We start from the raw sequence: 115,698 nt of genomic DNA, 5'->3' as shown, positions 1-115,698 counted from the left end.
CTTTTCCGATGGCTTATTTTCTTTGAGCGATGAGGGCTTATAATTTTTATGGTCATTTACTTCTAGAGACTGACAGCGCCTTATAAGAACTTTAGCGCAATCATTCCATGTTGGCAGTTTAGAGTAATCGAGTTGATCATTCCATTTTGCCCTTGTTGCACCATCAACTTTAGACATGGCTAAATGAATAAGTAGCGCATTTGTTATGTCCTTATCGTTACCCAACGAATGCAATGAATTATATGTGGCAGATATAGTATCAACGGCATTGCGGAGGAGGGACGCGTTTGGCTGAGAAATTTTAGGTATGCTAAACATTTGCTCTACACTGTCAAAAAAAATTAGATACTTTTTGTCATATCTTTCCGCTAAACGTTCTAATGCTTTCGGGTAATTTTCGGCAGTAATCTGAAACGCTTTTACTGTATGTAGAGCTTCACCAGATTAACTGCTCAATAAATGGTTAAACTTTTCAATATTCGAGAGGGACGTTTCATCATGAACCAAAGTTGTAAAAGTTCCAATAAAATTTTTATAGTCCGCATATTTGCCGTTGAAATTTGGCAATTTTAAATTTGGCAAGCGATTTATAGGTGCAATTGTAGCACTAAACGTAGTTTCCAGTGCTGTGTTATCATGTAATCTGTTTCTACCCAACAACGAAAGCAACTTGGATTTTGTCGAAACACATAATTCCTAAATTTCACCTCGTTTCTCATCTTCAGAGTCAATTTTTTCTATCTCCGTTTGATATGCCATAAGTTGCTTCATATACGAGTTTAGAATGTCTAACCTACATTCAAGGTCTATTGGGTTCGAAGCAGCTGAAGAATCATCAAGAAGATTCTTGATGCGAGTTATATTTTTGCGAGAAGAAGCACGCTGTTGTTTCAGAGTAGCAAGAGAATTGGCTACTGAATCACCGGCGTTATCGCTTGAAAGAGGCATTTTGAGCAAAGTAACTTTACTGTAATAAACTAAATGTACAAATAAGCAACAATTGAACAGGGATTCAATATACCCTTGTTCCACACCCAGCCCGAACTGTATGAAATTTACTTTTCGGTTTGATTTGGTTTCGATTTATTCTCAAATTTATGAAAAGGTTTGCAATAAACCTTTGGCTCGAAAATATCAACAAATTTTCGATTTAATTTAGTAGCAACTTTGCTCAAGAATTTCCGATGTAAAAATTGGGTGCCAATAACTCAATTTTAAACCATCAAATTATTAATTGAATGCTAATATTAGCGCATTGTCAACTTATCGAAGTTGAAAATCAATTTTGTTAAATATATGACCACCCTAATCCCACATTAGTATACCAACTCAATATTGGGTTTTACTGCTAGCATAATTGCATTCACAGTACCATATTAGTCTCATATATTTATTAAAATCGTATGATCCCGATAACTCGTCTTTATTGAAAAACATATATTTATGTATATGTATATGTACATATACTACTTTAGGGCATAACTTTGAAATTATATGTGCAAATTTTGAACACCACAATATCATGCGTTCTTTACATAGTCAACCCTTATACATTTACCGCTCTTTATATATATATATTCCTGCTCTCTAGTATACCTGTTGCTAACTCTTTGGTGGCGTTATATAAAAGTTACCGGGACCTATATACAAAAACTGCCGCTATTTTTAATGGCTCGGCCTTTTGGGTTTCTAGAAGAATCCACTAATTTTCCCTTTTTATGCACCGTCTTTATTATGACCTTTTCCTAATGAATCCTTTACTCACATTTTTTTTAACTTTGAAATTTCGTTTTTATTCTTTATTTTTTTGTTTTAACGCCCGCAATATATTTTAAGTTTCAAATTTACATACCTAATTCAAACCTATGCACATTTCTTACGTGTTCACCAACCAACTGCAACAGCAGATGCACCACAATTTGGCCACAAGCCACCACACCAGCCAATTCGGATCACCAATTGCAGCAATCAGCAACAGCCGTATCAACCAGCGAGAACCCAACTCAATTGTCTTCAGCAGCAGGAGTCGACCAGGCAATCAACAACAATTCCACATGTACCACCAAATCTGCATCTATTTTTCACCGCAACCAGCAACAGTATCACTATTATATGTTTTATTTATTTATTTGTTACACCCACGCAGCAGTGATTAGAAATTTAATAATTTTGTTTTTGCCGCAGCAATACGTATAAATTTAACAATTTATCGGTTTTGTTTTTATTAAAGCACGGCATTTTCAGTTTGTATTTTCTTTATAAAATTTAGGACTTCACTGTACAGTCCTGTCACGGTCGCCAAAATGTATTTGCACTCGTTTGTGCAACTAGACAAAAAAAAAAAAACTGTCACTATCAAATTGCCGTCGCAATCAAATCAATGTTGCCGCGTGGGTGGTTTAACATATAATAATTCATTTTATTTAAATTAGAAGCTTACCAGCAAACATTTGTTTCTTTGCATATGTTCATATGAATATGTATGTACATAGGCTAAATATAAAGACAGTAATGAGCGCATCTATATGTGTATTTGCGAATTCAATAAATCAATACATATAATTCAAATGAGAAAATGAGTGTTTAAATTTGCGTGAGAATGAATGTATAAGTAATTGTAACTATGCAGAGATGCATTCATATAAAATATAAAAGTATAAAATTTAATACTTAAGGTATGTATAGAGTGCAGATATACGTTTATACAAATTTGGTTACTTCAAGAAACTCGTTAATACAATTCTTTCACTTGTGATTATGAATTCATTTGATACAAGTTAGTAATTACATGCGAGCTATAAAGATGAAATACAACAGCGAAATGAAATATGGACATATGCAGTGTACGATAATAGTAGTAATATTATATATGAAATATGAGAAATACATATGGTTGATGTTCTCCAACAATCGGGATATTGCAAAATTACGTCTTTGGAAGTCAAAGTTGGTATGATTTTATTGAATGCTGCGTTTGCTTCTTCATTTAAATGTACTGGGATTTTCTTTGAGCTACTTTTGGACATTCTTCCTTCTTCGCCTCGAAGTAGGGATGTTAGGGGTTTTGCTAACTTAGCGTAATCTTTAATAAATCGTCTATAGTATCCAGATAATCCTAAGAATGGCCTTAAATCTTTAATCGTTTGGGGATAGGGGAAATTTGCTATTGATTCTACTTTGGCTGGGTTAGTGGAAATTCCATCGGAAGGTACTACAAATCCTAGGAACTCAACTTGTTTTTTGAAGAACTCACATTTGTCGATCTCCACTTTCATATTTGCATTATTAAGGGTTTCAAAAATTGTATCTATAAGGTCGGAGTGTTCTTTTTCATTTTTGCTAAATATGATTATATCGTGTATGTATACGTAGCATATTCGTCGTATGTGTTTTATTAATATGTCGTCCAGTGTCCGTTGGAAGATTTTTCAAGCCGAATGGTTATCTAGTGAACTCGTATTTCCCGTTGTTAACTGAAAAAGCTGTTTTTTCCACGTCAGATTCCTTAAGAGGAATTTGATGGAAGCCATTTTTTGTATCAATCACAGAGAAAATGCTATTCTTTCCTAGTTGAGAAAGTACCTCATTTATTTCCGGTATTGGATACCTATCTGCGATTGTGATTGTGTTAAGTTTTCTATAGTAAATAACCATTCTAAACTTTTTTTCGCCTGAGGCGTCGTCTTTTTTAGGTACAACCCAGACCGGAGAGTTGTAGGGTGACCTTGATTTTCGTATGATTCCGTCTTCTAGCAATTTATTTACCTGGTTTTCAACTTCTTGCTTAAGACTAATAGGGTATGGGTAGGATTTTGAATATATCGGTGTGTCTGAATTTGTCCGAATTTCTGCTACTACCTTTGTTGTGTACGTAAGTTTTTCGTTTGGTTCTGAAAATAAGTTGCCGTGTTTTTGTATTAGCTGTCCTATTTCGTGTTTATCTACTGTTGTCATGTGTTCGTCTCAAATGTGTATCGTGTTAATGTTCTGTATACTGTACTGTCTAAGGTAGATTTTTTTTGCGTTTCCTATAACCATAAAATTATCCTTGGTATGTATAACTGCTGAAAGTTCTTTTAGGCTGTCGTTTCCTAATATAGCATGGAAGGTTCTGAGTGTAGGTAGCAGAAAGAATTTTAGTCTGCAATCTTCTAAGTTAAACAGATTCAAGAATGTATGATGAGTAATCTTTATTTTCCCTTCAACTGAGTTGGCGAAAAACGGGTTATCGTTTTCTATTGATTTCCTAACTAGGCTGGATTGGATGTAATTTTTGTACTACGATTTGTAAAAATGCGTTTAAAGTGGATCTTGTAGTGCTTCCAATAAGCGCATCCAAATATGAAGCAAATAAATAAACTGTATGTTTAACAATTTAACTTTTTAGTTTTATTTGGTTTATATAACTTTAATTGTCGAAAAGTTGCACAAATATATTTTTTGTAAGTTCAACTTACTGATTTCGCTCCCAAATTATAATGGTCGAGCCACTCACGCGCCGGGTTGCATTCGCCCGTGCGAGCGTGTTCGGTCAACTAGTAAATACATCAGCTGATGTTTGGTTGATGTGGTGAGTTGCTCTTAGGCTGTCGTTACATCACCCTCCTTTGGGAAGAAGAAGTCGGCAGAGTGATCAATTCTGCTGGGTTCTTCTTGCCTGACATTATTTGATGTGAAATATGTTAATTTAATGAATTCAAGCATGCATCAGCTTATCTTACAATTTATGAAAAGTTTATGAGCTTATTTAATTTGTACAATAGTTTCAATTAGTGATAATGAAATTTGTTTATACATGTTATTGAAGTCATTTAAATTTTAATTAATGATAATTAAATTTATTTGTAAAATGTTATTGAAATCTTTTGCATTGCAATATGCAAATAGTAGTTGCAAGATATATGTATACAATTTTGATATAATTATTCAGGTTTTAATGAATTTTGTTTATTAAAACTATTGGTCAGAGTATTTTATTGTAAAGTTTTAAGTATTATAAACTATAATAAAGTTTTTTTTTCGTTTGGTTACAATTTCATTTATCTTAAGTGTATAGTTTAACATAGTTTGTATTATGTTTTAAAAACTAGAGAGTTTTTGTTATGCCAATTGGCATATTTGATATATAAGTATACAAGTATAAGAATTTTCGGTTTTTTTTTTGTGTTTAAATTTAAATTTGTATGATTTTTGTTCTGCCTTCTTGGCTGTTTGTAAAGGATTTTTTTTTTTTTTTTTGTATATACGAGTTTAATATAAACAAGTAGTTATTGATTTACTTTATTAATTCTATTTTTGTGTACAATCTTTTCTTTTCTTGTAACTTCATCACAAATAGTTACATTAGGTTCGTTAATTTTAGTTATAGTAAATATTCTCATGTTTGTGATGGGGTTCTTTCCGTAAAAGTACTTTATCTCCGATTTTGACAATTAACGGACGAGCCGTTTTATCGTAAAGATTTTTGCTTTATAACTTATTTTTATTTATTAGGTTTTGTGCCATTTTGTGTGCTTTCTGCATGAATGTAAAGCAAGTTGTTTTTCGCCGTTTTTGTCTGTTTTCCTAGGAAGGTTATTGTCGTTTTGCCGTTTTGTCATTGATCTTGTCTGTAGCTAAAATTTGATTGTTAGCTTCTTTAATCTCATCCATTGTAATGCGCGATAGTGCATCAGCGCCAACGTTTGATTTACCCTTTATATAAGCTATAGTAAAGTTATATCCTGCTAATTCTAGCCTAATTCTCGAAAGTTTTGAAGAGGGGTATTTCATATTGAACAGGTATACTAGAGGTCTATGATCGGATTTTACAATAAAATGGGTGCCATAAACGTATGGTCGAAATTGCTTGATTGCAAAGTAAATAGCTAAAAGCTCTAATTCTTTTATTGGTTTTTTCTGCTCTGTTTAATTAAATGCTTTAGAAGCGAAACAAATTGGTAAATCACTACCTTGCTGTTCTTGACTTAAAATAGCGCTACATCCAGTTGTGGAAGCATCAACGGTAATAATGAATTGTTTAGTAAAATCTGGATATTGAAGTAATTTTGGTGAAAGTAACGCTGCTTTCAAAGATAAAAATGCTCTTTCGCACTCTACATCCCAAACGAATTCAACTCTTTTTCTACTTAATCGATTTAGAGGCGCTGCCAGAGACGCAAAATTTGGTATAAACCTTCTGTAATAGTTTGCAAACGCGACGAATCGTCGTACCGCGTCTTTATCAGTTGGCTTTGTATACTTTTTAATTGCGTTTATTTTGGAGTCGTCTGGTAACAAACCTTTGGCTGAACATTTATGACCCAACAATGTAACTTCTGGTCGTAAAAAGTTGCATTTATTTGTGTTAAGTTTTAGATTGAAAAACCTACAAGTATTAAAAACTTTTGAAAGATTTTTAATATGGTGTGCTTCACTGCAACCTATGACGATAATATCGTCGACGTACAAAAATGCGACATTGGGTGGTATACCCGAAAAAGCTATTGCCATCATTCGTGAGCATGAATTAGGTGCTATATTTAAGCCGAATGGAAGCACTTTCCATCTAAATGCACCTCGGTCAGTGCTGAAAGAAGTAATGTCACGTGACTCAGGATGCAAGGGGATTTGATGAAATCCAGAAAAAATATCTAATGTGGAAAAATACTTTGCCCTGCCAAGATTGTCTAAAATATCGTCAACTCTAGCTAGTGGAAATTTATCAGCAATGAGTTTTTTGTTTACTGCGCGAAAATCTACGCACATCCATAAGCTAATTATTGGAGAAATTGATTCTGCGGACCTCCTCAGCCGCTTGTTTTTTGCGGTTCCCCCTAGAGTATCCAGACACTACGTTCCTTTCTATTTACCCCTTTGTCGACGAAACTTTGCTAAAAATAATCCTCTTCTTATCTGGTGCGCGCACTACAATGACTTGTATAGCTGTATCAGTCTTGAATGTACTTTTGCCACTATACGTAATGCAATACTTGCATATCTAATTTAAGAGATACAAGCTAATTTAATTTGCCGGCATTTTATTCCTTCCATAAAAAACAGGAACTATCTCGCTTAAGGATGGAGGAACATTTATCAACATGTATCATTAAGAAGGAACAAGACAGTACTGTGTTGATTGGAATCTGGTGCATTCCAACAACGTAAAAAACATGCTTTTTCATGAGTCACTGACCGGAATCGTATGCATTCCGGCAGTATAATCTTAAGGTCAGGCATCGAGCTGATTGGAATCCGGTGCATTCCAACAACACAGGTCATGTTACTGTTTTATGCCTTGTGATGGCGGATCCTCATTACACTACTCTTAGCATTGCCGGATTCCCATGACATGCTGATTGGAATCTTGTTGCATTCCAACAGGAAGATTGGAATTCACTGCATTCCGAAATCATGCTGAGCGGAATCTGATGCATTCCGCCAGTATAAGATTTCGGCATAAGATCTTATTTCTGCTCATATTTCTTATTATTATTATATTCTGAATTTAAAGAGTAATGTTCATTAATATTTCTTTGTTTGTAATATAACATTGTTGAAATCTCGATATATCTTAAATTTTATCTTTTGAGTTGTATATTTATATATCTTTTATATTATGCAGTCGACCATAGTTTGTCGTCGACTTTAAATAATAAATAAATAAAAAAAATAAAAATAAATAAAAATGCGATATGCTTTCTCACCATTAGTATCCTTCTTTGGGACTACAATCAAAGGACTATTGTAATTCGAATAACTGGGTTCAATAAAATCGTTGTCTAATAATTTATTTACTTTGCGATTTATTTCTTCGCGTTGAGAGTATGGCAATCTATAGTTTTTAACATATACCGGCTCGTTGTCTGTCAATCTTAATTTTTGCTCGTAGAAGTTGTTTAAAGTCATTTTGTCCGTTTCAAGAGCGAAAATGTCGGCATAACCTATGCAAAGGTCAATTACTTTACTATGAGCATTTTGAGGTATTTGATTTTTTAAAATTGAAGTGAATTTTTTCGTACGTTTGTCTTCTGTTTCTGTCTTGTTGATTATATAAACATTGTAGTTTGAAAGATGTTCTGTTCGAATACTGTTTCTTTTTACATACTTGACATCATCCGTGGTGTTTATGACCTTAATTATTGGATTACTGGAATTAACAATGCACCTAGCTGTGAAAACGCCCTTTTCAACTTCCTGCGAGTCCACGAAAAGTGGCTCGGGTGAATCTTCTAAATCAAAAATTCTGAATATTTCGCATCTTGGAGGAATGGTACAACTGTCACTTTCTGTTCCGTGCAGGATTGGTATCGCGAATTTTTCATTACCTACCAAAAGGAAATACTATTTTTTTCATAATTAATAATGCATTTGTTAATTTTCAGAAAATCTTTACCCAGTATGCCATCGGATGGAATATTAAAGTCTTCATCTACTACATGTAAAGTATGTTTAATAGAAAAGTTTGAAAAATTTAAATTTGCTGTGCTTTTACCTAAAGTGGAAACTGAATTGGAAGTGACACCGGTAATGTTAATAATGTCGTTTGTATTTAAGGAAATGTTACTGTCTATACATGATATTTTTATTAGAGAAATGTCGGCTTGAGTGTCTACTAGGAAAGAAAAAAATGTTTGTGACTCGCTCAGTTGTAATGTTATGAAATCTGAATAATTTAGTTTTAAACAATAGATGCCTTTTGGTGAGGGAAATTCGCTTCCTCGGTTAGTTCGTCCTCCCCCAGTGTTCGCTTCTGAGGGGCACTCGCGTTTAAAGCGCGAACGTTTGCGTTTCTACCTCTACCGTTGGATGATCTACAATTGTTACCTCTATTGTTATTGCTTTTTGTATTTGAATCGGAATTTTGACGTATATTATTATTGTTGTTATTTTGGTATCTATTTCTGTTATCATATCGAAATATATGATTACTGTTACCGTTATAGTTACTATTGTATGAAAATGAACTATAATTTCTATAACCAGTATAGCCGCGGTTTGGGTAAGAGCCTCGATAACTACCACGTGAATTTCTGAATGCGTTGTTACCACGTGATCGAAAAGCTAAAACCTGACGCTCAGTTACTTCGTTGTTTTGTTCTACAATTAATTTCGCTACTACGTCTTTCGGATCAGTAAAGGCCGTTGAGGCTAAAATGGTTTTGACTAAATTTGATTTTGCATTTAAACGACACACGTTAACAGTTTATTCGACTGCCATTTCCTGAGCTTTCGCTTGAGTGATCCCTTCAATAATAAGAGACCGCTCAAGTGAGTCAGCTAAATCTTCTACTTTTTTGGCAAAATCTGTGTAATTGTTATTGCTAACGTGCAACGCTGCAATTCTCCCTGCTACAACTTTCGAGTTGTCCGGTTTGATCCTACTACGTAGAGCTGTTTTAATTTCATCAACTGAATTTACTTGTCCTGGTATTGCTCCACGGGCTTTACCCTCTAGTTTTGATTTTAAAAACGCTATAAACGTATTAGTTAAATCTGCAGTAGCGAATTGTTCAAGTAATTCAATTTTGTCTATAAAAGAATCAAGTGCAAGAGGATCACCACCGTAGTTTTCTCTAATAGAATTAGCACATGTGTTAATGAAAATTTTCTTTTCCTCAAGTTTTGCCATGATATGATCGTTAAGATCTGAAGCTGAATTAGAAGAAGGTGAGGCCACGTTTGTACTAATTGGAACGTTAAGATTTGGGTTTACGTCAGAAGAAGGGTTAACAAAGGTTGTACTATTTGAGTTGTTAAGATCTAATTTTAAAGTAGAAGAAGTTGAAGTTAATTTTGCACTATTTGAATCGTTAAGATTTGAAGCTAGATTAGATGTTAAATTTTTACTGGAAGAATCTTCGAAGCCTGGAAAATCGGTTGACTAAACTTCCGTAGCTTGAGGCTGAATTATCGGGATCGGATTCTGAATCTGAACTTTTTTGCACTTGCTTGCCACTTCTAAGGTACATATGTAGTTATCAGAATTGCAAAAAATAATTTAGTTCAAATTGCTATGAAATTAATGAAATACTTATTTGAATGTCTGAATTTATGTTTGAAGCTGAAGTGTTGAGGAAAAAGAGAAAAAAAATTTTGTAAAAAGGAACTGGTTACATGTAAATAGTCGATAAGAAATATTTAACCATTTATTGGAAGAATTAATTGAAACTGCAGTATACTTGTATGAAAATCTGTAAAAGGTAATTGAATTTAAAATTTGCACAAAAGTATAGAGGTATTAATTGGTAAAAATCTCAAAATTGTGTTAACTGTTCAAAAAGAATCCATTTATATTCATGGACGCACCGCTTTGTTCAAAAAATTTGTATATTTTCACGTACGCCCGCTTTATAAAAAAAATTTCACTTGGCTTTTCACGGAACCACCGTTTATATCAAAAAAATTTTAATTGGTTTTTAACGGAACCATCGCATATTTCAAAAACAAATTTTAATTGGTTTTTAATGATGGAGGCTTGAAAATATGAGAATTCGTAAAATGAATTATAAATTTTTGAATTAGAAATTTGAAAATATGGAAAATTTTAAGGAAATGTAAATTTGTAAAAATGAGTTGAAAAATTTGAGGCAAAATAAAAATTGCAGACTTGAAAATGTCGATATTTATAAAATGGTTTGAAAATTTTAAAACTTGTTGAAAACTGCGGAAGTATTAGTGGTTAAGTTTAGAATTTAGACGCACGCACCGTTTTAGTAAAAAATTCAGGTGTTTTATAGCACCGTTGTACTCAAAATCCAAAATATATTATGCGAACGCACCGCATTTAATTAAGATTGCAATCGTGGTACAATAACCAGATAAAAGCATCAGAGTTGCATTTTACATGTTTTTTCATTCAAAGTTGTTATAAAATGTCAAACTTTGTTTATGTTTACATTTTTTGTTTATTTACTTTTAGTGTGAAAATTTATTACTACGCAGTTTTTTAAATGTTTTGCAATTTTTTGTAAAAAAAAGAATTTTCTTATGCTTTGTATGTATTAAAAAATTGGAAGGGAGAAAGCGGGTGTGAAGCTTTTCACAGTCCCGCAAGAAGTAATTTTTTACTTTAGCTCACAACTACTAAAACTCGTCCAAAAATATCGTGAGGGTGTCAAAACACGCGCTTTGGACCCAGGACGAATCCGAAAACGGAAATTGAAAATTTTATTCCTTTGCAGTTATATTAAACAAACAAAATTGAAAATTGTCATGTGGTTGTATAATTTTGAGGAGTTTGCGAACCCACAAAAAAAAAAACTGTGGGTAAACGTGTTTTGCGCGGATATAGATTTAGTCTCCCAGGGTAATTTCTTATAAGCGCGGCCGAAGGCCGCCAATGCAGAAAGGTGTTCTGCGCAAAAATACTGTGGATTTCACCCCCGGTTTCGGAGCGCTCCGGGTCATTTTTCTGTTTTTCGGGAATATTTTTTGACAGAAATAAAATATTTAATTTTGGCTTTCGGATTCGTCGTCCCGAGTCGAAAACACATCTTTTGACACCTCTCCCGATATTTTTGGACGATTTTTTGCAGTTGTGAGCTAAAGCAAAGAATTACCCCGCTTGATCTAGGAAGAGGAAAAAATTGGAAAAAAACCTTGTGGCGTTCAGCTTCCCCAAAATGGCTTAATTTGCTCGCTCCATTTTCAGGCCTGCGCCCTTATGGTCTGGGTAAGTTTACAAAGAACACCATTAGTTTACAAAGATCAAAAATATGCTATACAAATATACGCAAAACGGTCCTTATCAGGGCCACCACTAGTCAACAAAGAGAAAAAATTTGCTAAGCAATTACTTACTTACTTACTTAATTGGCGCTTAACCGTCTAAACGGTTATGGCCGTCCAACAAGGCGCGCCAGTCGCTCCTTCGCTCCGCCAACCGGCGCCAATTGGTCACACCAAGGGAGTTTAAATCGTTTCCACCTGGTCCTTCCAACGGAGTGGGGTCCGCCCTCTACCTCTGCTTCCATAGGCGGGTTCCGACTTTCTTGGCCGGAGCATCATCTTTCATTCGCATAACATGGTCTAGCCAGCGCAGCCGCTGCGTTTTAATTCGATGGACTATGTTGATGTCTGCGTATAGCTCGTACAGCTCGGCATTAAATCTTCTTCGGTACTCGCCATCGCCAGCGCATAGAGGTCCATAAATCTTTCGAAGAACTTTTCTCTCGAACACTCCCAAAGCCGCTTCATCTGCTGTTGTCATGTCCATGCTTCTGTCCCATATAGCAGGACGGGTACGATAAGTGACTTGTAGAGTATGATTTTCATTCGCCGAGAGAGGACTTTACTTTTCAATTGCCTGCCAAGTCCAAAGTAGCATTTATTGGCAAGATTGATTCTTCGCTGGAATTCAGTACTGATATGGATGCTAGTGTTGATGCTGGTTCCCAAAAAACGAAGTCTTTTATAATTTCGAAATTGTGGCTGCTAACATCAGCGTGGTTGCCAAGGCGCGTATGCGCTGACTCTTTGCTCAATGACAGCAGGTACTTCGTTTTGTCCTCATTCACCATCAAACCCATCTTTATCGCTTCTTTTTCCAGTTTGGAGTAAGCAGAACTAATAGCGCGGGTGTTTAGGCCGATGATATCAATGTCATCAGCATATGCCAGTAATTTCCAGCATATGCTAAACAATTATACCTACGAAAAACGGTCCTTATCAGGGCCACAAACAGTTTACGAAGAGAAAAATTTGCTAGACAATTATGTTGTAAATATTATATATTTACTTTTAGATTATTTATATCATCCATATGATGCCAAGAAAAAAAAAAGCTGGAGTATAACCCATACTGGAGCTGAAAACGGAAATATTTCAAACCGAACTTTTTCCATAGCAGGTACCGATATCAGATCCAGCCTAAAACCAAAATTGTTACAGAAGCCTCATGGCTAGAGCCAGAAGGAAAACCCGGAACCGTAATTGAAGTCAGTAGTACAATCGAACTAGTATCCAAAAATTAAACCGAAAGTAAAATCGGTTCCGAAGTGAGTGGCAAAAGCAAAATTGGATCAAAACAACCGTGCAATTGCGCTGAACCCGAAAATGAAGTTTTGTTCTGTGGTAAAGGGACTCAATTTCAAATTTTCAACACACCCGTGCTTTTTAATTAAAAAAAGATTACATCTCAAGACATGGAGTACATATCCTTCAAAGAAATCTGCACCTCAAATGCCGACACGACGAGTTTCCAACGTTAAACGTTTTTATGTATATATGTATCTTCGATATTTATTAGGTTACTAAATTAATTAATTTTTACTTTATAAAATAATTGAAATTTTAAAATAAATCAGTACTTATTCATGAACATACTATTAACTCAGCATTTTATATACAATCTCATCCTAAACTTTCAAAATCTCTTGAAGACAGTGACGCTAGCACTCATACATACATGTATTGAAAATAAGGTCCACTAAAAAAACATTTAGCAATAGCGGTAGCATTTCCCAATATCATTCTAATACTACAAAATAACGACCTTAGGCAGATAAAGTAAGAACTACTTATATACTTCCTAAAAAGTTGTATCTCACTTTACGTTTAACTGCTTTGAAATATAAATACATAAATACATACATTAAAAGATGCATACAATACAAAACGGTCCCTTTTTATATATAATAAACAAAATTAATGTTGCGACCATTGGATATTTTTTCGAATCAATTGGTTGTTGCACCATCTCCCATAATGGAGACATTTCACGTAAACGTTCGACATGTTTGATGCATTTAACGGCAATATAATCAACAATTCAATGGTGGTAAAACGACCAATACCAAACCTATAAAAATTTAACAATAAATTACTTTCAAATTAACTACACAATTCAGTACAGTAAGCTCGTATACCTTATTGAACTATGTGCCAAATCCTCATCAGTTCCAATCGCACATAGTACGTACGAAGGTTTCAATGATGCTGAAGTACATGCTGAGGCACTAGACAACGCCACATCCTTTAAGGCCATCATTAATGATAAATTTAATAAGCCACTTGTTACGGTCTGCTGCTGCGGTCTACGGCCATGATCCCCTTGGGAGCGTGTTCACGCGAACACACCTAGCGATGTGGTGAAAGGGGCGATAGAAAGAAAAATATCGAAAGGAAGGGAACAGACAGCGCGGCCATCACGAGGAAAAAAAAAAAGGAAAAAGAAGCCAGCACGTTTTTTGGATCAGTTGCGAAGAAAAAGAAAAAGGAAGCAAGCACGTTTTTTTTTAGCTGTGGCGGAAAAAAGGAAAATTTGGTTGGAAGATCCTAACCTTATTTTTTGAAGTTGGAAAAATTTTTGGTTACCACTAGCGTTGGGATCGGTTGTGGGCAGGCGGCTATAATTGGTGAGATTAGCTTGCACAACCAAGGTAATACAAGCGAATGAGCAACGTGGAAATAACTATGGGCGTAGATGGTCGCATCGAGGTTGAAAAACAAAACCATATCTAAACGTGAAACTGCCATCAGCTCAACGCACCTAAATTCCTTACGCCAAAAGTGCTAATAGTTTCGTCGAAATATGAATTTAAATGCACTAAGGCTGGAGAGCAGCAACCAAAACAGGAAATTTTAAATACTGTACATGCGCTCAATTTGAGAATATTAAACAACGTGAATTTGGGTGGTGTAAGAAAATTTGCGAAAGTCGAGAGGCAACAACAACAATAGAAAGACAAAAAAAAGGATTTTCCACCACACTTAAAAATCGGGAACCTCAAGCGCCACCAACCGCCACCAACAGCACCACTACCGCGCGCTAAGGCCGCATGCTACCACAAAGCACCAACAACTGCCACCAAAGCACTGGCGCGCTAATACCGCCAATGTACCCGACTCCAAGCAGCATAGCAGTAAAACCGCAGGAGTGGAAAATCGCATTCGACGGCACTGGGAGTGTAGCCGATTTCCTCTTCAAATTAAACACCTTGTGTGAGCGCACACAATGCCCTGACGAACAAATAATGGCCAGTTTCCACTTATTCCTTTCGGGACGAGCCGAAGAATGGTACTGGCTGTTCACAAAACAAAACCCAAATGCGACATATGCCTTTTTGTGCTACTCCTTAAAAAGAGAGTTTGGCACCTTGAAAACGGACCACGAGATCATGATGGAGATCTCCATGCGCAAGCAAAAGGCAAGTGAGTGTTATGACGTGTTTCACGCGGACATAATCTCCTTGAACGCGCGCTTAAGGGAGCCGATGTCAGAGCTTCTACTGATTGACATAATAAAAAGGAACGTCAACAGTAGCCTTAAGCTAATGCTTTTTAATGCGGACGTAAGGAACCTCCATGATCTACGCGATGTAGCACGCAGAGGTGAACAAGTGCTGAAAGAGAGCAAGCTGCTGGGAGCCATTTACCCAGGACGGCATGTAAGCGAGGCACGCGTGACAACCCCGGACATGAAGATGGAAGGCGTGGACGGCGAGATAGATCCGCAGATAGAGGCGCTGGAATATAGACGCAGCAGAAGACCGGACTACTCGGGAATCCAGTGTTGGAATTGCCAGGGAATGGGGCACTCCTATATATATTGCGAGGAACCCATAAAAAGTCCTTTTTGTTTTAAATGTGGGTATAAGGGTGTATTCACTCCTAAATGCCCTAGGGACCATCGCAGGCAGGGAAACCAGTACCCGAGCGAGAAGGCGGGGGAACCTCGTTCGGCTTCATAGCTCCCACATCAGCCAGTGCTCGAGGCGTCGTCCCGTGCGCTGAACCAGAGGGCGAATCTCTGCATTGAGGTGGTGAGCTTCCGAGGTGCAGTAGTACCCTGGCAGAAGAACCCTCGACTGTAATAATAACCTTCCCCGATAGTACTGACGATTCGAATAGTTCTGAATCCGAGAGTCGAACGTCCTCTTTCACGATGGGCGAGCAAATCAAAATTCTGCGACGCCAGCATAGGGATGTCGCGTGCCAAACGCAACTTTCCCCAACCCTAGAAGAAAGGGAGGATAGGTATGAACAAATAAGACATACCATTTTTGACCAATATCCGGTATCGGACAATGTTTTGAAGTGTAGGAAGAGATACCACCGGAGAGTACAGGAGCGTAGACTGCTGCAAGCCACCACGTTAACGCTTACAGAGGACGAAAGGCCTCTAGTAAAGGCTAAAATTAAAAATAGTTTTCTTGTAGGGTTGTTGGACTCGGGAGCCAACGTCTCCATCTTAGGGAAAAATGGACTAGAATTCCTAAAGGATAACAGCTTCGAATATCAGCCCTTACATGCGTTCGTATATACCGCAGGCGGCAACAAGCAAAAAATTTTAGGCTCAGTATCTCTACCGGTCACTTTTAAAAATATCACAAAGATTATTCGTTTTTACCTTGTTCCCTCATTGCTCCAAGAAGCATACTTCGGGGTAGATTTTTGGAGAGCATTTGCGTTAGCTCCCGAAATATTCCCGAGCGTAGAGTGTTTAGAGACTAGGCTTGAAAAGGAAGAGGAACTTAACCTCCATGAATTGTCACCAAACCAGAAATCAGAATTGCGAAAAGTCATCGAGACGTTTCCTTCGTACGAGAAGTTAGGCCTAGGGCAAACTAAATTAGTGGAGCATCACATCGACACCGGTGATGCTGTACCTATAAAAAGCAAGCATTTCCCTCTTTCGCCGCCGAGGCAAGCCGAAGCTTTTAGAGAACTAGACAGGTTACTACAGTTAGGAGTTATCGAAGAATCCAACTCCCCGTGGTGTAGTCCTGTAGTACTGGTCCGGAAACCAGGTAAAGTTAGGCTGTGCATAGATTCGAGGAAGGTCAACGCGGTGACTAAGAAGGACTCGTACCCCCTGCCCCATATCAACGGCTTATTGAGCAGACTAAAGGATACGCATTTTATTAGTGGCATTGATCTGAAGGACGCGTTCTTCCAGATCAAATTGACAGAGTCCTCCAAGGAAAAAACAGCATTCGCAGTTCCGGGGAGGCCTCTGTACCACTTCAAGGTGATGCCATTTGGTCTGTGCAATGGACCGCAGACTATGAGTAGGCTGATGGACAAGGCAATCCCTTCGCGTCTGCGGGAGAATGTCTTCGTCTACCTAGATGATCTAATGGTGTGTAGTACCAATTTTGAAGACCACCTGGACTTGCTAGCGGAAGTGGCCAAATGCTTGAGAGACGCAGGTCTGACAATAAACGTCGAAAAAAGTAAATTTTGTCAGAAGGAAATACGCTACTTAGGATACTTGATAGGCAGCGGGTGTCTGAAAGTGGATCCGGGAAAAGTAGAAGCAATACAAAACTTCCCGATCCCTAAATCCCCTCGGCAAGTGCGTAGGTTTGTGGGCATGGCGAATTGGTACCGAGCATTTATTACCAATTTTGCTGACTTGGCAGGTCCCTTGACCGACTGTCTCCGCAAGTCAGCAGGCCCGTTTAAACTCACTCCTGAAGCTATAGAGGCGTTCGAAAAACTAAAAGTAGCCTTGAATTCCGCCCCTGTTTTGGCCCAACCAGACTTTTCAAGGGAATTCGTAATACAATGTGACGCTTCCAAAGTAGGTGTTGGCGGAGTATTGTTCCAGGTCGATAATGAGGGCGCTGAGCATCCAATCGCATTCGTGTCGAAAAAGCTGAATAATGCTCAACGCAATTATACAGTAACCGAGCTGGAATGTCTTGCAGCCATAATTAGCGTGAAGCGTTTCCGACCCTATGTCGAAGGATTACCTTTTCGGATTGTTACGGACCACTCCAGTCTCAAGTGGTTGATGACACAAAAAGACTTGAGCGGGAGGTTGGCGAGATGGTCACTCTTACTGCAAAGATACGATTTTAGAATGGAACATCGTAAGGGCACCCTGAATGTAGTACCAGACGCGCTGTCGCGTTTTGATGTTGACGAGTTAACTTTCACTACCACGCCCGGAGAAATAGATTTAGTCTCTCCCGAATTTTGCAGCAACGAATATTTAGACTTAATTCGGACCGTCACCGAAAACGAGGAATCACTTCCGGATTTACGAGTGGTGGACGGTGTAATTTTCAAAAGAGTTAAGTTTCGTAAGGGGATGGAAGGGGAAGAAGACTCGCTGTGGCGTTTATGGTTGCCAAAAGGGTTGACTGAGGAAGCAGTGAGATTAGCACACGACGCTAACGGGAGTTACCATGGCGGATGGCAGAAAACTTTAGAACGTGTTAGGCAGAAGTACTTCTGGCCGCAGCAGGCTAAGGACGTCAGGGACTACGTCCAGCGTTGTGACACCTGCAAAACGGTAAAACCCACCAATCAGCAGTCGAGACCACCTATAGGGAGTACCTTTGAATCCGAAAGGCCATTTCAGCGGTTGTATTGCGACTTTCTAGGGCCGTATCCGAGATCTAAACGGCGAAATCAATTTCTTTTCATAGTACTAGACCATTTTTCAAAATACGTTTGGCTAAAGCCCATGCAGAGAGCTACCACTGTTAACGTTATAAATTACTTCGCGTCAGAAATTTTTCCGGCTGTAGGGGTCCCTGAGTTTATTCACAGTGACAATGGTAAACAGTTTGCCTCGAAGGAAATGAACCAATTTTTAGTAAATTACGGGGTGACGCACGTGAGGACGGGGCTATATTCTCCCCAAGCGAACGCATCCGAACGCGTCAACAGAGAAATTGTTTCTAAGATTAGGATTTTCCTGAAGGATAAACCTGACCATACCGATTGGGATAAGCATATACCCGAGATTTTATCAGTTTTGAGAAGTGATTTTCATACGGCGATTCAGTGTTCTCCATACTTTGCATTATATGGCCAAAACATGGTCCAGCATGCCTCAACGTACAACATTTTAGGGAAACTCGGCAGCCTTCGAGAAGACCAGGTTACGGTAGTAAGCCGAGCTGACAAGTTGACTAATATTCGTGAGCAGATCCGTAGAAATTTAGATCATGCCAAGGATAGGGGAGTAACCACCTATAACAAGCGCTCTAGACAAGTCAACTATAAGGAAGGTCAGGAGGTTTTTCGGAGAAACTTTGCCTTAAGTAACTTCAAACAGGGCATTAACGCCAAATTCCTACCCAAATACCTGAAATGTCGCGTGCTTCGAAAGATAGGCAATGCACTGTATGATTTCGAGGACCTAAACGGGAAGTTGATAGGTCGCTTCCATGCTTCGGATATTCGTCCACAATGAACCAACAAGGGCGTTTCTGTTGCCAATTTACAATTTGATTTTTTTTATATATCCACCTATTGGACTTTTTTTGTCTGGGCGTTTTGGCGGTCGGGGACATCTCGCCCAGTATTCTCCCCGAGCACTGACCTCATAGGATGTTCACGCGCGTACTCACCGAGGACCGTGAACACCCTGGCAGTCCACGCTTAGGTCGGACTAGCCTTTCGGAGTTTGGACGAGTTCTCCAGATCAAAATGTCTACACCTTTTTTTTTGCTTTGCATTCCGGTGGGAGCTATAACCTCTAGGAATTATTTTTCGGAGTTTTGACGAGTTCTCCATAACAAATGTCTAATTGCCGCAAAGCCCGTATAACTAGGAAACAGAAATTATTCCCAACTTGACTTAATTTTTTTTTGATAGACCTATGTTGCCCGGCTAGCTTCGTAGTAGGACTTTGAGACTCTTATCTCAGGGGTGAGTCGTGCCCCACGTTGATTGGCATTGGAGGCCCCTGGCAGTGTCTTCCCACAGCGGATCCGGTTTCCTGTTCGCTCCATCGTCGGGCCTTCTAAGCGAAGCAGGTTTGTTACGGTCTGCTGCTGCGGTCTACGGCCATGATCCCCTTGGGAGCGTGTTCACGCGAACACACCTAGCGATGTGGTGAAAGGGGCGATAGAAAGAAAAATATCGAAAGGAAGGGAACAGACAGCGCGGCCATCACGAGGAAAAAAAAAAGGAAAAAGAAGCCAGCACGTTTTTTTTTAGCTGTGGCGGAAAAAAGGAAAATTTGGTTGGAAGATCCTAACCTTATTTTTTGAAGTTGGAAAAATTTTTGGTTACCACTAGCGTTGGGATCGGTTGTGGGCAGGCGGCTATAATTGGTGAGATTAGCTTGCACAACCAAGGTAATACAAGCGAATGAGCAACGTGGAAATAACTATGGGCGTAGATGGTCGCATCGAGGTTGAAAAACAAAACCATATCTAAACGTGAAACTGCCATCAGCTCAACGCACCTAAATTCCTTACGCCAAAATTGCTAATAGTTTCGTCGAAATATGAATTTAAATGCACTAAGGCTGGAGAGCAGCAACCAAAACAGGAAATTTTAAATACTGTACATGCGCTCAATTTGAGAATATTAAACAACGTGAATTTGGGTGGTGTAAGAAAATTTGCGAAAGTCGAGAGGCAACAACAACAATAGAAAGACAAAAAAAAGGATTTTCCACCACACTTAAAAATCGGGAACCTCAAGCGCCACCAACCGCCACCAACCGCCACCAACAGCACCACTACCGCGCGCTAAGGCCGCATGCTACCACAAAGCACCAACAACTGCCACCAAAGCACTGGCGCGCTACCACCACAAGCGCAAAATTCACGCTCTATCACCGCAAAAGGGCGCTACCCCCTTCGACCGCGCCAACCACGCGCGCAACTACCACGGGACTCCGCCAAACACACGCGCAACCACCACCGGACTTACAGACCCCACCAGTTACAACAACAACAGCAGGGCCGCAATTACAGTGCCGCAACAATAGCGCCGACAACTACCAGATTCGACTAAAACTACAGCCCTGCAGCAACAACGGCGCAAACGCCTCACCAGCAACAACAAGAACAACGACATCATCAGGAAGCACGCCGGCAGAAGCCCACACTACAGCCTCTTACCGACCAACTAAGTACCAGCATACCGGGTGAGTCGCTGCCAACGTAGTTAGAAACTAGTCATTAAGTTATGTAACAAAATTACAAATTAAGCATTAATCGCATATAATGACGCATATACATGAGTCGACATAAAAAGCGCCAAAGCGGCAATAATTGTATAAACAAAAAAAAAAAGAAAACGCATAAACGAAACTTAGCAAAAAGTTTTTCAGATAACGAATCGAACAATGTTTTAGCATGCGCCTATGTACATATGTGTATATATATTTTATGAAGTATTGATACTCAGCTAAAGCAAGCACTATTACAAAGAATCATACATACAAATATGTACCTGTAAGGGACTTTTAAAGGATTTATAAAACCAACAAAGGAAAATATAACTACCAATTACATAATAATGAAATTAATTGATGGACGTTGCATATACTCAAAAAAAAAAAAGGCATATGCACACACATACATACTTGTACATAAATGTTGCATTGATATGTAAGAATGTTCATGCAAATTAAAACAAGTGAAGACATTAAATAACGCATACCAATAACAGAAGTTGGCCCAATTATTTTCATTTTTTTTTATATACCTATTAAATATAGATTCATTTAACTTGCTGCTGCATTCTTAGCACTATACACGATTAAAACGAAAAACGCAACAGAAGCCAAAATAAAGCTACATGTATTTGAGTATAGATAGCTGAAAAATGTGCATACAAAGTATGCAGTTGCAAATAGGAAACTTCAAATTTTATTAACAATAACATTTTCACTTTTAAATAATCAAAGACATAACTAATGAACGGTGAAGTGTATGACCCACAAAACCAAATCAATAAGAAAAAAAAGGGGTCATAAGTATTAGTTTAAATTAGTTATGTGCTTGGTTGTTCATATCTAGGTATGCATACAAATGTACTATGTACCTATGTCTGAATTTCTTTTTATATACCATACCTTATATCTAACCAAGATAATTGACCGACATTTGAGCGTTCGCATTGTTTTTTTTGGAGCGGAATTTAATTAGGGATTGCGATAAACTTGAATGTGAGTAGGCCTGCTGCACAAATTTCATTTTTACATCCGAACCCCCTCCACGTATTTATATTTTTTTTTCTTTTCCAAGTTACGTATGTACGTATGTGAAGAGGAATTCATAGTACAACTAAGCCTTGTTGCATCCTAATGCCACAGTAATTATAAGCCTGAAATTTGAATAAACAATACTACTAAGAAACATTTAATAGTACGTACAACCAAATAAGAATTTGGAAATTTTTCCTTGTTAATTTAATTATTCATGATTGTATATATATACAATTTTCATTTTGCCTAATTCCACCCGTACTATATATTATTTTCCTTGTTGTTGTTAAGGTAGTTAATAGCGAAACAAAAAGGAAAATGAATTTCAAATAAATATTGTAATTGAAATGCGAATGCTGGCATTCAATTTTATTTAGGAGGCACTCAGGGCATACAGGTAAGGGGCCACCGAAATTTAGGTGCGTCGGTGGCCATGGTTATTTGAGGGTGGGACTAAGCACCGGGCGTCGCAACAACACCCGCGGCGCCCCTCTGTGTATTCGGCCTTTTTATTTTCCTTTCAGTTTTTGTTATTTTACTTTTCAGCTTTTTTGATATTTGATTTCAGAGTAGTGACCGGTCATGTCCGGTTCGGTAATTTTTTTCTTGCGTCGGTTTTTTTTAATTTTTTTGAATTTGAATTTAAATTTTGGAATGTCAACGGTCTGTCCGTGACATCCGGTTCGGCCGGATGTTGTTTTATTTTGAATTTTTAAGCGTTTTGAGTTGTCTCTGCGCTTCTGTTAGGTTTTTTTTTGAATTTGACAGCTGCTCGTCTTGATAGGCATGATATGACTTTTTTTCTGCTTATGGCGCAGGAACAGTAAGGTTGGCAAGGACCCGCCCCAGCCGACAATGACTAGCCACTGTGCACCAACACATCATGCCGACCGCCTTCCTTACTGCTCCGTTGTAAATGCGTATCCATAACACACTATGCGTTTGCTCTGGATAACCATTACATGTACCATGTGATAATCTTGAAGTGATGTGATCATATAAACGTTTCGAAAGAAAATCTATATATTTCTTATCATATTCCATTTCTTTGAGTGCAACATCACATGCAGCACCAAATCCAATAACAATAGTCGAAGGCGGACAAGAAAAACTTTAGCTCGTTCAAAAGATATTCCCAAAAAACCGAAAAATTACCCCGGAGTGCTTCGAAACCGGGATGGGATCCATATTATTTTTGCGCATAACACCTTTTTCTTTGGCGGCCTTCGGCCGCGCTTGTAAAAAATTACCCTGGGTGGTTCCAACACCGATTTGGAGACCAAAATTATATCCCCGCAAAACACTTATGTTCACAATTTTTTTGTGGGTAAAACAAAATCATCAAATTTGCAATAACCACATGAAACTTTTCAATTGAAAATTTTTAATTTCTTTTGCAAATATCTCTTAACAGACACAAAATATTTAACCTCCGCCTTCGGATTATTGTTGTCGAGGTCAATACGCGTCTTTTTACATCTCTCTCGATATTTTTGGACGCGTATTATCAGTGTGATGCCGTCGTATAGGATTACCAAGAGTTGATGTGCTGCAAATGTTGAAGAAATGATTCAGCTGCTATATGTAGATAAATAATAACAGTAAATTAAATAAATAGCATTTAAAAATCAGCTAATTACCTTTCTTTTCTGTTAAAAATGCGTTTTTCCTCCAGCTTCATCAGCAAACCAACTTTTTTCCTTTTTTGTTTTGGCTTTGTTGACGAAAATTATATGTGAATTTTTCTTCTTCCATCACTTTTGACAGAAAAAATTGAAAGACCGATTGACAGTTTATGTTCCATCGGCAACAACAAAATACACAAGAGGGTTGCATTTTCACTTATGCTTCTACCTGGTAATTGTACCATGATTACAATATTTCGTATACATACATATGTGTCTAATAAAAAACGTAAGTAAAAAAAATGTAATACGTACATACATATTATATACATATTTCCTGCTGCTGGTCTTTGCTGGTTCCTACTGGTGCTTGTGCCTTGAAAATATGCCACTTACTGTGTTGTAGTCGTATGGACTAAAATCGGCATCCCAAAAAATGTTTGGCAGAATAAATGTAGCATGAATTTGAAGCGTTTCAAGTTTGTGAAATGGTGATATTCAGCTTATTGATGATATTGTGAAGTTGTGTCGCGACTGACTCTACCACGTAAAACTTATTGGTAAATTTGGATTAATCCTTTGCCAGGCCAATCTAATTTTGGTTACCTCTTTATAACCAAGAAAATCCGGTTATTCCACCATTTTGTATTTCGCGCCGCGTGGTTTCGATGTCACGTTCGCCATGTGAACTCTACTTACGATTTGTAAAAATGCGTTTAAAGTGGATCTTGGAGGGCTTCCAATAAGCGCATCCAAATATGAAGCAAATAAATAAACTTTATGTTTAACGATTTAACTTTTTAGTTTTATTTGGTTTTTATAACTTTAATTGTCGAAACGTTGCACAAATATATTTTTTGTAAGTTCAACTTACTGATTTCGCTCCCAAATTATAATGGCCGAGCCACTCACGCGCCGGGTTGCATTCGCCCCTACGAGCGTGTTCGGTCAACTAGTACATACATCAGCTGATGTTTGGTTGATGTGGTGAGTTGCTCTTAGGCTGTCGTTACAGATCCTGTATCTACCGGGATATTTAGTATTTCGCCGCTCTTCGTTTTGCATCTGAAATAAGGTAACGAAAGCTATTCAGTCTAAAAAATGTACGTCCGTCAGGTCTTACGGTTCTTCGTCTACGTTGTCGTAAGCTGTGTCCTGGCTGTTGTTGTATTGGTCTGTGTAGTGTTGGTCGTCTGTGACTCCGTCAGAGTTTATATGAAAGTTCCTTTGAACCTTCGGTGGGGAATGGTTTATCATAGATGTGTTTGGTGGCCGTTTACCAGTTTCTTGGGGTTTGGGACGGTTCACGTAGTTTACTACTCTAGTCCTGTTGCTTTCGTCTACCTCCATAGGTTGTGGTTTAGGTGGTCTTAGAGGGGGTGGTTTTGTTGTTGGATATGTGTGTTTTGCGGTTGGTTATAGAGATTTTGTGGCTGGTATCTATTATATGGATTCGGTAGGTTTGGGTATTGCTGGAAGCTGTGGGGGTTAAAACTATGTTGGGCTTGTGTTACATGGGCCAATTCGTCATAGAATTTTGATTGAGGGAACGGTGGTTTTGCCGGTTGTGCATATCTTGATGTGAAGGGTTGCTGTCTAGGATTTGAAGAATTGAGGCTTTGTTGGCGGGGGGTTGATGGTGCGTTCGACATTTGGTTGTTGGCATGGTATGCTCTGAAATTTTGGTTTTCTAATTTAAGGCAAAGGTGTAGGGCTTCTGGCAAGCTGGTTCTTTAATACCTAGGAGTCTGGGAAGATCGCCAGAAAGTCCTCTAACGAAGGTGTCGAGGGCCTTAGCACGGTAATTATCGGTTAATAAATGGACTGCTTCTTCGCCAATTTCCATGCAACCTATTTTGTTGAGGATAAGGGATAAATGGCTATAAACCTTTTGGTAGAATTCGTTAATCGTCATTCTTCCCTGTATGAGACAAATCATCTGGTATTCCAGAGTGCCTATGTCTCGTTTGTTGGCGTAATGAGTGGTCAGACAACGGGAGATTGCTGTCCAGTCTAAAGGTGTATTGTAGGATTCTAAGGCTATGTCTGCCTTTCCGATTATTTTGTTTCTAATGACATTTAAAATGCCGAAATACTCTTTATCTCTCATTACTCTCTATATCATCGAATAGACTACTACACTGAAAGAAAAAGACTGGTAAAATCAACCGAAATACGGGTCAATTCAACCGAAATTTCTGTAAATTTTTATCCATCGTAACAAGATGTTGAATCAGCTACGCACAAATCGTTGATTCGTAATTGACCGTTTTAGTAGTCAAATAAACAAAAAAAGTTGTTTCATTATACTTTACCCATGGTTTTGTTAAATTTACAGTTATTACTGTCGCTATAAGAATATCAATCAAAACTGTTCATATGAAAGGGATTTCTGTTCCTTTGAAAATACCAGTGCAAACTGTTAAATTAACAGAGTTTATTGTCGAAATGACACTACCAGTGAAATCTATTGAAACAACAGATATTTCTGTTTTTTCTAGATTAATAGCGTAAACTTTTACATCAGCAGTGTTTTCTGTTCATATGAAATTAATACCTGTGAAAAAAATTAAAGCCGGATAAATATATATATAAACTTACGTAGTTTTTTTTTTTTTTTTGTATAAATTATACATAAGTACATTTCATTTCTAATGATTTTATTGCTATATGTAGTAATATTAATTAATATAATAATAACTTAAATCTGAATTCAAATAAACAAAACTTGTTCCGAAGTATCATCGACAGCTTTGTACGAAAGTATGTTGCCATATATAAGTTATCGGCTGAAAAATTTAATAGCCGAAAAAAAATGTTCTTATTGGTCAAAAGACCTTTATTGTGAATCTAGATGTTAATGACTAACTTTAGAATTTTTAAATCTTCCTTATTTATAACTTAAATTTACTTATGCTAGCATTATTTCTGTTTCCCACTTTGGTAACTCATGCCGGATGTTTGTTTGGCCTATTTAGCTATTGCTGACTTATGTTTGTATTTAGTCGGCGCATGGCGGATGTTGTTGCACTATTTGCAATATCGGTAGTCAGCATTATTCCGCTGACTTTAGTTAACATTATTCTTGAACTTTTATTGCACTATTTGCAATATCGATAGTCAGCATTATTCCGCTGACTTTAGTTCACATTATTGTTGCTAACTCCTCCGCCCCTAAAAACGGACGTCCTCGGTCGTTACAATAAAATTTTGGTATGTTGCTCGATCTACTCGAGGGGATGGTTGTGAATGAGGCGGTTGGCTAATGGTTACCTTTTCAAGGGGTATCCCTCTTCATTGGTTACATATTTGCCTGTTAATCTCAGAATTATCATTGCCTTGAGTGCCAATATTATTATCAGTGTCAGGGCTGTCACAGATATCCAAAGATTTGTTGATGAGGCTATTGCACCTTTAGTTTTTGTGGTTTCAATGTACTTTGTATTTTCTAGATGGAGCTCTTTCATCATTTCCAAACTTAGTATTTCTCCTTCGACCGATTGCGTGGAGTTTAGTTGAAGTACAGCTGGAAGTGGTTTATTGCCAGAAACTTCGTTAAAAACAAATACCTGATTATCTATTGTTACTGTGGAGTTGTGATATTCGATTGCATATGATCCTATGAGTTTAATTTCCACTTCGTAGATAAGGATAGTTCCATTAAATTGATTTACTAAAATTATCCCCGGAAGAATTTCTTCGATGGTAGGGACATGTTGATTAATCATCATAGCACATGTTGATGGGTGGCTTTTGAGCAAATGTGGTAAACAGGATGAATGACTTATATCTATAATATTTTCCTTAGAACAAGTTCGTTATTATTGTATTCTTCACATTTATTTTTTAATCCAAAAATCTTACTATTATATAATAACAAAATTTCATATGGTACTTTGAATACCTTATTACCCTTTTTAATGGTTAATTAAATATAAAATCATTGAACTATTAGAAGCTATTTTGACATTTGCAAATTGAAATGCTTCTTCTATATTATTGAAAGGAATACTGTCGTTTCTGTGTTAGAGAGTTTTTTCTGTGTTAGAGAAAAGGTATGAGTTTACGATGCCAACTTTGGCCCAATGTATTGCATAATTTACATTTATCATTTCTTCTTTTATCATTTGCAACTTATATTTAATATTGACAGCGACATCATGTTGGATGTTGTCCTTATTACTATAAAGTGAAAGTATATTATTTGAAATTTCTGTAATATTTTTCATTCTGTCATTAATTTGTTTATTAATAATAACTTGTTTATTATTATTTTCTAATACATCATTTATGTGATTTTATAAAATTACGAAATCCTCGTGGTCAGGATTTCCTGCTAACCATTTCCAAGCTGTTCCAATTTCATTTATAGATCTTTTATTAACTTTAGGTCTTATTCTATTTAAATAATTTTGGGTTTGGGATAATTCTGTGTTTAGGAAAGGAAGGAAGGAATTGTTTGCTGTGATTTTCCGTCTTATTGTATCGTCTAATATTTTCTGATATGCGTCTATGTCTATTGTGTGAATAATTCTGTAAGTTCCTGTTTGTATTTTGGTAAATCCTGTATTGAAAGTCGCTATAGGCGAGTTCGTATAGTCGAGAATCCTGAACTCTGCATTTATTAGTGGTAAAAGGAGCCTGAAAATAAAAATTTGGGGTTAAGTCCTAATGTTGCTTTTGTGTATAGTTCGTCCTTTTTCCGTGATTACTACGCTGGATTTGTCCTCTCTTACTATTTTTTTCCTATATCTAGTTGTAAGTTTGGATCCTATGCGTTTATTTATCCTAACGTAAATTACATCACCAGGGGTATCTGTTTTCGTGGGTTGGCGTGTTTTGTTGTGATTTTCTAAGTATTTCTCTTGTCTTTTCTTAAGGATGTCAATGTTTTATCGTCGTGAATTTTCGTACTGTTCTGGGTCTATTGAAACTCGTCTGCCGAAAAATGTCTCTATCGGTCGTTTTCCTGTTGCGGAATGTATGGAATAGTTGTATTCATATGTAGATCTGTCTAAAAGTTCTTTGAATGAGCGATGGGTCCGTTCTGTTTGTAGACAACGCATGATTTCGGATAGGTCGGAGTGAAATCTTTCCACTTGTCCGTTAACTGTACTTGCGTATGGTGGTGTTTTAAATATTTCAATTCTAAGTTGATCTTCAACCATGAAGTTTATGGATGCTGAATTTAACGATTTTTCGTTATCGATGACTATTGTTTTCGGTACGCCGAAAGAGAAAAGAATTTTTCGTAGTGGTTCCCTGATGTCTTCTATTGCTTTTGACTCTATTACTTTAACTTGAGCGTATTTTGAGAATTTGTCTAATGCTGTTAGTACTAGTTTCCTTTCTGTGTTATAAATATCTATATGGACTATTTCACCAAGATAGTGGGGAATTGGGGTTTCGAGTAGTTGTGGCTTATTAGGGTGACGATCGTATTTGTATTCTCTACAAACCTTGCACTGTTTGATTATATTTTCTATTTTTTTCTTCATTTTAGGAAAGTAGTATTTTTGTAAAAGTTGCTTTTTATTTTCATCCCTATTCCTGTGTGCTCGTTTATGTTCTTTTAAAATTTCCTCATTTTGGGCATCTTCGTTTACCAAGTCTTCTATTTTTGTTTGGGTATAACGGATTTTATAACTGGAAAAATGAAGAGGGTAAACTTCCTGAATTTTTCCCATTATTTCTTCAGAGGTAAGTATACCATTTATCACCGAAGGATTTAGGTAGCGTTTTAGTAGTGCAGTTAGGTTGTGTGTTGGATATTCGGGTTTAATAATTATATGTCTATGGTAGGTTGGGAATGCTATCTTGAATTGATAACTGTCTTCTTCTCCTAAGGATATCCAAAGTTGGGATTAGATTGTGTGATGAGCTCTCATCAGAGTGTGTAGCAACTGATGAAGAATTTAATTCGAAGGGCCTGGATAATGTGTCTGCAACTATGTTAGTTTTCCCGGTCTTATATTTTATTTCATAGTTGTATTCTTCCAGGATCGCTTTCCATCGTTTCAGTTTGGAGTTATTATTTCTGTTGCTTAAGGCATATGTAAGTGGCTGATGATCTGTGTGGATAATTACTTTTCTTGTTCCTTACAGATAGTTTCTAAAGGAAGTTAGTGCCCAAATTATGGCGAGCATTTCTTTTTCGTTTACCCCATAATTTTCCTCAGCTTTGTTCAGCGTTCTTGATATGAGCCGTTTATTTTGAAAGTAGCATAAGTCATTTCCAACTCGTGGTCTTAAATGCATTGTTATTTTTGAACGAATGCATACATAGATGGTCCTACAATTATAAAATAATAATAAGAATTGCATCTTTTGGATATTGGACTCTAACAAACTGGGGGCGAGGAGAGATACAAACAAATTATCACTGAACCTAAACGACATGAAATGACTTATGCCACTTTCAAAATAAACGGCTCATATGAAGGTTATTGGTTTCCCATTTTGCTCTAAAACTGCGCCTATGGCATATTTTGAGACATCTGTATTTAGGTCGAATTCTTCGTTATAATCGGGATATTGCAAAATTACGTCTTTGGAAATTAAAGTGGATTTGATTTTATTGAATGCTGCTTTTGCTTCTGCATTTAAATGTACTGGGATTTTCTTTGAGCTACTTTTGGACATTCTTCTTCGCTTCGAAGTAGGGATGTTAGGGGTTTTGCTACCTTAGCATAATCTTTAATAAATCGTCTTTAGTATCCAGATAATCCTAAGGATGTCCTTAAATCTTTAATCGTTTAGGGATAGGGGAAATTTGCTATTGATTCTACTTTGGCTGGGTTTGTGGAATTTCCATCGGAAGGTACTACAAATCCTAGGAACTCAACTTGTTTTTTGAAGAACTCACATTTGTCGATCTGCACTTTCATATTTGCCTTATTAAGGCTTTCAAAAATTGTATCTATCTGGTCGGAATCTTCTTTTTCATTTTTGCTAAATATGATTATATCGTCTATATATACGTAGCATATTCGTCCTATGTGTTTTCTGAATATGTCGTCCAGTGTCCGTTGGAAGATTTTTCAAGCCGAATGGTAATCTAGTGAACTCGTATTTCCCGTTGTTAACTGAAAAAGCTGTTTTTTCCACGTCAGATTCCTTAAGATCACATCACACACAATCACAGAGAAAATGGTGTTCTTTCCTAGTTGAGAAAGTACCTCATTTATTTCCGGTATTGGATACCTATCTGCGATTGTGACTGTGTTAAGTTTTCTATAGTCAATGACCATTCTAAACTTTTTTCGCCTGAGGAGAGTTCGGACTTTTGAAAAGTGCCACAACATTTCATTTCATTTCATTTCGGTTGGTTTGGGTATTGCTGAAAGCTGTCGGGTTTAAAACCATGATGGCGATAGTTTTGCGGGGTTTGTGGTACATGGGCCAATTCGTGATAGAATTTTGATTGAGGGAACGGTGGGTTTGCCGGTTGTACATATCTTGGTGTGAAGGGTTGCTGTCTAGGATTTGAAGAACTGAGGCTTTGTTGGCGGGAGGTTGATGGTGCGTTCGACATTTGGTTGTTGGCATGGTGTGCTCTGAAATTTTGGTTTTCTAATTTAAGGCAAATGTGTAGGGCTTCGGGCAAGCTCTTTGGTTCTTTAATACCTAGGAGTCTGGGAAGATCGCCAGAAAGTCCTCTAGCGAAGGTGTCGAGGGCCTTAGCACGGTACTTATCGGTTAATAAATGGACTGCTTCTTCGCCAATTTCCATGCAACCTATTTTGAGGATAAGGGATAAATGGCTATAAACCTTTTGGTAGAATTCGTTAATCGTCATTATTCCCTGTATAAGACAAGTCATCTGGTATTCCAGAGTGCTATGTCTCATTTGTCGGCGTAATGAGTGGTCAGACAGCGAGAGATTGCTGTCCAACCTAAAGGTGTATTGTAGGATTCTAAGGCTATGTCTGCCTTTCCGTTTATTTTGTTTCTAATGACATTTAAAATGCCGAAATATTTTGGTGTGCCTTTTGAGGGTTCGTATATCCTTAAGATTCGCTCAACACTTTCCTTCCATGAGCTAAATTCTGAGGCGTTTCCCGAAAATTCTCTTAAAAATCGCACAACATCTGGAATTTTATCCATTTCAGACATGTTGTTTCTAAATTGCTCTTCGATTGTTTGGTCAGTTACTATTGGGGGGGCTATTATTTCTAAGAGCGTTCTGCACAAGGCTGGGACCGTTGGATTCTATGGTCTGATTGAACATAGCTCGAATGAGAGTGGCTAGTTCTGGGTAAATTTGGGGGTTTGAAGTGGGTGATGCTGCAACTGCAGGGGGTTCAGGGGGAGCAGTTAGCAGTGGTGGTCTAATAAGGTTATTTGGGTTAGCCATTTTATGGTTTATTATTATTTAAAATTTTTTTTGTATGCATATATTTTTTTCCAAACTTAGATTATAGTTTCTGATTGACTTCGCTAAATTACTGTATACTTTATTTCTTTAAAAAATTTCTTAAATAAATATGATATAATATTTTCCTTACAATAGTAGTTTCAGCTGCATCGGTATGCTGGTGAGTGTGCTGTATCCCGTTTCCTTTGTACTAAGGGGAACGGTCTAACTCCTTGCTGTTCCGGCTTGTTGTCCTTGAGTGGTGTCGTGATGCCGTTGGGGCGTTGAGGAAGTTCCACGTTCTTATTCACGCCTCTTTCGCCTTTTACACTTTTTTCCCCCTTCGAAAGCTTGTATTTTAATGTGACACTATTAGCGTATTGGGGCACTTTGTGTGGCCTTTTGTTATGTGGCACTTTTCAAAAGTTTGTTTTGGTGTGGCACTATTAAAGAACCAAAGAGCTTGCCCGAAGCCTTACACCTTTGCCTTAAATTAGAAAACCAAAATTTCAGAGCACACCATGCCAACAACCAAATGTCGAACGCACCATCAACCTCCCGCCAACAAAGCCTCAGTTCTTCAAATCCTAGACAGCAACCCTTCACACCAAGATATGCACAACCGGCAAACCCACCGTTCCCTCAATCAAAATTCTATCACGAATTGGCCCAGGTACCACAAACCCCGCAAAACTATCGCCATCATAGTTTTAAACCCCACAGCTTTCAGCAATACCCAAACCAACCGAAATGAAATGAAATGAAATGTTGTGGCACTTTTCAAAAGTTTGTTTTTGTGTGGCACTTTTCAAAGGTTTGTTTTTGTGTGGCACTTTCCAAAGTCTCTTTTTTCTCTTTTTTGTGTGGCACTTTTTTATTTTAATTTGAGTGGCATTACTTATTGAAAAGGACGACTTCGCGGGCACCGCCAATCTTATTTGACTCGGGTGCCAGATATGGCTGAAAAATTTAATAGCTGAAAAAAATGTTTTTATTGGTCAAAAGACCTTAATTGTGAATCTAGATGTTAATGACTAACTTTAGAATTTTAAATCTTCCTTATTTATAACTTAAATTTACTTATGCTAGCATTATTTCTGTTTCCCACTTTGGTAACTCATGCCGGATGTTTGTTTGACCTATTTATGTAGCTATTGCTGACTTATGTTTGTATTTAGTCGGCGCATGGCGGATGTTGTTGCACTATTTGCAATATTGGTAGTCAGCATTATTCCGCTGACTTTAGTTAACATTATTGTTGCTAACTTATGTGAATATGTACATAAATACGCATGATTGCTACATACATATATATTTGCTACATACATGTTCACACACGCGTTAGTACATGCTACAGAACTTTATTTCAACTTTTTCTTCAAAAATTTTCACCATATTGTTATATTATAATTATAGTTATATTTGTGTACGCACATTTGATATAAAATGTTTCCATTTTCTTTGAATTTAAAACCAAAATCGGACAAATAAGTGCATTGTATGTACTAACCGAACTTCAATTCAGCGTACATCAAATATGCTGGCACACATTAAACATTATACACTTTCATTAAACGTACGTTCACAAAATTTTATTTCTTATAATTTACTAGCTTTACCAGGCGCACGTTGTAACGCCCGAGTTCGAATGGATGTTGCGTTATTTTTTCTGTTTTGTTTGTTGATAATTTAATTTATTGTTTTGTAAATTGAATTGAATTTATTTATTTATTTGTAGTCACTTACAGACTAATTACAAAACTTTAGATTTTTTTTGTTTTTTTTTTTTGTGCTTAGTATAAATAATAAATGTTAAGTGATCAATATAAATATTACACGATTATACAATTACAACATTAATCAAAACTTACAAGTAGTGAAGCTACAAATTTGGCTTTAGAGCTAAATAAATCAGAGGTAAAAGAACCCGATGGAGAGTTAAGTTCCCTTAAAGCTCTAAAGATAGGTGCATTGCTAGCATAAGTACTTCTGACTTGTTTTAAGGAAAAAAGATCGTTATTCCTAAGACAACGCTGCGAGACATGGAAAAATATACGTTCAAGTAAAAGAGGGCAATCTATTGTACCATTTATAATGTCGAACACTGTAGAGAGGGAGAGAATAGTTCTTCTGGAGTTTAACGATTTCAGGTTGATTAATTTGCATCTGGCAATATATGGTGGAAGTGGGTCTAAAAAATTTAATGAGCGTAGAGCATAGTGCAAAAACACCTTTTGAACACGTTCAAGTCGTTTGATATGACAATCAAAATATGGTCTCCAAATGAAGACCCCATATTCAAGTTTGGAGCGAACAAGTGACGTGTATAAGAGCTTTAGCGTATACGGATCACTAAAGTCCGAACTAAACCGACGAACGAAAGCAAGCATAGCATACGATTTTACTATATTGCTATTGATATGGCTCAAGAATGAAAACTTAGCATCGAAAATAACACCCAGGTCGGATATTTCATTCAGGGTGGATAGATTAGAGTTGCCAATGGAATAGGAGGTGGGAATAGAGGAACGAGACTTCGCAAACGACACATGGAAACATTTACTAACATTAAGAAGAAGTCGATTTTTTTTACACCACAAAACAACGTTGTTTAAATCATTCTGAATTCTAGATGAATCAGACAGAGAACGAACAGAGGAATAAATTTTAAGATCGTCAGCGTATAGCAGAAAATTGGAGAAGGTAAAACACTCACAAATATCATTAATAAAAATGATAAAGCTAAAAGACACACTCTCAATCGCTCAAGAGTTTCGACGATGGCCAACACTTCTAACTCATGGCTGGCGTACTTGGATTCAGCTGCACTGCATTGACGACTGAAGTATTGAACTGGCTGTAATCCCTCTGTTTCCCGCTGTAGTAATACACCAGACAAACCATGGCTACTAGCATCTGTGTGCACTTCATGTTCTTTGGCATTGTCAAACATCGCCAATACTGGATCTCGTGTCAATGCCATCTTCAATTCGCAAAACGCTTTTTCCTGCTCCTGTGTCCACTTGAACACCTCGTCCTTCTTGAGTAATTTGGTTAATGGTCTCGATATGTTACTGTACCCTGGGATGAATCTTCTGAAGAATCCTGTTAATCCAAGGAACTGACGTATATTTGTCGCTGTAGTTGGTGTAGGGAATTCCTCCACGCACTGAATTTTGTCACGTCCCGGCCGTATGCCTTCGCCACTCACACAGTGTCCTAATAAAGTTACCTGCTTCGCCATGAACGCACACTTGGATGGGCATAATGTTAACCCGGCCCTTCATACTGCCATTAGAAATTCTTCTAATACCTCGATGCCTTCATGTTCGGTTGCCGTAGCAATGATTACTTCGTCAACGTAATTGATAATTTTATCCCGGTGATTCAAATCTCTTACCAGGTTGACTACCATATCTTGGAACACCATGGGGGCATTAACTAACCCAAACGGCATGACTTTGTGTTCGAAGAGACCATCCGGAGTTAAAAATGCTGCATATGGCCGACTAGCTTCTTTAGTGATATCGGTTACTACCGGCAGTCATATCCAGCGTTGTAAACCATTGATTACCTCCTAATCGTGCCAGTTGTTATTCCACAATTGGCATAGGGAACTGTTTTTTTACGGTCACTGCATTTAAGGCCCTGAAGTCGACGCACATACTATCTTCGTCGTTCGCCTTCTTCACCAAAACTACTGGTGCTGCATGCGGAGAAGAACGTGGCTGGATAACGTTACAACTTAACAACTCTTTGACTATCGACGACAATATTGGCCTATGTGACAACGGAACTTGATATCTTTTACCCACAACTGGTTCTTCGGTTGTAACTTTGATTTCCATTTCGGTTGTTTTACACCGACCTATACCCCTTAGATCTTCAGAGAAACAATCGTAATACTTGTTCAACAAACGCTTGACCCCATCATGCTCTACGCGTTCACCTAATACGTTGACTAACGACTTACTATCAGATGCATCTAGCTTTAGCACACCTGATTCAATAACTACCTTTGTGTCATGCATAATATCACGACCTAATAACATTTCATATGGCATAAATCGATCCGGTGCTACCAACAACGACAATTCTACTAAACGATCGTCAACCATTGCATTTACTTTTACCTTTTCCTTTGTCTCGACGACTCCACCTCCGAAGCCTGTGAGCTGATGAGTTTCGTGCTCACGTTCTACTTCACTAGGAATCTCGGTCGCTGACACCAGTGAATAGTCGCTACCGGTATCTGCAAATGCTGACACTACCTTGCCCCAAACCATTACCTGTTTCATAAATGGTGGGGGTGTTACGCATGGTGCATCCAAACTTACTACGGTACTCTTACCTACGTTACACGACTTTGACTCGTGCCCAATCTTATTACATTTGCTGCATCTGGGTTTACGTGATGGTTGAGGACACTTCGCTGCTAAATGTCCAGTCTCGTTGCAATCAAAACAGCTAATGGACTTTCTCACCTGTCCTGTACTTGTTTCGATTTCTTTCTGTTGATGCTGTTGCTGTATGCTGAATGCTGGTTTAACTCCAACGGACGTTGCTGATAAACTTTCAATTGCTTTCAACAGATCGTTGCATGTCTTAAATTCTATGGCTAACAACGTCCGCGACAAATGCGGATCGTTGAGCCCCCCAATGATATACGAATTAATAGATGCTTGGTCCATTTCTGCTCTACGACCCATATTAAGCATGAAGTAATAATAGTCTTTCATAGACTCACCTTGCTTTCTTTTGCGTCTGTCCATTTCACGGTGTACATCCGCTACGTTGATTACACTTGGAAAATCATTAGTCAATGCTTCAACAAAAAGTCTCCATGAACTGAAAGGGGGTTGAGAATCTGCCCAATCAGCTGCGACACCCTTTAGCTTTGGCTTTGTTGCAAATAATATTTCGTCCTCTGTCCACTGATATATCGTACGCAATTTTTCAATTTTTGCGATAAACTGCTTTGCTGTTAAATAACCCTTGAGTGGATTGAGCTCGGGTAATATGCTTATAATTTCCCTCATCGTGTACCTTATCGTATTACTATACTGCCTTGCTGGTATAGAATGCCCTAGTTCATGACTCAACTGGCCAGTGTGTGGGTTGGATGAGCCGACTGTTACTCCTCCCCACTCTAAATTCGACGGTTGCTGTATTGCTGTCAATACATTGTAACTTGCAGGCACCATGTTGCCTGTTCCGACTACCGAAGTGAATGCTGCTTGGACTGTAATATATATTGCTGGTAATGTGCCATATGATACTGGCACAATGTTGCCTGTTGCTGTGTATGACGTTTCGCTACATGTTGCGCCGGAGTTTGCTTGCGCATAGCTAGATTTTGCGCCGGAGCTTGCTTGTGCATCGCTACATGTTGCGCTGGAGATTGCTTGCACATTGCTACATGTTGCGCCGGAGTTTTTGGGTGCTCCGCTACTTATTTGCGTTTGCTGTACTTGATTCAACTGCGCTGTTGTTATTTGACTTACCGTCTCCGCCATGCTGGTTACTATATCACGCAATTCTTTGAATTGATTCTGCCAATTCGTCTCGTTGTTTTGCAGATAATCGACTTCTTCCTGGTCTAATTCATCTGCCTTAAAAACTTCTATCAGCCTAGCAACTTTGCGTGCCTTATTGCCAGAAACTGATAATCCTTGTTGTTGTAACAAACGATTTAGCTGATCCACCTTAAGTGTTGAAAATTTAATTTTACTTGCCATTATTACGCGTTGATTCTGCACAATTGCAATTTCCTTTTCGTTTTTAATGACCGGAGCAAATATTAAATATCACCTTGCTTGTTGCTTGCTGAAATCTTACTTTTTTTTTTCGCTATACCAACTTTTTTGGTCTCCGTTTTTCGCCACGATGATTCGTGCTCAAAAAATTACCAACGTCGCTGGGTTGTGTTGTGAACTCACACTTTAATTCCCAACACAAAGCATTCACATACATACATACGTATGTTTCTTTAACTGGGATGAATACTGTGGCGTCTATTAATCAGTCCCATAGTACAGGTCTACAAGTAGGATATGTAGCAGCGCGCACATACACAGCCACGCTCACTTGATAAAATGCTTGTTCTTGTTCGTTTTTTGTGTGGATGCTATTTGGCACTGTTGTACTTCTCAGGTCCAAGAAAAGTGTAGTAGCTGCTAACGAAAACTGTGTAAAATTTTTATTGCAAAATTACAAATGAGCACTTAATTACATCTCTCTTTAAAATTCATTTTTTTGGACAATTTTAATTAACAAATTGTGATACTTTATTACCGGCACGATTGCTAAGACACGACCAAACCCGTCGAGGGGGTATTAATAGACGCGTTTTTGCTTCGCTTCCAATAATTCCAATACTTTTTCGCCTTTGAACTATAGATAACAGGACAAAACGCGTCTTTTTATTTCTTTTTCCACATTTTTGGACGGGTTATTGCAGTCGACCTCGGTTTCAAACTGTTTTTCGCGGAGAACTTTTGAACGGGTAGAAAAACTTAGCACTCGTGTTTCTATTCTTAATATTAATAATTTTATATAATTTTCTGTAGGACCCATATAGGTGCACTAGATTTTCATACTAAATTCGTTCAAAAAAATTTACCATCACAGCAACCCATATCTGATATTCCGCTCCCTTCTTTGTTTCCCTGCGTCGCTTTCCACGACAGCAACCCCGGTAATTTTGACACTTCGTTCAGTGTCAAACGCATGTTCCACGCAGGTTCCACTGAGTTCCACAATAGTTTGACACTGACCGAAGTGTCAAACGGCAGTGTGTTAGAAAGAGAAAGGAATTGTTTCCCTCTCATACATATCATACTTGTAAACCTGTACTATGGCTCAGTCCCTCTCACTATTCACGGCTGCTCTCGGTTGCTACAAAAACTGTGTAGCAAATAGCAGAATTTCAATGCCTTTTGGTAGTGGTTTTATTTTTTCTTACTTACAGGCGCCACTGCGACTGTCTGTTCGTATGCTAGCGGAATCGCTCTGCCGCTGCGCAATTGATTTTGTTGTTGCTGATTTTTCTATGAAAAAATATACTTGGAACGGCTCGTTCAATTTTAAGATTGGCGTGATTTGTTGCTGCTTCTGCAATTTCACGTTGATTCTTGTGAAATTTGTTCGCGGTCCCCTTCTGAATGTTGTCAAGGATGACTCGATATCGATTTAATGTTGATTATTACATATAATTGAATATGTATTTATTGAATATAAATTATAAAAGTAATTAAAAAGTAGTACATGAATGAATATGAAAATGAATATGATTTATTAATACGGCATACACTCGCTGGTATGGTTTGCACGTCCGCTCGCTACGAAATAACACCACTGACTAACTCGTACTTGACAATTTGGATAATTCACAATTTTATCTTCATCTGTAACTGTGTCGATCGATTTATATTTCATCACTTCACCAGGAAATTGATTTTGAAGGCGATCATTGATTTTGTTAACATGATAATTTTTGGGAGCTAAGATAGTTCTTTCGCATAGCCAAAAAACAAAAACATTTAAATTTAAAATTCTTAATTCCGAAATATGAAAAACTTTCGTCTTGATCGAGGGAACTTCGAGCCAAAATTTGGTGATGATCGAAGGATAGCAAACACGTTTTCATAGGGAACACACACACAGAATTTGATTTTTATAGAAGATGTAGATAGACTGAAGCTAAACAATTTTTTTAACAGCGGATGATTACTAAACGTCCAAAAGGCATAACAGCTAAACTCAACAATGCAGTCAAACTTTAGGTGTTAAAATAACTTAAGTTTGTACGGCAGCCATAGTTTTTCCCCATTCGACATTTTACTGGAGGTTTTAGGACTTAACGTCGCATAGCTCCTTACCAATTTTAATTATCCTACCATTACTACATCCAGATATATGCAGTATAATATATTCCATTTGTATGGGAGGTGCCACGCCCCCTTTTTCTCAATTCCATATTTTCTTCGTGGCGTTAAGGATTGACCTCAAATAACTCCTTACTGAATTTCAATGTTCAGACATGTATACCTTCAACGTTATGCAGTACCAAAGATTCCATTTGAATGGTAGGTTCCACGCCCCCTTTTCCCAATTCCGCCTCTTCTTGGTGGTGTTAGGGATTGACCTCATATAACTCCTTACTGAATTTCAATGTTCTGGCATGTATACCTTCAAAGTTATGCAGTACCAAGGTGCCACGCCCCTTTTATATATCGAAATTATTTTTAGCTTGATCGAAGGAACCTATAACCAAAATTTGGTGATGATTGAAGTGTGGGAAATATGTTTCCATAGCGAACATACACACTAGAGGTTTACGCCGATCACTTTATCGGCGGCGGCGGCGTAGGCTGTCCCTGCAAAAATCGTAGGATCATGTGGTCCACTGGAGTACTTACCATTGTACTCCACTGTAATGCAGCACGAACATATTGTAAGCCGATCATTGCTCGTTTTTAACGATTGTAATCACTGCACGATGTTTATTGGACTGTGGGTACTCCATGGATTACTCTGATGTAATGCGGAGCTGGAGTATATGGTCCCGTCCTAGGACATCGCAATGTTAATTGGACTATATTTTTTTTATGAATTGTGGTTAATTTTGGAACACTCGGTTGGTCCATAGCGAGTACTCCATACATGCATGCATGGAGTACTCGCGATTTTTGCAGGGGTATTATATACCGGCGGCGGCGGCGTGGGCGGCGCGCCGGCCTACACCGGTGTTCTTACTTTAAAAAGCTTGATTTTTCTATTTAAAAAAATAATATTTAGGAAAGGTTTTGTTTGTATGTATTTAAGGAAATCAACGTGTTGGCCATTTCGGAAAGATCCGGGGTTTTTGCCTCAAGATCTCGCAGACCGTTCAAAAATTTACAGGAGTAGCTCCTTGCTGAGGGTCTGTCCCTCGTTCGCTTACTCCAGAGAGGCTTCGAACCTAGCCCCGGTCTTTGGAACTGGTACTGCTGCGTCTGCTGAAAAGAAATAGAGATACATAAAATAGTCACACTTTTGTCTTTATATCTCGTTCAAAGCGTAGTTTCACCCAGGGTTAACTCCTAATAATCGTCGCGAACACAATTCCTTTAAAATTTTGTGGCTCCTTAGCGGCCACGCACAAAGGCGACTTACGGTTTCTATTAATAGTCTTTTAATACTCATGACTCTCGTGGCACAGGGCGCCTCCAGTTGTTTCGACTGTTTTAAGAGCTATTCCCGATGGGCGAACAGTAGCAATCCCGACCACCAGTCTCTACCACGCCTCCTGACCCTCACACCATATACCAGCACAGAAGCTATAGGACTGCGACTTCGAACTCATACCTTCGTTAACGTCACTTTCCTAGAAGCTGTAGCTGTAGCTCCAAGGACTTTACAACGGATGCTTTTGTCGCGCTATGCTGCCGAGCTACACCAGAGAAACACCTTGAAACGTTAGGGAGTGACTATTCGGCCAAAGATGCCGCCCTCGAAATCATAAGCAGTCTCAGTGGATGTCATTGCTTAATGGGTGAAAATCGTATAATCTTCGGCGCATCTACATAATTAAAATTTTACAAGGACCCTGGATAAAATTTTTTAAATGTAGACCAAAGTTTGCAGGCGTTTGCGTTCACAACATTGATTTCAATAGTCTTCGTTAAATCAAAACTATATTTTAGAATGAAAGTCGACTGATTTTAAGTTGCAAGATGTTAACTTCTGTTTTCCGGCCTTATGATATAAGAGCTCATTATGGATGACCGCGTAGCTTCAGTTTTCAGACTAGTTCGACTGTCCACTTCGTTAGGGTAGTAGAATACACGGTTCTTAGTTCGACTGTCTTGGGAAAGCTTTTCCTTCACCACTTTGAGTGTTCTTGCGAAGGACAAAGCCTCACCTGGTAAATATATGTGCCTACATATTCACATTTGTAAAAGGAGCCGTAGCGTGTAGGTGATATTTAAACTTAGATGATAGTCTATAATCACTCCAAGGGACTAGTTTTGGATAGGGCCGCCAACTTTAGGAAATGTCAAACCGGGAGACTTGGGTGTTGAAGGATGAAGTGTGAATATCAAAATTAACATATCAGACGCTTTTTTAAACTTTCGCAAATAAACAACAGATGTTTGAATGTAAGCCCAAGTGATTTTTCAAACCCTTCTCATACGTCCATATGTATATCCTCAACTTAAGTATGAGGTAAGAATAATTTCAAAGGAGTGTGTATGCCCCTAGAACCTACTAAAGGATTTTGCGTCACTGATTTCGCTTATTCTTTCAGCCAATCACAATATAAATATTTTTTAAATCGGCACCTTTTTTGGTTAATTTGCTTTTTTTAACAACTTGAGGACAATTTTAAAACATGTTCGCCTTGGGTCATTTTATTTGAATTCATTGTTCATTATTAATTTTTTGAAAAAAATATGCAAAGAGAGCATATAAATTTATTAGAGATATAACTTTTCTTTTAGTGTTTTGTTTTAATAACTTGGTGAATTGGGTGATGCAAAGTTCGTGTTAAGCTGACATCGAAAGCGCTTGTTTTTATACTCAGTTGACCAGAGCTCACAGAGTATATTAACTTTGATTGGATAACGATTGGTTGTACAGGTATAAAGGAATCGAGATAGATATAGACTTCCATATATCAAAATCATCAGTATCGAAAAAAAATTCGATTGAGCCATGTCCGTCCGTCCGTCCGTCTGTCCGTTAACACGATTTTGAGGAATCTTGATGAAATTTGGTATGTAGGTTCCTGGACACTCATCTCAGATCGCTATTTAAAATGAACGATATCGGACAATAACCACGCCCACTTTTTCGATATCGAAAATTTCGAAAAATCGAAAAAGTGCGATAATTCATTACCAAATAGGGATTAAGCGATGAAACTTGGTAGGTGAGTTGAACTTATGACGCAGAATAGAAAACGAGTAAAATTTTGGACAATGGGCGTGGCACCGCCCACTTTTAAAAGAAGGTAATTTAGAAGTTTTGCAAGCTGTAATTTGGCAGTCGTTGAAGATATCATGATGAAATTTGGCAGGAACCTTACTCTTATTACTATATGTCTGCTTAATAAAAAGTAGCAAAATCGGAGAACGACCACGCCCACTTTTTAAAAAAAAAATTTTAATTCAAATTTAAAAAAAAGTTAATATCTTTACAGTATATAAGTAAATTATGTCAACATTCAACTCCAATAATGATATGTTTCAACAAAATACAAAAATAAAAGAAAATTTCAAAATGGGCGTGGCTCCGCCCTTTTTCATTTAATTTGTCTAGGATACTTTTAATGCCATAAGTCGAACAAAAATTTACCAATCCTTGTAAAATTTGGTAGAGGCTTAGATTCTAGGACGATAACTGTTTTCTGTGAAAAAGGGCGAAATCGGTTGAAGCCACGCCCAGTTTTTATACACAGTCGACCGTCTGTCCTTCCGCTCGGCCGTTAACACGATAACTTGAGCAAAAATCGATATATCTTTACTAAACTCAGTTCACGTACTTATCTGAACTCACTTTGTATTGGTGTAAAAAATGGCCGAAATCCGACTATGACCACGCCCACTTTTTCGATATCGAAAATTACGAAAAATTAAAAAAATGCCATAATTATATACCAAATAAGAAAAAAGGGATGAAACGTGGTAATTGTATTGGTCTATTGACGCAAAATATAACTTTAGAAAAAAACTTTGCAAAATGGGTGTGACACCTACCATATTAAGTAGAAGAAAATGAAAAAGTTTTGCAGGGCGAAATCAAAAGCCCTTGGAATCTTGGAAGGAATACTGTTCATGGTATTACATATATAAATAAACTAGCGGTACCCGACAGATGATGTTCTGGATCACCCTGGTCCACATTTTGGTCAATATCTCGAAAACGCCTTCACATATACAACAAAGGGCCACTCCCTTTTAAAACCCTCATTAGCACCTTTAACCTGATACCCATATCGTACAAACACATTCTAGTCAGCCCTGGTCCACCATTATGGCGATATCCCGAAAAGGCGTCCACCCATACAACCAAAGCCCACCCCTTTTAAAACACTTATTAACACCTTTCGTTTGATACCCATATAGTACAAACAAATTCTAGAGTCACCCCTGGTCCACCTTTATGGCGATATCTCGAAAAGGCGTCCACATATAGAACTAAGGCCCACGCCCTTTTAAAATACTCATTAAGACCTTTCATTTGATACCAATATCGTACAAACAAATTCTAGAGTCACCCCTGTCCACCTTTATGGCGATATCTCGAAAAGGCGTCCACCTATAGAACTAAGGCCCACGCCCTTTTAAAATACTCATTAACACCTTTCATCTGATACCCATATTGTACAAACGCATTCTAGAGTCACCCCTGGTCCACGTTTATGGCGATATCCCGAAAAGGCGTCCACCCATAGAACTAAATCCCACTCCCTTTTAAAACACTTATTAACACCTTTCGTTTGATACCCATATAGTACAAACAAATTCTAGAGTCACCCCTGGTCCACCTTTATGGCGATATCTCGAAAAGGCGTCCACATATAGAACTAAGGCCCACGCCCTTTTAAAATACTCATTAAGACCTTTCATTTGATACTCATATCGTACAAACAAATTCTAGAGTCACCCCTGTCCACCTTTATGGCGATATCTCGAAAAGGCGTCCACCTATAGAACTTAGGCCCACGCCCTTTTAAAATACTCATTAATACCTTTCATTTGATACCCGTGTCGTACAAAATAAATTCTAGAGTCACCCCTGGTCCACCTTTATGGCGATATCTCGAAAAGGCGTCCACCTATAGAACTTAGGCCCACTCCCTTTTAAAATTATCATTAACACATTTCATTTGATACCCATATCGTACAAACAAATTTTAGAGTCAGGCCTGGTCCACCTTTCTGGCGATATCCCTAAATGGCGTCCATCTATAGAACTATGGCCCACTTCCTCTTAAAATACTCTTTAATACCTTCCATTTGATACACATGTCATACAAACACATTCCAGGCCTCCATCTCGAAAAGACGCCCATCTATAGAACTTAGGCCCACGCCCTTTTAAAATACTCATTAATACCTTTCATTTGATACCCGTATCGTACAAACAAATTCTAGAGTCACTCCTGGTCCACCTTTATGGCGATATCTCGAAAAGGCGTCCACCTATAGAACTTAGGCCCACTCCCTTTTAAAATTATCATTAACACATTTCATTTGATACCTATATCGTACAAACAAATTTTAGAGTCAGGCCTGGTCCACCTTTCTGGCGATATCCCTAAATGGCGTCCATCTATAGAACTATGGCCCACTTCCTCTTAAAATACTCTTTAATACCTTCCATTTGATACACATGTCATACAAACACATTCCAGGGTTACCCTAGGTTCTTTTTACAACATGGTGATTTTACCTTACTTTGTCTCCACAGCTCTCAACTGAGTATGTAATGTTCGGTTACACCCGAACTTAGCCTTTCTTACTTGTTTTTAAATAACTTTTGAACAGTTAGAAAGTTAAATTTCGCAATTAGTTTCTTATAAATGGCAGTGATGCGCATGCGTTGACACCACTTTCGACCATATCCGACCAATTTTCGACATGAACAATAAATGGCCTAAACAGTCTTAAACGAGTAGAAATTATAGTAACGCGCCAGACGCCGCCGCCGCCGCGCCGATATTTTTGACATTCGGCGGCAGCGTACGAAAAACGACCCTTGTCGGCGGCGGAGGCGGCATTTATCGGCGGCGTATATCTGTAATACATACACACACAAAGAATTTGATTTTTATATTTTTGAGTCATAAGCCACCTTTTCATAGACCGGGTCACATATAGAGATTAGACTCGTTCGCGTGAGTGAAAATTCGTAAAAATTTCAACAAAATGTTACTCAATTTGGAAAATCCTGTTCGTTCAAACAAAACTTTAGCAACAAGAGGGCTCAATTTTGCATTTCGCTTGGAGGAGAAGTTGCAAAATTGTACTCGATAAATAGGTGTCCCGGTATCGAATAATTTTTTGCGGTGTTATGCACAGTAAATTTAAAAAAGGGTTTTTTCGTTTTGTATGAATAACTGAAAAACTAGTTTTTTGTTGTCTTCCCAATTTGTGTTTTTTTTTTTCTTATTTTGGTGTTTTTTTTTTTTAACAAGTGGCACCATCGTCATAACTACAAAGTAGAGAGCGCACTGAGCTTAAAATTCTCTTTGAAATTTGCTCATGCATTGACTGTTGTTCGCTGTTGAAATGATCAGTGAGATCAGTTGTGTTAACAGAAAAATCAGTTAGATTGATTAGGAATCTGTCAATTTTACAGAATTTTGTTAACTTAATAGCAACAATTTCTCTTCTGTTGAAATTACTAAACTAATTTGTTCGCTTGACAAAGAACTCGGTCGAATTAACCATAATTCGATCAATTTCACCGAATCTCTGTTAAGTCAAGAAAAGCAGAACCGATTTGTTGATTTTATGAGCACCATTTCTTTCAGTATACTTAACTAATTATTATTTAAAAATTAAATTACCTTATATCGACATACCATACGAAAACTAGCACTTTCAAATTTTTGATGAATTCAAATATTGGATCCGTCCTTCAAATGTATGTTGTTGTTGTTGTTGTTGTTGTAGCGATAAGGTTGCTCCCCGAAGGCTTTGGGGAGTGTTATCGATGTGATGGTCCTTTGCCGGATACAGATCCGGTACGCTCTGGTACCACAGCACCATTAAGGTGCTGGCCCGACCATCTCGGGAACGATTTATGTGGCCACATTAAACCTTCAGGCCATCCCCTCCCTCCCCAACCCAAAGTTCCATAAGGAGCTTAGGGTCGCCAGAGCCTCGTCTGTTAGTGAAACAGGATTCGCCGCGGATAGGTGAGGTTGACATTTGGGTTTGGAGAAGCTATATGTTGCGCTGGCAACCTGCAGGGTTGCGCTACACAGCCCCTTGAATCTGGTATTTTAGTCGCCTCTTACGACAGGCATACCTACCGCGGGTATATTCTGACCCCCCCTAACCCGCTGGGGGACTTCAAATGTATCGCCGTATAAAGCGAATTCAAATGATTGCTTCACTCCGACTCTCACTACTTCTCCCATATATATCACCTCATATATGAAATTTATATACCAAATATTTGCAAACCACCTTTAAATAATTACGGAGATATAGCGAATTTATTTTTTTTGTTTCACTCCCACTCTCATTCCCCATAGCACTGCACTCACTTTCCGTCTCCCACTCCGAGTAGTATGCAAACATGTATATTGTAAGCCTATCATATAACGCGTAGTATATTTTTCATTTATTACCTCCTATGCATATTCCTTAATACAGCAAACTTTGAAAATTAAATTATAAACAAGCATACACTGAATATCGCATGAGGTTATCCTTGTACACGTTCATCTCTTTGGTGAAAAAGCGGCCTTTATAAAATTACATACTTATTTACTATAAAATGAACGAAAGGAAAGGAAATAAGCATATCTTACTGCAGATTTTCATACAGCCACTAAAAAGACCAAAGCCTATGCCTTTGCTCAAGTACGATTAACTAAAGCAGTAAAAGCATATAAAGGAAAAATTTTATTTTTTATTTCAAATAACAAGTTTACTTGATCTGTTGTGATAATTTTGATTTTGTAAATTTGAATGTTCAGTTTACATAGCTATTAAATTCTAAGTAATTTTAAAAATAGGTGTGATTAAATGTTTAACGATTGAGCCTTCGCAACGTCGTCAGATTCAACATTGTTTAATAATTCGTCTAAGCTATTTGTATTGCTTTCATAATCCGCCATTGGTAACTGAAAAAAAATAATGGTTCTTAACGAAAACTCAAAATAAATAAAAACAGGGGTTAAAGTTTAACGTTAAATCTTGCAAGATTTATCATACAAAATGATGTGCAGAATCAAATCTCGAAGCACAGAAGATTTAAGTTATTTCTTCATTAAATCCTCAATCATTTGTTCAATCATTATTATATTTTTGGTACGGCAACCTACCTGGTTCATATGGCATGTTATTTTTTATAGCAAAATATTTTAAGGTAGAGGCAATTTTTAAAATATGACAGATGTTTGTTATAGATTTTCAAGTTCATATAAACTTATATATATACTAGCAGACCCGGCAGACGTTGTTCTGCCCTAAACTTGGTCTATCTGCATACATTTTAATAAGCTTTTTCCGTCTAACTCTGCCTTACCCCTCTAAACTTTTACCTAATCTTTTTATTCACTCCCCCCTCCGTCTTTTTCGCTTCATCTATCTCCATCTTCGTCCCATTCTATCTCTTTCTCAGTCTCCTCTCTTTTCTCTTCTCTCAATTTTTTCTCATTCTTCTTCATCTCTTATTGCCAGTCCCAGAGGGTGGTATGTATTTTGATCAAGTCCCATTCCGAGTCTCAGTCCCAGTCCTAGTCCTAATCCCAGTCCCAGTCCGTCTCTAGTATACTTCCCGAAAAAAAACATCGTAAATACTAATATAGACAAATTTATATACGAAGTTTCAGGCAAATGTAAATAGGTATGTGGGTATTATTAATTCTTGTCTTTATTTCGGCTTCGCATGCATATTTATCAGTTTTGCCAGGTTGATGCGACTAAATCGAACATCACAATGAACTTTAGAGCTCTCAGCAACAGCTTTCATTTGATATCCATAATACACACATATTCTAGGGGTATCCGGGTCCGTGCTTTGGCCTATATCTCGAAACCTTAGTCAATCAGCGGTGTAAAACTTACTCTGTATTATAGCACACATCAACAGCTTCAATTTGATACCCATAATATAAAAACACATTCTAGGTGTATCCGGGTCCATGTTTTGGCCTATATCTCGAGACCGTAGTCACCCAGCGGTGTAAAACTTACTCTGTACTAAAGCATACATCAACAGCTTCAATTTGATACCCATAATGTACAAACACATTCTAGGTGTATCCAGGTCCACGTTTTGGTCTACATCTCGAGACCCTAGTCACCCAGCGGCATAAAACTTACTCTGTACTAAAGCACACATCAACAGCTTCAATTTGATACCCATAATGTAAAAGCACATCCTAGTGTTACCCTGATCCACGTTTTGGCCTATGTCTCGAGACCCTAGTCACCCAGGTGTATGAAAGTTATCCTGTACTATAGCACTCGTCAACTGCTTTCATTTGATATCCATATTGTATAAACACATTCTAGGGGTACCCGGGTCCACGTTTTGGGCTATATCTCGAGACCCTAGCCTCCCAGTTGTATGAAAATTATCCTGTACTATAGCACTCATCAACAGCTTTCATTTGATATCCATATTGTATAAACACATTCTAGGGGTACCCGGGTCTTCGTTTTGGGCTATATCTCGAGACCCTAGCCTCCCAGTTGTATGAAAATTATCCCGTACTATAGCACTCATCAACAGCTTTCATTTGATATCCATATTGTATAAAAAACATTCTATGGGTACCCGGATCCACGTTTTGGCCTATATCTCGAGACCCTAGTCACCCAGGGGTATGAAAATTATCTTGTAATATAGCACTCGTCAACAGCTTTCATTTGATATCCATATTGTATAAACACATTCTAGGGGTACCCGGGTCCACGTTTTGATCTCAAGACCCTAGGCACGTAGCGAAAAAAGAGGTAGACGTTGACCGATTCTCAGACCTACCCAATATGCTAACAAAATTTCATGAGAATCGGTTCAGCCGTTTCGGAGGAGTTAAGCCTCTAACACCGTGACAGAAGAATTTTATATATTAGATTTATTGTCTGGAAGTTCTGCTATACAACTGTCATATTCAATATCAGTTACAGAATTAAAAGTTTATACATATATGATCAAAATTCCATTACTACACAATTGCAACTTTTAAAACTTTTCAATAGTTAATCTGAGGACTGTGCCTTGATTCAACAAATGTGAATTTTGAAATGTACATTTTTCTCTAAAACAAATTATTAAAAAAAAAAAACATTTCAAAACTCGCACTTACTGTATCTCGCCCATAGATGGGAGGGTGTGTTGGTAAACGGAAGAGTAAAGAATTAAATTAGAGTATTATTTAAAAAAAAATTAGAAACTATTTTTTTAACGTTATGTTTTGGTTTATGTTTGGTCTGTAAATAAGTAATTATTATATTAATTTGTTGTCCTTAAGACAGAGACCCAAAAACTGGGCATCCCAACAGACACCTGGTTGAAGATGCCCGGCCTGCCAAGGGCTTAAGAAGTCATATTCACGACATTATGACGAAATACGGCCCATGAGAGCACAGAAGTATGTGGAAGAAAACAGAAACAAGTCCTCATACCCACAAAAAGCGTCGGACCTCTATGTAAAGAAAAATACCCAGAACTCGCAGAAGAGGAGCGCACTCTCCCTAGGGACGCGCGTCACTTTAGCTCATCTTCGATCTGGATACTGTAACAGGTTAAACTCTTACCTATCCAGAATCAACCCCGCCATACATAATGTATGCATGTCCTGGTTGTAATGTGTTCCCACATGACACCAACTATCTCTTTAATTACAATGTGAACCACCACCTCTAACACTCCTCTCACTCTGGTCCACCCCTGTTGAAACTGCAAGTTTCTTGGACTTCCGTTCGAGGATATTGATGATAATTTGTGATCAGTCGCACCTATTGGATGGGGCGAAGCACTGCTACAAGAACAACCTGGCCTTTAAATCAGATTCAAACAAAAACGCTTTTGCTGCGCCATAAGACAACAATGCGTTTACATATATACGCCTTTAAACTCGCCCATAAAGGCAATTGATTTCCTAATAGCCACGAAAAAAGGTGGCAAAAATTTCAAAAAAGGGCCAAATTTTTGATTTATTTTATTGTTTACAAACAATTCGGCCACTTACAAGAGTGTCGTTTTCGTTGTAAAATGTTAAATTTTTAGGATGTTTCCATGGTTTCCTAAATAAAAGTTTTACTAAAGATAGCGAATAGAAGGTTTGGCCTTAACTCAAACCGCAAAAATAAAAATATAGTTTACCTTTAGGTATTACATTTTCATATTTCTAGCATAAGCCTATGTCTTTCACCAACTAAAAGGTGTGAACCTAGTTTTGCTCACAAAGCTCTGAGTTCCAACATTATGTTGTTGATTGCAACGAAGTAAAATGAAAAGCGCAGTTAGTTAAAAATTTTGCGTTCTGTTTGTTGTTCTTGTTGTAGCGATAAGGACACTCCCCGAAGGTTTTGGGGAGTGTTATTGATGTTGATGGTCCTTCGCCGGATGCAGATCCGGTACGTTCCGGTACCAAGCCAGACCATCTCGGGAACGATTTGTTATGACCACATGCGACCTTCTAGGCCATACCGCCTTGCGTTCTGGTGTTGCCGAACTATCTGGAAATGTTATTAAATCTAAAAAATACTAAGAAATTATGTTAATGCTATTTTTTTTAGACGTTCTCTTTTTCCCTAAACGTTTAAACTTCATACCAGAGCCTAGATGCAGTAAGGTTTGAACCTACCCACAGGATTCAGATCAAAAATCAATCTTCTTAAAGGTTTCAACTGTGCAATAGCGGAACCGCATTACATGGAATTAGATACGAGAAATGAGTTAAGAATTGAAGTTTATGGGGTTCCGCAAGCACCTACTGGAATAATTTTACACAAAACAGTGCGACCTTCAACTTAATTCTGGCGGACATTTTTTACAAATATATTGAGATTGGGCGTTATCGAGATATGGTGATACTCCATTCAGCAGTCGACATGACCTCATAAAAGGAAATGGCTGATTTTCTAACAACTTTTAATTCAGGGTTTGACTTTCACAGCAGAGTTCATCATGAGTGCGCTCTTACAACACAGGGAAAGGTCTTTTCCTTCTAACCATTCGTGGAATCTTTCCGAATAAAATGTTTGTTCGGAATATTCGGAGCAAGTTCGTTTAATACTACCTTACACAGTGCAAATATTCCAAAAATTCGAAAGATATCCAAAGCTAGAAAAAGGTTTTCACCCTAGACTGCTAATAAAAATACCTTTCAACTGATACATATATATACATATTGCAAAAACCCTTTTTTAATATTATTATATTTCTCAACAAATAGCTGTATTAACTTAATGTAAAAGTGGTATTAGCTACTCTCAAAAAAAATTTGCTTTCTTATGATATTTCATAAATCTACTTAGGCCCACTTGCAGAACGGAAGTTAGTTTTTTAACTCAGACTTAACCTGGAATGAGGGGTTAAATTATATTTTTTTTGACAAATTCTTTAAATTGACTCTGAGCTAAAAAAATAACTTACCGTTCTGCAAGTGGGCCTCAGTCTTCAAACTTCGGTCTATTCAAGGAGAGCGAAGGTATTAGTAATTCGATTTTCCCTAAATTGTAATATAAAGGAATTAGCCAGGGACCGTATTCCGTTTTCCGATACATAATCGAAACTAATTTTTTAAATCACAAAAGCTCATATGTGTGAACTATAGACTGTGTCGCAAAAAAAAGTTGTAAAACTTCGCCGCTAAATATGAAGCTTATGTTAAGAGGGTTTCAGACAAATTGTTTTTATCTTTCGATATATTTTTAAAATTGATATGTCATTATTTTGGTCTTGGAAATCTGCATATTTGCTTCTAATATACTTTCGAGCTATGAAGTCGTTTTCACATGATTAGGTGAGCTAATTGGGTTTTATCCCTCATAAAGTAACCTTTTTATTTTACCAGACGAAAGTACTTCCAAAAGCATGACATTGTTGTTTTTGAACCAATTTCCTAAATTAATAAACAAAGAAGTTATAACACTTTTAATGTTATTTATTAGCTACTAATCAGCTATTATATATTATATATATTATGCATTAACATATCTTTTTATACTCAGCGTGCTTTGCACACAGAGTATATTAACTTTGATTCGATAACGGTTGGTTGTATAGGTATAAAGGAATCGAGATAGATATAAACTTCCATATATCATAATCATCAGTATCGAAAAAAAATTTTATTGAGCCATGTCCGTCCGTCCGCCCGTCTATCCGTTAACACGATAACTTAAGTAAATTTTGAGGTATCTTGATGAAATTTGGTATGTAGGTTCCTGGGCACTTATCTCAGATCGCTATTTAAAATGAACGATATCGGACTATAACCACGCCCACTTTTTCGGTCCTATTAAGGTGGCAGACACACTATAGCAAACAACAATATTATATATTAAATAATTTATACCTCATTTATTGGCAATTTAATACCGCAAAAAAAAATTTAAAGCTGCGTCCGGTTCCGAGAAACGGGAGTGTCTGCTAGCTTAAGACTCAAGCCAGCAGACACTTCCTGAAAACACGACCTACGACTTCCGAACAACTTGGATAATTGATATTACATTTATTGGCAATTTAGTACCGCAAAAAAAAATTTTAAGCTGCGTCCGGTTCCGAGAAACGGGAGTGTCTGCTAGCTTAAGACTCAAGCCAGCAGACACTTCGTGAAAACACGACCTACGACTTCCGAACGACTTGGATAATTGATATTACATTTATTGGCAATTTAGTACCGCAAAAAAAAATTTAAAGCTGCGTCCGGTTCCGAGAAACGGGAGTGTCTGCTAGCTTAAGACTCAAGCCAGCAGACACTTCGTGAAAACACGACCTACGACTTCCGAACGACTTGGATAATTGATATTACATTTATTGGCAATTTAGTACCGCAAAAAAAAATTTAAAGCTGCGTCCGGTTCCGAGAAACGGGAGTGTCTGCTAGCTTAAGACTCAAGCCAGCAGACACTTCGTAAAAACACGACCTACGACTTCCGAACGACTTGGATAATTGATATTACATTTATTGGCAATTTAGTACCGCAAAAAAAAATTTAAAGCTGCATCCGGTTCCGGGAAACGGGAGTGTCTGCTAGCTTAAGACTCAAGCCAGCAGACACTTCGTGAAAACACGACCTACGACTTCCGAACGTCTTGGATAATTGATATTACATTTATTGGCAATTTAGTACCGCACAAAAAAATTTAAAGCTGCGTCCGGTTCCGAGAAACGGGAGTGTCTGCTAGCTTAAGGCTGAAGCCAGCAGACACTTCGTGAAAACACGACCTACGACTTCCGAACGACTTGGATAATTGATATTACATTTATTGGCAATTTAATACCGCAAAAAAAACTTAAACTAACTATATATTTTCAAATTGTCGACATTAGGACCAATCGGTTGGTTCCAAATTTTTAAATATAGGATTAATACTTTAAATCTTTATCCGACCAAGCCTTTTATTTTTGACAAAAAAAATTGGCTTCGTTTAAGTGATATTATCTAACTGAAAAATTAAGTATGAAGTATGTTGTACTTTTTTTAAATAAATCAGAAAAATAGAAAGGATACACGATTCGTCATGAGTATGAGCAAATATTACGTACTATATTCCCCTAAAATATTTTCGAAAATATTACATCGTCGCTCGCTAGCCTGAAGCATGAATGTAAAATTTTTCCGATTTTGTGTTAGAGGCCTCTTTGGATTACCCTTTAGACTCTCTAGGTTCTACTTAAATCTACAGCTTCCTACCTTACATGGAAACCCCAATAATTTATGCCGTTTTCACGAATGTATAAATCAATCACACAAAATTGGGTCAGAAAAATGTGGTATATTCATGTTTCTCGATGACCACAAAGTAATGCTGTTCCTGTTTGTATGAAACGTTCGTTGATATGGCTCAACAATTTTTGAAATTAAGGTAAGAACAGCACACATTCATTCATTAATTTTTACTAATAATTCTAATTATTTTAAATATTTAATTATTTCTATAATAATTAAAAAATGGGATTCGGCACAACGCTATCCGAAAAAAGGGTAATTTACCAGTTGGGCCAATTCTTATAGCGTATTCGGACTCAGCGCATCAAAATTCATAGAAAACATGAGCCGCATTACCTGATCCGACTACATTTTTTAATTTTTTTGCATAGCTGTGTTAAAAAAAATTAAATCAGTTTTTAAAACTTTTGTTGTGCCAGAAAAATTAATGGGCTAAATCTCGGAGAATAAAAGGGATGCGAGCAGAAATGTTATTTCAGTTGAAAGAGCATATTGTGAGTATAATATATATGTAGATACGTTTTTACATTAGAAACTAATTCTTCTAAATTTGAGAGAGCAATAAACTTTGAAACTCGATTTCCCAGCAATTTAATTTTGGCACATTCATGCTTCTGCTAAGCGGGCGACGATATAATACGCGCTACACGTTCATCAAAAAATCCTTTTTTTATACTCAGTTGAGCAGAGCTCACAGAGTATATTAAGTTTGATTGGATAACGGTTGGTTGTACATATATAAAGGAATCGAGATAGATATAGACTTCCATATATCAAAATAATCAGGATCGAAAAAAAATTTGATTGAGCCATGTCCGTCCGTCCGTCCGTCCGTTAACACGATAACTTGAGTAAATTTTGAGGTATCTTGATGAAATTTGGTATGTAGGTTCCTGAGCGCTCATCTCAGATCGCTATTTAAAATTAACGATATCGGACTATAACCACGCCCACTTTTTCGATATCGAAAATTTCGAAAAACCGAAAAAGTGCGATAATTCATTACAAAAGACAGATAAAGCGACGAAACTTGGTAGATGGGTTGAGGTTATGACGCAGAATAGAAAATTAGTAAGATTTTGGACAATGGGCGTGGCACCGCCCACTTTAACAAGAAGGTAATTTAAAAGTTTTGCAAGCTGTAATTTGGCAGTCGTTGAAGATATCATGATGAAATTTGGCAGGAACGTTACTACTATTACTATATATGTGCTAAATAAAAATTAGCAAAATTGGATGAAGAACACGCCCACTTTTTAAAAAAAATTTTTTAAAATTCAAATTTTAACAAAAAATTTAATATCTTTACTGTATATAAGTAAATTAAGTCAAAATTCAACTCCAGTAATGATATGATGCAACAAAATACAAAAATAACAGAAAATTTCAAAATGGGCATGGCTCCGCCCATTTTCATTTAGTTTGTCTAGAATACTTTTATTGCCATAAGTCGAACAAAAATTTACCAATCCTTCTCAAATTTGGTAGGAGCATAGATTCTATCACGGTAACTGTTCTCTGTGAAAATGGGCGAAATCGGTGGAAGCCACGCCCAGTTTTTATACACAGTCCACCGTCTGTCCTTCCGCTCGACCGTCAACACAATAACTTGAGCAAAATCCGATATATCTTTACTAAACTTAGCCCACGTACTTATCTGAACTCACTTTATATTGGTATAAAAAATTGCCGAAATCCGACCATAACCACGCCCACTTTATCGATATCGAAAATTACGAAAAATTAAAAAAATTCCATAATTCTATAGCAAATACGAAAAAAGGGATGAAACATGGTAACTGGATTGGTTTATTGACGCAAAATATAACTTTGGAAAAAACTTTGTAAAATGGGTGTGACACCTACCATATTAAGTAGAAGGAAATGAAAAAGTTCTACAAGGCGAAATCAACAGCCCTTGGACTCTTGGCAGGAATACTGTTAGTGGTATTGCATATATAAATAAATTAACAGTACCCGACAGATGTATTTCTGGATCACCTGGTCAAAATTTGGTCGATATCGCGAGAACGCCTTCACATATACATCTAAGGGCCACTCGCTTTTAAAACCCTCATTAATACCTTTAATTTGATATCCATATCGTACAAACACATACTAGAGTCACCCCTGTCCCACCCTAATGGCGATATCTCGAAAAGGCGTCCACCTATAGACCTAATGCCCACTCCCTCTTAAAATGCTCAGTAACACCTTTCGTTTGATACCCATATCGTACAAACATTCTAGAGTCACCCCTGGCCCACCCTAATGGCGATATCTCGAAAAGGCGTCCACCTGTAGACCTAATGTCCACTCCCTCTTAAAATGCTCAGTAACACCTTTCGTTTGATACCCATATCGTACAAACATTCTAGAGTCACCCCTGGCCCAACCTAATGGCGATATCTCGAAAAGGCGTCCACCTATAGACCTAATGCCCACTCCCTCTTAAAATGCTCAGTAACACCTTTCGTTTGATACCCATATCGTACAAACATTCTAGAGTCACCCCTGGCCCACCCTAATGGCGATATCTCGAAAGGGCGTCCACCTATAGACCTAATGCCCACTCCCTCTTAAAATGCTCAGTAACACCTTTCGTTTGATGCCCATATCGTACAAACACATTCTAGAGTCACCCCTGGCCCACCCTAATGACGATATCTATATAGACCTCATGCCCACTCCCTCTTAAAATGCTCAGTAACACCCTTCGTTTGATACCCATATCGTACAAACATTCTAGAGTGTCCCTTGGTCCACCTTTATGGCGATATCTCGAAAAGCGTCCACCTATAGAACTAAGGATTACTCCCTTTTAAAATACTCATTACCATCTTTCATTTGATACCCATATCATACAAACACATTCTAGAGTCACCCCTGGCCCACCCTAATGGCGACATTTCGAAAAGGCGTCCACCTATAGACCTAATGCCCACTCCCTCTTAAAATGCTCAGTAACACTTTTCGTTTGATACCCATATCGTACAAACATTCTAGAGTCACCCCTGGCCCACCCTAATGGCGATATCTCGAAAAGGCGTCCACCTATAGACCTAATGCCCACTCCCTCTTAAAATGCTCAGTAACACCTTTCGTTTGATGCCCATATCGTACAAACACATTCTAGAGTCACCCCTGGCCCACCCTAATGACGATATCTCGAAAAGGCGTCCACCTATAGACCTCATGCCCACTCCCTCTTAAAATGCTCAGTAACACCCTTCGTTTGATACCCATATCGTACAAACATTCTAGAGTGTCCCTTGGTCCACCTTTATGGCGATATCTCGAAAAGCGTCCACCTATAGAACTAAGGATTACTCCCTTTTAAAATACTCATTACCATCTTTCATTTGATACCCATATCATACAAACACATTCTAGAGTCACACCTGGCCCACCCTAATGGCGACATTTCGAAAAGGCGTCCACCTATAGACCTAATGCCCACTCCCTCTTAAAATGCTCAGTAACACTTTTCGTTTGATACCCATACCGTACAAACATTCTAGAGTCACCCCTGGTCCACCTTTATGGCGATTTCTCGAAAAGGCGTTCACCTATAGAACTAAAGCCCATTCCCTTTTAAAATACTCATTACCACCTTTCATTTGATACCCATATCGTACAAACACATTCTAGAGTGACCCCTGGTCCACCTTAATGGGGACATCTCGAAAAGGCGTCCACCGATAGACCTAATGCTCACTCTAAAATGCTCAGCAACACCTTTCATTTGATTCCCATATCGTACAAACACATTCTAGAGACACCCCTGGTCCACCTTTATGGCGATATCTCGAAACGGCGTCCACCTATGGAACTAAGGATCACTCCTTTTCAAAATACTCATTAACAGCTTTCATTTGATACCCATATCTTACAAACATATTCTAGAGTCACCCCTGGTCCACCTTTATGGCGATTTCTCGAAAAGGCGTTCACCTATAGAACTAAAGCCCATTCCCTTTTAAAATACTCATTACCACCTTTCATTTGATACCCATATCGTACAAACACATTTTAGAGTCACCCCTGGTCCACCTTAATGGGGACATCTCGAAAAGGCGTCCACCGATAGACCTAAGGCCCACTCCCTCTTAAAATGCTCAGAAGCACCTTTCATTTGATACCCATATCGTACAAACAAATTCTAGAGTCAGCCCTGGTCCACCTTTATGGCGATATCCCTAAATGGCGTCCATACATAGAACTATGGCCTACTCTCTCTTAAAATACTCTTTAATACCTTTCATTTGATACACATGTCATACAACCACATTCCAGGGTTCCCCCAGGTTCATTTTCCTTATTTTGTCTCCATAGCTCTCAACTGAGTATGTAATGTTCGGTTACACCCGAACTTAGCCTTCCTTACTTGTTTTTATTTCAAAGTGGAGTGTTAGTTCAAAATCATTTATGACGTGACGCCGAGCAGCTTGCCTACATTTACTTGCAGCAGGCAATTTGTTTCACTAATTGTATGCATCTAACGCGTGCCTTTGTATGAATGCATGGTCGAGTTACCCTGCAAAAATTCGTGCGATTAATACATAGAGATTGGACTCCGCTCCCCTTTAGTCCCTTTCGGTTGCACTTGCGATTAGTTTGAAATCTATGTAGCCCATTTTAAAAAATATTTAATATAAAACGCCCTAAATTTGTGGATAATATTTGTTATACCTTTTTGAAAAACGGGGAAAACAACTTTCAACAAATAGATTTGGTGGCTTGGCATACCCTTCGATAGTGTTTCTGCCACGAAAATGCAACTGCTGCCTATTTGAGACCTTGTTGAACCGATAGGGACTTGTCTTCATATGTTCGCATAAAGGTACAAAAGGGACTGGTTATATCGATCCCTTTCGGTAGAAATGGGTAAAATTAGTCTTCATAGGACATGCTCAAACAAAAGGGAACAGTTGAACTCATACAAAGAGATCAAAACAGGCATTGGTCACATACTCCATTGCGACTCAACCCGGATTCATCATAGACTAATCGCATTTTTTGCAGGGTAACTACACATACATACATATGTACATATGCAATCGTAAATAAACGTACTAATCACTTGGTAAGTAGCTAGTATTTGTGTTTTACCAAACCATTATTGTAAGACAATAGGATACAAATGAAAAAATTATTTCTATTCTTTTATAAATTTTATTTTCACACTTCATTGCTCATTTTCCACTTATAACAATAAAATAACAAAATTTAATAATAACTTGTAAAATATTAATTTTACAAAAATAATTAATATAAATTATAACTTATTATTAGAAATTATTAAATTCTATTTTCGAAAAGGAAATTTTTTATATTAGCCGTGTTTTTTAACACGCGTATATCCGTTTACGCTTAAACTTTATATTGACTGCTAAGAGACAAACTATAAATACACCTCTGAAATTGCTGCGCATAAATTTTGTCCTACTAAATTTCAATACGCATTATACTCAGATGTAACTGAAATATGTGTCTTTGTTTCACCCTGTACACTAATTCTATGTATTATATGTGTGTCTACAATTCATCGCAACTGATTCAGCTATATGTTATACCCTATGGCCATCAGAGCGTTGCGTCTCCGCTTTTCGGTACACCCTGTTGCTGTAGCTAGTTGTTTTACCACAGCCGCTAGATGGGTCTCCTAAGCATTATCTAAGCGAAGATAGGCGTTTTTTAACACGCGCAAACGAAACGTATACGCGAGTATAAAAAAACACGGCTATTGTTTCAGTGTAGCTGCATATGTAGGTATACATACATGCGTTTGTTAGAATTAGTCTAGAGGGTTACATAGAATTAGTCTAGAGGGTGAAACAAAAACACATATTTCAGTTACATCTGAGTATAATGCGTATTGAAATTTAATAGGACAAATTTTATGCGCAGCAATTTCGCGTAAACGTACATACATATATAGAACTAAAAAAAACACAGCTATTAATTATGTGGGTACACACATGTCTGTTTGTATTATGAGTTCATGCTCTAATATTGAAATGTCAATGCGACAGTTATGTACATTATTAAATGGTAAGGTAATGATTGAATTTAAAGTAAATACATTTGCAAGTGTTCCTGCCTACGACAACATGCAGCGTGTGAAAAATTCCTAGTTATACATCAAGCAAGGAATATGTGTTTAAGTGGAAGGAAGGTAATAATCTTTTTCATAGTTTTCAATCAATTTTTGTAAAATTGGAAATTATTACCACTACGACCCAACTTAAAATGTTGATGAAAACAAAAGTTTAGTGCATTGTGCTCTAATTAAATGTTGCGATATGAATTAAAAAAATACTTACTTCTTGATACAGTTTTTCACGCTCGCGATTTAAAGAAATGTCGACTAAATTCGTATAAAAATAACACAAAATTCACTCTATTAATAAATAATATTTTATCACATTTATTTAGAACGCACAACTTTTTGAATCTATTTCTTTTTTGCAACTGAAGAAATTCCTCAGAGCAACCTCTTTAGTTAACAAATCGCGAAACAATAGCCGTGTTTTTTAACACGCGCGTATACGTTTCGTTTGCGCGTGTTAAAAAACGCCTATCTTCGCTTAGATAATGCTTAGGAGACCCATCTAGCGGCTGTGGTAAAACAACTAGCTACAGCAACAGGGTGTACCGAAAAGCGGAGACGCAACGCTCTGATGGCCATAGGGTATAACATATAGCTGAATCAGTTGCGATGAATTGTGGACACACATATAATACATAGAATTAGTGTACAGGGTGAAACAAAGACACATATTTCAGTTACATCTGAGTATAATGCGTATTGAAATTTAGTAGGACAAAATTTATGCGCAGCAATTTCAGAGGTGTATTTATAGTTTGTCTCTTAGCAGTCAATATAAAGTTTAAGCGTAAACGGATATACGCGTGTTAAAAAACACGGCTAATAAAACATCGAATTCGGCAACAAAGAAGTTGAAACCATCAAAAAATTTTAGTAAATGATAATTCCATACAAAAATATGCATACCCCACGCGTACCCGTTAGCGCAGGAGTCCTGCGCGCATGCCATTTGAAGCTTATCGAAATACAAACTTTTCTCTGATTTTCGAAAGAAAGAAGAGCGAGATGCATTTTATAAACCGTTATAGTAGCAAACGTTTCCTTTTTTGTTAACATAGGTATATACAATCAACATATTTATGCAACTAAATTTACGCATTACTTAAATCATCTGTAGTAAGCACGGTTGCCACATCATGTTTTCATTTGGGACCAAAATTCATCGAAAAAAGGACCAAATCTCAAAAAAGGGCCAAATTTTTCTTTTAGTTTATTGTTATACAAACAATTCGGCAATTTACTAGAGTGTCGTTTCGTTGTGAAATATAAAAAATTTAGGATTTTTCCTTGGTTTCCTACAAAAAATAGATACCATCAGCTGAGTTTAAATTAATAAATAGAAAAGAAATATTAAAAGTATACAAATACTACGTTAATTATTTAGGTATAACATTTCCACATTTCTAGGATAAGCCTATGTCTTTCACCAAATTTAATGACAATGTGCTTGCCCAAGGATCCAACACATCTCTTTTTAATGCCTAAATTATCTCGTTGGTGAAATGTCATTGTTCTGTTACATTTTGTTGACTGAGCAAATTTTATATTAAGAATTACATTGAAGTAAATTGAAAATTATATGTGAGTTAACGAGTGTGTGGCAAATTTTGTGAGCAGTATTTTGAATTTTTCCCTCAGTGAAAAGGAAAGGAAAGTACCAAAATCGTGGCTACTTTCTAAAAAGGACCAAAATTTAAAAAAGGAACCAACGGACCAAATTGGCAACAGTAGTGTAGCAAGTATGCGCGCTAACATGTATGTATGTACAGTTGTGAACACGAAAATAGCAGTGAAATTCTAAATGGTATGATTTTCACATTTAGCTGTGTTTTTATACATATATATGCACTCAAACATTATATGGACTGCTTAAGGTGTAATTTTATCTATTATGAAATTTTTGCGCCTAAAATTAGTACTGCTAAATTGCGGTATGCATTATACTCAGTTGCAACTGAAATGTGTCTCTCCGTTTTATCCCTGCGTCATTCTCCACTTCTATGACCGAAAAAGGGTGTGTGTCCACTATTAATTGTAACCGATTCAGCTATAGGTTATACACTATGACCAACAGAGGTGCGTGCCTCCGCTATTCAGAACAACCCGATTTGTAGCAAGTTATTTACCACTGCTGCGAGTCTTCAATAATTGCCGCTAGATGGACCTCCTAAACATTATCTAAGCGTTTTTTTAACCACAAATGTAGATGTATATGAAGAGTAAAGAAGAGCAAGATGTATTTCATAATTTATGTTCTTTAGGATGGGCCAGATATAAAAAGTAAATTTTTTTTTTTGGTATAGTAAAAATGTTGTTGAGAACAACGAAAAAGATGGTCCTTAAAAATTGCAGCTTTTAATTTTTATGTTAAGAAGTGCCTCATCGCGATTTTAGTTTCTCCATACAAAATGATATGGGAAGGTTTTGATTTTTTATTTGAAGTGTACCTGCGCTGGGTCTTAAATGATGAGCAATACCCATTCGTATAAAAAAAGTGTGAGTTTCAAGCAGCTGAGAAGCCGTGTTGATTTAAAAAAAAAAATGTTAAGACTAACTTACGCACTTTTGCCATATATTCCAGGAGAATAATAGAGTTTTCTTTTCTGAAATAAAAGTTTTCCTAAGTAAATGGTAAAGCCTTAATAGAGTTACTCCTACCCCAGAAAATTTTCAACATTTATAGTGCATGCAAAGAACATAAATGGCTACCCCGTGTATTAGCTGATTTTCAAAAACGCACACAGAATTATTTCCTTCATTTAAATTTTCGTCGCTAAAAATTTGTGAAGTTATGAAAATAAATTGCCACGATCAGGTGGTTTAGCAGGGTTGTTCTGCCACACCGCCATTTTTTGCAGGGTAAAAGTGTAACGCTTTTGCGTTGCGAGCCTGCAACAATCACACAAAAGAATGAAATACCCCGTAAAGGCGTTACCTGCTTTTTAGAATAGAACAAAATATATTTACAACTCTTGCGCCGCGTACAAAAATCATAACACTTTTGCCAGAAAAGAAAACGCTATAAGACCGGATCATTAAGTAAACGTCATTAAAGCGTAGGTACACATCGAAAAAAATTCCCCATGTAATTTGTAAGAGAAAACTAGATTCGCATGATGCACCTCTTAACATTAAAATTAAAACCTGCAATTTTGACAGGCTAAATTTTTCGTTGTCCTAAACAATATTTTCTAATAGCATGAGATCGCAGGAGATCTACCCTAGTGCGTATATATGAAAACAGATATGTACAATGTGCATGCCAGGGTTGCCATTTGGATACAATTGTATACATTTGAATACATTTTTAATGAGTGGATACAAATATACAAAAAATCTAAAATGTATACATTTTATTTTGGAAGATTGAAGCTCTGTCCCTGTCATGGGAACTACAGTAAGATTTCAGTAAGATTTCTAAAAAATGTTTGAATATGCAGTTTTATAGTAAATCAAATTTTAGAATGATATTTATTTTTTCCTTTATATCTATATTATATATATAGATAAACCGTATTTCTTCTACATAATTATTTTGTTGGTATTAGTTTTGTTTAAAATAAGTAGTGGTTGTTAAAAAACGTATAAACAATAAATCCGTTTAAATAAACGCGTTTCGATATGTTAAATAGAAAAACCTTTATAACAGCGACATTTATTTAAAACTGAGCGTTGGTAAAATTTTATAAAATTCAGTTGTGTGATCCGTTTAGCCAAAATAGTGCGGTGATGTTTTGTTTTAAATATTATTAATTTCAGAATTTTGTTTCACACATTATATAAAATTCAGACGAAATGACTCAAAAACTATGTATCAATCTATTAAAACGAATTGATACATTTTTTCAGGAATGATACACTTTAGGAACAAAAAAAAATTGCGCGAGTGGCAACGCTGGAACATACATTCAAGGTAGCGAGCATACTTACTACAAATGATTTGAGTAATGAGTAAATTTAGTTGCATGAATATGTTGATTGTGTATGTGTTAGCACAAACTGATATGCTTGCTACTATAACGGTTTCTAAAATACATCTCGCTCTACTATTTTTTGAAAATCAGAGAACAGTTTGTATTTCGATATGTTTCAAATGGCATGCGCGCAGGATTTCTGCGCTAATGGGTACATATGAAAAAGTTCATATTAGGGTGGTTCGAAAAAAAATGTTGTCCAAATTCTATCCTCTGAAATGTTTCAATTTGATGTAAAAATAAAACCCTCACCAAAGTTTGGTCCTATTACTCCACCCTAAGTGGTACCCGAAAAACGGATTTCCCGCCGGGTTTTAAGGTCTTGTACTGGCTTCAAACAATTTGTATGATTTTTTTTCTAATCATATCATTTATAAACACTCTTTAATATATTGAGATCTTAATTACGATTTTTGTCCAAAAGTCGTGGCCATTTGAAGTTGTGTTCTTTGACGAAATTGTGTAAACAGTTATTTCACATTTAAAAAGTCTATTGAAATGATAAAGCATAAATTCACATAGCCATAACTAAAACAATATAATAATAACATAAATTCGTAATTAAGGTCGCAATACATTAAGAGTGTTTTCAAATGATATGATTAGAAAAAAATCATAAAAACTTTTTGTAACCTGTACAACACCTCAAAACTAGGCAAAACGGCACATAAAAGATTTTCGTAAAAAGTTGAGTAAATTCAAGTTTGGACAAAAAATAGTTGTTCCCATGTTAACGAAATGGGAAAATAAAATAAAAATATCGTACCCTGTAGAGTGGAATTATAGGACCCATCTTTGGTGAGGGTTTTTTGTTTTTAATAAAATAGAAACATTTGAGAGGATGGAAATTGAAAAGTTATTTTTCTCGGCACACCCTAAAGCACATATGTACATACATATGTACCCGTTATCAGAAATCCTGCGCGCAAGCGGGAAAATACAAACACGAAATATGCACAAACTTTTCTCTGATTTTCGAAAGAAAGAAGACCGACATGTATTTCATAAACCGTTATAGTTGCGAACATCATCAACACAAAAACAATCAACATATTGATGCAACTAAATTTACGCATTACTTAAATCATTGTATGCGCGGTAACATGTACATTGTACATGTGTACATATGTATGTATGCATGTATGTTCATACGTGTTTTCGCGAAGCGTCTGCTAGCTTCAGACTTAAGGGCCCATTACTGATACTTAGCATAGACTTGACTTGACTTGGCGTAAACTTGGCAATTTAGCACCGATTATACTCCACTTAGCGCATACACTCTGGCATCATAATCAATAAGTGTCAATCTGTATGTCAAAATGAAATGGAAACAAATAAATGGCTTCTCAAAATGTAAACGTCAATTAGAACTTACATAGAAAATCAAAATTCAGCAGACTTCTAAGTCAAGTTAAGTGTTGCTAAGTTTTGAGTAATCAGTAACATGCAACTCACTGATTTTCGAAAGTTATAATTTATATTTATTAGGGTCGGCAAAATATTAAATTTAATTTTTCCTTTTGGTATAGTGAAAATTTTTTTCAGGACAACGAAACATTTAGGCAATCAATAAGGTATAAATTATTGTATTCGTTAGGGAGCTGTACGTCGTGTTGTCAAGAAGTGTCTGCTGGCTTGAGTCTTAAGCTAGCAGACACTCCCGTTTCTCGGAACCGGACGCAGCTTAAAATTTTTTTGCGGTACTAAATTGCAAAATAAATGTAATATCAATTATCCAAGTCGATCCGAAGTCGTAGGTCGTGTTTTCACGAAGTGTCTGCTGGCTTGAGTCTTAAGCTAGCAGACACTCCCGTTTCTCGGAACCGGACGCAGCTTTAAATTTTTTTTTGCGGTACTAAATTTCCAATAAATGTAATATCAATTATCCAAGTCGTTCGGAAGTCGTAGGTCGTGTTTTCACGAAGTGTCTGCTGGCTTGAGTCTTAAGCTAGCAGACACTCCCGTTTCTCGGAACCGGACGCAGCTTAAAATTTTTTTTTGCGGTACTAAATTGCCAATAAATGTAATATCAATTATCCAAGTCGTTCGGAAGTCGTAGGTCGTGTTTTCACGAAGTGTCTGCTGGCTTGAGTCTTAAGCTAGCAGACACTCCCGTTTCTCGGAACCGGACGCAGCTTTAAATTTTTTTTTTGCGGTACTAAATTGCCAATAAATGTAATATCAATTATCCAAGTCGTTCGGAAGTCGTAGGTCGTGTTTTCACGAAGTGTCTGCTGGCTTGAGTCTTAAGCTAGCAGACACTCCCGTTTCTCGGAACCGGACGCAGCTTTAAATTTTTGTTTGCGGTACTAAATTGCCAATAAATGTAATATCAATTATCCAAGTCGTTCGGAAGTCGTAGGTCGTGTTTTCACGAAGTGTCTGCTGGCTTGAGTCTTAAGCTAGCAGACACTCCCGTTTCTCGGAACCGGACGCAGCTTTAAATTTTTTTTTGCGGTACTAAATTGCCAATAAATGTAATATCAATTATCCAAGTCGTTCGGAAGTCGTAGGTCGTGTTTTCACGAAGTGTCTGCTGGCTTGAGTCTTAAGCTAGCAGACACTCCCGTTTCTCGGAACCGGACGCAGCTTTGAATTTTTTTTTTGCGGTACTAAATTGCCAATAAATGTAATATCAATTATCCAAGTCGTTCGGAAGTCGTAGGTCGTGTTTTCACGAAGTGTCTGCTGGCTTGAGTCTTAAGCTAGCAGACACTCCCGTTTCTCGGAACCGGACGCAGCTTTACATTTTTTTTTGCGGTACTAAATTGCCAATAAATGTAATATCAATTATCCAAGTCGTTCGGAAGTCGTAGGTCGTGTTTTCACGAAGTGTCTGCTGGCTTGAGTCTTAAGCTAGCAGACACTCCCGTTTCTCGGAACCGGACGCAGCTTTAAATTTTTTTTTGCGGTACTAAATTGCCAATAAATGTAATATCAATTATCCAAGTCGTTCGGAAGTCGTAGGTCGTGTTTTCACGAAGTGTCTGCTGGCTTGAGTCTTAAGCTAGCAGACACTCCCGTTTCTCGGAACCGGACGCAGCTTTAAATTTTTTTTTGCGGTACTAAATTGCCAATAAATGTAATATCAATTATCCAAGTCGTTCGGAAGTCGTAGGTCGTGTTTTCACGAAGTGTCTGCTGGCTTGAGTCTTAAGCTAGCAGACACTCCCGTTTCTCGGAACCGGACGCAGCTTTAAATTTTTTTTTGCGGTACTAAATTGCCAATAAATGTAATATCCATTATCCAAGTCGTTCGGAAGTCGTAGGTCGTGTTTTCACGAAGTGTCTGCTGGCTTGAGTCTTAAGCTAGCAGACACTCCCGTTTCTCGGAACCGGACGCAGCTTTAAATTTTTTTTGCGGTACTAAATTGCCAATAAATGTAATATCAATTATCCAAGTCGTTCGGAAGTCGTAGGTCGTGTTTTCACGAAGTGTCTGCTGGCTTGAGTCTTAAGCTAGCACACTCCCGTTTCTCGGAACCGGACGCAGCTTTAAATTTTTTTTTGCGGTACTAAATTGCCAATAAATGTAATATCAATTATCCAAGTCGTTCGGAAGTCGTAGGTCGTGTTTTCACGAAGTGTCTGCTGGCTTGAGTCTTAAGCTAGCAGACACTCCCGTTTCTCGGAACCGGACGCAGCTTTAAATTTTTTTTTGCGGTACTAAATTGCCAATAAATGTAATATCAATTATCCAAGTCGTTCGGAAGTCGTAGGTCGTGTTTTCACGAAGTGTCTGCTGGCTTGAGTCTTAAGCTAGCAGACACTCCCGTTTCTCGGAACCGGACGCAGCTTTAAATTTTTTTTTGCGGTACTAAATTGCCAATAAATGTAATATCAATTATCCAAGTCGTTCGGAAGTCGTAGGTCGTGTTTTCACGAAGTGTCTGCTGGCTTGAGTCTTAAGCTAGCAGACACTCCCGTTTCTCGGAACCGGACGCAGCTTTAAATTTTTTTTTGCGGTACTAAATTGCCAATAAATGTAATATCAATTATCCAAGTCGTTCGGAAGTCGTAGGTCGTGTTTTCACGAAGTGTCTGCTGGCTTGAGTCTTAAGCTAGCAGACACTCCCGTTTCTCGGAACCGGACGCAGCTTTAAATTTTTTTTGCGGTACTAAATTGCCAATAAATGTAATATCAATTATCCAAGTCGTTCGGAAGTCGTAGGTCGTGTTTTCACGAAGTGTCTGCTGGCTTGAGTCTTAAGCTAGCAGACACTCCCGTTTCTCGGAACCGGACGCAGTTTTAAATTTTTTTTTGCGGTACTAAATTGCCAATAAATGTAATATCAATTATCCAAGTCGTTCGGAAGTCGTAGGTCGTGTTTTCACGAAGTGTCTGCTGGCTTGAGTCTTAAGCTAGCAGACACTCCCGTTTCTCGGAACCGGACGCAGCTTTAAATTTTTTTTTGCGGTACTAAATTGCCAATAAATGTAATATCAATTATCCAAGTCGTTCGGAAGTCGTAGGTCGTGTTTTCACGAAGTGTCTGCTGGCTTGAGTCTTAAGCTAGCAGACACTCCCGTTTCTCGGAACCGGACGCAGCTTTAAATTTTTTTTTGCGGTACTAAATTGCCAATAAATGTAATATCAATTATCCAAGTCGTTCGGAAGTCGTAGGTCGTGTTTTCACGAAGTGTCTGCTGGCTTGAGTCTTAAGCTAGCAGACACTCCCGTTTCTCGGAACCGGACGCAGCCTTAAATTTTTTTTTGCGGTACTAAATTGCCAATAAATGTAATATCAATTATCCAAGTCGTTCGGAAGTCGTAGGTCGTGTTTTCACGAAGTGTCTGCTGGCTTGAGTCTTAAGCTAGCAGACACTCCCGTTTCTCGGAACCGGACGCAGCTTTAAATTTTTTTTTGCGGTATTAAATTGCCAATAAATGAGGTATAAATTATTTAATATATAATATTGTTGTTTGCTATAGTGTGTCTGCCACCTTAATAGGACCCACTTTTTCGATATCGAAAATTTCAAAAAACCGAAAAAATGCGATAATTCATTGCCAAAGACGGATAAAGCGATGAAACTTGGTAGGTGGGTTGACCTTATGACGCAGAATAGAAAATTAGTAAAATTTTTGACAATGCGCGTGGCATCGCCCACTTTTAAAAGAAGGTAATTTAAAAGTTTTACAAGCTGTAATTTGGCAGTCGTTGAAGATATCATGATAAAATTTGGCAGGAACGTTACTACTATTACTATATATGTGCTAAATAAAAAGATGAAGAACACGCCCACTCTAAAAAAAAAATTTTTTAAGTCAAACTTTAACAAAAATTTAATATCTTTATAGTATATAAGTAAATTATGTCAACATTCAACTCCAGTAATGATATGGTGCAACAAAATACAAAAATAAAAGAAAATTTCAAAATGGGCATGGCTCCGCCCTTTTTCATTTAGTTTATCTAGAATACTTTTAATGCCATAAGTCAAACAAAAATTTACCAATCCCTATGAAATTTGGTAGGGGCATAGATTCTATGACGGTAACTGTTTTCTATGAAAATAGGTGAAATCGGTTGAAGCCACGCCCAGTTTTTATACACAGTCAACCGTCTGTCCTTCCGCTCGCTCCCTTGCCTCAAAGAGGCATTAAATAAGCAGGTAAGGGGTTGACAAAGAAATTGAGCGCAAGTTCTTAGCACAACAGATGGTATTTCATCAGGTCCACTGGAGTAGGAAATTTTCAGACTTTCCAGATGCCTTAGTACCTCATCTGTATGCATATATGGGATACCTACTGAGTTAAGCGAAGGTAGCATATATTGATAATCCTCCAGAGGGGAGTCAGGGATAGTCGAATAATTAGATTTAAAAAAGTCAGCAGCATATTTGCAATCTCGGAGTCATTACTAGAGATCTGATCGTTATACTTCATTACAGAAGGAAACCCTTTAATTTTTCTTTTGGAGTTGACGAAGGAATAAAATGATTTTGGATTGGAAGAGATCCTATGCTTAATCTTCATCAGATAATTCTTATAGCATCTTATCTGTAGCCTGTTGTACTTAAGGCGCAAGATAGAATATGCAGCATAATCACTATTAGACCAGATAATTTGAAACGCTTGAAGAAGCGTGTTTTTTTGTTTTTTAGATAGCTAAGTTCTCTAGAGCTCCAAGCAGTACCTGGGGGTGCTGAAGAGGTTTTGGAAAAAGGCACACATTTGAGAAATATTGCATGTAAAACCTTGGTGAAATGAATGGAGCTCGCTTCAATATCTCCGTCGTACTCAGGCCACGTTATTTTAGAGACTTCATCGATTAGTAAAGACCAATTGGCCTTCCTAAACAGAAACGGGCGAGAAGATGCATTCGGATCAGTAGTATTCCGCACCGGTAAACTGAGACAATCCAGGTATATTGAAAGTGCTGGATGATAAACATTCTCAGGCAACACCACTGGATCACATCGAGTTACAGAACAATTCGATGTATCGTCTGAAAATATTTAATCAAGATATTTTCCAAATTTGTTATGAATTCTGTTAAGTTGATAAAGACCAACGTCTGCAAGGTCATTTAAAAACTCGTAGAATACAACATTAGAAGCAGTGGGAACTAGCATTCCGTCAATAAAATTCCACGACACAAAGGGCAGATTGAAGTCGCCAGCCACTAAGACAGAATCAACAGACCTAGACATAGCAAATATAAACTTTAATAGGGAAGAGTGTTTTAGGTATATAGAAATATCTGACTGAGGCGGAATATAAGACGCTACAAAATATGTATAAGTAGATAAAAGTTTAACTCGCACGTAGGGGATTTCAACATCAGCAGAATCATCGAAATACACTTCCTCAGCAGAGAACCTGGTATGTACGGCGATTAACACGCCTCCACCAACTCTGTTTTGTCGGTCTTTTCTAAAGATCTCATATGAGTCTGCTAATATCTCAGAGTTAAACACCGTGGGTTTCAACCATGTCTCTAACAAAACGTCTAACAGAAGTCATAACTTCGGAGAAAAAGATCCACTATTTTAGTATTTAGACCCCTAACATTCTGATAATAGACATTGAGGTCATTACGAAAGGTATCAGACAAATCTACGACTCCGCGGAAATGTCTACGTCTTTTGGAAAAAAACGGAAGGGTTTAATGTATACATTAGTGGGCCAAAGAGAAGCATTGAAAAGTTTACTGTATTCATTTTCAACCACTCGAACTTTAAAAGAGACTCTCACTAAAGACTTGATGTCAACATCCCTCTTTACTAATTTAAAACAAGCAATATTAGAAGCAGCAATGCCAAAGTGATCAGAGATGTAATTAACAATACTCTCCTCAGTAACAGACGGCTTAAACGAGGAGAAATGAATCGATTTATACCGCACAAATGCATCTAATTCGGCATTGACATTGCTACCAGTTGCTGCACTCTTTCATTGTCCGTCAGAAACGTCAACGGATGGCTCATCTGCATTATTTGCATTATTAACTGCGCTAGCTACAGCATCAGCATACGATAAATTGCCAGCAGAGCACGACACTACATTAGTATTTGTATTAGTATATGCCGCATTGTTGTCAACCTTTTGAGCATTAGACTTATTATTAGTATTATCAGTGGGCATATTTGAATTTGTTTTATGATTGTTAGCGTCTGCTTTAGTGGATTTAGATGAGGATGCAGTAGATTTAGTTTTAGATGTAGAAGTAGTACCAGATGTCGATGTAGTTTTAAACGAATGTGCGACTTTAGAAGATGAGGTGTTTTTAGATGAAGATGTAGATGTAGATGCAGGTAAAGAAGTTTTCTTTGTAGTAGAACTAGTAGAGAGAATGTTTGATGTGTGCGTCTGAGTAATAGCAACAGATGATGTAAGAGTAGTAGTAGGTGCAGTTGACGAAGCATTAACTGTGAGATTACAGAGAGGGGAATTAGGGAACACCATGCCAAGGGGGTAGCGGGAAATTCCATAAGATTTCTTTGCATTAAGTCGTTGTTGTTGGGTGCTATGGGGAGAAATAGCGCACTATTTCTGGCACTCAGACAACTATATGTATCAGCAACATTTAAATTATTGTCCATTATATGATTTTTTAAATCATCGAATTTTTTTGCCACAGCAACTGCTATTAGGTCAAAAACTTGTTGTTGAACCACAAGAATATCGTTTAAAGTATTAGCTAACTTGTCCGGCATATTAACACACTTTTCACACAAGTAAAGCAAATGTGGGTTAGACTTGATTAGGTTTACTTCATAGTCAGAGATGCCCTCACTACAGGCTCTGTGGAAAATCCTCTTACAGAACCCATTACACGGCACTAAATTATGCCACCAGATCTGGAAAATTGTCTGTTACATTTTCCAAAAAATTCATCCATTTGGGCAATTTAAAACGAAAGAAAGAAAATATAAGAATATGTAAAAATTTGAGAGCGAATAAAAAACACGTCCGTACGCGGCGAGAGACTAAAAGTGTTTTAGTACTTAGTTAGTACTAGCTTTTCAAACGAAAAGCCCGTCATTGATTGCTTTCTAGGACTAAAACCTATGCCTGCTAAGGAAAATAAACGCTCTACTGGGTCGGAAGAAGCTGAGGACGTATTCATTTTGAGTGATAGGTCCTTCATAAGAGGATACTCTGAAGCACATTGAAATCTGTTGATGTATCATTAAAACACCGTAGAACTCTTCTTCAGCTATTTTGTCAAAGTTAGGTGATCGTAAGGGTGCTAGTTGATCCGCTTCAAACCCGTTCAAAACTTATCAAAGTACTACTTCGTACTTTACTTGTACTTCAACAATTCAGGTACAAGTACCTCGATACTTATACTTGTACTAATATTTCGATGTACTGAGGTACTGATATTTGTACTTGTACTGGTACTTTTTCTTTACAGGTCTGCATATTAAGAATTCTTCTTCAGAAACAGTTCTGTAGGGAGAAGTTAAAAGCCCTTGGAATCTTGTCAGGAATACTGTTAGTGGTATTACAAATATAAATAAATTAGCGGTACCCGACAGATGATGTTCTGGGTCACCCTGGTCCACATTTTGGTCGATATCTCGAAAACGCCTTCACATATGCAACTAAGGGCCAATCGCTTTAAACCCCTCATTAATACCTTTAATTTGATACCCATATCGTACAAACACATTATAGTCACCCCTGGTCCACCTTTATGGCGTTGTCTCGAAAAGGCGTCACCCTATAGAACTAAAGATCACTCCCTTTTAAAATACCCTTTAACATCTTTCATTTGATACCCATATCATACAAACACATTCTAGAGTCACCCCTAGTCCACCTTTATGGTGATATCTCGAAAAGGCGTCCACCTATAGAACTAAGGCCCACTCCCTTTTAAAATACTCATTAACATCTGTCATTTGATACCCATATCGTACAAACACATTCTAGAGTCACCCCTGGTCCACCTTTATGGTGATATCTCGAAAAGGCATCCACCTATAGAACTAATCATCAGCCACTGCACCCGTCTTCTCCCCCCTCTTTTCCGGCAGCAATTGTGTAGGTCAGGGAAACAGACTCTTAGTCCCTACCTCCCTTTGCACCGTTTGCCAGCACAGAATATATATGTTTGCGACATCCGCCCAATGCAGCTCCTGCCATGGACGGTGCCACTTTCCTAGATGTTATGGTCTCCGCGACGGCAACCCCCCGACGGGTTTCATTGCGCCATGTTGCCAGGCCGCATACCCAAATACACCGGGTACCCCAATGCTTTCCCAAGGACGTCCAGTTCCAAATTAAATGGGAACTTTTTAGGACGGTCATACTCTGTTCAGTGTGTCTCGTGTAAGGGATGGTTGCATCGGACAGGTTGTTCTGGGCTTGATCCCAAAACCCGACGTCCACGTAACTTTTATAAATCTTTTGTGGCTCCTTGCTGTTCACGCCCAAGGGCGCCCCGTAGTCTACGTCTAAGCGCCCACCCATTACCTTCCAGCAGCCCCGCTGCTCAGCAAGCCACAAGTACCCGCTGCTGCTCGCGCCTTACGGCGCCAACAACTCAAACAGCTGCTACCACTCATAACTACAATCTTCGTAGTAGAGTCGGAAGCAATGCTGAGCAACAGCCCCTGCCCCCGTCTTCTCCCCCCCCTCTTTTCCGGCAGCAATCGTGTAGGTCAGGGAAACAGACTCTTAGTCCCTACCTCCGTTTGCACCGTTTGCCAGCACAGAATATATATGTTTGCGACATCCGCCCAATGCAGCTCCTGCCTCGGGTGGTGCCACTTTCCTAGATGTTCTGGTCTCCGCGACGGCAACCCCTCGACGGGTTTCATCGCGCCATGTTGCCAGGTCGCAAACCCAAATCATCCGGGTACCCCAATGCTTGCCCAAGGACGCCCAGTCCTAGGGCCACAAGAGCAATTGCGTCCTGGCCTTCCTCAACCCAGGCGTAGTCACCCGTCACTTACCCCCAGAGTGGCGACGTCTCCCCTCATGCACTTCAGAATTCTGCAGTTAAACTGTAATGGACTAACTGGGAAGATTACGGAGATAGTCAATTTCATGAAGCGGCACAACATCCGCATTGCTGCGATTCAAGAGACTATCCTCGCAGCACGATCTGCATTGCAGACCTGCTCTGGGTATAATGTCCACAGAAAAGATCGCGAGAGCGGAAATGGAGGCGGCCTCGCGTTTATAATACACCACTCTGTGCAATATCACATATTTGATCCTGGCATCGACCGCAGGGACAACGTCTTAGAACGTCAAGGCCTATCTGTCCGGTCAGGAGATGCAAACCTAGAAATCATCAACATCTACATCCCCCCTGCCACCTGTTGCCCCGGTGGATACCGCCCTAATATTAGAGCCTTACTCACTGGAAACAATCGCATTATTTTAGGCGACTTCAATGCCCATCATGATCTATGGCATTCAAATTTGCGGGCGGACAGTAGGGGCGAGATGTTGGCGGATCAAATAGAAGAAACGACGTTCTGCACAATAAACGGAGACGCCCCCACACGTATGGTAGGAAGCTCTCACAGTTCGCCAGATATCTCAATCGTGAGCGCAGAACTCGTAAACTGCGTCAACTGGCAGCCGATGGTATCATTGGCATCCGACCACCTGCCTATACTTGTTTCGCTCGAGCGTACCGCCGACTTCATCGTCACCGAAAAACGCACTTTCATAAACTTTAAAAAAGGAAAGTGGGGAGAATATAAATCCTTTACAGACAACCTCTTTGCTGCCCTCCCTATCCCGACTGATGCCCGCCAAGGGGAGCGTGCCTTCCGCAAGGTCATTGAATCCGCCTCGGCACGTTTCATTCCCGCCGGGAGAATTCCCGAAATCCGGCCCCACTTCCCGGCGGAGGCCGCAAACTTAGCGAGAGAACGTGACCTTATAAGGCAGCTCGATCCAGGCGACCCCCAAATAAGGGATATAAACCAACGCATCAGATTGCTTGTGGATGAACACAAGCGGGCGAAATGGGAGGAGCACCTAAGAGGTTGTAACCTCTCTACCGGTGTGGGTAAACTTTGGTCCACCGTAAAGTCCCTATCGAATCCGACTAAGCACAAAGACAAAGTTTCCATCGCCTTTGGCGACAAAGTGCTGTCGGATGCGAAAAAATGCGCGAGCGCTTTCTGCCGACAATATATAATGCATTCTACGGTCGACAAAGTTAGACGGAGGGCCAACAGACACGCACATAAACACAAATTCAGCGCGTCACCAATCACCATCACCGCTAAAGAGGTTGAGGACGCCATTGGTCGCGCTAAACCATCCAAAGCAGTGGGCCCAGACGGCATAGCCATGCCGATGCTTAAAAGCCTAGGGGAAGAGGGTTTCAAATATTTAGCGCAGGTCTTCAATCTGTCTCTTTCCACCTTTGTCATACCCGAGAAATGGAGAATGGCCAAGGTGGTCCCGCTACTAAAGCCTGGTAAACCAGCTAACATAGGAGAGTCGTATCGTCCGATATCTCTCCTATCGCCAGTAGCAAAGACGCTCGAAGCCATTTTGCTCCCTTATTTCCAAGCAAATTTGCAACTAGCCTCCCATCAGCATGGCTTCAGAAAACTCCATAACTACCTCCGCGCTAAATGCCATTAGCACCCAGATAAATTGCGGTTTAAATCAAAACCCCCACCATAGAACAGTACTCGTAGCGCTAGACCTATCAAAAGCTTTTGATACGGTCAACCACGGCTCGTTACTGCAAGACCTGGAAGGGTCTACCCTTCCCCCATGTCTTAAAAGGTGGACCGCAAATTATCTGGGTGGTCGGCAGGCATCGGTGCTATTTAGAAACGAAACATCAAAGCCAAGGAGAATTAAACAAGGGGTGCCACAGGGTGGTGTCCTATCCCCACTTTTGTTTAATTTCTACATATCTAAGCTACCTTCACCACCGGAAGGAGTCACAATCGTTTCCTACGCCGATGACTGCACAGTAATGGCCACAGGCCCAGGCCCACAGATCGATGAGCTATGCAATAAAATAAACGGCTCATGACTACATACAAAGCAATTAGCCAGTCGATTACGTGCTACGCGTCACCCATATGGTCGCCAAGCCTAAAAATTACCCACTGGAAGAAGCTACAGGCCTGCCAAAATACTGCTCTCAGAATTGCCACGGGCTGTCTTCTTATGTCCCCAGAACACCATCTACATAATGAGGCGAGAATACTCCCCATCAGGGAAAGAAACGAGATGCTGACCAAACAGTTCCTGTTGAATACCCAGAAACCTGGGCATCCCAACAGACATCTGATTGACGAGCCAGCACCGCCTCGGGGCTTAAGGAGTCATCTCAGTAAGCATTTTGAGGAAATACGACATCTGAGAACACAGCCGTATGAAGCGAAAAAACACAAGCAGGTCCTTGGTGAACTCCACAAACAGGCGTCGGACCTTTATGCCGGGAATTGCCCGGTGAACCCAGTACTCAAAGTAAAGTATCCAAAACTTGCGGAAGAGGAACGCATACTCCCCAGGGAAACGCGTGTCACTCTGGCTCAACTTCGTTCCGGATACTGTAACAGGTTAAACTCTTACCTATCCAGAATCAACCCCGACATACAAAATGTATGCCCCGCTTGCAATGTGTCCCCACATGACACCAACCATCTCTTTAATTGTAATGTGGAACCAACGCCTCTAACACCCCTTTCCCTATGGTCCACCCCTGTTGAAACAGCAAGTTTCCTTGGACTCCCGTTAGAGGATATTGATGACAGTTTGTGATCGGTCGCGTCTGTTAGGTGGGGCGAAGCACTGCTACAACAACAACAACAACAACAACGTCCAGTTCCAGGGCCACAACAGCAGTCGCGTCCTAGCCTTCCACAACCCGGGCGTAGTCACCCGTCACTTACTCCCAGAGTGACGACGTCTACCCCTATGCATTTCAGAATTCTGCAGTTAATCTGTAATGGATTAACTGGGAAGATCACGGAGATAGTCGATTTCATGAAGCGGCACAACATCCGCATTGCTGCGATTCAAGAGACTAAACTCACAGCAAGATCTGCACTGCAGACCTGTTCTGGGTAAAATGTCCACAGAAAAGATTGCGAGGGCAGATATGGAGGCGGCCTCGCGTTTATCATACACCACTCTGTGCAATATCATATATTTGATCCCGACATCGACCGCAGGGACAGTGTCTTAGAACGTCAAGGCTTATCTTTCCGGTCAGCGATGCAAACCTAGAAATCATCAACATCTACATCCTTCCTGCCACCTGTTGCCCCAGTGGATACCGCCCTAATATTAGCGCCTTACTCACTGGCAACAATCGCATTATCATAGGCGATTTCAATGCCCATCACGATCTATGGCATTGGGATTCAAGGGGTTGTGTAGCGCAATATATAGCTTCTCCAACCCAATTGTCAACCTCACCTTCGAGCGGCGAATCCCGTTTCACTAACAGACGAGGCTCTGGCGACCCCAAGCTCCTCATGGAACTTGGGGGTGGGGAGGGAGGGATGGCCTGAAGGTTCAATGTGGCCATATAAATCGTTCCCGAGATGGTCGGGCCAGCACCTTAATGGTGTTGTGTTACCGGAGCGTATCGGATCTGTATCCGACAAAGGACCATCACATCGATAATACTCCCCAAAGCCTTCGGGGAGTAACCTAATCGCTACAACAACAACAACAACATCTATGGCATTGAAACTTGCGGGCGGACAGTACGGGTGAGATGTTGGCGGATCAAATAGAAGAAACGACGTTCTGCACAATAAACGGAGACGCCCCCACACGTATGGTAGGCAGCTCTCACAGTTCGCCGGATATTTCAATCGTGAGCGCAGAACTCGTAAACTGCGTCAACTGGCAGCCGATGGTAACATTGGCATCCGACCACCTGCCTATACTTATATCGCTCGAGCGTACCACCGACTTCATCGTCACAGAAAAACACACTCTCATTAACTTTAAAAAAGGAAAGTGGGACGAATACAAATCCTTTACATACAACCGCTTTGTTGCCCTCCCTATCCGGACTGATGCCCGCGAAGAGGAGCGTGCTTCCCGCAAGGTTATTGAATCCGCCTCGACTCGTTTCATTCCCGCCGGTAGAATTCCCGAAATTCGGCCCCACTTCCCGGCGGAGGCTGCAAGCTTAGCGAGAGAACGCAACCTTATAAGACAGCTCGATCCCGGCGACCCCAAATAAGGGATATAAACCAACGCATCAGATTGCTTGTGGATGAACACAAGCGGGCGAAATGGGAGGAGCACCTAAGCGGTTGTAATCTCTCTGCCGGTGTAGGTAAACTTTGGTCCACCGTAAAGTCCCTATCGAATCCGTCTAGGCACAATGACATAGTTTCCATCGCCTTCGGCGATAAAGTGCTGTCGGATAACAAAAAATGCGCGAGCGCTCTCTGCCGACAATATATAATGCATTCTACGGTCGTCAAAGATAGACGGAGGGCCAACAGACACGCACATAAACATAAATTCAGCGCGTCACCAATTACCATCACCGCCAAAGAGGTTGAGGATGCCATCGGTCATGCTAAGCCGTCCAAAGCAGTGGGCCCAGACGGCATAGCCATGCCGATGCTTAAAAGCCTAGGGAAAGAGGGTTTCAAATATTTAGCACATGTCTTCAACCTGTCTCTTTCCACCTTTGTCATACCCGAAAAATGGAAAATAGCCAAGGTGGTGCCGCTACTAAAGCCTGGGAAAGCAGCTAACATATGAGAGTCATATCGCCCGATATCTCTCCTGTCGCCAGTAGCCAAGACGCTTGCAGCCATTTTGCTCCCCCACTTCAAAGCAAATTTGCAGCTAGCCTGTCATCACCGCTGCGCTAATAGCCATTAGAAATGAAACATCAAAACCAAGAAGAATTAAACAAGGGGTGCCACAGGGTGGTGTCCTATCCCCACTTTTGTTTAATTTCTACATATCTAAGCTACCTTCGCCACCAGAAGGAGTTACTATCGTTTCCACAAATACAAAGTTTCCATCGCCTTTGGCGACAAAATGCTGTCGGATGCGAAAAAATGCCCGAGCGCTTTCTGCCGACAATATATAATGCATCCTACGGTCGACAAAGATAGACGGAGAGCCAATATACACGCACATAAACACAAATTCAGCGCGTCACCAATCACCATCACCGCTAAAGAGGTTGAGGACGCCATTGGGCGCGCTAAACCATCCAAAGCAGTGGGCCCAGACGGCATAGCCATGCCGATGCTCAAAAGCCTAGGGAAAGAGGGTTTCAAATATTTAGCGCATGTCTTCAACCTGTCTCTTTCCACCTTTGTCATACCCGAGAAACGGAAAATGCCCAAGGTGGTCCCGCTACTAAAGCCTGGGAAACCAGCTAACATATGTGAGTCGTATCGTCCGATATCTCTCTTATCGCCAGTAGCAAAGACGCCCAGCGGGTTAGGGGATCAGAATATACCCGCGGTAGGTATGCCTGTCGTAAAAGGCGACTAAAATACCAGATTTAAGGGGCTGGGTAGCGCAACCCTTCAGGTTGCCAGCGTAATATATAGCTTCTCTAAACCCAATTGTCAACCTCACCTATCCGCGGCGAATCCTGTTTCACTAACAGAAGAGGCTCTGGCGACCCCAAGCTCCTCATGGAACTTGGGGTGGAGAGGGAGGGAATGGCCCGAAGGTTTAATGTGGCCACATAAATCGTTCCCGAGATGGTCGGGCTAGCACCTTAATGGTGCTGTGGTACCGGAGCGTACCGGATCTGTATCCGGCAAAGGACCATCACATCGATAACACTCCCCAAAGCCTCCGGGGAGCAACCTTATCGCTACAACAACAACAACAACGCTTGAAGCCATTTTTCTCCCTTATTTCCAAGCAAATTTGCAGCTAGCCTCTCATCAGCAAGGCTTCAGAAAACTCCATAGCACTACCACCGCGCTAAATGCCATTAGCACCCAGATAAATTGCGGTTTAAATCAATACCCCCACCATAGAACAGTACTCATAGCGCTAGACCTATCAAAAGCTTTTGATACGGTCAACCATGGCTCGTTACTGCAAGACCTGGAAGGGTCTACCCTTCGCCCATGCCTTAAAAGGTGGACCGCCAGTTATCTGGGTGGTCGGCAGGCATCGCTGCAATTTAGAAAGGAAACATCGAAACCAAGGCCCAGGCCCAAAGATCGATGCGCTATGCAATAAAATAAACGGCTACCTCCCTGATCTCTCCAGTTTTTTTGCCTCGAGAAACCTGGCATTATCACTGACTAAATCTTCCGCGACCTTATTTACAACATGGACGTCCCAAATGTCGACGTTTTTGAACATCCACGTCGATGGCACTACGCTACCGACTGTCCTACACCCCAAAATCTTGGGTGTGACGTTTGATCAGGATCTACATTTTGGTGAGCACGCAGCCGCAATTGTTCCGAGAATTCAGAGCCGTAACAAAATCCTCAAATCCCTCGCTGGCAGTACCTGGGGAAAAGATAAAGAAACGCTCATGACTACATACAAAGCAATTAGCCAGCCGATTACGTGCTACGCGTCACCCATATGGTCGCCAAGCCCAAAAATTAGCCACTGGAAGAAACTACAGGCCTGCCAAAATACTGCTCTCAGAATCGCCACGAGCTGTCTTCTTATGTCCCCAGAACACCATCTGCATAATAAGGCATGAATACTCCCCATCAGGGAGAGAAATGAGATGCTGACCAAACAGTTCCTGTTGAATACCCAGAAACCTGAGCATCCCACCAGACATCTGATTGATGAACCAGCACCGCCTAGGGGCTTAAGGAGTCATCTCCGTAAGCATTTTGAGGAAATACGGCACCTGACAACCCAGCCGTATGAAGCGAAAAAACACAAGCAGGTCCTTGGTGAACTCCATAAACAGGCGTCGGACCTTTATGCCGGGAATTGCCCGGTGAATCCAGTACTTAAAGAAAAGTATCCAATACTCGCGGAAGAGGAACGCATACTCCCCAGGGAAACGCGTGTCACTCTTGCTCAACTTCGTTCTGGATACTGTAACAGGTTAAACTCTTACCTATCCAGAATCAACCCCGACATACAAAATGTATGCCCCGTTTGCAATGTGTCCCCACATGACACCAACCATCTCTTTAATTGTAATGTGGAACCAACGCCTCTAACACCCCTTTCCTTATGGTCCACCCCTGTTGAAACGGCAAGTTTCCTTGGACTCCCGTTAGAGGATATTGATGACAATTTGTGATCGGTCGCGGCTGTTAGGTGGGGCGAAGCTACAACAACAACAACACTATCGTTTCCTACGCCGAGGACTACACAATAATGGCCACAGGCCCAGGCCCACAGACCGATGAGCTTTGCAACAGAGTAAACGGCTACCTCCATGACCTCTCCAGTTTTTTCGCCTCGCGAAACCTGGCATTATCACCAACTAAATCCTTCGCGACCTTATTTGCAAGATGGACGGCCCAAATGTCGACCATTTTGAACATCCACGTCGATGGCACTACGCTACCGACTGTCCTACACCCCGAAATCTTGGGTGTGACGTTTGGTCAGGATCTACATTTTGGTGAGCACTCAGGTCCTTGGTGAAATCCACAAACACGCGTCGGACCTTTACGCCAGGAAATGCCCGGTGAATCCAGTACTCAAAGAACAGTACCGAAAACTTGCGGAAGAGGAACGCATACTCCCCAGGGAAACGCGAGTCACTCTAGCTCAACTTCGTTCTGGATACTGTAACAGGTTAAACTCTTACCTATCCAGAATCAACCCCGACATACAAAATGTATGCCCCGCTTGCAATGTGTCCCCACATGACACCAACCATCTCTTTAATTGTAATGTGGAACCAACGCCTCTAACGCCCCTTTCATTATGATCCACCCCTGTTGAAACAGCAAGTTTCCTTGGACTCCCGTTAGCGAATATTGATGACAATTTGTGATCGGTCGCAACTATTGGGTTAGGCGAAGCACTGCTACAACAAAAACAACAACGGGACTTTTCTCCAAGAAACTTTTCATGGCAGAAAGAGATTCGGACCGATCACAAATTGTTGTTGTTGTTGTAGCAGTGCTTCGCCCCATCCAATAGGTGCGACCGATCACAAATTGTCATCAATATCCTCTAACGGAAGTCCAAGGAAACTTACAGTTTCAACAGGGGTGGACTAGAGTGAGAGGGGTGTTAGAGGCTTTGGTTCCACATTGTAATTAAAGAGATGGTTGGTGTCATGTCGGGACACATTGCAAGCAGGTCATACATTTTGTATGGGCATTGATTCTGGATAGGTAAGAATTTAACCTGTTACAGTACTCAGATCGAACGGAGACTTATATATTCCGGCAGCATTAAGTACCAGTATAATTAAAAAAAAATATTTTCCAAATTTTGTTAACCTAAGGTTGGGATTGGAAACGCGTCCTTTCCAACTTCTCTGAGAAAAGTAGCTCCCAGACTCGTCCGTTTGATATGCGAGTCAATATGTTGATCGGAATCAATTGACATTACGACAGCATATTCAATAAAATTAAGCATTCAATTATATTAATGAATTATATTTAGTAGTTTAATAAGTTTAATGCCTATTAAGCAGTAATAATAAATAAATTAAGTAAATCAAAATAAAGGAAAATAAAATAAAATAAAACCAAATAAACTGAAGTAATCATGTGAAAACGACTTCATAGGTTGGAACAACACTAAAAGAAAATATGCAAACTTCCACAAAATAATGTCGCATCAATTTAAAAAATCGGATGTCAAATAACCATGTTACAATAAAAAACAATTTCGGCTGTATTGCGAAGGATCAAAAACCAATTTAAAAAATGTTTCCGTAACCCCATAAACTTCATATTGTGACGAATATTAGTGACACTAAGTGATACTCACATCACTAATCTGATACTAAGTAAATAAAGCCACAACAACAATAAAGCAAGCTGCCACACTTGTATGTACGTAAACAAATTAATCATCATGAACACACATACATACAAGCAGCAGAGAGATACTCACAAACGCATGTCATCATCAGCTACTACTTCGCTCACATATACACACGCATATGGTTACACACTACAAATAAACTCGCGTATGGCTGGTGAGAATTCTAGAAGAAGAAACGTCTAGACATTGGGGCAGAGAGTATAAAAGCAGCAGAAGCTTCGTAGTCCGGAATCAGTTTGATTTAAGCACGCTATTGGTTGCGAAGTATAAGTGTTATTCTGAAGTACTTTAATAAAGACCATTTTGCATTACTGAATATTGGAGTTATTTATTCAACAGTTTAGCGATACGAACGTTAGTAGAAGGTGTGAAATAAGCAGAGTTTCCCTAAATTCGTTACAATATTAACGGCAGGACTTTCACAACTTTTTTTTTTTGGTACGGGGACCAACCCATTCTAGTGAACTAGCGACAAATATTACTCGTTAGTTCCATAACTTATTAAAATTTATAGAAATAGATTGACAGTTGCATAGTTATCATTTGAGTGAAACTGATTTTCAATCACTTATCGTAAAACGAAAGACGGGCCCCGAAAATAGATTGGCAGTTGCATAGTTATCATTTGAGTGAAATTTATTTTCAATCACTTATCGTAAAACGAAAGACGGGCCCCGATTTGGTATGTAACGATTCACAAGTATTTTTACTAACTATAATATGTGAAATTACTTACTATATTGACCTTGTACCCCATCGATTTTAACAAACGGATTTTGAGTCGCATTAATCCAATTGGAGATTTACTACACTTGAGTTCTTGCTCATCTGACAGTAGCTCGATAAACATTTTCACATTATCCGGCCCCTTGTAGCTGACTAGTATGCTTGGTATATTTATGCCAAAAATAGGACAAACTAAATCAACAGAGTTTACATTAGGATGTTCTGAAATTTTATTGCTAATTTCTGCAAAATCACTCCGACTCTTTAGTAAGTATGCTGGTGCTGGCGTATCAACTTTTTGCGTCGGGGATATTTTTAGTTTTTTTAAATTCCATGTTGGCTCTTCTATTGCAATAGCTGCAAGAAGCACCTCAAAACGGCTTTCGACTTTCGGCTTTTCTCGTTGGTCATTCTTATTATTGTATTGTGGTCTTAACTTAAGGTCTATAGTTGCCTCTATTAAATCTCGTGACTTGTGCCCCAATGTCCACAACGATAGACAACTATCTACTAACTGATCAACAAAGTACTGAAATTCATTCTGATTAATTTTATTTAGTATCATTAATTCTATTCGTTTTAGATCGTTTTCTGATATCTTGTAATTGAGTTGAGCGCAGCACCATAAAAATGTTGCAAGTTCTTTGCAACGGACTTCTTCGTTAGCCAATGTGTCAAACCTTTTCGGGGACTGGAGACGTTGCAAACAATGTTCTACTAAACGTTCAATAGCAGTATTATCATCCCAATGATTATCAGCAAAATAAGCAAACAAATGCATACATCCACGTAACTGAATCCTTTCAAATATATCGTGAGTACAAAGCTTTTTCAAGTGCTCGCAAACTTGCTCAGATTGTATTCGCTGAAGGCGGATTGATTTGATTAGACTTATTAAAAGTGGATCATTCGTAGCTTCATTGAGTGAAAGCTTCTTAAGCTCTTCATTCAATCGTTCATTGTATAATTCACTTTCCACACGAATAGATGTTTTGAAAGCAGCATTTGCTATTACAACAAAGTCCAATGTAATCAAATTAGGGAGGTGTGAATCTATGTGTCGATTTAAGAATTTTTTAAATGTCCCAACTAGTTGAACGTCCCGGCTTTTATTAAAGCCCAAATAAAAGCATATTTGTACAAATTTATCTTTAGTTATTGTTTCAACAAACTCATTTGTGGTCAATCGTTTCATTGCTGCATTATAAAAATCAATTTGCATTATCCAATTCGGCATGAGATAAAGAAAGGCGTACAATGTCCTTAAAATTGTATCCATATCCATATTGGGTAACAGATGAAGTGCTCTGGCATCCAATTCATTTAATAAGCTGGCATATTTTTGCGGATCAGCGTTCGCCCGATATGTGAAGGCAAATATAATAAGTGCCGGCAATTGGTCTGAAGTTATTCGAGCCAATTCGTTACGCAAGTAGCGGATGTCGGTTATAGGAAAAAAGTCTGAATACCTGATAGACGTGGGAACAATAGGTGTATCCTTCTGCAATTCTATAGCAACATGTTTAGTAAAACGTGTGAGCAATGTGCCGGATTGATCATTGCGTTCTTGAAGTATGTGCCGTGATGTAAAAGACGATAATCTTTGTATAACAGCATCAAATTGTGATTTTGAGAAACTTCTTAACAACGATGAGCTCCTCGCAAGTACGAATGTGTTAATCATGATTAAAAAAAAATTTTAATTTTTAAAAATGTATTGTTTTATATAATGAAGCAATCTTTAGTTATAATTGACATAGATGAAATAGTTGAAGCCACAATGAGGAAGAAGTCAGCTGATGAACAGGGCAACACTAATAACTAATATCTATAGCTAGCGGATTTAAGGGATCAGTAGATACCAGCCGTACTGTCAAGTCTTCTGATCGGTTTTTCAAAACGAATTTAAACTATACTTTATGTGGACTAGGGTTTAACCTTGCCACTTTGTCTATAACATAAAATTGTACTGCTCATAGCTTAAGCGGCCGAAGTGACAGGGTTAAACTGTTGTCAACTTTATTATTATTTCTTTTTTATTTATCTATATATATAAAAATGAATTTGTATGCGTTAGGTCGTTCAAACCTGAAAAACGGCTCCACCGATTTCAATAATTTTTTTTTTCTATTATGTTCGATCTGATTCAGGGATCATTTAAGACAAAAAAATTTATTTAAAAAAAAATCATTAAAAAAATATTTTAGCTATTACTCAAAAACGGTTTGACCGATTTCAAAAATTGTTTCTTTCCTTTATTGGGATCGGACTAACTGTTCATTTACAGCAAAGAAAATTTGGAAAATCTTCAATTTACCAATATTTTAGCTAATAGTGCGAGTTTTGTTGTAATTATTCATGCGGTTTTTTGTTGTAGACCCCTTTACTATTTGTAACATTGTTCTAAGAAGTGATATAAATTTAAATTTTTGCAATGCAACCAATTACATACCGCTTACATATTTTTCTTCGCACAAAAAAATTGTTTGGGAGTACCAAAAAAAAATTTTTTCACAGTAATGAAAGAAAAATGGTTATTTACCATTTTTTTATATTTCAAGATCAAGAAAATACATCAAATTTTCATTAACATCTTCGTACATATATTATTCATTTTCGTGTAGGATCCAAACTCAAAAATAACGTACCAACGTAACAAATCATTTTTAAAGTACCAGTTTCAGTACGAAAGTGCCAGGAACGGCAGCTATGGCACACAATTTTTAAAGGTACACATATTTGATAAAGGTGTGCGTCTTGACTGTTTACATTTTACACCTATTTGCAACATTTATCTAAGTAGGGATATAAATTTAAAGAAAAGTGATGCAAGGTGTCGCTGTGATATTTTCACCATACAACTTTTGCCCAAGAACATTGTAATCTTATATATAATAAAAAGAAAGGCTAAAATGTGTGTTAGTTGGTAGCCGGTGTTTGAAGAGATACGCCGGTCGATTTTGTTCAAACTTTCACGTAAGTTGCGTGTGCCTCACGCGGTGTTTTGCACATAGGTTTGTATGTGATCGACGCGCAGGGTCTAGAGATTTAGGCGAAAACGTGGACCCGGGTACCCCTAGAATGTGTTTATAGAATATGGATATCAAATGAAAGCTGTTGGTGATTGCTTTAGTAGAGGGGTATTTTCATACCCCTGGGTGACTGGGGTCTCAAGATAGGGATATAAATTTAAAGAAAAGTGATGCAAGGTGTCGCTGTGATATTTTCACCATACAACTTTTGCCCAAGAACATTGTAATCTTATATATAATAAAAAGAAAGGCTAAAATGTGTGTTAGTTGGTAGCCGGTGTTTGAAGAGATACGCCGGTCGATTTTGTTCAAACTTTCACGTAAGTTGCGTGTGCCTCACGCGGTGTTTTGCACATAGGTTTGTATGTGATCGACGCGCAGGGTCTCGAGATTTAGGCCAAAACATGGACCCGGGTACCCCTAAAATGTGTTTGTAGACTATGGATAACAATTGAAAACTGCGGATGAGTGCTTTAGTAGAGTATAATTTTCATACCCCTGTGTGACTAGGATCTCGAGATATAGGCCAAAACGTGGACCCGGGCATGCTAGAATGTGTTTATAGAATATGGATAACAAACGAAAGCTGTTGATGAGTGCTTTAGTGCAGGGTAATTTTCATACCTCTGGGTGACTAGGGTCTCGAGATATATGCCAAAACGTGGATCAGGGTAACACTAGGATGTTTTTTTTACATTATGGTTATCAAATTGAAGCTGTTGATGTGTGCTTTAGTACAGAGTAAGTTTTATACCACTGGGTGACTAGGGTCTCGAGATATAGAACAAAACGTGGGCCCGGATACCGCTAGAAAGTGTGTGTAATATGGATATCAAACGAAAGCTGTTGCTGAGAGCTTTAAAGTAATTTTCATTGTGATATTCGATTTAGTCCCATCAACCTTGCAAAAATAATAAATATGCATGTGCGTTGAGTGTGTAAGCCACATACTATAAGCAAAGAGGATAAATATAATAAGAGCCGTCACTCGTTATTTTTTAGGCATTTACTCGATGTAAACTATGAGGTAGTCGCTACTTTTTTTTTGGGTGAGATGTTTATAAATGTCTTCTATACATTTTCATGTTGTATTTGTGTTTATTTTACCGACTGTATTTAATTAAGTATTTAATTCTCTTTCCAAAAAACACGTTTGCATAAAGTGACAACACCGCATGGATAAATAGAAGGCAATTCAAAAATGTCCCTCATAAAACAAAAGTAGCGACTACCTCATAGTTTACATCGAGTAAATGCCTAAAAAATAACGATTGACGGCTCTTATTATATTTATCCTCTTTGATACAGATGCGTTCATTTTAAAGATGTAACATAATAGGAGTATCTTTGTTACGGTCTGCTGCTACGGTCTACGGCTATGATCCACTTGGGAGCGGTTCACGCGAACACACCTAGCGATGTGGCGAAAGTGGCGATAAAAAAATATCGAAAACCGGAAAAAGACAGACCTGCCATGACTAGCGAAAAAAGAAGAGGACCATGAGTTTCCGCCGTATACACAAAAAGACAGAAAACAAAAAATTTGGTAAGGAAAAAAACCAAGAAAAATCGCCGAGTTTCCGGCCAAATCGACACCAAAAAAGATGATGGTGGTAAAACGTATTCACCTATGGTGTTTGTAAGTGATTATTGGGACTTACAACGTGAACATTTTCCCATCAATGAAACAACGCCAGAATTAGATCTGCATTTAACCTATCAACCATTAGGCATGTTCAAGTGGCAATTGTATGCAGCGCAACAAATAAAAAATTTTTGGGTGGTAATCAATCTTAACTAGTTAGGACACTACCCCCGGCGTACAGGCCAGCACGAAGCTTTTTCGCTACCTGGGTCATTTGGTCACCTCGGACCACAGCATCAACCACCACCAACGGTGCCTACTATTACCACGGGCATCACCATCGGCAGTACCTCCCCCAACTCCTTCATAAGCGCAACCACCAGCGCAACAACCATTAGACGTACCGCCACACCAGTTGCAACGCACGTAGCGGGGCCACGTACATAGGCTTGAGGCCATTAATGTCAACACCAACCACAGGCGGTTCCACCGACCCCAAGACTAGCGCACCTTTATTGACTGCGTCCATACCGGCAATAACACAACTAGCGCAACCCTTATCAACTACGACCAAATTGGGCTACATTAAACCTGCTACAATGACAATCACGATACAGCGAATATAGGCCTGTGGCCATTCCAATTGAGATAACGAACATCAGCGGTTAAAGCGGTGAGTTCGTTCCACTACTGAACTGAAATTATGTATTTGAAGCCTTAACCTTTTCTTTTAAAATTATATTTTGACTCCGCAACATTATATAATGTTAATGTAGCAACCACGAAATTAAAAGTGAATTGTTTATATAAAACACAAAGACCAATGTGCTAAATACTTTTGCACTGTAAATAGGATTGCAATTTGGTAGAAAAATGAATAATGAATTCCCTGTAGTTAAATGCACTAATATTAAAAAAAGCATAAAAACAACTCAAGATTGATAATAATGTGAAGTTTATATGCTACAACTAAAAACCACGAAGATCAATTTAATGTAATTATTTAGTGTTGCAAAACAAGGTATAAAGCTAATTGGGTAAAAAACAAAAAAAGACATATTCGAGTATACATCTATGTATTGTTTAAGTCTTAGTAAATTGCCTTTTTTCTACAAAAAAAAAAATTTTTAACCAACAAAAAAACAAAGCATATTTTAATGGTCATAGGTGTGCAATTTATACTGCCTGTGAAACAAAGAAAAAGGCGTTTCAGGTATTAAAATCTGCTTTGCGTTGTGGTAGAATTTTACTATTACATTTTTTTTAATTGATGCCATCGTGGCGAATATGATTTTGGAGTGAGCAAAAGTGTTGATATTGTTTCGGTAAGGAATAAAGTTTTATTGGTAATTCAAGTTCAGTCGCATTATCAGTAAAATGCATTAACTCTATATTGAGAGGCGCAAATAACAAGTAATGCGGGTTAGCTGGCGTTATCAAAACAAAACTTTTTGTTGTATACATTTTTTGGTGACTGAGTCGGACTAAACCCGAAACAATACCAACCCTGACCGTTACATGTAAAATAGTTAACGTTTCAACTGAACAAGTAAAACAATTTCATTAATTGCACTATAAGTTTAAAGGGTTCATGTTTTACCTGAACAGGTGAATGACTTCGGTAATTTTTCCATGAATCTAAAAGCTTACGTTTTACTTGAGCTTGTGAAACAATATTTTTTGAGGGGTAGGATTTACCCCAAGTTTAGTCCTAGTTGCGTTTATAACTAATTTCTTAGTGCATAGTACATATTACTGTCATTATACTATGTGTAATATCGAATTGATGTTCAGGTAAACTCAAAGTAAGTTTAATACAACAACTATTAATTTTGTAAGGGGGCCCCAATTATCAGAAGTTGTATCCAAACTGTACAGCCCTAAGATAGATTTGTAAAAGAAAAAGGAGAAAAGGGCATTTGACCAAAGTTCTACAAAAAAAAAAAGATTTGTTTTTATTACATACATAGTATATTAGATTATAAAACAAACCGACTATTATTACTTTCAATGAATTTATAAACATAAACCCATTCAAAACCCTTATAGTAAGAACAAAAGTAGAAAGCTATGTTAGTAGTAATAATGAACATTGAATAAATTTGTTAGCAATATGGGAATGCTGGCGTCGCCATTTATTTAGAAGGCACTAGGTAGGCATACAGGTAAGGGGCCACCGAAATTTAGGTGCGTCGGTGGCCATGGATTTTGAGGGTGGGCATAAGCACCGGGCGTCGCAACACCACCCGCGGCGCCCCTCTATATATTCGGCCCTTTTTGTTTATTTTCCTTTTGGTTCTTTTATTTTATTTTCAGCAGTTTTTTTTGAATTTTGATTTCAGAGTAGTAACCGGTCATGTCCGGTTCGGTAATTTTTTTTGCGTCAGTTTTTTTTTGAATTTAGATTTTGAATGCCAACGGTCTGTCCGTGACATCCGGTTCGGCCGGATGTTGTTTTATTTTGAATTTCAAGCGTTTTGAGTCGGTCTCTGCGCTTTTTGACAGCTCTTTTTTTTAAAGGCATGATAGGAACTTTTTTCTGTTTATGGCGCAGGAACAGTAAGGTTGGCAAGGACCCGCCCCAGCCGACAATGACTAGCCACTGCACCAACACATCATGCCGACCGCCTTCCTTACTGCTTCCACTGTAAATGCGTTTCCATAACAGATGGCGCCCAACGTGGCAACTAAGGCGGTTGACATTAATGGCCTCAAGCCTATGTACGTGGCCCCGCTACGTGCGTTGCAACTGGTGTGGCGGTACGTCTAATGGTTGTTGCGCTCGTGGTTGCGCTTATGAAGGAGTTGGGGGAGGTACTGCCGATGGTGATGCCCGTGGTAATAGTAGGCACCGTTGGTGGTGGTTGACGCTGTGCTCCGAGGTGATCAAATGACCCAGGTAGCGAAAAAGCTTCGTGCTGGCCTTTACGCCGGGGGTAGTGTCCTAACTAGTTAAGATTGATTACCACCCAAAATTTTTTTATTTGCTGCGCTGCATACAATTGCCACTTGAACATGCCTAATGGTTGATAGGTTAAATGCAGATCTAATTCTGGCGTTGTTTCATTGATGGGAAAATGTTCACGTTGTAAGTCCCAATAATCACTTACAAACACTATAGGTGAATACGTTTTACCACCATCATCTTTTTTGGTGTCGATTTGGCCGGAAACTCGGCGATTTTTCTTGATTTTTTTCCTTACCAAATTTTTTGTTTTCTGCCTTTTGCGTATACGGCGAAAACTCATGGTCCTCTTCTTTTTTCGCTAGTCATGGCAGGTCTGTCTTTTTCCGGTTTTCGATATTTTTTTATCGCCACTTTCGCCACATCGCTAGGTGTGTTCGCGTGAACCGCTCCCAAGTGGATCATAGCCGTAGACCGTAGCAGCAGACCGTAACAAACCTGCTTCGCTTTGGAGACCTGACGATGAAGCGAACAGGAAACCGGATCGTCTGGGGGAAGCTACTGCCAGGCATCTTCGACGACAAGCAACGTGGGGCACGACTCACCCCTGAGATAAGAGTCTCAAAGTCCTCCTACGAAGCTAGCCGGGCAACATAGGTCTATCAAAAAAAAAATTACGTCAAGTTGGGAGTAATTTCTGTTTCCTAGTTATAAGGGCTTTGCGGCAATTAGACATTTTGTTATGGAGAACTCGTCAAAACTCCGAAAGATGGTTCCAGTGGGTATCGCTCCCACAGGAAGGCAAAGCAAAAAAAAGAGGTAGACATTTTGATCTGGAGAACTCGTCCAAACTCCGAAAGGCTAGTCCGACCTAAGCGTGGACTGCCAGGATGTTCACGGTCCTCGGTGAGTACGCGTGTGAACAACCTATGAGGTCATTGTTCGGGGAGAATACTGGGCGAGATGTCCCCGACCGCCAAAACGCCCAGACAAAAAAAGTCCAATTGGTAGGTATATAAAAAAAATCAAATTGTAATTTAGCAAGGAAACGTTTTCTGGCTCATTGCGGACGAATGTCCGAAGCGTGAAAGTGACCTATCAATTTCCCGTTTAGGTCTTCGAGATCATACAGTGCATTGCCTATTTTTCGAAGCACACGACACTTAAGGTATTTCGGCAGGAATTTGGCGTTAATACCCTGTTTAAAGTTACTTAAGGCAAAGTTTCTTCGAAAAACTTCCTGACCTTCCTTGTAGTTGACTTGCCTAGAGCGCTTGTTATAGGTGGTTACTCCCCTATCCTTAGCCTGATCTAAATTTTTACGGATTTGCTCACGGATATTAGTCAACTTGTCAGTTCGGCTTACTATCGTAACTTGGTCTTCCCGAAGGCTGCCGAGCTTCGCTAAAATTTTGTACATTGCGGCATGCTGGACCATATTTTGGCCATATAATGCAAAGTATGGAGAACACTGAATCGCCGTATGAAAATCACTTCTCAAGACTGATAAAATTTCGGGTATATGCTTATCCCAATCGGTGTGGTCAGGCTTATCCTTCAGGAAAATCCTAATCTTAGAAACAATTTCTCTATTGACGCGTTCGGATGCGTTCGCTTGTGGAGAATATAGCCCCGTCCTCACGTGCGTCACCCCGTAATTTACTAAAAATTGGTTCATTTCCTTCGAGATAAACTGTTTACCATTGTCACTGTGAATAAACTCAGGGACCCCTACAGCCGGAAAAATTTCTGAAGCGAAGTAATTTATAACGTTAACAGTGGTGGCTCTCTGCATGGGCTTTAGCCAAACGTATTTTGAAAAATGGTCTAATACTATGAAAAGAAATTGATTTCGCCGCTTAGATCTCGGATACGGCCCTAGAAAGTCGCAATACAACCGCTGAAATGGCCTTTCGGATTCAAAGGTACTCCCTATAGGTGGTCTCGACTGCTGATTGGTGGGTTTTACCGTTTTGCAGGTGTCACAACGCTGGACGTAGTCCCTGACGTCCTTAGCCTGCTGCGGCCAGAAGTACTTCTGCCTAACACGTTCTAAGGTTTTCTGCCATCCGCCATGGTAACTCCGGTTAGCGTCATGTGCTAATCTCACTGCTTCCTCAGTCAACCCTTTTGGCAACCATAAACGCCACAGCGAGTCTTCTTCCCCTTCCATCCCCTTACGAAACTTAACTCTTTTGAAAATTACCCCGTCCACAACTCGCAAATCCGGAAGTGATTCCTCGTTTTCGGTGACGGTCCGAATTAAGTCTAAATATTCGTTGCTGCTAAATTCGGGAGAGACTAAATCTATTTCTCCGGGTGTGGTAGTGAAAGTTAACTCGTCAGCATCGAAACGCGACAGCGCGTCTGGTACTACATTCAGGGTGCCCTTACGATGTTCCATTCTAAAGTCGTATCTTTGCAGTAAGAGTGACCATCTCGCCAACCTCCCGCTCAAGTCTTTTTGTGTCATCAACCACTTGAGACTGGAGTGGTCCGTAATAATCCGAAAAGGTAATCCTTCGACATAGGGTCGGAAACGCTTCACACTGATTATGGCTGCAAGACATTCCAGCTCGGTTACTGTATAATTGCGTTGAGCATTATTCAGCCTTTTCGACACGAACGCGATTGGATGCTCAGCGCCCTCATCATCGACCTGGAACAACACTCCGCCAACACCTACTTTGGAAGCGTCGCATTGTATTACGAATTCCCTTGAAAAGTCTGGTTGGGCCAAAACAGGGGCGGAACTCAAAGCTACTTTTAGCTTTTCGAAGGCCTCTATAGCATCAGAGGTAAGCTTGAACGGGCCTGCTGACTTACGAAGACAGTCGGTCAAGGGACCTGCCAAGTCAGCAAAATTGGTAATAAACGCCCTGTACCAATTCGCCATGCCCACAAACCTACGCACTTGCCGAGGGGATTTAGGGATCGGGAAGTTTTGCATTGCTTCTATTTTTCCCGGATCCACTTTCAGACACCCGCTGCCTATCAAGTATCCTAAGTAGCGTATTTCCTTCTGAAAAAATTTACTTTTTTCCACGTTTATTGTCAGCCCTGCGTCTCTCAAACATTGGGCCACTTCCGCTAGCAATTTCAGGTGATCCTCAAAATTAGTGCTACATACCATCAGATCGTCCAGCTAGACAAAGACGTTCTCTCGCAGACGCGAAGGGATTGCCTTGTCCATCAGCCTACTCATAGTCTGTGGTCCATTGCACAGACCAAATGGCATTACTTTGAAGTAGTACAGATGTCTCCCCGGAACTGCGAATGCTGTTTTTTCCTTAGAGGACTCTGTCAATTTGATCTGGAAGAACGCGTCCTTCAGATCAATGCCACTAATAAAATGCGTGTCCTTGAGTCTGCTCAATAAGCCGTTGATATGAGGCGGGGGGTACGAGTCCTTCTTAGTCACCGCGTTGACCTTCCTCGAATCTATGCACAGCCTAACTTTACCTGGTTTCCGGACCAGTACTACAGGACTACACCACGGGGAGTTGGATTCTTCTATAACTCCTAATTCGAGTAACCTGTCTAGTTCTCTAAAAGCTTCGGCTGGCCTCGGTCGCGAAAGAGGGAAATGTTTGCTTTTTATAGGTACAGCTTCACCGGTGTCGATGTGGTGCTCCACTAATTTCGTTTGCCCTAGGTCTAATTCCTCGTATGAAGGAAACGTCTCGATGACCTTTTGCAATTCTAATTTTTGCGTTGGTGACAATTCGTGCAGGTTAAGTTCTTCTTCCTTCTCAAGTCTAACCTCTAAACACTCTACGCTTGGGAATATTTCGGGAGCTAACGCAAATGCTCTCCAAAAATCTACCCCGAAGTATGCTTCTTGGAGAAGTGAGGGGACAAGGTAAAAACGAATAACCTTTGTGATATTTTTAAAGGTGACCGGTAGAGATACTGAGCCTAAAATTTTTTGCTTGTTGCCGCCCGCGGTATATACGAACGCATATAAGGGCTGATATTCAAAGCCGTTATCCTCTAGGAATTCTACTCCGTTTTTTCCTAAGATGGAGACGTTGGCTCCCGAGTCCAACAGCCCTACAAGAAAACTATCTTTAATTTTAGCCTTTACTAAAGGCCTTTCGTCCTCTGTAAGCGTTAACGTGGTGGCTTGCAGCAGTCTACGCTCCTGTACTCTCCGGTGGTATCTCTTCCTACACTTCAAAATATTGTCCGATACCGGATATTGTTCAAAATTGGTATGTCTTATTTGTTTACACCTATGTTCCCTTTCTTCTAGGTTTGGTGGAAGCTGCGTTTGGCAAGCGATATCCCTATGCTGGCGTCGCAGAATTTTGATTGGCTCGCCCATCGTGAAAGAGGACGTTCGACTCTCGGATTCAGAACTATTCGAATCGTCAGTACTATCAGGGAAAGTTATTATTACAGTCGAGGGTTTTCCCGCCAAGGTACTACTGCACCTCGGAAGCTCACCATCTCCATGCAGAGGTTCGCCCTCTGGTTCGGTGCACGGGGCGACGCCTCCCTCCCTGTCTGCGATGGTCCCTGGGGCATTTAGGGGTAACTACACCCTTATACCCGCATCTAAAGCAAAATGGACTCCTAATGGGTTCCTCGCAATATATGTAGGAGTGGCCCATTGCCTGGCAATTCCAGCATTGGATTCCGGAATAGTCCGGTCGCCTGCTGCGTCGGTATTCCAGCGCCTCTATCTGCGGGTCCATCTCGCCGTCCTCGCCTTCCATCTTCATGTCCGGGGTTGTCACGCGTGCTTCGCTTACATGCCGTCCTGGGTAAGTGGCTCCCAGCAGATTGCTTTCTTTCAGCACTTGTTCACCTCTGCGTGCTACATCGCGTAGATCATGAAGGTTCCTTACGTCCGCATTAAAAAGCATTAGCTTAAGGCTACTGTTGACGTTCCTTTTTATTATGTCAATCAGTAGAAGCTCCGACATTGGGTCTCTTAAGCGCGCGTTCAAGGAGATTATGTCCGTGTGAAACACGTCATTACACTCACTTGCTTTTTGCTTCCGCATGGAGATCTCCATCATGTTCTCGTGGTCAGTCTTCAAAGTGCCAAATTCTCTTTTCAGTGAGTAGCACAAAAAGACATAAGTCGCGTTCGGGTTTTGTTTCGTGAAAAGCCAGTACCATTCTTCGGCTCGTCCAGAAAGGAACAAGTGGAAACTAGCCATTATTTGTTCGTCAGGGCATTGTGTGCGCTCACACAAGGTGTTCAGTTTGAAAAGGAAATCGGCCACGCTCCCAGTGCCGTCAAATGAGATTTTCCACTCCTGCGGTTTTACTGCTATGCTGCTTGGAGTCGGGTACATTGGTGGTACTCCCGTCGGAAATGGGTTACGGTCCATCCTACTTGCGTTCCTGTTTTGCTGATTTGCTTGCTGCGCGGATTCGAGAGCGGCGTTGAGCTGGGCCATATTGGCTCTAATTGAGCCCATCTCTCTCCGCATTTCCTCCTGCGAAGCCTGGAACAATTGGTGTAGCACGTCCACCCACGAGCCTCAACGAGTGGCTTCGTCCTGCATTCCTAGTGTATTCGGCCGATCACTTGTAGCGTCTCCAAAATTTCCCATTTCCTGATTTGGTGGTAAAGCACCAGCTCCTTCGGGTGCGTAGGTCGCCACATTGGCCATTAGCCCCGATATATCGTTCGCGTTCACGTGACTGGTGCTTATAGGTCTGTCCAGTTTCTCGCGAGGGTCATTCAGGTCCGAGCCCATGTTTATTAACGCGGGATCTCCGTATTGTCCGCCTACTGGGGTGTGCACCACCAAGGGACGCCTGGCCTGAGAGAAGTCCCCTCTATTTGTATTGCCCCGTTGCTGGTTTCTCCGGGGATTCCCCGTACACCCGAACGGAGTGTTCCGGTCCGGTTGCCCGAATGACTGGTCGCGCGACATGTTCAAGGGAAAAATTTGGTCAAGCAAAACAAAAAAACTTATGTCACGTAAGGCGCTTAGAAATACAAAAAAAAGTTTATGTTTATAAATTTATATGTAAAAAAATAAAAATTCCCAAAGCTGGAAAATTAAAGGCGGTTAAGCAATTTAAAGGTATTATGCAACCAATGCGAATGCTGACATCCCCTTCCCGAAGGCATTCGGCTACAGGCAAAAAAAAACAAAAAAAATTACATAAACTCATTCATACTTGTCCCTAGTGCTCCCAACCGCAATGCGAGGGGGTCTTAAGGCCCCCCTCCGAGACTGGTTGGGGCCACTAGGGTCACTCCAGGCACACACGGGTTAGTCTCAACACGCCCAGCCGCAACGCAGGGGCAGTCTCCAGGGGCTTGCCCCTGGGACTGGGTGGGGTGTTGATGCCTCCCGTCCATTCTCGTTGGACACCCCTCCTGCCTCCGCCGCAATGGGTGGAGCGGTTCCGGAACCACTCCCCCAGTCTGGTGGGACAGGAAGGAGTGCCACTCTTAATCCCAGCTCAACCCGTCACAATCCAGGTGGCACTATGTGTTGCCACCTGAGACGTGGGATGAGCTGGGGTCCTATCAACACATACACACACTCCAGACAACACAAAACAAAACAAATTCGGCAAAAAAAAAAAAAATTTATTAAAAAAAAATTTAACATTAAAAAAAAATTGAAACCCAATTAGCGGACATATATATACCAAAGCCGACTAACGGACAAAACATCGGGAAACATAAAAACCCACTTACAAAAAAAAATCAAGTGCGTGCAGCACTGCCTCATCGGGTGAAATAAAAAAAATTCGGAGACTGACGTGAAGTCACGTGGCTCCTTCGGCCACTGCCCCCGATGACCAGCCCGGACAACCTGATCTGTCCAACCATCCCACCGCAACGTAGGTGGCAGCTTCTGTGGCTGCTCACTCGGACTGGTGGGATGGTCAACTTCACAGGTTGACCCGACTGACCCTCGCGGCCAGCGCCTCAGGCGCCACGTTGGGCGCCATCTGTTATGGCGCCTCAGCAACTGTCAACGATGATCACTTCGGACAACTTGATCCGTCCAACCATCCCACCGCAACGCAGGTGGCTGCTCCTGCGGCTGCTCACCTCGGACTTGTGAGATGGTCAACTTCACAAGTTCACCCGGAATGATCAGCGCGACAGCGCCTCAGGAACGAAATCTCGTTGGGCGCCATCTGTTATGGCGCCCTCAGCAACTGTCATCGATGATCATTCTGGACAACTTGATCCGTCCAACCATCCCACCGCAACGCAGGTGGCTGCTCCTGCGGCTGCACACCTCGGACTGATGGGATGGTCAACTTCACAAGTTGACCAAAATGACCAGCGCGACAGCGCCTCGGGCACCAAATCGCGTTGGGCGCCATCTGTTATGGAAACGCATTTACCGTGGAAGCAGGTTTGTTGCGGTCTGCTGCTACGGTCTACGGCTACGATCCACTTGGGAGCGTGTTCCCGCGAACACACCTAGCGATGTGGCGAAAGTGGCGAAAAAAAAATATCGAAAACAAGAAAAAGACAGACCTGCCATCAGTAGGAAAAAAAGGCAAGGAGTTTCCGGCTGCATACACACGAAGAAAGATAGAAAAAATTTTGGTAAGAAATAAAAATCGAGAAAAATCGCCGAGTTTCCGGCCAGATCGACACCAAAAAAGAGGATGGTGGTAAAATGGTTGACATTAATGGCCTCAAGCCTATGTACGTGGCCCCGCTACGTGCGTTGCAACTGGTGTAGCGGTACGTCTAATGGTTGTTGCGCTCGTGGTTGCGCTTATGAAGGAGTTGGGGGAGGTACTGCCGATGGTGATGCCCGTGGTAATAGTAGGCACCGTTGGTTGTGGTTGACGCTGTGGTCCGAGGTGACCAAATGACCCAGGTAGCGAAAAAGCTTCGTGCTGGCCTTTACGCCGGGGGTAGTGTCCTAACTAGTTAAGATTGATTACCACCCAAAATTTTTTTATTTGCTGCGCTGCATACAATTGCCACTTGAACATGCCTAATGGTTGATAGGTTAAATGCAGATCTAATTCTGGCGTTGTTTCATTGATGGGAAAATGTTCACGTTGTAAGTCCCAATAATCACTTACAAACACCATAGGTGAATACGTTTTACCACCATCATCTTTTTTGGTGTCGATTTGGCCGGAAACTCGGCGATTTTTCTTCATTTTTTTCCTTACCAAATTTTTTGTTTTCTGTCTTTTTGTGTATACGGCGGAAACTCATGATCCTCTTCTTTTTTCGCTAGTCATGGCAGGTCTGTCTTTTTCCGGTTTTCGATATTTTTTTATCGCCACTTTCGCCACATCGCTAGGTGTGTTCGCGTGAACCGCTCTCAAGTGGATCATAGCCGTAGACCGTAGCAGCAGACCGTAACATCTTATAGCAAAGAGGATAAATATAATAAGAGCCGTCACTCGTTATTTTTTAGGCATTTACTCGATGTAAACTATGAGGTAGTCGCTACTTTTGTTTTATGAGGGACATTTTTGAATTGCCTTCTATTTATCCATGCGGTGTTGTCACTTTATGCAAACGTGTTTTTTGGAAAGAGAATTAAATACTTAATTAAATACAGTCGGAAAAATAAACACAAATACAACATGAAAATGTATAGAAGACATTTATAAACATCTCGCCCAAAAAAAAGTAGCGACTACCTCATAGTTTACATCGAGTAAATGCCTAAAAAATAACGAGTGACGACTCTTATTATATTTATCCTCTTTGTCTGTATAATATTACCAATGTGTTATTAGTGTGCAGTTCGATAACTTTAGTACACCAATTGTAAGACATATACTTCCGTTTTAAACAATCTAGCTGTGCACACACGCTAAGAGGAAATTAAATTAAATCTTTAAATATCAATCAAATCAATTGTTTTATTGAATGATACACGGTTTCATAAGTGGGCCAAAACACATCAAGTTTTATACTTTTATAATATAATTACCATTGATAATTGCCATAATGGCAGAAAATCGACTACCGCCTGAATTGGACTGCAGTAATCTCGCTAAAGACTGGCCCACATGGAAAGGAACTCTTTGCATGTACCTACATGCCAATGGAAAACTAAAAGAAAAAGCTGACGTCAAAATTGCAACATTTTTGTGGCTTTTAGGACCGAAAACAGTGGAAATGTATTACACGCTGTTCCCAAACGATGGGTCAACTCATGATTCAATCACAAGAGGTTTGCTCGACAGACACATTTTTTGACAATTACAGCCATTTTGCTCCCAAATTGAATTGACATCCGTTAACTATGTTGTTTCTTTGCGAATTTTCGAAAAATATTAGTAGTAGAAATAAGAAGCAATCAGTTTACAAATACCCGATAAGTACCTAACTGCGTAATTCCTTATAATATTTATTTTAATTTTATGATGAATTTATTAACTATGCCATTATCTATTAAGGTACGCGCACATTACGCTGCGCGACACGTAGCAGCAGCGGCGCCTCACAGAGCGACATATTTTTGCAATTCACATTGAGCGGCAATCGAGCGACACATTGCGGCAAAAGTTTGTGCTTATTTTTGTTTGCAAAATGGACGACACAGTTTTTGAAGCTGTAATTATTTCATTTTTCTGCGAAGAAGAGGAAAGGAAAAGAAAAAGGTCGTGGCCATGGGTCCAAGACATCTCATCCTCAGGATATGAGGAAGGAGAGCTCCACACTCTTTTGCCCAGATTGAAAAAAGATGGTGCAAAATTCTTTGCATGTATTCTTATGAGGCAATTCACACCTAGCGGCAGCAGCACTGCGCGACACTTCCCAACGCGGCTTTTTTGCCTAGATGATCAAATTTGCTGCGCTGTGTCGGGTCGCGCAGTGCTGCTGACGCTAGGTGTGAATTACCTCATAAGAATACATGCAAAGAATATTTTGTAGTGCAGTGCAGTGCTGCGTAGTACAGCCTAATGTGGCCTTACCTTTAGTGTGGCTGAACATAGGTTTTATGAAAAGTACGGACACCAAGGAATCGTACACTCTCGTAAACCTACATATGAACATACGAAACCTAAACCAATTCAAAATTCATCGTTCAACGTCAAAATCTCGACTATTAAATCGATTCACGTAAAAATGTCATTACTAAATAATGGAGATGCCATAACGAAATGTATTGGGCATGTTGACATATTCAGGTAAAATTCCAGGACCGTAGTCTACTGCTAATACGCGTCCAAAAATATCTAGAGAGGGGACCTCGATAACAATAATCCTAAGGCGGAAAAGAAAAATTGTATCTCTGTCCGGAGATATTTGCAGTTGAAGTTGACAATTTTCATGTTGTTGTAATATTTTTGTGCACTGAAATATATTTTGTGTACAAAGGGATTTTGCACGCATTTAATTTTGATTCCACCTCAATGGTTGACCGGACAGGGTAATTTTTTATAAGCTCGGCTGAAGGCCGCCAATGCAACCCGGGGTCATTTTTCGGTTTTTCGTCAATATCTTTTGAACGAGCTAAAATATTTATTTCCGCCTTCGAATTATTGTTATCGAGGTCAATACGCGTCTTTTGACACTTCTCTCGATATTTTTTTGACGCGAATTAAAAGTCGACCTTCTATTCTATTAACTCCGTATGTTCGGAACATTCGTCCCCATTTAAGAATTTGGAGAATCGGTTTATATTTGGACTATTATGCATATTCGGACCTCGTGAGGTAGTATCAAATGAACTTAATCCGAATATTCTAAATTAACGGTATATCCGGATCGCTTCCATGAATACTTAACGGAAAAGAGGTGAATACTCCCTGACTCCCTGTGTAGCACGACCGCACAAAAGCTTAACTCTTCTGTCAAAGTCAGTTCTAAGACAATAAGCCATTTTCTTTTATTTTTGTTTTTGTCAGTTCATTGCGGCTGCTGAGTAGCGTATCACCCCATGTCGGCTACCTGTTCAAAATCGTGCTATCTCAAAATATTTTTCAAAAATTTCGCAATTCAGGATTTGTCGCAAAACCGCCCTATATTAGAGTTAGAACGCTTCATCTCAAAATGCTTTTCATTAACACCCCCTTATGACAAAATACATTGGACTTATGCTCATATCGGGAGTTTTGGAAACAAATTTTGAGATAGTGCATTTTTGAATAAAATTCTAACGTACGGCATTCTTCAAACAGTTTCTGAAAGAATGACCAAACGAACATAACTTTATCAATTCACGAAACATTTAGTAGACAATGAATTATTTCTCCAAAAACTTTTGGCATTTACAAATTTATAATCACTACTAATATACTACCAAAGATACTTGTCTACTACAATTTCACTGAAGGGGATTGAATTATTCCCCGTTTTCCTAACTTCGCAAAGCAGCCCGCCAAATTTTTCAATTTGGGAGTGTCAAAGATATGTCATCATTGAAGAACAAACCTCTAGTAATTGAATCATGGGGTCAACTGAGCAATTGCTTGACATACCTGCAAGTACTAGGAATGGCGGTGAGGGTGCACGGTCATTAGCAAATGAAACGCAAAAGAACGTGGCAATGGAATCATTCAAATTTAATACGCTAACGCAAAAAGAAAAACAGCCTTTTTCTGAATTTGAAACGGAACTGGGCACTCAAATACGTTATTGCGAATACAACTGTAGCTGTGGTCAGTCGTTCGGCGATCGTATGTTATGTGAGGACCAAATAAATCCCCATTAATTTGGCCCACACAAAACGACCCCACAACATATTTGACACGACATTAACACAACAAGCGGCCTCAAAAGGCTATAGCAACAGACCAACCAACAAGTTCAATACAGCATACATCATAATCGATACAACACTAACACAACAGCCAGTCACAAAAGGCTATAGCGACAGACCAACCAACAAGTTCAATACAGCATTGACACAACAGCCAGTCACAAAAGGCTATAGCAGCAGACCAACCAACAAGTCTCAGCAACACAACGGGCAAGCACAACACTTTAGTGCCAACACAACAAACTAACAAATCTCAGCAACGCAACGAGCGTTCGCAACATCGAACGGCAACCATACCAACGCAACCATTTGAGCCAGCAATGCCAAGCAAGGCAATAAAAGGAGCGACACAGCAGCACAACAGTCAGTCAGCACGGAGCTGTGGTCGTGACCAGAGATACTAGCGAAGTAGATCCCTATCGCAGTTGACCTACTCTATGCAATAGGAATACACTTCATAGGAGCGAGTCGTGGAATGGTGATTGCGGTTGACCTTCTCTACGCATCACCCCCCAGAGACCAAAGGCCCCGCCACAGTAACGCGCAACCGCGACAGGTGACACCCGCTCGCCTCCGTCAGTAGAGGTACACCAGCAGAGTAATACAAGGCGCGACAGAGTATCGCCCAGCACACGCGAGTAGACGCCGACGCAAGGCGTGGCAGAGAATCACCCAACAACCAGCAATACAAATAGACGCCGACGCAAGGCGCAGCAGAGTAATACAAATAAACGCTTCAGCAATACAAGTCAGCACGGAGCTGTGGTCGTGACCAGAGCTACTAGCGAAGTAGATCCCTATTGCAGTTGACCTACTCTATGCAATAGGAATCCACTTCATAGGAGCGAGTCGTGGAATGGTGATTGCCGTTGACCTTCTCTACGCATCACCCTCCAAAGACCAAAGGCCCCGCCACAGTAACGCGCAACCGCGACAGGCGTCACCCGATCACCTCCGTCAGTAGAGGTACACCAGCAGAGTAATACAAGTAAACGCTTCAAGTCAGCACGGAGTTGTGGTCGTGACCAGAGCTACTAGCGAAGTATATCCCTATTGCAGTTGACCTACTCTATGCAATAGGAATCCACTTCATAGGAGCGAGTCGTGGAATGGTGATTGCGGTTGACCTTCTCTACGCATCACCCTCCAAAGACCAAAGGCCCCGCCACAGTAACGCGCAACCGCGACAGGCGTCACCCGATCACCTCCGTTAGTAGAAGTACGCCGGCAGAGGCCGCAACAGAGCGGCAACGACGTAAGGCGCGACAGAGCACCGCAGAAGAGAGAGACGCCGACGTAAGGCGCGTCAAGGCACCGACGCCACATACTAACGGGACCCGTCTAACGGAACACGGCGACAGAGCATCGCCTCAGCAATACAAGTAGACGCCGACGTAAGGCGCGACAGAGCACCGCAGCAGAATTATACGAGCATACGACACTGGACGCAGCAGCGCAACGCTAACATACGACGTTGGCCGCAGTAGATACGTTAACATACGACGCTGGTCGCAGCAGCGCAACACCAACATACGACGTTGGCCGCAGCAGAGATACGCAGTCGCTAACCGTAAGAGAAACACGCCGACGCACGGCGTCACTGAGATACATTTACACATACCCAGCAGGGCGTCCTAACGGAACGATCCTAACGGGACGCGAGGACCGTTAGCCCACCACCAATCACGGAGCAAGCATAAAGCGAAGTGAAGAATATACACAAATATTTCTTTTATTATATTTTTACAGTTGTAGTATATAGAGTTAAAGCAATAAAGTGAATTTTATATGAGATCGATTTGCAAGGTGCCCCTTTAATACAAATTTATTGTAAACCAGGCATGCTTAACGAACGGAACGATATCATTTCGTTACGATAATCAACGTTAATAAACGAAACGAAGTCACTTCGTTTCGTTTATTAACGTTAAGATCGTCAAATTAACGTTAATTTGGCGTTCTTAACGTTAATAAACGAAACGAAATGACTTCGTTTCGTTTATTAACGTTGATTATCGTAACGAAATGATATCGTTTCGTTCGTTAAGCATGCCTGTTGTAAACGAACCCTGGGCACGGCGAGTATACCCCAGCAAATATCAAAGAAGCAACGGGGCACGAAAAAGCTTCGTTACAATTGGCGCCCGAGCAGGGACCCTGCAAATCGTTACCACGTCAGAAGGAACATTCCTGACGAAAAACCTAACCACAAAATGGTCGACCAGATCGATACCACGTGGTTAGACACAATTTCAAAGGAGCACCTGATATCCATCACACAGGAATTGGGTATTGAGCAGACAGGTACCACCCGAGAAATCCGAAAGCGCATAGCAGCACTGGCCTCAAAGGCAAATACGGACTCAGAAATCCACGAAAAATGTTTATCCCTGCAAGCCACCTACAAGGAAACTACGCACATGAGCGACGTAAATGAGGTTAAGACACCGACACCGTCGAACGGAGGAGGCACACCGAAGGTCGCCGTTACAACAGTAGAACAAACTCAATTTGCGTTTCCTCCCAGGAATACAGTACTCACACAACAGTACTTACCATCAGGAATAGCAGTACCAGCCAACGGTACATCTCAGGCACCTCCCAGGAGTACAGTACCCACACAACAGCACGTACCATCTGAAATTACGGCATCATCAACCGGCACATCTCAACCCACGCAACCGTACTTACCAGCGGGTATGACGGCACCAGCCATGAACTATACATGCCAGGTAACTCAAGCACCGACCGTGGTGTTCGCGCCCATCATCGACCAGGTAAGAAAATGGTCCGTAAAGTATGAAGGTGGACGGGACCCGTTAGCGTTCATCGAACGGTTAGAGGAGTTATCAGAAGTATACGCGCTAAACGTGGACCTCCTGCCAAAAACCATGCCCGAGCTACTAGGGGGCGCCGCGCTACGATGGTACCGCAATAACAATGCGCACTGGGGAGAGTGGACAAGCTTCAAAAAGGATTTTTTACGTTTCTTCCTACCAGCCAGGTACTTCGAGCGGCTCGATACGACATACGCCAACGAAGGCAGCACAACAAGGAGAGGTATAAGGACTACGTACTAGGAATCCAGAGCTTGATGAGACACGCAGGGTACACCAGCGAACAACGGCTGGAACGAATCTTCCGTAACAGCCACCCCGATTACCAACTTTACATCCGTCGGAGGGACTTCACTAATCTCGCAGAGCTCCTGACACTCGCCGAAGAATACGAGAATATACGCGAGGACTATCGAAGATCATCAGGCGGACATCACCGCAAAGTTACGCGACACATCGCCAGTGACACAACCCGGGTGTCACCATCAAAACCTGCGACACAACCACCACCACCACCGAACCTAACTAACCGCACGCCTCCAAGCAATCAGAGATACGACCCCAACGGCGTACGCAGGAGATTCGGCGAACGAGGACATGACACCAATAGGTGCCGAAACCCACAGAAAATTTTTTGCTGGGAATGTGGCCGCAACGACATACGAACCATCGAATGCTGCCGCCGACGTCAGGGAAACGACAGAGGGCTCCACGAAGAAGAAGGCGCCGTGAGCCCAAAGAACCCAGCGCTGAAACGGCAGAAACAATGTACCAAGAGCATGGTCGCCTCTATGCCGTAGCCAAGTTCGGCGCGGAATCAGCCGAGGCGGTCATCGACACAGGGGCATCAAGAAGTTTCGTCTCGAGCAGCTTAGCAGAACGTGTGGTAAACTCGGGAAGCGGAGAAATGGTGAGAGTGGCCATCAAAATAACGATGGCAAACGGGACTAGCACTACCATCTTCGACGCCATAAGGACTGAGGTACGCCTAGGAGAAGCGTCACTCAACACAGTTTTACACGTCATGCCCGGAGCGATCGACGACATCATACTGGGCCTAGATACGCTAGGAAGCATGGGAGCCACCACATCATGTGGAGAAGGCCACCTCGTGCTGACCAGACCCCTTGCCCAGCACACACCGAATCCTGGAGCCGCGCCAGAAACTATTCAGAGAACAACACCATCAGCCAGAACGGATATCGCCAGGTACGACAGCCCTGGGACTATTCAAAATTCAACATCATCAAGAACGGATATCGCCAGGTACGACAGCCCTGGGACTATTCAAAATTCAACATCATCAAGAACGGATATCGCCAGGTACGACAGCTCTGGGACTATCCAAAGTTCAAGATCATCAAGAAGGAATATCGCCAGATACGACAGCCCTGGGACTATTCCAAGTCCAATATCATCAAGAAAGGATATCGCCAGGTACGACAGCCCTGGGACTATTCCAAGTTCAATATCGTCAAGAACGAATATCGCCAGGTACGACAGCCCTGGGACTATTCCAAGTTCAACATCATCAAGAACGGATATCGCCAGGTACGACAGCCCTGGGACTATTCACAGTACACCATCAGCCAGAACGGATATCTCCAGGTACGACAGCCCTGGGACTATTCAAAATTCAACATCATCAAGAACGGATATCGCCAGGTACGACAGCCCTGGGACTATTCAAAGTACACCATCAGACAGAACGGATATCGCCAGGTACGACAGCCCTGGGACTATTCAAAATTCAACATCATCAAGAACGGATATCGCCAGGTACGACAGCCCTGGGACTATTCAAAGTACACCATCAGCCAGAACGGATAACGCCGGGTACGACACCCCTGGAGCCTCATCTGGAACCATTCAGAGTATAACAGCACCGAGCAGCAGTAACTTCAAGCACGGCGGCACTATGCAAAACAACGACGACGGCATACAAGAAGAAGCGGAACGAGTGCGCGGTTTTCTAGCAAAGGAACTCCGCAAATTCGAGAGCATGAGTGGGGTGACGACAATAGCCGAGCACAGGATTATCCTGACGGACGACCGCCCCATCAAGCAACGTTACTTCCCACGCAACCCAGCTATGCAGACCATCATCAACAACGAAATTGACGAATTACTTCAGAAAGGATGCATCGAGCCATCCTGTAGCCCACACAGCGCACCAATCGTACTAGCCAAGAAGAAAAACGGGAAGTGGAGGTTATGCGTGGACTATCGGCAGCTTAACGCCCGATCCGTACCCGACGCATACCCCTTACCCAGAATACAACACATCCTGGACAAACTACGACGAGCGAAGTATATCAGCAGTTTGGATTTGAAAAATGGCTACTGGCAAATACCACTGGAGCCCAAGAGCCGGCCCTACACAGCTTTCACAGTACCGGGACGCGGATTATTCCAATGGCGCGTTATGCCGTTCGGCCTACACTCTGCACCCGCAACGTTTCAAAGAGCACTAGATCAGGTTATTGGGCCTGAAATGGAACCCCACGCCTTCGCATACCTCGATGACATAATCGTCATAGGATCCACTGTGGAGGAGCACAATCGCAATCTTAGAGAAGTAATGCTACGACTACAGCGCGCCAACCTCAGAATAAATCCGGAGAAATGCGAATTCTTCAAGAAGGAAATCCGATACCTAGGACACCTAGTAAGCGACAAGGGAATTCACACCGACCCCGAGAAAGTCGCAGCCATCAAAGACTTGAAGCCACCAACGAACGTGAAAGAGGTACGCCAATATCTCGGTATAGCATCCTGGTACCGACGTTTCGTACCCGACTTCGCCACGATCAGCCAACCACTAACAACCCTGCTGAAAAAGGGCAAACACTGGAAGTGGGGGGCCTAACAACAGGAGGCCTTCGAGGTCTTAAAGCAAAAGCTCACGGAAGCACCGATACTTGCCTGCCCGGACTTCACCAAGACCTTCACCTTACAAACGGACGCCAGCAGTTTCGGGCTGGGTGCCGTATTGACACAAGACCTGGAAGGCGGAGAACGCGTGATCGCCTACGCCAGCAGGAAACTCAACAAGGCGGAAACCAACTACTCGCACACCGAGAAGGAGTGCCTCGCGATAGTCTGGGGAATACGCAAGATGAGGCCATACTTGGAAGGATACCGATTCAAGGTAATCACGGACCATATGTCTCTAAAGTGGTTAAACTCCATCGAAAGCCCTTCAGGCCGTATAGCACGATGGGCCTTGGAGCTTCAACAACACACTTTCGACATCGAGTACAGGAAAGGGAAGCTGAACCTGGTAGCGGACGCACTATCACGGCAGCCACTGGAGACCCTACGCCTAGCAACGACAACAGAGCCACAATGCAAGTGGTGGCACAAGCGCGTCGGCGAAGTACGCACTAACCCCGAGAAATTTTCTGACTACATGATACAAGATGGGCAACTGTACCGCCATATTCCCTTCCGGTCACACGATGAGGAAACGGTCCCTTGGAAATTTTGTGTACCAACACCACTGCGACAACGAGTGTTAGAAGAAAACCACAACATCCCAAGCGCTGGACACATGGGCATCCGCCGGACGGTAGCACGGATTGCCAACCGGTATTACTGGCCCGGCATGTTTCGGGACATCAGTCGATATGTACGGCAGTGCGAGTCTTGCCAGAAATACAAGGAGGCACAGCAAAAACCAGCAGGAAAGATGCTCACACAGGTGGCCCAAGAACCATTCGCCACGGTGTGCGTATTATTAGTATTTTTCGACCGCTTCAGCAAATGGGTGGAATTGGCCCCCATGAGGCATGCGACAGCAGAGGGCCTTCGCCGCGCGTTCAGAGAACGCATCCTAGCAAGATTTGGTGCTCCCAAGATACTGATATCGGACAACGGCATCCAGTTCACCAGCACAATGTGGCAGCGTTACCTCAAGGAAATGGGGATACGACAACAATTCACGGCGCCCTACACACCGCAAGAAAACCCGACGGAACGGGCGAACAGAACGGTAAAGAGGATCATAGCGCAACTCACCAAATCACAACACAACAAATGGGACGACTTTCTCCCAGAGATCGAGCTCAACACCAGTGTAACCGCGTCCACAGGGTACAGTCCAGCCTTCCTCGTACAAGGCGTGAACCACGACTACCAGGGGCATTTTTTGACGAGGTCAACCTGGGGACAGGCACAGCCACCACCGGCAGAAGAAAAATCCGACAGAATGCAAGAGGCATTCAGAATAGTGAGGCAGAACATGGAACGAGCGGCGGCAGACCAAGCACGGCACTACAATTTACGGCGGAGAAAATGGACCCCCGTAGTCGGCGAACTAGTGCTCGCAAAGGAACACCATCTCTCCAAAGCCGGGGAAAATTTCGCAGCAAAGTTGGCCCCCAAATATGACGGACCCTACCAAATCCTAGGATATGTATCCCCAGTGATACTCAAAATACGAAAACCCAACGGAGGAAAGGAAAAAACTGTCAACATCGCGGAACTAAAAGCATATCATACAGCAGAGATCATCGCGTGAAACCAAACAAATTCAGGGAGAACAATTTTTTATATTATTAATTAATATCAAGGATGGGAGGATAAGCAAGCACCGGTCATTCTATCGCAAACCACCGAGGTGACAACATCGTTTTCTTTTGCTACGAATTTTTTTTTTCACAAACCAATAATTTACAATGCAGAGCTATAACGCTAGACTAACCAACAGCGTCAAGCGTATGCGCCAGCGCTACGAGGAGGAGGAAGCAAAACGCCCGAGGGTCGTATTGCTGGAAGGAGTTACAGGCGCCGACGTCAGCCACACGCGTGCAACTATACGCGCAAACAGGTACGCTGACGTCGAACACATCATTACACCATTAAACACTACTGGGGCCGACGTCAGCCACACGCGTGCAACTATACGCGCAAACAGGTACGCTGACGTCGTACACGGCATTACACCATTAAATACTACAGGCGGCGACGTCAACAACACGCGTGGAACTACACGCGCAAACAGGTACACTGACGTCGCACGCACCATTACATCACCAAACACTGCAGACACCTACTCCAACACCACGAACACCGAACCAGTCACGGCCAAGGCCCCCAATAAGACCGGAGCATCGCCGATAACACTCACACTCGGTAGGATAGAAGTGAAGGCAAGGCAGTTGCGGCAGCCATCGAGTCCTCCTCCAATGAGGACACAGCTCCACCGGAAAAGCCACAGCCGCCGAAAATTGTCGAGCTCTCCTCGGATGAGGACACAGCCCCACCACCGAGAGACACGCCTAAAATAATATTCCCGGCAGGACCAGCCGGCATACCCCTCTATACGACTGACCTCCACACTCTCAGAGAATCGAAATGGTTGACCGACACCGTCATTGACGCTTGGAAAAAGGACTGGAAGAGCAACACGGACAACACAATACGACTCTCAGACCTTTCGTGATCTGGCAGCTGACCCAGAAGGGGAACACGGAGGAAAATTACCGACGCATACACCGCTTGGCCCGGAACGCCGACATGTTTAACAAGAGCGTGATTTTTGCGCTCCACAACGTAGCCAAACACTGTGACCTACTCGGCCTGGCGAACGCAGCAGTCACGCACCACATCACTGACACGGAATGCTGGCAAGAGCGGTACGTATGGATAGCGGACTCGATGCACAGGGCCAAAGTTCCGCACGCAACACTAGCTTGGTTGGATTTCCTTCAGTGGGAGTATGTACAGCGGTACGGGTATGACGGGTTTAAGGCCCAGGAGCTAGTACTTGAGGTCCCTCAACAATGCAACAACAACGACTGTGGCGTATACGTAGCCGAGAACATGGAGAAGGAGTACCCGGACTGTGCAGACAGCCGTTCACCGAGGAAATGGCGAGCCAGAAGCGCACGGAAATGTTGAACCGATTTCTACGGGACGGTCGAGAGTCCACGAAGACTACGCAAACTATAACCACCACATACAACCCTTACACAGTCAAACAACCAATCCCGGAAGACAACACTGAACCGGTAGCACCAGACGCCGAAACAGAGCCACAACAAACAACAGCCGGCCACCAAGAGGTGATAATCGAGGCCCACGACGCGGATGGACCAACGCTAAACCAATTCCCGAAAATTGCAGAAAACGTGCGAGGCATTTTCAGACGCATCGCCGAAGGCAAAGGACGCTCCCGCGTAAGTTTTCGCACACGGGAATACGCCGTCACGGTGGTAAAAGGCAGGGCCCACATACGAATACTGGGCACCGAGGGCTAAATTTCTGAAGTGGGGGGGAGTGTGAGGACCAAATAAATCCCCATTAATTTGGCCCACACAAAACGACCCCACAACATATTTGACACGACATTAACACAACAAGCGGCCACAAAAGGCTATAGCAACAGACCAACCAACAAGTTCAATACAGCATACATCATAATCGGTACAACACTAACACAACAGCCAGTCACAAAATGCTATAGCGACAGACCAACCAACAAGTTCAATACAGCATTGACACAACAGCCAGTCACAAAAGGCTATAGCAGCAGACCAACCAACAAGTCTCAGCAACACAACGGGCAAGCACAACACTTTAGTGCCAACACAACAAACTAACAAATCTCAGCAACGCAACGAGCGTTCGCAACATCGAACGGCAACCATACCAACGCAACCATTTGAGCCAGCAATGCCAAACAAGGCAATAAAAGGAGCGACACAGCAGCACAGCAGTCAGTCAGCACGGAGCTGTGGTCGTGACCAGAGCTACTAGCGAAGTAGATCCCTACCGCAGTTGACCTACTCTATGCAATAGGAATCCACTTCATAGGAGCGAGTCGTGGAATGGTGATTGCGGTTGACCTTCTCTACGCATCACCCACCAGAGACCAAAGGCCCCGCCACAGTAACGCGCAACCGCGACAGGTGACACCCGCTCGCCTCCGTCAGTAGAGGTACACCAGCAGAGTAATACAAGGCGCGACAGAGTAATACAAGGCGCGACAGAGTATCGCCCAGCACACGCGAGTAGACGCCGGAGCAAGGCGTGGCAGAGAATCACCCAACAACCAGCAATACAAATAGACGCCGACGCAAGGCGCAGCAGAGTAATACAAATAAACGCTTCAGCAATACAAGTCAGCACGGAGCTGTGGTCGTGACCAGAGCTACTAGCGAAGTAGATCCCTATCGCAGTTGACCTACTCTATGCAATAGGAATCCACTTCATAGGAGCGAGTCGTGGAATGGTGATTGCGGTTGACCTTCTCTACGCATCACCCCCCAGAGACCAAAGGCCCCGCCACAGTAACGCGCAACCGCGACAGGTGACACCCGCTCACCTCCGTCAGTAGAGGTACACCAGCAGAGTAATACAAGTAAACGCTTCAAGTCAGCACGGAGCTGTGGTCGTGACCAGAGCTACCAGCGAAGTATATCCCTATTGCAGTTGACCTACTCTATGCAATAGGAATCCACTTCATAGGAGCGAGTCGTGGAATGGTGATTGCGGTTGACCTTCTCTACGCATCACCCTCCAAAGACCAAAGGCCCCGCCACAGTAACGCGCAACCGCGACAGGCGTCACCTGATCACCTCCGTCAGTAGAAGTACTCCGGCAGAGGCCGCAACAGAGCGGCAACGACGTAAGGCGCGACTGAGCACCGCAGAAGAGAGAGACGCCGACGTAAGGCGCGTCAAGGCACCGACGCCACATACTAACGGGACCCGTCTAACGGAACACGGCGACAGAGCATCGCCCCAGCAATACAAGTAGACGCCGACGTAAGGCGCGACAGAGCACCGCAGCAGAATTATACGAGCATACGACACTGGTCTCAACAGCGCAACGCTAACATACGACGTTGGCCGCAGTAGATACGTTAACATACGACGCTGGTCGCAGCAGCGCAACACCAACATACGACGTTGGCCGCAGCAGAGATACGCAGTCGCTAACCGTAAGAGAAACACGCCGACGCACGGCGTCACTGAGATACATTTACACATACCCAGCAGGGCGTCCTAACGGAACGATCCTAACGGGACGCGAGGACCGTTAGCCCACCACCAATCACGGAGCAAGCATAAAGCGAAGTGAAGAATATACACAAATCTTTCTTTTATTATATTTGTACAGTTGTAGTATATAGAGTTAAAGCAATAAAGTGAATTTTATATGAAATCGATTTGCAAGGTGCCCCTTTAATACAAATTTATTGTAAACGAACCCTGGGCACGGCGAGTATACCCCAGCAAATATCAAAGAAGCAACGGGGCACGAAAAAGCTTCGTTACAGTTACGAGACCGAATCATTTTGGGTGTATATGACAAAACACTATAGCTTAAATTGCTTGATGGGAGAGATGATCCACTAGAAAAGATAATAAGAGGAAATTAAATTAAATCTTTAAATATCAAATCAATTGTTTTATTGAATGATACAGCATGTGAAGCCGAAATAAAGACATGAATTAATAATACCCACATACCTATTTCCATACGTCCTGTTCGATTTGCCTGAAATTTGGTATATAAATTTACCTATATTAGTATTTACGATCATTTTTTCCGGGAAGTACACCAGAGACGGATTGGGACTGAGACTCGGAGTGAGACTGGGCCTGGGTCTCTGAATGGGACTGGAATAAAATACATACCCTCCTCTGGGACTGGAAATAATAAGGGATGAAGAAGACTAAGAAGAACTTGAGAGAAGAGAAAAGATAGAAGGAGACTGAGGAAGGGATAGAATGAGACGAAGATGAAGATAGATGAAGCGAAAAAGACGAAGGGAGGAGTGAATAAAAGGATTAGGAAAAAGTGAAGGGGGGGGGGGGGGCGGGGGAGGGCAGAGTTAGACGGAAAAGCTTATTAAAATGTATGCAGATAGGTCAAATTTATGGCAGAACAACGTGTGCCGGGTCTGCTAGTTAAAAATATATATTAGTACAA

General features: G+C 40.4%; 1 protein-coding gene across 1 annotated transcript; it reads right to left on the bottom strand.

The window, feature by feature from the left end:
- Positions 1-47,470: 47,470 nt before the first annotated feature.
- LOC137242231 (uncharacterized) lies at positions 47,471-86,499 on the bottom strand. Its single transcript, XM_067769596.1, has 2 exons — positions 84,723-86,499; positions 47,471-47,714 (listed from the first exon to the last, which is right to left on the bottom strand). Exons 1-2 carry the CDS (start codon positions 86,394-86,396, stop codon positions 47,613-47,615), a joined length of 1,776 nt encoding a protein of 591 aa, XP_067625697.1. The 5' UTR covers positions 86,397-86,499; the 3' UTR covers positions 47,471-47,612.
- Between the last annotated feature and the right edge of the window lie 29,199 nt (positions 86,500-115,698).

The sequence above is a fragment of the Eurosta solidaginis genome, chromosome 2 (genome assembly GCF_040869045.1).
Source record: "Eurosta solidaginis isolate ZX-2024a chromosome 2, ASM4086904v1, whole genome shotgun sequence".
Classification (NCBI taxonomy): domain Eukaryota; kingdom Metazoa; phylum Arthropoda; class Insecta; order Diptera; family Tephritidae; genus Eurosta; species Eurosta solidaginis.
This window is presented reverse-complemented; position numbering and strand designations above follow the sequence as displayed.

Bases quoted from the DNA above. Each gene is read 5' to 3' on its own strand.
- LOC137242231 (XM_067769596.1), bottom strand. From the start codon at position 86,396: ATGATTAACACATTCGTACTTGCGAGGAGCTCATCGTTGTTAAGAAGT. The intron at 47,715-84,722 runs GTAAGTAATTTC...ATTTTTTTTCAG, and splicing joins TGGGGTACAAGGTCAATATA to TTACCAATGGCGGATTATGA.